The sequence below is a fragment of the Taudactylus pleione genome, unplaced genomic scaffold (genome assembly GCF_031769625.1).
Source record: "Taudactylus pleione unplaced genomic scaffold, aTauple2 ptg000519l, whole genome shotgun sequence".
Classification (NCBI taxonomy): Eukaryota; Metazoa; Chordata; class Amphibia; order Anura; family Myobatrachidae; genus Taudactylus; species Taudactylus pleione.
This window is the reverse complement of record NW_028284921.1, coordinates 4,137,301-4,281,479: the sequence shown is the minus strand read 5'-3', so window position 1 is coordinate 4,281,479 and position 144,179 is coordinate 4,137,301. Positions and strand designations below refer to the sequence as shown.

The following is a 144,179-nucleotide window of genomic DNA, read 5'->3' as shown; positions in this document are numbered from 1 at the left end:
ATGTTGCCATGTAGAGCTCTGGCTGTATTTGCCATCGCTGGGGCTTAAATATGCACGCCTCTGTAACAGCGTTCAAACGCACAGGCACGACTGCGTTCCTTTGACCACCCCATCTCTCCATCCTCAAACAGCACTTGCTATCAATCATTTCTCTGTGCCACTGAGTATCCGCTGCATTCACATTTGCGAACACAACGGCCGGTTTGCACACACGCACTGTGGTGCATACGCATACGCAGAACGCAAACATCGACTGGTTGCATGTGAACGCAGACCTGCGATCCAAGCTGAATGAGGCCCAGTACCCACTGAGATGTTCAGTTTGTCAACAATATCACTAACTAGAATGTGTCTGTCCTTCTGAATCACAACTTCAATGCAGCACAAATCATCTGTGGTGGACGTGCTTGGCCGGCCGGATTGCTGCTCATCCTGAATGTCTGTCCTGCCATTATCAAAGGCAGTGCACCAAACCGAAAGCTGTTTCAGTGACATGACATTATCACAGCACACTTCGACGAATTGGTCATGAATTTCAGCTGCTGATGTGCCCTTTAGATGCAGAAATCTAATCGCATTACGCACCTCAATGTTTGACCATGTTTCAACCAGGCCCGCCATCTTACAACTGATGTTGGGAAAGTATGGCCAATATGAGGCGTAGTCTAATGGCTGTGAGGGGAAGTAGTGACCTACTGTACCTGCTCTGGCCTAGTGGGAAATTAGAATGAAATACAGAACATTACACATGTGAGAGGTCTTGTTACCTTACTTACAGTATTTTACCACCCTTGTAAAAATTTGTTCTGTTTTAGCACATTGCTCTCCTTCTTCATTCCTCACATGCCCTACAGTAAAGTTTAATTGCTCAATATTGTTTCTTGATCCATTAAATCAGTACCATATTGCTGTGGCTTGCTGGCTGTCTCTTTTCTACGCTGTCTTTTTTTCTCCAATGCTTTGCCTCATTTATTAAATTGTTAATAACAGAAATAGTATAACATTAACATTTTGCAGACTAATTAACAATTTGTTCATTTGTTTTTTCCATGAATTTGTGCTATACTTCCTATGCTTCCATGTTCTCTAACTCATTCCAAAAAACAAAATGGCCACTGTAAAATTGGAATAATATAAATATAAGCACAGTCACATCCTTTGCCAGATTCCAACTTCACATGAGAAAGGGTTGATCTGTTTAGGGATTAGAGTGAGCTTGTCTAAGGCATGTTGTGGTACTAATGTCTACCTTATTGTTTCAACACAATCATCATTGTCTTCATCAACTATCATCATCCCCACCATCACAACCTATAAGCTCTATTATAGAGTTTACATTGAAAGCAGCTTTTTAAGTTTTTAAATGAATAAAGTTACATTTCCATCTGGTTGAGTAATTGAGGAATGGATGCAAGCAGTTTGGCAGTGTCAGGCTCACTAATGTCTTATCCAGCGACCGCCGGTCTCATAACCACATTCCATCTAATCCATCACAATAGTTTTAAAGCCACATAAAGCCATCACATCAAATGTTATTCACTGTTAACACAAGAGGTCAAAGCAAAGGTGTTCCAGAGTATTTCTAGTGTGAAGAGGCCTAATGATGATAAATTGGTTGGGTATCCACACTACCACTTCTGGAGCCCTGGGAGTGAACACCCATGTATTGGCTTGTGCAGTAAGTGATAACTAACTGGCATTGTGGAATTAGCATTTTATAATCGTGGGATTGAAGAAGTAGCTGTTTATACAGTTGTAGTATGGCCTACACATTCTTAAAATACACATTATTTTATTTATAAAACACTGCCTTACATCAGAGCAGAATTAGCTTTTTTAAACTGTTGTAGAAGAGGAGAATGTGAAGATGGGACACCCAGCTGTTTGTTTATGAAAGTGTTTGGGCAAACATAATACACCGAACACAAATTTTACATTTAGGGGATTTGGAAAACAAAGCCTAAAGTGGCACACTGGAAATAGTTTTAGGAATTAGAAAATCACTAGCTGCATACTCAAATTATTTGCTGCATACTTAATAGGTTTTTGTTTGTTTTGCTTTTAAAACAATTGCTTCACATGTAGTATAGTTCTCCACTCCCTAATTTATAGAATTTGTTATGCTTGCCTACATTTGTGAGGATAAGATTTTTTGGCTGTTAAATAAAATATTTGAAATGATACTGTAAAATCTAATTTTATGCCTCTGTTAAATAAATCAGTTATTTGCTAATGCTCTTTGATTATCAAATATTTAAGGTTTAAAAATATACTTTTTTTACAACTGAATTGCTTCATGTATAGTATGGTATACACTTGTTGTTTGTATACACTCTACATGATAGTCATTTCACTGATAGTACAGTAAAAACAATCTGAAATGTTTTGAAATCTAAAATGTTCAGTATTTTTGTACTTCCCTAATATTGTTTTCAGTAATTATGTCACAAATGGAGCTGGAGTTCTAAGGAAGTGTACACTCCTTAATTAATTATACTTTCAAATATACAAGAACTTAAAATTGTTGAGAGTCCTTAAGCTGTAGATGTATATCAGGATTCCACATGGGCTGCAAAGCATAAGTAACTCATGATTGCACATGGGTAGCAAAGTGTCAAGTGCATATAGTTTGCAGACATTCAGGATCTTGGGATTGAATATGGGTAACAGAGTGTCATAAGCTAATAATTTCACATGAGTAGCATATTGGCAGGAAGTCAACATTGCACTCAGGTAGCAGGATGGTAGGAGCACACAGAGAGCAGAGTGTCAGAAACTTGGGATTGCACATGTGTAACATAGTGTCAGAAATGCACAAATATACACTGGTAGTAAAGTGTGAGGAACTTGGACTGGCACATAAGTAACAGGATGCCAGGAACTCAGATCGCATACTTGTAACAGAGTGCCAGGAACTCAGACTTGCACAGTGGCAGCAGCTGCATTACTGGAACAAAAGCAACTCTGATTATCCCATATTTTCCCACTCACTCCTGAAAGTAAAGTGGCAGCCATAGCAGGGAGTAGAGTGTGTAAGAAGACAGAGTCCGAAACTTTTGAGCACATATGAAAATTACATTTTGCTTCACTTTTATGTATGTATAACTTAAATATGTAAGCTTAACCAGTATCTGAACAACTCACCAAATTCATTATATTTATTTTTAGTTTTAGCAGTTTATAGGGTCTTCTACCTATATACAAAGTGATTACATTATATTTATTACAGTCACTTTACTAAATTACATGTATTTCTCAAATTATTTATTTGAGCCTGTGTAAGAATCATATCCTTTTGATACGGGCCATTTGTTAGAATTTGTGCACCCCTGAATATGTCTATGGCTCTCAAACCATAGATGGATGATTTATCTACAGATGAATCAGAGCAAAATGGACATATTGTCACTCTAAGAATCTATAAACCTATGTTCCCAGCCCCTTGAAAATGCTCAGATCACTGCTACAGACTACCAGAGGAAATCTCTTCTCATATTTCAAAGTCTGCTGATTTTGATAGCTTCTAATATATTGGTTGCTTTATGTCACTCATTTTGCTGTAATGCATTGTGGTGGACGTATTCATTCAAAAAGTAAACTATATTAAAACATGGTTAAGATAGGTCTCTGTTGTTTGAGCCTGATTGTTTGTGTACTAGATAGATCACACAAATCTGAGTCAAATTTTAATTACTTTAGCATTCTTAATTAAAAAAAATATATTTATATAATATTGAAAATATTCCATTTTAACACAAACAGTAAATGCAAACATCGAAAAGCAAAACGCAAATACATCCAAAACAGTCTCAGACTTCCAGCTCAAATTACACAAATTTCTTATTTCTATTTGGGGCTCATAACCAATTGTATTGCAAATATGTTCAGGGTAGTCAAACCCATACAATTTGATTGCATTTCAAACCAATATGACATTTTCAATTTCAAACCATTATGATATTTTCCAACAGTCATGCTAATACAAGTAGTTATAATTCTTATGTTAATTTACTTAAATTAAGAATTGATATTTCTGTTTATTTTTACTTCAGTTGATTTCAGTTGAAACATTTTTAATGGTTCTCCAATTACCATTTAATAACAAGTAAATCCGTATTTATCATTACATGGATAAAATGTTAAAACCTGTTCATCAAAATCCGTGATCATTTCAAGTTCACATGTTAATATGATACATCTGGCTGAATATGTTATTTTAATTGCAAAACATCATATAATATAAAAGGAAGTTTGCAGTAGTTTAGCTTTCAGATGTTTTAGACCAAGAAAGAATACAGATATAATTTATTCATTTGCATGCAGATGTTCATCAAAAATAAAACATCAAAATAATTTAATTCAGGGCTGAAGGACAGATGTTAAATCAGTATTATAAAAAGTATACTGTATGCCATTTAGATTCTGTATTGAAAATGATATACTTGTTTAGAATGTGTAATAACCATTAGGGACATAGCTTCTAAATCAATCTTGTCTAGTTAAGTTTCTATAAAGCACAGTGTGAAAGATTGTATTCTGGTGTTTACATACTTGACAGAGCTGAAACTCTTACTGCACATTTCTTTTTTATTTTGGAGTGATGTCAAAACTTAAAAAAATAATGTTAAGGGGACCAATGAGAGATGCTGATAGGGTGGAACATGATTTTATGATGAATTAATTCAGTTTCCTACCTACCCCAAATGCTTGACTCCTCACAACCACTTGGATCAACCACCACAAACAATTAATAATAACATTCAAGTTACTAGTACTAAAACAACACATTCCATTTGCACTATTCCTATTATTAGCAAATTCATTGGCATAACCATGTGTACAGTAAATCTAGACATATTGGAGGTGGCCATAAGGACATTTGTGTCATGTAAAATGTTTATTGCCATACTGAGCATCCACAAAAACAAACCTGTGTTTGTATCTTCTTTTCCGATCATAGCTATTGTTGAACTGCATTGACTGCTATGGGCTTGCTGGGAGCTGCATTACTATTACTCAGGATATCAGGAAGAGCCCCAGTGCTGTTGAGCAGTTATGTTTTGTTGGATCAATCCCCCTATGACTGCAACCTCTGCAATAAACAGTCTTGTTCTTGTTCACATAATGAAGCTCACACTGCAGGCTTCCTGTTATTGTGTTTTCATCCTGCCATCTTCTTGCAGGGAGACATTATTGGTAATTAGTCCAGGCAATAGCACTCTTTAAGGAAATATACTGGCCTTTTAATATATATATTAAATTACAATATTAAATATGTGACAGTTATCAGCTATCATCATCAGATTCACATCTACTGTATGTTTGGGACATATGCACATCTAAATAAGGTTCATGATATTTATGTTCTCAGCACAAATCTATTATATTATATTTTGAGGATTATCCTTTTGGTATTTGTAAACAAAAAAATATCACAGGTTATATCTACTGTATTTATAATGTGGGTGTTTTCTAGAATTACACTGCCCTTCTGTTGCATGGAAAGATTTCTGCCCTCTCTGGTGAGATTACCTTAGGACACCTGTATTATGGATTAACAGGTGCACCACCTCACTCAATTGCCTTACTTGCCACTATCCTCAGCGCAGCCCCAGCTATAGCTTTTGCTGATTATTCATTTTTATTTATATTACATTAAAACAGTAGATACATGATAGTCATCTTTGTCAAATAGCATTACCTGCAATCAAAACACCCATGTAAAAATTAATATGTTTATATTTTGTGTGTGTAAATTTGGTCTGCATTTTGACATGCACATGAGGCTTATTGTATTTTTATTGTCATTTGGTATATGTGAGATATTCAACTAAAAGTCATATTGTTTAAACAAATATAATTAAAACTTAACATTTTGTAAAATCCCTCCAATGCAATTTGTATCAATGAAAGCACCACTGTGCATTACAATGACTGCAACACAAATTTACCACTTGCTAAATTTGAAGGAATAGATGGGAAATTAAAAAAAATAACCATACTGTGTGGTAATACAAGTAAAAACAATTAAAGTCATGGTGTATAATATATATTTTTTTATTTAAGTAGTGCTTATGACAATGATTGGCCAAACTGTAAAAGGGGAGGAATCACTTTCATGTCATAGCTCCTAACCAATCGCATAACATAAATCTTGCTCCAAAAGTCAACATTTTCTTTCAAACATCTCTTGGATCAATCACTGTTGTCAATTGTTTTCCCAAGAGGCACTACCTCGCCCCAAGATTTCCATCTGAAAATTATTTATTGAACTGCTTTTGGCATTTTCTGTGAAAGATTACATGAATGTAGTTTGATTTCCTAGCTATGGTCAGATCCATTGAGTTGCTACTTGTAAATTTGTATTAGGAATACATGTCTTATTTCAAATGTTGAAAGCAGAATGCACAAGACTATATACTTTATTCTTCATCAAAAAACTAGAGGTAATTTTTTCCAAGTTATTACTTATACAGGTTGAGTCTCCGATATCCAAAATGCTTGGGACCAGGGGTATTTTGGATAACGGAATATTCCGTATTTTGGAATATTTGCATATCATAATGAAATAGATTTGGAATGAGTCCCAAATGTACACACAGAATGCATTTATGTGTTATATACACCTTATACACACTGCCTGCAGGTAAATTTATACAATATTTTCAATAATTTTGTGGCTCAAACAAAATTTGTGCACATACATAAAATTCAGTTATGTTTCATATACACCCTATATACACAGCCTGAAGGTAATTTTATACAATATCTTTAATAATTTGTCCCTTAGACAAAGTTTGTGTACATTGAACCATCAAAAATCAAAGGTTTCATTATCTCAGTCATGCAAAAAAATTCTGTATTTCGGAATATTCCGTATTTCGGAATATTTGGATATGGGAGACTCAACCTGTACATCTATTTTTCTCTATAGTACCATTTTAAGTGTTTGAAAAAAAATCAATCACAGATTACACGGAAACAATCAGTAAGGAGAAAAAGTATGAAAAAAAAGAATAAATATTTGAAGTTCAGGGAAATAATCAGTGATCAAAGCACAATTACAGTTAAAGTTTGATGAGAATGAATAAAAATATCATAAAATACTTTGTATAAATTGTTGGTTGGAAACTTCCAAGTCATGTAAATTTCTAAATTGTTATATAAGAAATAATGAAATGCTGGAGGAAACACTTGGAACATATACATTAAGTTTATAGTGCATTATAGAGGCACTAGAGCTGGGAATTATACGCATGAATGTCCAGATTGTAATTTTGGCACAAATAAAAAGCTGATGAAATTAGCAAAAATCCCATGTTATTTTTTTATACAAGCTGATTCAGTACTGACATATTTTGGGATAACATAGTTGCACAATAAAAGATCAAGAAATCAAATGCTTGCATAAAATTATATTTAATTGATTTTATAACACAGTTGTTTGCAATTCCAGTCCTCAAGTACCCCCAACAGGTTATGTTTTCTGGAAATTGTTAATGATACACAGATGAGCTCATTTATTTTGCTGAGCCAGATTCCTCAGACAGAAATCCTTAAAACATGACCTGTTGGGAATAGCTAAGAGTTGAAAATCACTGCTATAGCACATTGCTTAAAATACCTGTAATTTTTAATGATGGAAAAACTGCAACAGAATTAGGGGTAGATTTTCTTAGTGGCAAGTTTAAAGTTATGGCAGTTTTGCAGTGGTTTAACAGCAGGACTGCATCCTACAGATTTACTTAGCTCCAACTCGCCGCAGTTCCCACACTCTGACCAATCAAAATGGCCGCATTCATTCCTATGCAGAGTACCCATAAGGGACCTCTCATTCATGACACAGCTCCTGGTGGAGCATTAATGTTAGGTTTATTTTTGCCAAGACCAAGGAATGCTACATGGAGCAAATAGGAGATGAATTCTTGGGTTTGAGAGTAAAAAAGTAGAGAAAAAGGGGTGTGGGTCTTTATTTAATAAATTAGTTACAATATTTAGAGTGTGTCTTGTCTTTTGTTTATCTGTTTTTCTACAGAAAGACTACAGGTGCCAGCAGGTTCTTGATGTCTGGGCATGTGGTTCTCCAAGTGTCATCATGCTCTGGCAGGCATTATGGCAGTAGTCCACCTGTAAAGAAACACTATTAGTATCATTCATTACTTACCCCCATACCCACCGGCTTTCAGCCTAGGACTGGCTGTTCATAGGGTGGAAAGACCCTGTTTTTTGAAGGATTCAAGCACTGGGCTGTGCTCTTTAGAGATGGTTGACATTGTGGCAGGTGGGATCCCTCTGCATGTCTCCCTTCTATAGTGTCATCAACCCTGGATATTTCAGCCTAGTACTAGTTAGTGAAAAATAGGGGAAACCCCATGCAAATTTTTCACCCTATTTTCACTACCAGCCTAGGCTAAATAACCCAAGGCTGTTTATAAAATAGGGTGGGATCAACAAAAAAAAATATTTGCCATTTCTTTCAAATTTTTAACACTAATAAGCTTGTATAGACTTTAGGAATCTGTGTAGGCTTGCAAACCATGTTGGGATTGTGATGGGTTTGCGGTGGGATAAGAGTTCATAAACTGCAAATTATTATTTAGAACATGAAAATTACCTTTAGTAAATATTGTCTTTTTTGGATAGAACCCACTGCTAATCTATGGCTGCTTCAGGTGTTTTGTTTAAGTTACTGCAAACCCACTGCTTGGTATGTACTCCTTATGTAGACATTCAGAATGTCAACATAGACTTAATGTCAACAGGATTTTGGCTTGGACATAATGTCAACAATGTTGCCAGAATGTTGACACCTGTTTTTTGGGTTAGGGTTAGAGTTCATTTAGAGTTAGGGTTAGACTGCAATTAGGGTTAGGGATAGACTGCAATTAGGGTTAGATTAGGATTAGGCTGCAATTAGGGTTAGGGTATGGATTAGTGTTTGGGTTAGGTTTAGTTTTACAGTAGGTTTACCTTAAAATACCATTGTTGACTTCTGACTATTGACATTCACAATGTTGGCATCCTGGTAATTATTTCAGTGTCGACATTATGTCAGTGTTGACATTTATTGTGAATATCGACATACTGAACAGGTTGACATCCTGAATATTGAGATCCAAACCATGTCAATGTTATGGTGTCAAAATTCTGTATATCAACATAATATACCACACCTTGCTGCTTTGTAAATTTAGCTCTTGGTGGGAAAGTCAATTCAGTGTGGCGAATAGCTGGACATCATGTGATGTCTGGATGAGTACATTAACTTCTATTACTGCACACAACCTTAGCTCTTTTTCTCTCACATCTTTATGGTTTATTATTTGCTTCTAGTCATCTAGTCATGAACTGCCTTCACTCAACTGTTCTTGAGTCACTTTGCAGCCATTGCATTGAATTGAATTTCTCCGTTATGATATATAGCAGAAAGTTTGCCTGCCTATTTTTCTAGACTACAGGCAAATTAACCTCTTCCCTCTTGAGCAGTTGTTTTATATTTTTGGACTTGTCGCATTCCACATCTCTTTTAAAGTTGCCGAAAGTAACATTAGTTTGCTTATTTCTCCTCACGTGATAAAAACAATTTACCTACACTGGTCAAAACAGTGCATTTTATTGAATTAAAGGCAAATACATGTTTTTTTTCTAACAACCACCCAAACCAAGAAATATTAGTTTTTTGCTTTAACAACTCTCCTTTAACCTTTTAACCACTTGCCTGGCATGGTCGCAATTTTCTGACCACTCCAGGCAGATCTTTTTCTGCTCTGGTCGCAAAATTTCAACTAGTCAGATAAACAGGAGTGGGCTGCAGAAAGAGATTCTTCCCGCAGCTCCTGCTCTCAGAGGGACTTTTCGGTCCCTCTGCTTGCCTGTACCCTCTCCCCCTGTGTCTGCTGTGATCGGTCTGCAATGTAGGACCCCCCACCCAGTGGCTGTAAAGATTAGCAGCTGCTGGGAAAAGTAAATGAACCTCCCCCCTCACCCCCTTAGTGTACCTGGTGCCTGAAACCAGTGTCAAACTGAAAGTCGCAATGTTTCCGAGGTTTGAAAAAAATAAAAAAATTTTTACAAATCTTAAAAAAAAATCTTTTTTTTTTATTAAATCATTTTGAATAAATTGAAAAAGATGTTCCCCACCTAATTCACTCATAAAAAAAAACTATTTTGGGGGTATTTTAGAAAAAAAACGTCAATTAAGTGGTTAAAAGAGCAAAACCCAGATTCTACATATAGGTTTTCATAATAAATTCAGTACTTGAAAAAGACAATACATGTTTGCTTATTTTTACATAATTGAATGTAAAGCTTAAAATGTGTAAAAATAATATGGTAGCCCAACAAAAATAGACAATGTACCACAAAAAATTAGAAGAAACAAGTGTTTATTGACTTTGGCTTTGAATTTGGTTTTGGCTCTGAAACCATTTTTGTTTCTTGGATTTGCCCAAAATTCTTTGTGTGTTTTGGTTTGGGATTTCATTAGAAATGGTCAAAAACAAGTAAAATCTTTTATTTTGTATCATTGTGTGCAGACCCCCGTGTTTTGGGTTTGGTTCTAAATCACTGTCGTGTTTTGGTATTGGCAAAACTACCCTTTAGTGTTTTCATTCAATTTTGTCTTCGGTTTTGAATCTGGATTTCTTTCAATATTAATAATAACAGCTAAAATAATGTCATTTGGACCTGTTTTTGTTCATACAGTCTTATTAAGATGAATAACATTAATTTCCAGTCATCTCCAGTAAATTGTGACCACCTCATAGCTTACAATATTGTTTTTACCAATATTGGCCAAAGGCTACAGTGAGCTAGTTGGCTAAGCAACAGAGCAGTGAAACAAACACATGGCAGTTTAAAAAAATATAGCACATCTATGAAACAGTTTCATAGGAGCAGCAAACAGTTTACAAGTTTAATAAATTATATGACCATATAGAATGCTTTCATTAATCAAGAACTAATAGCCTAAAAGTAAAAGCCTAGTAGAAAATGTAATATATTACCAACCCATTTCTCCAAACAGTAATCCCAGGCATTAGGCCAATACAGGTGATTCAACCCAGAGTAACAGACTACTAGAAAAGATAACAAATTAATAAGTTAAAAATAAACTTCTCCATGTTATGATGCTACAGTGTGATGCAAGATAAACCCACAGAGTCACTAAGTGAGAACTTCCACCTATAACACCAACCTGTTGTTCCCTTAGTGACTGGATATGCACAACGGTACTTAGGGTGGTGCCAGGACTTACTCTCAGCACAGTGTGGGCTTATTTTACTGACACCTGAAGGTTGGAGATGGTAGGCAGTTGGGATGTACCTGAGCTGGCAATCTCGATCTGAGGTTGAATCAAAATACCTAGTGATGGACTTGGCAAGGACTGATATGCCAGCAGGTGGACAACAGGTAAGGCAGTTCTCTGTTGCCAGCGGAGCTGGTAGTTCTGCAGATATTATCGCACACCAGAGTGTGAGTGGACCGCAGGTAGCACTGAAGATATGCTGCAGGAGGGCTGCACTTGATGGTAAGAGTCGCAGGCATGAATGGAAACCACTGATTTGTACACAACTGGGCAGCAGGAAGGAACAGCGGCTGACTACAAATGGTGCAGATGTACTGTAGACTGATGTGGATTATAGATAATGCAGCTAGGCCGCAGGCTGTTAACAAGGCTGGACCACAGGTTGATAACATGACTAGGCCACAGGCTGGTAACACGGCTGAACCGCAGACTGCTAACACGGCTAGGCCACAGGCTTGAAACACGATCACAGCAGACTGGGAGATACTCAACCATGAACACAGATGAATTAGCACAGGTATTTGGCTCTGATGAGACAGGAGACCGGGAGTAGGATGGAACCACAACAGACTGGACACTGGGAACAGGCTATCACCATCAGGGAATGCTGGGACTGAATGCAATTTAACAGGAGGAATAACCAATACAAACCAACTTCCTTGATTAGAGAATAATTTACAGCTGAGCTGCACACACAGTGAGAGCTTGATTACAGGCTGGCTGTAGCTGAAAACTTTCGTATACTGACAGTTCCCATGTTGCCTAGCAACAGCCAGGACTGAAAACTGCAAAACAGTCAGAAATCCTGGAAGCAGATTGCTCTAACCAGCAAATCACAAGCCTCAGGCCAATTCAGGTGATTCAAGTCAGAGTAATAGACTACTAGAAAAGATAATAAATTAATAAGTTAATAACAAATTTCTCCAACCAACAAATTACAGGCCTCGGGTCAATACAGATGATTCAAGCCAGGTTAACAGTTCATTTTTGTTTTGCAAAGTGTCACAATGCTACTTGGAATGAAGAGGATGCGATCTCTGTGTTTTGTAAGTAAACAATTGGTGAAACAGGGATGTCTGGGCATGCTGGCACTTGTTGTCTACAAGTGCCATCATGCCAGGGCAGGCTTGCTGGGACCTGTTGTCCACCAGTAAAAACCAATGTTAACTATTTAACTACTCTTTCCCATGTACCCAAAGCTCAGGGGGTGCATGGAATAGCCCTCGGGAGGGTGGACCATATTTTGGGGGGTTCGTACTAGGTATTCCCGCCCTGGGCTAACCAGTGTGGCACTGGCTGCTGTTATGGCAGTGGAACCCCATGCTGTGTGACTCTCTGCTATAGCGTCAGCCCCCAACGTGTGCAGCCTGGTGCAGATTATTGGAAAATCGGGGGCATGCCAAATTTTCCTACTAATTTGCAATACCAGCCCAGTCTCAGAGGTTTGGGCTGGTTATGGATTTTTGGGGGCACAATAATTAACCATTCTATTTTTAACATATAGGAAAGCCTGAACTGATCATACAGATCTGTGCATTGCTTTCAGCCCACCCACAAAGGTGGAACTGCTTCAGGGAGGAATAGAAAGTAGGAAGTAGAAATGGAATATGACAAGGATGGGTTTATATGCAATACAAAACACGGGAGAGCAGATATTTCCTGGATTATGATGTTTTGCCTAATTTTGAGATCCGAATTTGGCTAGGGGAACTAAATTATACCTTGGTTTGACTCTATTGGATTTCTCCATATATGAACCACTCATCTCTAGTTTTCACTGCTTATTTTGCATCTTTTCTGTCCTCCATCTGCCCAATGTGGCAAAACTTCAAGGGGCATAAATGGGTGAGGACAGAGAGCAGGCAGAAGTATTACCCATAAGGACCCAAGAAATAAAGAGAAAACAAAGTGCATACTGTATGAGAAATCAGTCAAAGTTCAATGAAGAAATGTTGGTACACTCACACTCTCCATTGTGGGGAATATATCTTGTAAATATAGAACTGTCTTTAAAGCAAAAAACATCATGATAACTAGGAGTACTAATATCTCACAATCATATCTCCAATGTAGTACAAGTTATGGAAGGTTTATATAAAGTCCCAATATTAATATACTTGAAAGTAACTCACCCTTATGATTTGTAACAATTGCTTGGTGAGCACTCTTGCATTGCGTGTAATAATGTAGCTGAGCCAGCTAATAGAGTTACCATACTGCAGTACTGGATGTGCGATGTGATCCCAGGATACACATAAGGACAGCTGACTCATGTCTTGTGATTCCACTATGTGCTAGAACAGCCTGCCAGCTCCTGATACCAATAAAAGCTGCAGACGGTCAAGAAATGAATTGCAGTCCCGATGTTCTGACTTCTTGATGGTCTGCGTCTTTTACTTATACTTCTGCCACTTAAGTGCTGTTTTGTGTTTTTAGTCCTTTATTTAAACAATATGATTAAAATGTAAAGTGAAATCTTTGGTAGGCGTTGGAGGCCACAAGTAAAGCCCCCAAAATGTAGATTATTCTACTGATCTTAAGCCGCGTATCCACTTGCAGATATAATTGAGCGACTGAACGATAATGACATCGTTATCGCTCAATCACTCATTAATCGTGCATAAATCGGGCAGTTTAATGTCGGAAACCACCAGCAATGCGTGTTACTGGTTGTTGGTTGTTTCCAACATCAATCATCGCCTGAACATGACAGTCAATCTGCGGATAAAGACAGATTGGCCATGTTCATTGATGAGGGAGGGTGCCAGCACTGAACGACATATCGTTCAGTGTAGGCACTACAGGGGACGAGGAATGACTGTACAATTACAATGTTGTTATCATACTGTCGTTATACTATCTGCAAGTGGATATGCGGCATTACACATTGAATATGGATCAAATAGAAAGAAAAGAAAAAAAGCATCATTTAGTTTTCGTTTTTCATCTGCCTTTTGGTGATAATGAAATATGTTCTCTTCTTGCTGAGTAAAACAAAATTATTTCTTCCCAGTTTAGGAAATATCAGGCAATTGAAAATATATTGCAAACATATGCACTGATGAGAAGTTATTCTATATTTAGAACAGAGGTAAAGTGTAGTCAGGCACTGCAAATGATAAGAAACAAATAAGCGATGAACCATGGATTTATTTTAGTGTAGAAGGAATGTAAGCAAGCTAATAGTTAGTTTGTTATATATGTAAATACTGATTTAGTTATATTCATAAACCAATTACAGAAACATTATAAACACGGGCTGCATACTTTCTGTCACTCATCATTTATATACTGTAGCTAACACAGGGCCTGATACAGTGATGTACGCAATCCCGATGGTTTGCATACATCTCTGATGTTGTGGGGTCTGAGCATGTGCAGAACAGGTCCTGCGATCTCGCACACAGATCCCCCAAGCCGCAGTATGATTGACATGCAGCTGCATTTTGGGGGACGGAGCGGTGGCGTGACTGGCAGGCTTTCCCGGAAATGGGGGAGATTCACCCACATTTTGCAGGAGTGCCAGGGTCTGTGTCAGTGGACATAGATATCCTGGCCTTGCAGACTGCAAGGAACCCGTCAGGCCGGGTACTGTGATACTACTTTCACATAGCAAATGGCGGGTCGCTTGTGACCCCTTTCAGACCGGCATCCCGACCTGGTAATAATGCCAGGTCGATGATGTCAACGCCATCACTGCTGAGCCGGCTTATGAGATCATCTCCAAGCGCTGGCTCGCCCTATGCAGTGAACGGCACCGACCCGGGTTACCCGTTCACAATGCACCGAGAGCCGGGTTGAACTCGTGTTAAACCCTGCTCGTTACCCGAGTTGAAATGCCAGGTCGCTCGACACAGGTTATTTCAACTGGGCACTTTTACACTGCACAGTAACCTGGACTGCTGAGCATTCATGTGCAGTAACCCGAGTTATTTGATTGCATTGTGAAAGGGGTATAAGTCTCAGCTTACGCAGCCTGGCCAAAGCAGCAACCATCGTGACCAGATGCGATGGTAATCCAAGGCAGCATATACAAACGCTGCACTCAGATCACAGATGTATGCAGGAGGTGTCTATTTCCTACAGACACCTCCTGCTGCGTTTGCATTTCAGTTGGACGTTATTGCACAGTGGCTTTCTTGCATCTGTGCAATACTGTCCATCTCTAAATCAGGCTCACAGTGCATTGCAACTAAAAGTAAGGTGTAAGTATGACTTATTGCATTAAATGCAGGTTTGCCGACATTTAGCTCCCTCTTTCCGGGAGGGAGCTGTCGGGCTTACAGGGCTGGGGGCGTGACGCGGCCCCCAGCTCCTGATGCAGCATTGGGGGCAGAGCATGGGGCGTGACAGCGTGATTAATTGCATTGTGCAGCCGAGGATGGAGCCAGGATGACGGGATTCAGAGTGAATCGCATCACCAGCCCCCTGCTGCCGGGGTTTTTACTTAAAAGCGCGGGGGGGTGCGGGCACATCGCCGGGGACGGGAGGATTGCCTGCCTTCCCGGGAGGTTGGGAGCGGAACCCGATTTTTGGGAGGCTCCCGACCAAATCGGGAGGGTAGGCAAGTATGATTAAATGTTTTAAAACAATACAGCCCAAAAAGATTTACCTATAAATAGGAACAAACATTGCTGAGTACCCACTAATAGTAATAACCAATTTTAAATGTAACCACAAAACTATTCAGAACTAATAATATTAGAACTAATTCTAATTAGGGTTGTGCACCGGCCACTTTTCGTGTTTTGTGTTTTGGTTTTGGATCTGGATCTTTCTTCGTGTTTTGGATCTGGATTGGTTTTGCCAAAACCACCCTTCCGTGTTTTGGGTTCTGGGTTTTGTGTTTTGGATCTGTATTTTTTTTTAAAAAGCATAATAACAGCTAAAATCACAGAATTTGTGTGTTTTTCTGCTCCTATGCTATTATTAATCTCAATAACCTTAATTTCCACTCATTTCCAGTCTATTCTGAACACCTCACACCTCAGAATAGTGTTTTTATATCCAAAAGGTTGCACCGAGGTAGCTGGATGACTATGCTAAGAGATACGAGTGGGCGGCACAAACACGTGGTCCATCTAGGAGTGACACTGCAGTGGCAGACAGGATGGCAGTTTGAAAAACTAGGCCCCAAACAGTACATAATTCAAAGAAAAAAAAGCGGTGCAAGATGGAATTGTCCTTGGGCCCTCCCACCCACCCTTATGTTGTATAAACAGGACATGCACACTTTAACAAACCAAACATTTCAGCGCCAGGGTCTGCCACATGACTGTGGCTGAAATGATTGGTTCGTTTGGGCCCCCACAAAACAAGCTGGCAATTAATCTGTCCCTGCACAAACTGGCTCTACGGAGGCAAGATGTCGTCCTCATCCTCCTCATCCACCGATTCCTCACCCTCTTCAGTGTTGTGTACATCCTCATCCTCACAGAGTATTAAATCGTCCCTGCTGGAATCCACAACCACAGGTCCCTCTGTACGTTCTGGAGGCTGGTCTCCCTGGAAGAGTTGATAATTCATTTTATGAACATCATCAACCTCCTACGCCTTTCGCTGACAAGGTTCCCGGCTGCACTAAACACTCTTTCGGAGTACACACTGGAGGGGGGGGCAACTCAGGTAAAATAGAGCCAATTTGTACAGGGACCTCCAAATTGCTTCTTTTTCCTGCCAGTACAGGTACAGACTGTCTGACATGCCTACTTGGATGCTGTCACCGATGTAATCCTTTAACAGACAGACGCACGCTTGTCGCTGCTGCTTTAAGGATGCAGGTGCGACTACAGCCCACACATTTCACAAAGACAGAAAAAAAAAGAAGAATTTTTTTATTGTTTGTGGAGCACACTTTGAGGGTGTCACCACCCTTTAACAGACAGATGCACGCTTGTCGCTGCTGCTTTAAGGATGCAGGTGCGGCTACAGCCCACACATTTCACAAAGACAGAAAAAAAAAGAAGAATATTTTTATTGTTTGTGGAGCGCACTTTGAGGGTTACACCACCCTTTAACAGACAGACGCACGCTTGTCGCTGCTGCTTTAAGGATGCAGGTGCGGCTACAGCCCACACATTTCACAAAGACAGAAAAAAAGAAGATTTTTTTTATTGTTTGTGGAGCACACTTTGAGGGTGTCACCACCCTTTAACAGACAGATGCACGCTTGTCGCTGCTGCTTTAAGGATGCAGGTGCGGCTACAGCCCACACATTTCACAAAGACAGAAAAAAAAAGAAGAATATTTTTATTGTTTGTGGAGCGCACTTTGAGGGTTACACCACCCTTTAACAGACAGACGCACACTTGTCGCTGCTGCTTTAAGGATGCAGGTGCGGCTACAGCCCACACATTTCACAAAGACAGAAAAAAAAAGAAGAATATTTTTATTGTTTGTGGAGCGCACTTTGAGGGTTACACCACCCTTTAACAGGCAGACACACGCTTGTCGCTGCTGCTTTGAGGACAGTATCATATGCAGTGACAGTAGACTTGTCAGAAATTGTTGGCACGTCCTTCAGTCCGGACCAGATGTCCAAACCGGCCCTTGACTTATGATACAGGCGCACGCTTGGCGCTGCTACTGTGTTGATGCACGTGCAGCCACAGTGCACACAATTCACAAACACAGAAAATATCTTTTTATTTGGTTTGGAGTGTACTTTGGGGGTTACAGCACCCTTTAACGGTCAAGCCAGCCGGCCCTTTACTTATGACACAGGCGCACGCTTGGCACTACTTTGCTGATGCACTTGCGGCTACTGCGCACACAATTCACAAACACAGAAAAAATATATTTTTTTTAGCACTTTGGGGGAGCACCCCTGATGGACAGAGCACCCCCTGGACAACACTACAGCACCCCTTTAGGACTGGGACACTGCACAGGACTTTGGAGTGGACACAGCCCCTATGGACAACTGACTGCACAACACAGTCCAGCCAGCCCCTATGGACTTTGAAGTAGTGGACACAGCCCCTATGGACAACAGCAGCACAGCGCAGCACAGCACAGCACAACACTACTCTGCACTACACTACACTACACAGCCCAGCCAGTCCTAACTCCCACCCTCCCTCTTCACTGTCCACAGCCGAGTGAGAAAATGGCGCCGACGCGGGTACCTTATATAGGATCCAAAACCCCTGAGACCCGGAAGGCAGGATGATGATGTTTTGCCTCGATTTCAGATCCGAGTCAGGCGGGAAAAGTCGAGCCTGACGCGCATTGGCCTCGGATCGGCCTCGGATCGGGGGGGCTCGGGGGGGGTTCGGATTTCAGTGTTTCGGTGTTACACAGCGCATGTGCGTATGGCTGATTGCGATCTTTTTCTAAGTCGTTCGTCAAATAGCGAACAGGAAGCGACATGTCAAATGTGATTGACAGAACAGGCCGTTTTTGGGCGGTGACAGGGGGTGGAGATGGGAAAACGCAGGTGTGTCAATGCATTTTGTGGGCGTCCCTAAATTATCTCATGCAAACGGCAAATGTGATCGTAACGAGTCATGCGTCACTGTCTGATCCACTTTCCGTTCAAACTGCTCGCACAGCTTGGGGTCTGGTATACTCTACCACAATGTCGATGGGCTCGTCCCCCTCGATGTTTCATCGATGTTTCATTTTTACCCAGAAAAGCAATCAACTTTGATTACCAAACTTGCTTGTAATGTGTTTAGCAAATAGTTTTTTTTGGAAGCACAAAACCGTACGCAGGTGAAATACTCAGCTGCTAATTTCTGAATTAGACAATCAATTAGCTTACCATTTTTTGGGACAAAATTTATTTTTGTTTTTTGATTTTGGGTTTATGTTATTGCAACAATATTGTCATCCTGTTTGTGTATTTTCTCCATTTTTAATGTTCCCAGAAATTTCACAGTCATTTTTAAATGGAAAAGTGTTCCTTTAAACTCCGAAATGATTTTTAACCCTTTAGATTTTTTTTTTTTCGTTTTTTTTTTTTTCTTGGGGCCGGGATTACCTAAAAACTATTTTGGGAATAATGGCACAATACAATGGTGAAGATTTAGAATGTTTTTATTTTTTTATACACATTTTTTGTTTTTTCAGGCCATTTGCCATTTTGCAGGTCTGGATAACGTCACAAAAAATGACATAATGAAATAAAAAACAAGAGTGGCATTTGGCCAAAATAAAATAACACACATTAGAAACAATTCACAAGAAAGGAGAGGGAAGTTTTGGCCCTTAAGGAATATGGGTCAAGCACAGAAGGATTGTGGGAAAATTAGCCAGTGCTGTCATCGCTTTTTGCCCCGTTTGGCTGGGGTAGGGTGGGAGCCTGACCGGGTCCGGGATGTCCTTTGGCTGCTCTCCAGAGGCAGATGTTGTGGCCTCTGGACTAGGCAGAGGGCTAGGCACATTTGGAGGGATGGCTGTTGTTGTGCCAGAGGTGGAGGATCCTGATGTTCCGGCAGGAAGGGAGGCCGACTCCACCATGTGCTGGCGAACGAGCTGCTCCAGGGCATTGGCAATTCGGATGTTGGCCCTGGTATTTTCTGCCAGGGCCTGACCAATGGTCACGTTGGCCGCAACATTTTGCTCCATGGCCTCCGCCACCCGTAGCAGACTGGCGTCCATCCTCAGCAGAATCTCCGTGTGGTGATCCGATTTAAAATTGAGATCCGTGAGGAGGGCCACTGCCTGCGAGGGGGATTGCCCTGGACTGGCTTCTGCAGGGTCCCCAGCCGGATCTACTGCTTCCTCCCCTGCAGAGCCAGCAGAAATGCTGCGGCCAAGGCTCCCCTCTGGCAGACTCATCCGCCTGTGTCTCTGTGCGAAAAATGAGAAAAGAGGAACATTACAATCTACATATTGTCACAAACACATTTCAGAGTTGGTAACATAACAACATTTACCTGGGACAAAATGAGGAGCCGCAAAGTCTGGCATGTCCGTATCCATGTTGGACACGCCAAACACCTCCTCATACAGCACACACCCCTGTGCCAGCTCTTCCAAGTCATTCAGCTCCAATGACACAGGGGTGGGACCCCCACCTGTCCCCCTTGCATGCCTAGCCCTCTCTGCCAGTTTTTGTTTCAGCCGATATTTATAATCGGTCCATCTGTGGGTCAAAAAAAAAGCATTATTCCTGCAGTATTTGGGCCTGTAACCACTTATATTAAAAATGTAGTTTTTACGTACCGGCGTTTGACATCCCGGGCTAGACGTTCAAACTCACCCACCCTATTGACAGCACTGGCTATCTCCTCCCACATTTTCCACTTCTGGCTTGAACCCATATTCCGATCTGCCTGTGGAAGGGTGTCAACACACATTTGAACCAAAACCTCCATCTCCTTTCTTGTGAATTGTGGCTGCCTTTTTTTTTGGTTTCTTTGGTTGGCATACTCGGCCCAGCAGCCTCTTCCATGGCATCCTCCACACCTTTTATACAAAAATTTATTATCATTTACATGTCCAACTGTCTCTAAATTCGGGGTCTAATTAATCCTTTAATCAGAAAGAGAGAAGTACTTACCGGGCGCCTCTTGGCCATTGTTTTGCTGGTCTGTAGCCATTTTGATCAAAACAACTTGAACTACACCAGACCGTTTTGGCTTTTCCGTGACGTATTTATACATGCGTCCTTATTTTGGGTACGCATCATTGATTGTGCGCCCCTATGATCCGTCCTTAATTTGAGCGGGAAAAAAAAGACTATTTATGGATATGGGCGAATCGAGTCGAGGTGGCGGGTGTTGATTGTTGGAGGTATCGTGTGTAGTAGTGGATTGTTGGCTGGATTAGTGGTTGTGATTTTTTTTTGGCTATTTTGCGTTCATTTTTTTTTCTAGCGGATATTTTGTTTGTTGGTTTTTTTTGGAGTAAGTATTTTTTTCATGTCCTTTAAAAAATAAGGGATCTACAAACCGAATTTCTTCATTTTTATATTTTTTTAATTTTTTTACAGTTATTTTGGCTTTCCCCCAGAGAAGTTTTTGGACTGTGACTTATTGTTCGACTTTTGGTAAGTTTGTATTTAACATTATTTGAAGAATTTGATGTGTGGGTCTTCGCATATATTTGGAACATTAAAGTCTTATTTATATTTTTTGCTATCATGTATTAACACTAAATATAGCGTCAGTTATTGGCAAATATTTTTCCTTGGTTTTTCAATGTCAAAATGCGAACTATTTAGCGCACTAATGTTTCCTTATTCTCCTTTGCAAAATGCAAACTATTTAGCGCACTAATGTTTCCTTATTCTCCTTCGCAAAATGCGAACTATTTAGCGCAATAATGTTTCCTTATTCTCCTTTGCAAAATGCGAACTATTTAGCGCAATAATGTTTCCTTATTCTCCTTCACAAAATGCAAACTATTGAGCAATATAATGTTTCCTTATTCTCCTTCGCAAAATGCGAACTATTTAGCGCAATAATGTTTCCTTATTCTCCTTCGCAAAATGCAAACTATTTAGCGCAATAAAGTTTCCTTATTCTCCTTCACAAAATGCAAACTATTTAGCAATATAATGTTTCCTTATTCTCCTTCGCAAAATGCAAACTATTTAGCGCAATAATGTTTCCTTATTCTCCTTCGCAAAATGCGAACTATTTAGCGCAATAATGTTTCTTTATTCTCCTTCGCAAAATGCAAACTATTTAGCGCAATAATGTTTGTTTGGGTATAAATTTGCCCATTCTTTTTTGGCCTCTCAATGTAGGGTTCATTTTCTAAATAATGTGTGCTCCCCCCTATCTTTTAACGCATTTTTATTTTTGGTAAAGAATCAAATATGGCCCACAAAAAATCTAACCGGAATTTCAATTTTGGAAATGTAGGTTGTAGCACTCATGACAATACCCCGGCATGTAAGCATCTTTGGATTTTTAACCTAAGATAAGTATATTTTTGGCTTTACATTTTTAAAATAAAATAACTACATGGCTTCCCATTTCAGGTTGATGTTGGTCGTATTGTTTTGGCCATGCTTCCAGAACCCGACCAACCTCAATCTCGTCCCAGGCGTAGGCATCGTAGGTGTGCAAGGCCCAAGATATTTAGAACACGTGTCACCCTTTTTGGAATCCCCGATGATGAGGTTTTACGACGATACCATCTTCCTCCAAAAATCATCATAGACACTCTCTCATTAATAGAGAGTGATCTTGAGCGGCAAATTGACAGTCCTACAGCAATACCACCACTTATGCAATTAATAGCAGTGTTAAATTTCTGTGCCTCAGGATCCTTTCAAACCACGGTGGGAATAGTGGCCGGAATCTCACAATCCTCATTTTCAAGGATCCTGAGGGCAGTGATGGAGGCCCTTTTCAAGCACCTCCATCATTTTATTAACATGCCATTGGATATGGGTTCCCTTAGTGTGGTGAAGGCCAATTGTTACCAAATAGCTGGCTTCCCACACATCATAGGGGTTGTGGATGGTACTCACATACCACTTCAGCCTCCAGCATGGCTGGAGGCAATTTTTAGGAACCAAAAGCACTATCACTCCCTTAATGTAATGATGGTATGTGATGCCTGCCTCCAGATCCTGTCCCTGAATGCAAAATTACCCGGGAGTGCACATGACTCATTCGTCATCCGGCAATCAGGGATGTGGCATAAATTAAACAACCTACAAGCTGGTGATGCATGGCTTCTGGGTAAGTGGAGACCTTTAGTTGTAACCAATGCAAAGCTTGATACACAGTGATCCTGATTGTTTGTTTTGTTTTTTCACAGGAGACAGTGGCTACCCTTGCACGCCCTGGCTGCTCACTCCTTATTTGGCTCCCACACCAGGGCCACAAAGTGAGTATAATTCCACACTTACAGCCACCAGGCAGGTGGTGGAGCGCTGTATCGGCCTTTTAAAAGGCCGATTCAGATGCCTCCACCGCTCTGGTGGCGAACTCATGTATTTGCCGGCTATGGTTTCTAAAATTGTGGTCCTGTGTGGGATCTTTCACAACATTGCCATAAGGAGTGGTGTCCCAATGCAGCCAGAGGATGCCTTACCTGAGGATGGCCCCCCCGAGGTTGGTCGGAGGTCAGTATGTGGGGGGGGCCATACGCGATGATGTGGTGGCCCGATTTTTCAGGTAATTATTGACAAACATTTACTTAATTCTCCCATTGTCTACATGTACGATTGTAATGTGCCTTTTTAATCTTGTTTTTCATTTTTTATTCTTGTCTTCCTTTTCAAACCATGTAAAAACGATTCCTACTACCTGATCCACTAAATTGGCTACATGTGGCCACATTGGAACTAACTTGTTGAAAAATTATTTTATCACCTCATTTGTGGATTCATGTTGGCCTGCTACTTATTTCAACAGTTCTTGAGTGTTGTTTGTTTTTTTAGCGTTTGGTGTAGGTTGTTTTTTGTAGTGTGTGAATTGCTTGTCACAATTCACTTTCTGTTTGTGTTTGCTGTGTATTAAAGTTTTCTTTTCCATTAAAAAGAGTGTTTATTTACACATTACAAGCACGTGTAACCTGTCTCGAAAAATGCCACCTTTCATAATGCCAAATCCTGTAATGTGTGAAATTGTTAAGTCTTTGAACATGCTTTGTGGCTTAGAAAAAACAACAAAGGTATTAGGGTGAATCAGTAGTTTGTTAAAAAATAGGACTAAGCAGGTTTCAGTTTTTATTTACATTACCCACCACAAGAAAAACAACAAACTGTTGGTTTAGCCACAAACCTATTGGTATGGTGAGGTGTTTAATGTGGCAGCTTACATACTTTCTAGCGCTTTGTACAATCTAATTTACCTTACTTTAAAGAACATGACCAAATAGTGGACTTATGGAAGGTTAAACAATGTAATATTTTCAGTCGAGAAATGAGACTCGTTAACATACAACGCTATTTTATTTTGACAAAAAAACATAACTAAATTACAAACAAACAAAAAATCAGCTCCGTAGGAGTGCTGCCATGTGGTCGAGGACCACGAGCATGGAAATGACGTGGCCACGCAAGGCGGCCAAGCCCTCCTGCATACCATGCATCCGCCTCTGGTCCGCTGTTGGTATAAAGAAAAAAGGGATCCTTAATGAAATGACACCTTACATTATAAGTTGAATAAACAAACTAAACAAATAAATCTAGTTGCAAACAAGATCCAGTCTGGTGTTAAAAAAACAAGTCCTGGCAAATGCTAAGATGGTATCAATACTAAATTATAAATGAACACACAAAAAGGCGACCCAAAAAGGACACAGTAGCCTTGTTAGGGTAAAGCACAAAACCCCAAGAATGAGTGTTTTCACATGTGTGATATGTATCAGTGGAAAATATCCAAGACATTGTATATCCAATTCAAAATGAATTTTTACAACAAAAGAAAGGTAAACATACTGGTCATTGGGCTGGATGGTCTGGGAGGACCTCCATCCTCCTCGGAGGTGGGCCAGTGCTGGTGGGTTGAGGGAGGGGAGAGGGCAGAAATTGTGGACAGGCCGGAAAATTGAGGGGGTGGTGGAGGGGAGGGTGAAGAAAAGAGAGGGGGGGTTGGAGGGGAGGGTGAATTTTGGGGGTGGGGCAAACTGGGAGAGGGAGGGGTCTCAGCTATTGGCCGGGCAGGGGTGGAGGGGGAATTGGGGGAAGGTTGGGGAGATGGGCTCGGACTGGTCGTCGGCGGCAGGGGCCGAGCCCGGCGCCGAACTCTGCGGCGAGTCCGGATTCTGCGTTCAGCCCCTAAATGATTAAGGAAATGTTTTTTTATTTTTTTAGGGAAGGGGGGGTGTGGAAGCCAAATTTACAACACCAAAAAAATAACAAACATTCTAAAAAACGGAAAACATGCACACACAGACATGTGTAAAAAAAAAAACAGGGCTAGACTGAAAACAAACATGCACACACAGATATGTCAAAAAACAAAAAACAGGGCTAGACTGAAAACAAACATGCACACGCAGATAGGGCTGCAACAAACAAACAGGGCGATACTGAAAACAAACATGCACACGCAGATAGGGCCGCAAAAAACAAACAGGGCTATACTGGAAACAAGCACACGCAGATAGGGCAGAAAACAAATCCGACAAACAAAAAAAAAAACTTACTTGCAGCGATCCGCTGCCGAAAACATGCCAGCAAGCGGGGGGTGCGGCACCGCACATCAGACCACCTGCGCTCTAATTGGCCTATATTACGGCGTGAGCCGAAGGAGCGCAGGTGGTGGCGAACCTCCACATAGGCCGATCGCTTGGCCCGGTTGGTGATGGGGGGAGGCTGGCTGGTGATCCTCCGGTCCATGACCTCTGTGAGGACCAACAGCTCCCGTGTTGTAAATGCGGAGGCTCTCATGATGGCAATGATTTTTTTTACAACAAACAGTTTTAATAAAGGCCAGAGAAAACTTTTGATTGGCTAATGTACTTTGTAAATTAACAGGAACCATTGTATTGGTTATTGTATGAGTCATGTGTCCTACAGGCTCCAAAATCTAATGTGAGTTATGATAGGCTTCATGCAGTGACATTCGTAAGCTAATTTAAATAAAGAAATTTAAATCTGAAAATAGGAATATCCTAAACACAGGAAAACAATAGGATAATTGGTTACAACATGTTTTTTTGATAAAGTAAACCATTGGTGAAACCGTACATATTCTGCGGGTAAAATGACACACACGGACAACAATAAAGTTTATTGAAAAACAAAAAAAACGGATGGCAAACATGTGAAGAGCAATTAAGCTAATTAATATATTGATTGGCATGATACGATTAAAGTATGTATGCTGAATGAACGAGCAGGTAATCGAAATCTGACAGGCCCACTTCCGGTTTGGACTTGTGCGAGCGTTCCCTGCAACCAAATTGGGAGATGGCCGGTCGCAATTTTGCTCAATCGTTAGCTAGAGGAGGGGTTGGGAGACTTTGGGGCAGAAGATTAGATACGAGCGAACTTTCGAGCGAGCGCAGGAATTAACATTTTCTCGCTCGTTCGGTGAACGAGCGTACTGCCGCTAACGAGCGGCTCTGAATGAGGGCCCATGTGCGGAACTTGGATCTAGCCAAATCTCACATGTTTTGGATTGCATTTAAGTCCCTCCCTCGTAATTATTAGAGATGAGCGGGTCCGGTTCTCCGAGAACCAGACCCACCCGAACATTGCAATTCCGAGTCGGTGTTACGAAGCCTGATGCCTACTCTATGTGAGACCACTAGAACCCAGCTAGCGAGATCTTCACCAATAACAGCTGCCCATTGTTCCCTTAGAACTGGGAAATGTTCACCGGTACTTAGGCGGCCACCTGGATTTATGCTCGTGGTAGTAGTGGCTCACATGGAGGTACAAGGGAATTGAATAGATAAAATGTTCACTTAGAATTGATACCGATGATGATGATAAGAATATCGATGGTGCGGCTATTGGGCCTGATTCAGACCCGGTCGCAAGCGCCGAGCACTCGCAACCGGGTCGATGGTGGACCAGAGCGCATGCGCTCTACGGAGCTGGCTCCGTCGTGCGCATGCGCGAGACCCGGATAGCAACAGGCAATCCATTGCTACGGGTCTCGAACCAAAGGGGGCATGCTGTCGATGTTGAGTGACAGCATGCCCCCTTTGATGGGCGGGCCGGGGGGGGTGGCTGCCCAAACGGGGCTGCCCAAATGGAGGCGGCCCCACTGACATCACGAGTGATGTCAGTGGGAGAGATTTCGGCTCTGTTAGAGCCGAAATCTCACTGGGGCTTGCGGCAACTAGACCCTACCACAAGGGTCTCGTCGCAAGCCGATGGTCGCGATGGTCTTGACCATCGCGACCATCTTCCTGGCTGATCGCTATAGCTGTGGGTGGTCACCCACAGCTATGTGAGTGGCCAGGAGGCCGTTCTAAAAAAAAATAGCCCGGCCCTGATTCAGAGCGAGCGCTCTGTCAGAGCATCCGGCTCTGAATCAGGGCCATAGTGCTGATGGTTTGGCAATAGCTGTTAGTAAACCGTATAGGTTTAAACAATGGCTTGGGAGCCTATGGTACAGCAATTGTGTCGATGGTGCAGCAGTTGAGCCGATGATGCAGCAATTGTTAGAATACGGTTTGGTTTTGATAATGGTTTAGTAGCCAATGGTGCGGCAATTATGCAGATTGTGCGGCAATTGTGCCGATGGTGCGGCAATTGTGCCGATGGTGCAGCAATAGCCGTTAGACTACTGTCTGGTTTTGACAACGATTCGGGAGCTGATGGTGCGGCAATTATGCCGATGGTGCGGCAATGGTGCCAACAGTGTGGCAATAGCCATTAGAATACTGTGGGGTTTTAACAGTGGTTTGGGAGCCAAAAGTGCAGCAATTATGTGGATGGTGCAGCAATAGTGCCGATGTTGTGGCAATTGCAGTTAGGAAGCTGATAAACCGATGGCAGCATGGGAGCTACTTGGTGCGGCTGAGAAGCCGTATGGAGGTTTGATGAACAGATGGCAGCACGGGGGCTGCTTGGTGTGGCTGGGAAGGCGTATGGAGGTTTGATGAACAGATGGCAGCATGGGGGCTGCTTGGTGCGGCTAGGAAGCCGTATGGAAGAAGTATCACGAAGAAAAAACAGTAACAACCTGACAATGCAGCCAAGCCGAGATAACTCACAGATACTCTATAGTCGGCACAGCTGCACTAGTCCAGTGAGTACAAATAGGCTGAAGCCCCAATCAGGTTTGCACTGTGGATGACACCTCACTTCCTGAGGCATGCTGATCGCCTAGCAACAGGAAGAACTGCAGTAACCCCATCCTGTATAGGCACCCTGTCAGAAGGATTCAAGTCGTGACCGCGACTTGAAACAGTTGGATCCAAGTCTGGCTCGAGTTTTCCTGCTGGACTTGGATCTGAAAATGAGGCAAAACATCATCCTTCCGCTGTTGGATTCTCATGGGTTTTGGATTCTATAAAGGTCCCGGTGATCTGCGCCATTTTCACTCCGGCTGTGGAAAGTGTACAGAACAGACGTGCTGTGTTCTTCTCTGTTGTTCACGGGTGCAGTGTTGTAAATGGTCAAGGGTGCAGTGTTGTCGGGCTGGGGCTGCAGTACATAAAGTGGGGGGTGCTGTTGAGTCACTATTGTCCTGTCAATCAAGGGGCTCTGTTCTTCTCTGTTGGTCAAAGGTACAGTGTTGTAGTTGTTCAAGGGTTCAGTGTTGTCAGGCTGGGGCTACAGTACATAAAGTGGGTGGTGCTACTGTGTCACTGTTGTCCTGTCAATCAAGGGGCTCGGGCTGCAGTTCATAAAGAGGTGCTGTGTCATCCAGGGGTGCTCTGTCAATCCAGGGGTGCTCTTCCCCAGTGTAAAAAAAATAATTGCTTAATGACACTGCCGGCCAGACCATAGTTTATCATCCACATATTTGTGACTCTGCAAGTGGTCCGACCGCACTCCGCAGGGGTGCTTTGTTGTCCATTAAGGGGTGCTGTGTTGTTCATCAAGGGGAAGCTGCCTCATTCAAAGGTGCTCTTCCCCAGTGTAAAAGAAAATATTGTTCGGTGACACTGCCGGCCAGACTTCAGTTTATCATCCATGTATTTGTGACTCTGCAGGTGGTCCATCCACACTTAGCAGGGGTGCTTTGTTGTCCATAAAGGGGTACAGTGTTGTTCATCAAGGAGCTGCTCCCTCGTCCAGGGGTGCTCTTCCCCTGTGTAAAAAAATAAAGTTAAATAAAATTAGCATTCCACAAAAAATATCTTTTTTTAATTTTTTTTGTGTGTGCTAGATACGCTATTATTGTTCGGTGACACTGCCAGCCAGACCGCAGTTTATCATCCATGTATTGTGACACTATAAGTTGTAGCGCAGTGTTTTATTCTTATTCATAAACAATATTTTGACACTATAGGTTATTGATACTGCAGTGTAATATTTAAAATTGGTACAAATTGAAGTGTGTGCTGTACCCGACTTCATTTGTGTTTGTTGATATGGAGAATGATCAGTTGAGAGGAGAGCAGGAACCACATACTAGAGCTGGAGCTGCTGCCAGTGCCACCAGTCATGACGATACTAGTCCGTCTATATCATCTTCTAAAGCCGTTGCCCAAGGGCATACAGGGCTTAAGTCAGGGCATCTAAATCAAAGAACCAATCTTTTACAGTGGAAAAGAAAAAACATCAAAGGGAAAGTTAGCTGCAGAAAGACATAGAATTGGTAATATGCCTTTCACCACACAAAGTGGCAAGGAAAGGCTAAGGCCCTGGCCTTTATTTATGACTGGTGGTTCTGCCTCTTATGATGATGTAAGCCCTTCTCCCTGTAGACGTTTCAAAACAGGAACCAACTGTGTGCTCAGAAATTTAAAAAATTCCTGAGGAGAGTCCAAAAGTGTCGGCGAGTGCCATGTGTGAGCCTGACCTTTCCAATACTGTAATCAAAGAGGAGCCTCCTTCCACATGCTTTTGCATCCTCTGCAAATGTGGGGAAGAGCAGCATGGACCTAATCCCGACAGCCAGCTTCCCGACTGTCATATCCCAGCAGGGGTCTATAGACAGATGTCGATATGCCGATGCCTGTCATTAGACATACACTGGGAGCCCGATCGAAGGGACGCCGGGCGCCGAGCACGGATAGCCGCGCGGGGGGGTTAGGTTTAGGGTTCCGGGGGGACTTAGGGTTAGGCACCCCCTGGGAGGGTAGGTTTAGGGTAGGGGAAAAGGGGGTTAGCGTTAGGCACTGCTGGGGGGGACTTAGGGTTAGGCACCCCCGGGGGACTTAGGATTAGGCGTTGGGGAAGGGGGGTTAGGTTTACGCACTTAGAAGGGGAATTAGGGTTAGGCACTGGGGGGAAGGTTGGGGTTAGGCACCCCTAAGGGATGGTTAGGGTTAGGGGGTAGAAATAGGTTAGTCAATACTTTCGTTAGGACAATCTGGATTTCCTCCTCTGCCGGGATGCCACTGTTGGGATTCCAACTGCCAGGCATGGGTCCGGCGGTAAATCATACCGATTCCAGCAGCACAAGTCAACATGCTGACATAGAAATTGAGGATGCATCTGTGGGACTGCACCAGGATGAGGAGGATATTTTTGTAGCTGATGCTAATAAGGATGTTGATGATGAGTCTGTTGTTGATGAGGATGTTTTTTTGTGTAAATCAGGCCCCAGTGGAAACAGTTGTTGCCCAATATAAAGAAAAGTCCATTGTCATGCCTGGGTGGACATAAAACAAAAAAAATCTACTTCTTATGTGTGGAATCATTTCTACCCAAATCCGGACAACAATTGTCAAGCCATCTGTACCCGTTGTCATGCCAGAGTAGAGGTAAGGACCCTAACCATCTAGGGACCTCCTCCCTGTTACACCTTCATCACCAATATCCTAAATCATGATCAGAAGTAGTCCTGCATCCAATTTCATAAGGCTAACTCAGTCCTCCCCTATCCTCGATTCCTCAGAAGAATCATCAAGCGCTACACCTGTTGCTGCTGCTGGGAGTGAATCTTTATCGCAGATGGGGACCAGGAAGACAACTAGCAGTAGTTCTAAAAACAATTGACTTTAAACAATCCCTTGCAAGGGGAAGCAAGTATGATAGCAGTCACCCAGTTGCAGAGTGTATCACTGATGTCATAACATCTATGCTGGTATTAGATGTGTTTCCAATATCCACCATTAGTGCAGTGGGTTTTAGACAGTTGTTTGAGGTCATCTGTCCCCGCTATCAAATCCCATCTAGGTTCCACTACACGTCCTGTACAGGGACGTTAAAAAAACATAATTAGTGTCCTCCAAAATGCCATTGTACCCACTTTCCACTTAACCACAGATACATGTATGTGGACAAGTGGAACAGGGCAAAGGCAAGATTACATGACTGTACCAGCCCACTGGATGGGTGTATTGCCTTCAGCAGCACCAACAGCAGCAGCAGCATCTAAGGAAAAGCAGCTTAATCAGAGGTAGGCTACTTTGTGTATAACTTGTTTCACTAATAGGCATACTGCTGACAACCTCTTAGAAAAACTCAGGGAAGTAATTTCAAAATGGCTTACCCTGCTTGGACTCTCCTCGGGATTTGTGATTTCTGACAATGCCACCAATATTGTGAGAGCATTACAGCTGGGTGAATTCCAACACAGCCCAAGTTTTGCTCACACTATTAACTTGGTGGTGCACAATTGAACAAAAAATGACAGGGCCATGCAGGAAATGCTCTCCATGGCCCGGAAATATTACTGGCCAATTTTCGCCATTCAGCAGGTGCATGTAGAAGATTGCCGCACCTGCAAGAAATATTGAATTTGCCCTGTCACCAGTTAAAGCAAGAGGAAGTTACTTTATATTCTTGAGCAGATGGAGGAACAGCAAAAAAGCCAAAAAAAGCTACACAGTGAAGTATGACATAGGAAGAGGAGGGGGACTGTACCTTACTCAAGCTCAGTGGAAAATACTTTCTGTGTTGTGCAGGGTGCTGAAACACTTCAAAGTAGTCACCTGTGAAGGGAGTTCAGACACTGCCAGCTTGAGTCAGGTAATTCCCCTCATTAGACTGTTGGAAAAGCAGCTTGAGAAACTGACTGAGGAGCTGAAACAAAGTGATTCCACTAAGTATGTTGGACTTTTAAATCAAGTCCTTTATTCACTTTGCCAGGATCCAATGGTTGTCAGGATCTTCCAATCAGAGCAATACATTTTGGTGACTGTGCTTAATCCTTGGTTTAAGTCATATGTTGTGTCTTTCTTCCCAATGGACATGGGGGTAGATTCAGACACACTCATTAACAGGCAATCGTTCGGTGTGTGAAGTAGCATGTGTATGCAAATATGCAATCGCACAGGCAATTGCTGATCAAACATGCAGATGCCCATCCACCAGTAGTCCACCCACTTCCCTCTATGTGTGAACGGTGAGACGCTGCTACATAAGGGGAACATCGTTACCATCGTGCACCATCGGACCCATTCGCACTGCTTTGGTAGACCTGAGGCTACAGCTAGCAATGCGAGAGCTGCTGATTTTAATCCAGCCCTGTCACGTGAATGCTGATGATGCAAGTTAATTATGGACGCCCATGAAACAGCGTTCAGATGCTCTGACATGCTTGCGTTCATTCAACCACTCCTCTGTCAACAGCCCTTAACAGCATTTAATGTCACTCAAGCTTGCAGGCCTTTGGTGTGCTATGAGCGATCGCTTCTTGATCGCTGTGATAGGGTTTGTGCATGCGCACTGAGTACTTTACGCATGCGCAGTACTTAAACATTGCCAGCTGGAAAATGAGTGTGAATCAGGCCCACAGATCTGAAGAGATGCAAAGAGCTGTTGGTAAGCAAATTGTCAGCTCAAGGGCAGTTGCTCCTCCTTCAGTTTCTCCAGCAAGTGCAGCTGCCAGGAAAAAACTAAACTTTCCCAAAGAAAGATCCACTGGTGATGCATATGAGTCAATACAACCAAGTTTTGACACCTGGTTGGGTCAGAAAGAATTGCCTACAATTAATGAGACCTCTACCGTGACTCCATCTGATATGTTCACCATTCAAAGAATGGTTGAGGACTATTTTAATGATAGCATCTAATTAGGCATGTCAAACAGTCCGTTTTACTACTGGCTGGAAAAAAAAAGCAATTCAGAGGCCCTTACACAAACTGGCTTTACTTACTTGAGCTGCCCACCCTCCCATTTGTCCTCAAAAAGAGTTTTCAGCACAGCCTTTTCAGCGATTGGCGTAGGAGGCTACTTCCTCAAAATGTGGAAAAGAAGATGTTCATCAAAATAAACTACAAATTTCACGAGGAAGACCTTTACCGCCAATTACATCCAAAAATTACTGAGGTACCTGAGGCTGTAATGTTGCATTTCAGCGAGGACAAATTAATATTGTGTGAAGATGTTGTACACACTGATGAGGGCGAGGAATCGGATGATGATGGCAACAACATCATGCCTCTGTAAAGCCAGTTTGTGCATGGAGAGATCAATGCAAGCAATGTCAGCTGCCCGTCGGTAGCTTGTTTCGTGGGGCCCAAACAAACCAATCGCTTCAGCCACAATTGGCAGTCCCTGTCGCTGAAATGATTGGTTTGTTAAACTGTGCATGTCCTATATACAACATAACAGTGGGTGCAAGGGACCAAGGACAATTCCATCTTGCACCTCTTATCTTTGCATTATGTGCTGTTTGAGGCATTGCTGCCTTACATTTTCAATTTGATAGTTTATGAAGCTGCCATCCTGTCTGCCACTGCTGCATTGCAAAAGTTTAATAGATTTCCTATATTTTTTAAACTGCCGTGCTTTTATGCCGCTGCTCTGAAACTTACTTTTTTTTTAATAGTTTCATACTGTATTTATTTCAACTAAAATCACAAATAGGTATACTTGCAAAATACTCTTATGCCATTTTTCAACCTTGATTTGTAGATATCAGCCTGGTGGGCTTGGTTTTCCTTGATCATAACAGCCATGGTTGGTTACATGCAAATCAAACATCAAATGGAAAGGCTATTTTGTTATGGTATCTGGAGATGTTCTCTCCCCTCCCCTCTCAGTCTTCCCATCCATAATCCCAGAAGCACAATAATAACAGATGTTTAGTACCAGACTTTAAAAATCTCTCTGCCCCCTTCCTGTTCAGAGCTTCCGTTTTGTGTGCTGCCACAGACAGCATCTCCTGCATGCCCCTTTAATTAAAAAAAAAATGCTGGATGACCAGAAGAGCTCAGCTGGGGCAAGGACTTATGTAAATGAGTCAAATATTCTTTGAAAATGACTCCCCACCTCCCTCCCTCATGAATTTACTTTGGAATCCAAAACTTGAATTACATTAATACCCCTTTTACACCGGAGCTAAAACCCGGGTTATTGCATTGTTAACCCAGGCAGCTCCTTGGAGTAAAAGGGGTGAGGGTTGGATCGCCGGGTCGAGTGACCCGGCAATCCAACCCAGGGAAATAGCAGGGTTTAACACGGGCATAGCCCGTGAAACCCTGCTGTGTGTATGGTGCACTCCGGGTCTTGATGACCTGCAGTGGTCTGGATTCAGTGGCGCTTGGAGATGACGCCACTTTCACGCCGGAAAAGCTGGGTCTATGCAGACCCGACTGCGGTGTGAGCGGCGCTGACTCGGGAATGTCCCGAGTCGGCACCGGCTAAATTCCGGGCCTGATCCGGATAGGAACCCTGTTCCAACTCTGGGTCCGACCAGGAATTTTGGTGGAAAAGGAGTATTACTATGAATCAACCCTTCCTTTCCCTATAATAATAATATTTTTTTTGTTAGGTGCCACAGGTTGTACATAGCACTGTAAAAAATAATTAAACTACACAGCAGTGCTCAAAGTGGGAATTTAGAGGTGGGGGTATGGAGATATGGAGATTGAATCCCCCCCCCCCCTCTGGCCCCTGCTTCCATATCACCCCACTGTACTTCTCCCTGCCTGCTCCCCTCTCTCACACCCTGCCCTTCTCACTAAATGATTCCCTCTCTCTTTCACCCCCTACAATACTAACTACCTGCTTCCCTCTGTCTGCCCCCTATTCCCTCTTTCAACCCTCCTCTCTCTCTAATTGCTACTGACCTGCGTTGCTGGAAAGGAGCCACCAGGAGCATCGGGTCTTCTTGGTTGCTGCAGTTTAATCTAGCGACGCTTCTTAGCCAATGAGAAGCTGCCACTTGGCTGCTTCTCATTGGCTGGCCACCAGCGAGCCCCCCCGATAGGCTGGCCACCAGTGAGCCCCCCGATTGGCTGACCGCCAGCGAGCCCCGCCGATTGGCTGGCCGCCAGCGAGCCCTGCAATTGGCTGGCGTCTCTGAGCCCTGCTATTGGCTAGCCGCCAGCGAGCCGGCCGGTGCGTGCTGCGCCTGTTACCTTACAATGCAGCCGGTCTGTCCCGGCTGCTACATGCAGCGCCTCCGTTGATCGAGATGTGTCCCCTACGGTACACATCTCTACACATTGCCGCCGCTGTTCCAGTGCTGGGATCCCATTCTGGATCCTAGCGCTGGTACATTCCCTTCTGTGGCTAAAATGAAGTGGGGCCGGGAAGTGGCGGTATGTCATACCGCCGTATACCGCCCCACTTCGACCACTGCTACACAGCATAACTACCATTCACAAAAGTGAACAGCACAAAGCAAGAAAAACTCAGACATAGCCAAGCTATTGTGACAGTACAAGTATGTTAAACACACATCAGATATTGATTTACTTCTGATTAGTACACAATTAGGATAGGGGTCTGAGAGTTTGCCATTACTTAAATAGGTAGAGTCTTCTTTACATAACATAAAAGTGTATGTCCCCCCCAATATTGCCTCAAACAACTGCAGTTGTGGAAAAGGTCCCACCAATCACAGCCTGGAATTTGGATGTAACCCCTGCTGAGGTCACCAATTCAAAAGATTGAAAACAGCCTCTACAATGTTCTTCTACAGCGGTCTCCATTCAAACTGCAAGTTGTGAGCCCTGGATCATCATAATATGACTGCAGAGCTGTTTCGCTTTTACATTTACGTTCCCGAGCAAAGAAACCTTGTGGTTCTGCTATTTGGGAAAAGAAAGATTTACAAATGCATGGGCTCATCTTTAAAGCACATGGGTGCTACTAAACCAGATAACAAGTCAGAAAGGAATAGAATTCATGCTGAACAATTTAATTAAAAAGCAAAAGATCTACAAATAAATGTTAGAAAAAAGTTTTGTTATGGGAATTGCTAAGAGACACTTAGCTAAAGTAAGCTATTGGATATACTCCAGAAACAGTTGCTCTGTGTTTGCAAGCTGCATTATCACTGCAGAATATTAATCATTAATGTATTTTGTTAAACTGTTCTGCTATCTAAGTCACTTTTTCAGAAACTGTATACAGTAAGTTTTGGAGACTATTACCACATCCAAGTTTATAAAGGGCTATCAATGTGAAGGCACTAGATATCAAGCAAACATGGGATAAAATCAATAAAAAAAAGCACCTAAAGATCAGTCAATATTACTGTTATATCAGTAACAATATTATTGTAAAATCTCTATCATTTAATACATATCAGGCTGCTAATTGTCACTCATTTGTAGGGACAGTATATTTTATGTATACAGCATATCATCACTGTAACATCAAAAATAGAGTTTTATTGGAGAATATCACATACCTAATTTGTGATGTTATAGTGTTGGTGTGAATCATTCTCTTCGAACTCTTGTGGATGAGTTCTATATACACTTTGCAAGGCTACACTTTGCTGACTATTACTGTACACCAGCTGGTTCACCGATTCTAGGAATCTACATAAAAAACATTACCTGGCCAGGAGTGTGAAGCAGTTAAATACCACTAGGTCTGGAATATCCTTTGAGTATATGGATTACTGAGTATGATTCATACTTGCCTACCCTCCCGATTCGGCCGGTAGTCTCCCGAAAATCGGGTGCCGCTCCCGGCCCCCCAGAAAAGCAGGCAGGTCTACCAGTGGCCATCTGAATCGCGTTATTGTGGCCCCGCCCCCTGCTTCACAATGCAGTTAATTGTGAAGTGGGGGGGTGCCACAATGACGTGATCATGCTACACCATGCTCTGCCCCCAGTGGAGCATCATCGACACATCACGCCCCCTATCAGATGCGACAGGCCCCCCCGCCATGGAAGCCTGACAGCTCCCTACTGAAAGGAGGGAGCTGAAAGTAGGCAAGTATGGTATGATTGCCTTATATCAGTTTGCCTTTTTAAGTTTGACATAAGGATCAGATTGTTCAACTAACTCCTAGGGCTGGATAACAAGATTGCGTAAGCCAAATTTACTAATATACCAATATATATACCAATATATAAAATCACCTGCTGCTCTGACAGCGACATACAGCTCTGATCTATGACTATAAAATACTACAGCTTGGCAGTTCAGTAGACCACTAAATAGAGTCGAATACTTGAATAAGTTTGAGGAAAGATAAGCACCCTGTTTAGATTGGAATATTGCTAGTCCACCAGGGGTTAAGGAAAAGAGGGGGCGTAGCCAGGATTGTGTCCATCACAGCAATAGCAATATAGACGTTGTAGTCCAAACGGAACCTTCAGTCCATACGCATTCACCCGGAAGTTGTTATGAGTAAATAGGAAGCGGAGGTTAGATTAGGGCTCTTTATAGTCTTTCCCTGGGAAGGGATTTTTGTATCTCGCATTTGAGGTTTGTACCTAAGACAGTGAGGGGCAAGTTTAGATTTATCCAGCATCTTTCCTGCCCGGGACAGTGATCTGTCAACGACGCGTTAGATTCAGCAGTTTACCAATCCTTCGACCAGGCATTGGAGAGGGTGCGAAGTTTTGGAGAGTGAGCTCATTTGGATAAAGTGGATATCTTTCTGTGTATGGGAATTTAAGTAGCTGGAACTTGTTCCGTAGATTAGTCCTTTCCAACTGGTTGTTCTGCTTACTTTTCCTTTGTCGGCTGTTGAAATGGTGCGTGCAAGCACTTACAGATCACGGGGGGGGGGCAGCCCAATTCTTTGGTTGCTTGATTGGTAACAGGGAGCCACTCTGTGGTTTAGTTTGCAAGGATTTAATTTTCTTTACAGGCGTCTTTTATTCAATTCTAGGTGTACCATTTCCCGTGAAGAAACTGAGGTCTAGGGTTAAACGTTTGTCCTCTCTGGGGACAGATATGCACACTTTGCTATCTTTGCAGATTGCTTTGGTTAAAGCAGAGCTGTAACTAGACTTTTTGGTGCCCTGTGCCAGAAAGAGCATTTGGGCCCCCTCATTTTTCAAAGGGACATAATACACCCAAAAAAGGGCCATGGCTCATGGGGAAGGGCCAGGGAAGAGATAGGAGAGGCCAGGAGATGCTGGGGATGAAATAAGAGGAAGCTACAAGCAAGAATGATAATAAACAGCTATTTGATAGGCCCAAACAGTGCACCCTGCCCTGCGGTGCCCTGTGCGATGGCATCGGCCGCACTACCCTAGCTATGGCCCTGTGTTAAAGTTAGTGAATTGGGGAATTATTGGGAAGTGTCACTAAAGCAATTGCAATCGCTACTAGGCCATGAATTTGACTTAGGAGTAATACCCACGAGCAGGAAATTGTCGTCGCTTGGATCGCTCCATAGCCATGATTCAAAACTCAACATTTTCGTTTTGTCCTAGGACTTGTGGGAAGATCTGCATGTTTGGTTGGTAATGTTTCGGGATTTCAACTGAGTTAGAATTGGCTACCTGCTCAGGTGGACAATTATGGGCTGCAGTTGTTTAAGGATGCGTCTAGTTCTGTAGTTTTTCGGGAAGTTATCAGAGGGTGACTGTGCGCAGGGCCAGATTATAGGCAGGGCGACAGGGGCGGTCGTCCTGGGGCCCCCACACATAGGGGGCCCCCACACACTGTCCCCTGCCTGCGGCCACTACATCTACTGAAAACCAGAGTACAGCATATTGCTGTCTCCCCTGCAGTACTCCTCGGCAGCTCAGCTGTTTTCTCTCAGCAGCCGCCGAGGAGCTTCATTACAGTCACAGTCTCCTGAGATTAGGAGACTGTGGCTGATCAGACCAGAGCCCAAGCAGCAACCCGGCAGCCAGGCAGCCTGCAGTGTGTGACAGCGTGAGGCAGAGCAGACTCCGACACCTGGCCGTGGAGCAGAAGAGGAGAGAGCCTGTGTGCAAGTAAGTAATTGTGTGTGTGTGTGTGTGTATGTAGGTAATTGTGTGTGTGTATAGGTAATTGTGTGTGTGTGTGTGTTTGTGTGTATAGGTAGTTGTGTGTGTATAGGTAATTTTGTGTGTGTAGGTAATTGTGTGTGTATATAGGTAATTGTGTGTGTGTGACTGTGTATGTATGTAGGTAATTGTGTGTGTATATAGGTAATTGTGTGTGTGTATGTATGTAGGTAATTGTGTGTGCATAGGTAATTGTGTGTGTGTGTGTAGGTAATGGTGTGTGTATATAGGTAATTGTATGTGTGTGTGACTGTGTATGTATGTAGGTAACTGTGTGTGTATAGGTAATTGTGTGTGTGTATAGGTAGTTGTGTGTGTGTAGGTAATTGTGTATGTATAGGTAATTGTGTGTGTGACTGTGTATGTATGTAGGAAATTGTGTGTATAGGTAATTGTATGTGTGTAGGTAATTGTGTATGTATAGGTAATTGTGTGTGTGACTGTGTATGTATGTAGGTAATTGTGTTTTTATATAGGTAATTTGTGTGTGTGCGTGTGTATAGGTAGTTGTGTGTGTGTGTATGTATGTAGGTAATTGTGTGTGTATAGGTAATTGTGTGTGTGTGTGTGTGTGTATGTAGGTAATTGTGTGTGTATATAGGTAATTGTGTGTGTGTGTATATGTAGGTAATTGTGTGTGTGTGTGTATGTATATATATATATATATATATAGTAATTGTGTGTGTGTGTGTGTGTGTATATATATATGCATGCAGGCAAGTGTGTGTGTGTGTGTATTATATCTATATATCTATATATCTATATATATATATATACATATACATATATAATATTTGCACTTAAAATCACAGTTTATTACATTTAAAAGCAAATGTAATAAACTGTAATTTTAAGTGCAAATATTAAAAACATTTTTTTGTAAAAATTATATATATATAGGCGGCACTCAGATATATATATATATATATATATATAAAACTTATAGCAAAGTACTGCTGTGATGTTCATTTTGATGCAGAGAGCGCTGGGTCCTGCTATTAGTGTGTGTGTATATATATATATATATATATATATATAGTATATATACTGTTTACTGTGTGTTTAGATCTAGATATATATATATATATATATATAAATATATATATATATATATATATATATATATATATATGTATATATACATATACAGGTTGAGTCTCCCATATCCAAAATGCTTGGGACCAGGGGTATTTTGGATATCGGAATATTCCGTATTTTGGAATAATTGCATATTATAATGAAATGTCTTGGAAATGGGACCCAAATATACACACAGAATGCATTTATGTGTTATATACACCTTATACACACAGCCTGCAGGTCATTTTAGACAATATTTTTTATAATTTTGTGCATCAAAAAAAGTTTGCGTACATACATGAAATTCATTTATGTTTCATATACACCTTATACACACAGCCTGAAGGTTATTTTATACAATATTTTTAATAATTTGTGCCTTAGACAAAGTTTATGTACATTAAACCATCAAAAGTCAAAGGTTTCATTATCTCAGTCATGCTGAAAATATTCCGTATTTCGGAATATTCTGTATTTCGGAATATTTGGATATGGGAGACTCAACCTGTATACACACTCAGTATGTTCTATTTTTTTTAAAACATCAGCAGTATATCTCTTGTATAATTTTATTGATAGTGGCCCCAACAAGTTTGTTGCCCAGGGGCCCCCACAGTCCTTAATCCGGCCCTGACTGTGCGCGAGAGTTTGGTCGGAATCATGAATGCGGTGAGATCTAACTGTCAGTATGCTGTTTTTGGAGTTTTTTACAATCCTGGTTGTAGCAGAAAGCTGAGATACCAGACTCAGCACCAGCAGGATTATGTTATGCAGGGATATTTTAAGGGTATTTCAAGCTATCTATGTTTACGGCTTTGTGTATGTTTAGGCGTTATTTCACCTCTTTGTGTGTTTGTGCAGGAGCATGGACTTTAGGGCGTGTCACGTTACGGGAACGGAGTATGGTATTGCAGATGTCCTTGTCTCGGTTTGTCCAGGGTTTGGGATTAGGGGCTGGCCGCCTCCACTTTTTTTGCTGAGATACATGGCTTACCCTAGTCCTATTGATATCGGCTGGCTGTCGCGTCAGAATTTAGGTAGTTTGTTTCGAGGTCATTGGCTCCAGGTACGCTGAGGATTTAGTTGACGGTTTGTAAGGTTTAGCAAAGTTTATGCTGAGTATTTAGTTGATTGTTTTGGTTAGTTGACGGTTTTGTTTATGTTTAGCAAAGTTTTCTTGGTTACGAGTGCAGGGGGAGGTTTGCCATTCCATACAACCTGTTAGAATCGTTGTGAATGGCATGAGCAAAGTCGTTCCAGTGGTTCCACGTCAGCAGCTCAGGCTAGCATTTTCTTTTTTTACAAAGTTTCCTGTTATTTCAGTCAGGGGTGGAGTGCCCCATTCTAAGTGATTTTGCGAAGACCTATGGAGCTATCAATTGTGAAAGAGCTGATGGGTTACAGGGTTGGGTATCGCATCGGTTAATTAAGAGGCGCAACTTTAACCTGCCAATTTGGTTAGCTTACTAGGGATCTTTTTAACTGGCGGTTTGTTATCAAATAAGATGATTTAGATATCAACGGGTGGTTGATTGAGGATGAAGTGTTCAGTATAACCTGTAAGTATGTGTTGTATTCATAGATTACTTAAATGACCAGCTTGCTAAAGGGTGATGGACCTCTATCCCAGTTCCAGCACACATTTTTACCAACCCTAGTTGGATTGGCCATACATTTAATAGTTAAGGCCCCCACGCAGCATACGCTGGCTCCTTCACGCCACACAGACAACATTATCTAGGTTTACTTTACAAGGGTCTTTCCCAACTGTTTGGTTGCTTTAGATTTGCCGCTAGATCAGTTTGGCACACATTTTCAGGATTGGAACGGCAGTCTGCATGGCAGCCGAAGGTGCTTCCATTGATGTTTTAAAACATTTAGGTCAATGGTAGTCGTCAGCCTGCAAGAATTAGTTGCATTGCGATATGTTGCATAGTTAGCAGTGCTTCTTGTGAGTTTGTTGGGAAACCCAGGGGCCCTATGCCTACTGCCGCTAGGGATTTTGAAGGGCTTTTCAGCTTGTGCCCTCAAAGAGGTTTTGCTGTTTTCACCTTCAGATGGGTCACCCAACTATTGTTTTCCTTGCCTTGGCTAGGTGGTTTTCTATAAATTGTATTAGACATCCAGACGTGTTTAACCCCTTTTTGCAGGTTATTAGAAATGCTAACTGTCGGGTGTGGTTCGTGGGACATTCATGTATCTATAGAGCTAATGAGCATCTTTTAGTAATCCAGGCCCTGCATTATTAGGTAATAATAAGATTCAGAGTTGCATTGCATTTATACTTGCTATTAGGACCTGCAAATAGTCTACTAGAGATGGCCAGCAGTAGGGTAGGCTGGTGGTAATACCTAGTCCGGTCACTAATGAGCGGGCATGTTATATGGGCACCTTCGATTGCATTACAAGAGAGTTTTTATAGGCCCGATGAGGTACACCACACGGGCGCAGGTCTAGAGTGTTTTATTCGAAACATTGCAGTTTTCCTTGGGTACGATTATTTCCTTACGGGTGGCGGGGCTCGGCTCTTTGAGCCGAGCTTTTGACGGGAAGTATTGGTTCTAGTCAGCCTATTATAGCGTAAGAGTGCCTGGGTAGCATTTGCCTTTTGATAGCGGTCAGTTGGTCATTCCCTTTAAAGGGGGACTGGGCCATCATCTTAGGGAGGGGTCAATGCTGTGCCAATTAAGGGAAAATGGTTCTGCCTCAGACCAATTTACACCGGGCGGGGATCCGCCTCTTATTATTCAGTCAAATATATTTGCTGGGCTGTGGCTTGGAGCACTGCTTTTTTACTGCCACCATCTTTCTAATTACAAATTGATCAATAATTTTGGCTGTGTCCTCTTTTAATTCCACATACGTGTCCGTGTGGTTATTTCTAGTTAGTAGTTAAGTGAGTTAAGTAGCATAATGTAAGATTAAAACAATGGGTGACTTATGAATATGTGGTGAAGATAATAATGGTGATTAACACAACTGTTATTAACGACCAGCCGATGTTATTAAGACTATTATACTGTATGGATATATTATTTATCTATAGGTTTTATGATTAATATTAAATGTGAACTCTTTTTCTTAGCGCTGCCTTTTTTTTCTTCTTCCTGTGTTGCATTGTTGGGGCTGAGTATACCCATATTGGCTGCTGCTGGGAAAAGATTGATTTATAATATTTTTTAGTATTGTGACTATTAGTACCTGATTGTTGTCTACTATAACCTTTTATGCAGTTAGCATTACACATTGTTGATATGTTTAGATTGTGTGTGCTGCTTCCCTTCAATGCAGCTTCCCTCCAATTCTTAAATACCTTTGTCACCTCCAGCACTTAACCTGTCTCTCTAAAGCTGGGCATCCTCTATACAATTATCTGTCAGATACAGTCAGGTGCATAAATATTGGGACATTGACAGAATTTTCATATTTTGGCCTCTATTCACTACCACAATGGCTTTGAAATGAAACAAACAAGATGTGCTTTAACTGCAGACTTTCATATTTAATTTGAGGGTAATTACATCCAAATCAGGTGAACGGTGTAGGAATTACAACGGTTCCTATATGTGCCTCCCACTTTTTAAGGGGCCAAAAGTAATGGGACAAACTAAACAATCCTAAATCTAACTTTCACTATTTAATACTTTGTTGCAAATCCTTTGCAGGCAATTACAGCCTGAAGTCTGGAACGCAAAGACATCACCAGACGCTGTGTTTCATCCCTGGTGATGCTCTGCCAGGCCTCTACTGCAAATGTCTTCAGTTCCTGCTTGTTCTTGGGGCATTTTCCCTTCAGTTTTGTCTTCATCAAGTGAAATGCATGCTCAATCGGATTAAGGTCAGGGGATTGACTTGGCCATTGCATAACATTCCACTTTTTAGCCTTAAAAAACTTTGGTTGCTTTTGCAGTATGCTTCAGGTCGTTGTCCATCTGCACTGTGAAGCGCCGTCCCATGAGTTCTGAAGCATTTGACTGAATATGAGCATATAATATTGCCCGAAACACTTCAGAATTAATTCTGCTGCTTTTGTCAGCAGTCACATCATCACTAAATACAGGGGAACCAGTTCCATTGGCAGCCATACATGCCCACGCCTTGACACTACCCCCACCATGCTTCACTGATGAGGTGGTATGTTTTGGATCATGAGCAGTTCCTTTCTTTCTCCATACTCTTCTCTTCCCCTCACTCTGGTACAAGTTGATCTTTGTCTCATCTGTCCATAGGATGTTGTTCTAGAACTGTAATGGCTTTTTTAGATGTTATTTGGCAAACTCTAATCTGGTCTTCCTGTTTTTGTGGCTCACCAATGGTTTACATCTTGTGGTGAACCCTCTATATTCACTCTTGTGAAGTCTTCTCTTGATTGTTGACTTTGACACATATACATCTACCTCCTGGAGAGTGTTCTTGATTTGGCCAACTGTTGTGAAGGGGTTTTTCTTCACCAGGGAAATAATTCTTCTGTCATCCACCACGTGGTCTTCCTGGTCTTTTGGTGTTGCTGAGCTCTCCGGTGCGTTCTTTCTTTTTAAGAATGTTCCAAGCAGTTGATTTGGCCACACCTAATGTTTTTGCTATCTCTCTGATGGGTTTGTTTTAATTTTCCAGCCTAATGATGGCTTGCTTCACTGATAGTGACAGCTCTTTGGATCTCATATTGAGAGTTGACAGCAACTGATTCCAAATGCAAATGTCACACCTAGAATCAACTCCAGACCTTTTACCTGCTTAATTGATAATGAAATAATGAGGGAATAGCACACACCTGTCCATGAAATAGCTTTTGAGTTGATAGTCCCATTACTTTTGGCCCCTTAAAAAGGAGGTACATATAGAAACCATTGTGATTCCTACACCGTTCACCTGATTTGGATGAAATTACCCTCAAATTAAATCTGAAAGTCTGCACTTCAAGCACATCTTGTTTGTTACATTTCAAAGTAATTGTGGTGGTGAATAGAGGCCAAAATATGAAAATTCTGTCCATGTCCCAATATTTATGCACCTGACTGTATCTGTCCAATCTGGCTGTTGGAATGATAACCTGGTAATGTATAGGAGGAAATGACAATTGTCCATTTGCTCACAAACACTGGAAAACAGACCAAAATGGTCTTTCAGACAACTTGGTTAAAACACACAAATGTAACCAATTTGAACAATTTTTTTATCCTTTTTACAGTATTTAAAACGATATGATCAATTGTCATTTGCTCCCATACATTACCAGGTTTTCATTCCAACCAGCCAGATTGGACAGATATCTGACAGAGAATACTGTATAGTGGATGCCCAGCTTAACTGTGGGCCTGATTCAAAGTTGTACACAAACCCAATGGTTTATTATCTGCACATGTGCAGAATTTATAGTTAAGCTGCAGCATGATTGATATGATGTGCCCATTTAGGGTAAGGGAAGGAATGGCGAAGGCCAGTGTCCCAGAAATTGTGGGCATTGGCCCATTTACTGAGTATACCAAAACCATATACCAGTATACCAAAACCAGTGTCTAAATCTTCCGACGCAGCTTAACTGGCCCCAGCAGCATGAAATACATGGCCATACTAAGTATCATGAGGCTTACTCACATGCCCAAGGTACACGCAAGTGATCCAATGGCTGCATCCTCACAGAAGCCAGCAGGAGGCATCTATTTATACAAGATGCCTTCTGGGGCATTAACATATTATCATACAGCAGCTGTGTACAAAGACGAATGCTGTGTGATATTGTAAAGTCTCAATCAGGCCCTATATCCTCTATACTTTACCATATATTTATAATCTATGTCTTCTCCTGCCCCTGTTCCCATTGCCAATGTCCATCTGTACTTCATTCTTCTCTCCCACTGACTCCTCCTCTGCTATCTGCTATGTTCTATCTTGCACCACCACTCATCCCTGCTACAGTCATCACACCTAACCTCTTTCAGTCCCTTCCCCCCTCACATATATTCTTTGTCTTGGAAAAATGTGTGTACAGGTGTAGTGCTATGACACAGTTATGTATACACCAGTGGAATGCCTTATCACTACAGACAGCCTAGTTGCTTAACTAGTGAAATGGTTTATTATAAAATATGTAATGTACAGCCATACTCACTGTGATAAACTGGTTGTAATGGAGCGGAACTTGAGATGAGCAGAGTGTGATACAGCTCACCAGACTAACAATTTTTAAACAGCACACACATTTTTTTGCTGTTTGGAAAAGACTGTTATGTTGGGAAACTCCTGGTAGTGTCATCCCCAGATGCTTAGGGGAGTCAGGATCTGCTTCCCACCTGCACTACGAGATACCATGGAAGACATAGTCATGGCACTGCTACAGGGCTACAGTGGCTCAGCAGGAAGCTACTAGGGTACAACAATTAGCCATTGAGGAGGTCTAGAGGCAACAACAATTGGATGCTGAAGAAACCCAGAGACAGCAAAGCCAAGACTTCAGAGCCTTGAAAGTGGTGCAATGCCTGGCAGCACTGTCTGTAAATGATTCCATGGATGTTGCAACTAGCTACAGTTCCATACAGGGTACTCAATTTTTTGTAAAACATTATAAAGAGTGATAATGTTGAAGCCTATCTAACAACTTTGGAAATAACACTGGAGAGATAAAGTTGACCTAATAGTCAATGGGCACCCTTCCTGTCAGAGGAACCACAAAAGGCATATTTTGACTTAGGCCTTATTGATGTCAAAGACTATAATAAACTAAGAACTGAGGTTATGACTCGTTTGGGTGTCACAATGTCTGTTCAAGCACATCAAGTTCATCACTGGGGATACCAAATGGATAAGCCTGCCCACTCTCATATGCATGACCTCATCCATCTCACCAAGAAGTGGCTACAACCAGAGACTTTAATAGGGCCGCAGATCATGAAAGTGGATGAGCCACAGATAATGAAAGCGGAAAAGCAAGTGGATGAACCATGGGACCCTAAAACAGAAGTCCAGCTTGTGGAAATGGTGGAGAGATATGTGGCGGCCAATGAACTGTTGAGTATACCCCAATGGCCACTAGTCCTGCAACCGAGATCTCCAGTGAATTATGGGCCTGATTCTGAGATTTCCACAATGCTGATATTGATCGAGCTATTGTTAGCCATTGCGCATGTGCAAATGCTGCACTGTACATGTGCAGCAATTGTATTGTGATTATGCTTGATTGGTCAAGTCCCATTGTACTCATTTAGAAACCTGGCAGGAGCTTACGCTTCTGCAATGATTTCCATAAATTGAATTGTTTGTCCAAGTTTCATGTATACCCAATGCCTACTTATTGGAAGGCTGGAAACAGCACTGTACTTACCCACTCTAGACTTAATAAAAGGGTAATGGTAAGTTCCATTGCCAGGCAAGGCAAAAGAAAAGACAGATTTTTCTTCACTGGAGAGGCTGTTCCAATATAAGATTTTGCCATTTGAGTTATATGGGGCAACTGACACCTTTCAGAGGATGATGGATAAAATTCTAAAGCCTCCTAGACAGTATGTTGCTACTTATCTCGAAGATTGTAGTCATCTATAGTCCTGATTGGCAGTCTCACTTACCTAGGGTACAAGCAGTATTGGAATGCATCCATGAGGCAGAATTGACAGCCAATCTAAAAAAGTGTTGCTTAGGGATGGAAGAGGTGAAATATCTTGGATATACCATAGGCAGAGGTTTGATAAAGCCCCAACTTAATAAAGTTGAGGTAATACAAAATTGGCCGTGACCCCTAAATGAGAAGCTGGTGAGAGCTGTCTTAGGGATCACAGGGTATTATAGAATATTTATTAAAACTTTTGCCACCATTGCTGTCTCTTTGATTGACCTTAACAAGGGTAAACAGTCAGTTATGGTTAAATGGCATCTTAAGACAGAAAAGGTTTTTCAGGCATTGAAGGTAGTCTTGTGTACCTAACCAGTTTTGAAGACACCTGATTTTAAAAATTAATTTGTCATGTAGACAGATGCATCAGATTTAGGAAGAGGTGCTGTGTTGTCTAAAAGCAAACATAGTAAAGGTCCTCCTCTTATTTATCTAAGTAGGAAATTGAATATACATGAGAAAAATTATGCCACTGTTGCAAAAGAAGCATTGGCAATGAAGTGGGTATTAGAAAGACTAAGGAACTACCTTTTGCGGTGAAAGTTTTGATTGATTACAGATCATTCTCCATTGAAGAGGATGGTTGTGTATAAAGAGACCAATGGAAGAATACCTAGATGGTCCTTGGTATTGCAAAATTTTAAGATTTCAGAGCATAGGCCAGGAAGCCAACTGGCCAACGCAGATGCTTTGTCGAATTTTTGTGCTTAGGTACTGAAGGTGTTCTGCCCCACAGATAGAAATTTGAGTGGGGTTATATGACAAAAACACTGTAAAGGATGTCAAGGGAAAATATATATACCCCACGTTTTAGCTTCTGACAGAAACTGATTAACAGCCTTGATTGATATACCACCTGTGAGAGGCTGATAAAGGGTCTGTCAGTCTCTGTAATCAGACTCTCACTGCTTTGTGAACAGGTCAGGGGCCTGTTGAGAGACACTTGGATTACTGAATGTAAGTGCTGTGCTAAAGACTTGTTTTGTGAGAGGTATGTTAGGTCCCTACACTCTGAGAGAGGAAATCATTTTGTTTAATTAGAACCAGACAAGCCAGGATTTACCTTTCCTGTTTTTGTTTTTTTTATTCTGCACTTACTTGTACCAAGGCACTGGACTTGTGTACTACTACAACCATTTACCCCAGGAGATGGCAAGATGGCAGCCTTGCTCTCTCTCTCTCTCTCTCTCTCTCTCTCTCTCTCTATATATATATATATATATATATATATAATATATATATATATGTATAAATAGCCACAGAAAGAGGAGGCGCTACAGGATTTGTAAGAAACACAGAAAACTGCAAAGACTTGCCAGCTAGTGTTGTGCAAAAGTTTTAGGCAGATGTGGAAAAAATGCTGCACATTTAGAATGCTTGCTAAAATCGAAGTGTTAATAGTTTATTTTTATCAATTAACAAAATGCAAAGTGAATGAACAGAAGAGAAATCTAAATCTAAGTACACTTGCACACAGTTTTTGAAAGAACTTGGCAGGGAGGTTGTTCCAAACATCTTTGAGAACTAACCACAAATCTTCTGTGAATGTACAGTAGGCTTGCTCAAATCCTTCTGTTTTTTTATGTACTCCCAAACAGACTTGATGATGTTGAGATCAAGGCTCTGTGTGGGTCATATCATCACTTCCAGGACTCCTTGTTCTTCTTTACCTTGATGATAGTTCTTAATGTCATTGGTTATATGTCCTGCTGCAGAATAAATTTGGAGCCAATCAGATGCCTCCCTAATGGTATTGCATGATGGATAAGTTCCTGCGTGTATTTCTCAGCACTGAGGACACCATTAATCCTGACCAAATCCCAAACTCCATTTGCGAAATGCAGCCCCAAACTTGCAAGGAACCTCCAGCATGCTTCACTGTTGCCTGCAGTTATTCATTATTGTACTGCTCTCCAGCCTTTCGGCTAACAAACTGCCTTCTATTACTGCCAAATATTATTTTGACTCATCAGCCCAGAGCACTTGCTGCCATTTTTCTCCCAATTCCTATGTTTTTGTGCATAGTTGAGTCACTTAACCTTATTCCCACATGGAAGATATGGCTTTTTGCCACAGTTCTTCCATAAAGACCACTTTTGCCCAGACGTCTCCGAACAGTAGATGGGTGTACCTGTGTTCCACTGGTTTCTGCAGTTCTGAGATGATGGCACTGCTGGACATCTGCCGATTTAGAAGGGAAGTAAGTATGATGTGTCTTTCATCTGATGCACTGTTTCTTTGGCCAACAATTGCGTCTACGCTCCTCAACATTGCCCGTGTCTTTGTGCTTCTTCAAAAGAGTTTGTACAGCACATCTTGAAACCCAAGTCTGCTTTGAAATCTTTGCCTGGGAGAGACCTTGCTGATGCAGTATAACTACCTTGTGTCTTGTTTCTGTGCTCAGTCTTGCCATGGTGTATGACCTGTGACATGAAACTTTCTTCCCCAACCTCACCTTTGTAGCAGAATATGGATGTTCCTCACCCAGTTTTAAGCCTCCTACAAAGCTGTTTCTATTTCAGTTAATGACTGTGTTTCAACCTACATATGAAAATGATGATCATTATCACCTGTTTGGTATGATTGGTTAATCATACACCTGACTATAAAGTTACAAAATCCCTGACTTTGTGCAAGTGTACCTAGAAGAATTGATGTGGTTTTGAAGCCAAAGGGTAGTCACAGCAAATATATAAAGTAAAAATACAAATCTATAAAGTAAAAATACCTTTATCCTGCGCCAAGATTAGTGGTATGAACAAAGCTGCTCCACTTAAAAGGCCCCGTTAGTAGGAATTAAATTGATGTGGTTTAAGAGGTTTAAAGGGAGCTATATTCCTTATATTCTAAGTTATATTATGTTATGACACTAATTTATATTATGACACTGCCTACTCCATAGAGGAAGAGCTTTGTTCCACAGAGACTGTTGCTATGGTGAATTTGCCTGAATTAAATTTTGCCTGAGTTTTAATGTGCCATCCAAAGCCTTTATTTTAACACATCTGTGTACACAATAAGGCTTGTGAAAGGTGTGCTTTATGCAAGGGCATATCTATAATGTGTGCAGGGTGTGCCCCCCAGGTCCAGGGGGGCCGGCACCACACACCCTGCACCCATTTTATGTAAAACTTACCTCTCCAAGGTCCTGCGTCGGGTCTCCCAGCGCTGCTAAAATGCTGGAAAATGGCCGCCGTGGCCATTTTTCCATCGTTTTATGCATGCGCTGTGAGGAAATCTCCAGAAAATGGCGGCGCGCCATTTCCCCGGCGATCTGTGAAAGTGAAATGTTGTATGACAAATTGCCAAATTGTATATGATTTTATGCTTTTGAAAAGTACTATTTTAATAAATTGTGGTCATAAAAAGTTTTTAATTGTTTAAGGGTGTCAATAATATTTTCATTAATTGTATGGGCTTTTGATACAGAAAAATGTAATGAAGAAATATACCAAATAACTGGATAAGATCCATTACTATCTTTCAATTTAATATAACATATAATACCAAGAATATATTGCCCCCTTTAAACCTCTTAAACCACATTCTATCTATCTATCTATCTATCTATCTATCTATCTATCTATCTATCTATCTATCTATCAGGTTTAACAGTTTAACACCCAGATATAGCTATAGTGCTTTTACTTTTACTAATTATGTAAGAGTCTAAACGCTGCAGCTTGCCAACAGACAATGCAAATTCAGCAAATGATTACAAACTGATGAGACCCAAAGGTGCCAAGTGCAGGTTTGCTGAGCACGCACCTCTGTTTTAATGTTACACTTCACTTACAAAAAAACATTTTTCAGCTCAAGGTGAAACAGACAAATAAAAGCAAGAACAGAGCACCCAACTGTATGATAACAGAAGTATACACTTATGGTATATACACATAGTTGCTGCTGTTATGTTCACTGTTCTTATGCATAGAGTTGTACTACAATGTGTCTAAATTGGTTAAAATCATTTTCAGTATTGTAAAGTAGTTTGTGAAAATGTGTTTACCCATGCGTGCAAATGCATCTATCCATTAGTGCAAGTGCATCGTCCCATTAGTGCAAGTGCATCTTCTCATTCGTGCAAGTGCATCTACCCATGAGTGCAAGTGCATCTACCCATGAGTGCAAGTGCATCTACCAATTCATGCAAGTGCATCTACCCATGCGTGCAAGTGCTTCTTCCCATGCGTGCAAGTGCATCTACCCATGAGTTCAAGTGCATCTTCCCATGAGTGCAAGTGCATCTACCAATGAGTGCAAGTGCATCTACCCATGAGTGCAAGTGCATCTACCCACGTGTGCAAGTGCATCTACCCATGAGTACAAGTGCATGTTCCCATTTGTGCAAGTGCATCTACCAATTCATGCAAGTGCATCTACCCATGCGTGCAAGTGCTTCTTCCCATGCGTGCAAGTGCATCTACCCATGAGTTCAAGTGCATCTTCCCATGAGTGCAAGTGCATCTACCCACGTGTGCAAGTGCATCTACCCATGAGTACAAGTGCATGTTCCCATTTGTGCAAGTGCATCTACCCACGTGTGCAAGTGCATCTACCCATGAGTAAAAGTGCATCTACCCATTTGTGCAAGTGCATCTACCCACGTGTGCAAGTGCATCTACCCATGAGTGCAAGTGCATCTACCCACGTGTGCAAGTGCATCTACCCATGCGTGCAAGTGATTCTACACACAGTTACTTACTCTTATTATATAATCTCATCTTTCTATTTTAGGTAGGAGAGAGTGGCACAGCATTACCCCTTATAGATAGCTCTTATAGAGACCCATGGGGATACTCTGTCACATATTGTTTACAGGGGAGCACTGTATTGTGTCCTAGAAGGAGCACTGCATGGCATTTTATGTACTGGGGGTCACTGTATGGCATTTTGTATATTGAGCTGGCACTGGTCAGCATATTGTATACTGCGGGGCATAATGTGGCTTATTTTACTGAGAGCACATACATTTAAAACATATTAGGTTTTGAATTAGTGTAGATTTGGTACTGGTGAATGAGGCACAAAAGTAGGTGCTAGTGATTTCAAGTCAGTCTGGTCAGGAGAATAGAGCCCTCATTGCGTTGTTTTCCAGGAGGGGACTAAAACTTCTCTTTCAATGCAGGACCCCCAATGTTACTGGATCCCGACAAAGCAGCAATTAAATTTAAGACACCAGCAGCAGGTAATCAAATCAGCAAGATATATTCTTATCCAATCCCAGGAGAAGTCAAAGCAGCAAGAACAGGTAAGAGAGAGCGGCACATGATTGGTGGGCTTTCTGGCATTTATAGAGACCAACAGAGTAGTTTAGGCCATAACTCATCTGGAGTTGTGATGAGGGGGACTCCAGTGTTCACACTTGCCCAGGGTGCTAAAATGTCTAGTTACTGTATGGCACTGTATCTGTCTACCTGATATCTATTGATCTATCAATCTATTTATCTTTCTAAGTAAGTCTCAAAGTTTCTACAGTAAATGGCCAATATAAAAGGTGAATGAATTTTCAATACTCCCCTGCAGGATATGCACCTTATTCCACATTTTGGATCTGAATTGTTCATATATCTATGGCGGAATTTGGCTTTAATTGTTGCTGGTGTAATTCCCATTGTCATTTTTGTTTTGTCCAAATATCACCTACGATATCTGTTCTGTGCAAACTTCACTCTTATTATACTGCAACCACACTACAGCATTTGACACCATAGTCATCCCAGTTGTATTATTGGAATCTAAGGGGGAAATGTACCAAACCTGCTAAAGAGTAGAGAAGAGGACAAGCAGAGTAGTTGTCAATAGCAGCCAATCAGTTTCTAGCTAGCGTTTATCAAGTACATTCTATAAAATGATAGGTAGAAGCTGATTGGTTGCTATGGACAACTGCTCCACTATATGACTTCTCCACTGTTTGGAAGGTTTGATACATGATCCCCTAAATTTTGTGAACTTCAGAATGTACTTATTGAAATTTCTTGACATGTTGAAGCAAAAATCCTAGATCAAAGATAGTACTGTATGGCCGGGATATTGCAGCTGTATGAAATGCTATGAAGCTCTAATCTGTACTAAACTCTAGCTAGGGGTGTATTAATGCCAGAGAGGGCCTGTGTACAGTGGGCTCCCTTCTCTGAGCTGAGAGCCCCCCCCAGCCCCACAAATTACCTTGTGCCTGCAATCGTGTCCCTCCTCCTCCGTGGCACCATCTTATATGAGTGATATTGGGGAAGATGGCACACGCATAGAAGAGAGCAGAGGCGGAGTCTTTGCTTTCACTACACAGCGCCATCTTCCCATCTTCCTGATGGTGTCACTGGGAAGATGGCAACAAGGTGGAAGAGGGATCCGCTTGATAGCACAAGGTAAATATAATCTGGGTGCAAGGTGTGCAGTTCGGGGCCTCCCTGGACCCAGGGACCCAGGGGCCCATGTGCACAGAACACCCAGCACCCATTGTAAATACCCCTATGCCTCTGACCAGTATAATTTTGTTAGATATGTGCACCTTTATCTTCAAGCAATTGCAAAACCTATTGAAACTTTACTTTTATTGGTAAACAACATTCTTAAATTCCTACTTTTATCAACTGAAAATAATGAGATAATCCAGCACAAAAATCAATTTAAAGTTAACAAACCAAAATAGAACAAGAGACAAAATGGCAAGTAGAATGCACTGTATTATTTTCCATAATATAAGAATTGATCTTTTCAAGTCTGTTCTTACCCCATAGGAAAATAGTCCCAAAATAATAGGCAAACTAGTTCAAATCAGCCTTAAAGCAATTTAGAGTCTTGCATTATTTTCAATCTTTGTTATACCGAATAGATCTGAAATTTTTTCTTTTATTTTGTAATAGAACAGAAGCTTATCAGTATTCATTCCAGTATCTTAACCCCAGGCTCTAAATAATAGTCTTCTTAACCACTTAACTGGCTAATATTTCTTGAAAAAATGTCCCCATAATTGTAAAAAAAATGTATTAGCAAATTATGTAAATAAGACCTATTTAAACCTTATTCAATATAATGTTTTTAACAAAAATCTATTCATTACACAATGTGCTAATTAAAAAAATCACCATTTTGGGAAAATTTTTGAAAAAAAATAGTTTTTAGAAAAAAAACCTGATATATTATATATACACTGCAAAGGTACTATTCAAGCCAAGACTCTATTTTGTGCATATATTCTAGAAAGGGCACCAATGTGTACACTCAAGGACACAAATGTGACCCTAGGTGCCACCATTCAAGCAACTTAGGTGCCTACTTATCAAGTAAAATTTGCAGGATATTACTGAAAGTAACAGTTTGTGGGGGAAGATCTGCAAATATTAAGTATCCTCTGAATGTACCATGGAGGAACCACAGCAGATATAGGAGATATTATTGATATTATTATCATTATTATTATTATTATTATTATTATCCTTTATTTATATGGTACCACAAGTGTTCCGCAGCGCCTTACAAAGTACATAGACAAATAAGTGAACAAGCAACAAAGGACTTACAGTACAATACAATGCAGGATAAGGACAAGGTTTATATACATTGCTGCATTAGTGATCATAACACTCAAATAAGCAATAGGGTGTAAGCAACCAGGTGTTAGGTGCCCGAGAGAGGAGTAGATGACAGTATAAGGAGTAGCACAAGAGGGTAGAGGGCCCTGCTCATGAAAGCTTACATTTTAAAGGGGTGAGGTAGACAAACAGGTGTGACCCTGATGGGGTAGACAGGGAGGAAGAAGGAGCAAGTATCAGCAGGTTAGGATGAGAGCTGGAAGGCTTTGATGAAGTAGTGAGAGCCCATTTTGAAGATTTGTAGAGAGGTGGAGAGTCTGATAGGAAGAGGGAGAGAGTTCCAGAGGTACAATAGGGATCAGCACGGGCAAAATCTTGGAGGCAGAAGTGGGAGGAAGTAATCAGTTGGCAGGAGAGGCAATTTTATGAATATCCATTTGTAAATTTAATCAAGGATCACTCAAATTGGATGCTTCAATCTATCTAGTAATAACTATCCACTCCAACAGTCACAAACTGCAGTGATGACTAAGGCTGGGTACACACTGAAGTTATGTCGGTCCGATTTGGCCGATTTAGCCAAATCGAAATAACAAATTGGGCATATCACTTAGTGTGTATGTCCGACTTTTGCGCTTCCGCGGTCACATGCCATATCGTCCAGTCAGCCATGCATATAAATGAAGGATGGAACGAGTAATCATTCTGTCCTTCCTACATTACATCGCTGTAGTGTGTACCGGCAATCATGCGCTGTCCAAGGTGTCGCTCAACTGTGTACCTGGCATCAGATATATTGAGTCCTCTTTCTTATAAAGCTACACTGTATATGTTTGTATTTTGTTATACTTACTGTATGTTATTTGTTGTAACAGATGTTAATTAATGTAACTTGTTTAACAGTTGATAAATGCCATTTTACCATTTTAGTATGTATGGTTTTTAGTTTATACTAGCTGCATGACTATTGGTGGTTAATATAATCAGCTAACTTTATTTATTAAATAATATAAACTTGCCAGACTGCCCACTCTATGATTGTCACTAGCAACATGACAGGAGAAGACACCCATGAAAAGGAATCATTATCCTCAATTTATTCTTGTTAGGTTTTTCTATTTTTCTGTGTGTTTTGTCCTTTTCCTCTTTCCTTTATTTTTTGGGGAGAAGGGAGAGAACTGAGTAAAAATACAGTGAAAATCTCTAACCTTTTTCTGTTCTCAAGTTCATCCTAAACTCAAACGATCGGTCCCCAATGCTTCTTGGCTGCCATTACTGGTGCAGGCTGAATAGTATTAGATGTGTGATAGGGGATATAGTCACAATCCCGGCACATGGGATGTCGGTGTTTAGAATACCAGCACTGGAATACTGACACCTGTCAGAATACAGGCACCGGCATCTCTACCGGGAGGGTTAGGGGTTAGGGTTAGGCACTAGGGGGCGGGTTAGGGTTAGACACTAGGGGGGAGGGTTAGGTTAGGCACTAGGCAGGGATGGTTAGGGTTAGGCACTAGGGTGGAGGTTAGGTTCGGGGTGCGGGGAGGGAGGGTTAGGGGTAGGGGAAGTGTTAGGATATCTACCGACAGGTGTCAGCATCCTAACCATGTTCAGATGCCGGCGACGAGAATTTGACCCCCGGGATCCCAAGTGCCGGCATCCCGTACCCAAACCTGTGATAGTACATAGCAGTCTAGCTGTTTGTTTTTTACCACTTTTTTTCAGGTTAGGAAAAATGCTCAGTTTTTTAACCATAAAAGTTTACAAGCTGTTTTGTTACAGTAAAATTAAATACACACAACAAACTATAACTATTCAGAGCTCGATAAAAAAAGAGATGGTTGTGCAAGCTACAGAACACCAAAGCCTCAGTAAAATACTGTAATATATGCCAAACAAGTACTTTTGTGCAAAGCCCATAATGAAAAGTGGTGCACGATGGAATTGTCTTTGAGCCTTCCCACCAGTGGTGTAAGGGTGGGGAAAGCAGGACACGTGCCCTGTGCACCAACACAAAAAGGGCACCAGAGAGGGGTCTTAGATTCAGGTGCGGTCAGACTTGGCTGCATAATTCCCAGTGGGTAGAGCTGCCAGGTAGCCCTACACTATTTCTCTTGCACAGGGGCAGACCCACCAATGCCTCAGCAGCACCCCTTCCTCCCACCAATCATCAATTGTAGTCCTAAGGCATGCCGCACACCACATATCAGCGGTGTGTCTTCACAGCAGCTGGCTTCACTGACTGCAGCCACACATACTGGCATACTGAATACGGAGACCTGGTCAGCAGCCTCTCTCTCTGCTCCATACACTTAAACCCCGGCACCACCTACCACAATCCCAATGGGAACCACCTGTCAGTCTCTCACCAAGTGAGACCACTGCACAACCTACAGAGCCTCACCAGCAGGAACGCCACTAAACACTACTGTCGGTCTTTCACCCAGGTAGACCACTCCACCACCCATTGAGCTATGAGGAAAGTCCAGACAATAGGCTATGAGAATTCAACCAGAATTTTAAATTACAACCAGAATTTTAAATTACAATTTAAGGGGACCCATATTTTTAAATTTGACATTGGCAGCACTTACCTAGTTACACCTCTTCCTCCCACCCACTTTTATGTTGTATATTAGAAAGGACATGCATAGTTTAACATACCAAGCAGTTGAGCAACAGGGACAGCCGCTTTTGTGACTGAGGTGCTTGGTTTGTTTGGGCCTCCAAAAAACAAGCTGCTATTTGACTCAAGGTGGCTAGCATTGTTAATCATCTCTACACTGGGAAGATGTCATTATCATTCTCATCCTCCTCAGTCTCATCAGTGTTAACATTATCATTACACAATATTAGCTCATCCCCACTGGAATCCACTGTTACAGAAGTCTCTGTATTTTGTTGCATTTGGCAGCAAAGGTCTTCCTCATAGAATTTGTAGTTTATTTTAATGAACATTCATTTTTCCAAATTTTGAGGAAGTAGACTCTTATGCCGATTGCTCACAATGTGTGTGTCTGTGCTAAACACTTTTTTCTGAGTACACGGAGGGTTGGCAGCTTTAATACACCAAAGCTAGTTTGTCCAAGGGACTCCAAATTGCTTTTTTTTTATCCCAGTAATCAAAATGTCTGTGTGATATGCTATTTTGTACATTGTCATTAAAATAATTCTCTACTATTCTATTGATGCTTAGTGTACCAGATTAAATCCCAGTAGAGGTGGAAATATTGGAAATGTTATGTTTTACAGCGGTAAATTTACCCTTTATTATTAGAAGTTATGTTTTCATTAACATTATGAAATATTGTTTAGATTTGAGGTGAAATTCCTTAAATTTTATTTCACCTGTACCACCTTTAGTAGATGTTGAATTACTATCATGACTGCTGGTAGCACCTGCAGCACTAGTACTGAGTTGCTCTTAATGCTCTTCTATCGACTGATCCATAGCACTCCCAGTGCCCCTAGTATAAGCCTGGTGGCACCCTAATGATGTTATATTTTTTATATTTTTTAACACAAGTTTTATTGTACAATTTTATAACTGTGCCTGAACACCCAACAACTGCATCACAACACCCCTAGTATAAGCCAGGTGGCATCATAATAATGACATTATATTTTTTAACACACAAGTTTTATATAAAAAAATTTAATTAGTGCATGAACACACAACAAACTGCCTCACAGAGTCCCTAGTATAAGCTGGGTGTCACTCAAATAATTACATTATATTTTTGAACCCACAAGTTTTATATTACATTTTTTTAACAGTGCCTGAACACACAACAAACTACCTCACAGCACTCCTAGTATAAGGGTGGCATCTACATAGGGAATACATATGGGAGACTGGCAGTCAGAATGCACAGTGTCCCTGCCTTAAAAGTGCTCCTAATCATTTTTTTTAAGTGATCCTAAACCCACACCCTCTCTCTCCGGTCTTCAGTGTGAAATGGCACCTAATCATGAGAAAAGGACATAGTGCTATCCAAAACACGCAAGATCCAACGCCAGGAAAATTATATTTTGCCTCTTTTTGAGATTCAAACATGGCAGGAAGACTCGAGCCCTGGCTCGGTTCAACTAATAACCCCCAAGTTCGGGTGTGGAAACTGAACCACACATCTTTAGTCTAAAGTGATTTGAAACATGTGGGCGCGGTCCGTGACAGCCTTCGGATTGGCCAAACCACTTCTGAACTGCTGAGGAATTCATGAAATGGTGGGCTTTACATGGGAGGTTCTCTATTGGCTGATTCAAAGTGTTACCATATAGGTAATTGTTTAGAAAACACTATTTACTGGGTAATATTAAAGGGAAATTCTTTTAATTAAAATATTTTTAATGATTAAATCATTTTAACCACAGTTTATATATATATATATATATATATATATATATATATATATATATAGTAAAGATTAAATGAAATAGTTTTCATTGTATAAGTTAAATGACCAGATAATTAATTAAGTTAGTTTTTTTATATGTGTGCATATGGCTGTATAAACGTGTTTTAAGACTGAGTCATTGTGTATCCTGAAACAGGTTGAATTTGCATATACTAGTAGGTATTGAGATTAGGAACTCAAATCAGAATAGGCTTTACTTTAATCTACATTGGTGGCAAGACAGTACTGTAGATAATGTTTTTGTCAACGAGAGGTTTACCTAGTTTTATGGAAGTTCAAAGAAGTGGAAGCTATTATCAGAGTCTTGAACTAATTGGAATTTTATGTAACAATGGATTGAAGGATAATTTGGTTATTAGTCTTTGTCACTGGCCAGGGTCTCAATAAAATGAAAAAGGATATTCCTTTGGTGGAAGTGACATATCCATACTGTAATGTACAGAACATAGGGAATACCCCCTGGTAGTCATTTTGAAGCATATCATGATTCTGGTTTTATCTTGATTTCACCATACCACAAGAAAATCCCAGATAGATGGATAAAATGAGTGGTATAAATATGAAGGGTCAGCCTGCAGTTAAGCTGAGTAGATATGCCTCCTGGTGCTCTGCTTAGCAGGTGGAGTTTCTGTAAGACTTAGCTGCATTGTGACATCATGATGTCACATTGTGCAGCTACATACTGGTTAAAACACTGACACGAGGAGCCGAGGACACCATCCAGTTGTTGATCTTACAGCTCTCCTGGTGTAGGCGGCATCAGGCTTGAGCATTGGCAGACATGGTCATGTGGAGACCAGTGGCAGCCATAGTAGGTGGGGCAGCCAGCAACACCTGGGGCAGCAGCAGCCTGCCTTCTCCTCCACGAAGAGCAAGCAGTACCAGTTGAGAAACGTGGCCCATATGTGGGTGCTGAATAAAGCATTCTCCCAGCTAAAGACCAGCCTGCCCTCCCAAGCTGGACACCCTCTGCCTTGCCTCTAGCCGCTGACAGCCCAGCACCAAATCCACACCTGCTGCTAGGACACAGGGGGAGGTGAGGTGTGGGGTAAGCATATTGTGTATGGGGCAGGGGCATTACTGTGTGACATAATGTTATAAGGGACATTAATGTGTGGCATAATGTTGTAAAGGGCACTATTGTGAGGCATAATGTACTATAAGGGGCACTACTACTGCATGGCATCATTTGTAAAGGGTATTCCTATGTGGCATTATGTGTAAGGGGCATTAGTGTGTGGCATAATGTTTTAAGGGGCACTATTGTGTGGCAAAAGTGTTATAAGGGTTATAAGGGGCACTACTACTGCATGGCATAATTTGTAAATGGCATTACTGTGTGGTATAATGTGTAAAGGGCATTACTGTGTGGCATAATGTATTATAAGGGGCATTACACTGTGTGACATGTGTAAGGGTATTTACTGTGTGACATAATGTATAATGGGCATTACTGTGTGGCATTTGAATAAGGGGCACTATTACATTGTGGCATAATGTGTATAAGGAGTACTACCATGTGGCATAACATGAATGGGCTCTGTGAGGCATAATATGAATGGGCTCTAGTGTGTGGCACAATGTGAATAAGAGGCACTACTGTGTGACATAACTTGAATAAGGGCCACTACTGTGTGATGTAATGTGAATAAGGGGCACTGCTGTGTGACCTAACATGAATAAGGGACACTACTGTTAGGTGTAAGGTGATGAAGGAGCACTAATGTGTGGTTTAATGTGACTAAGGGACACTACTGTGTGGCATAATTTTAATTGGTGGTATTATTGTTTTTTACAGCGTGCACTCTTCCTGCTTCAACTATGGATGTAGCACCAATGCTCGTTATGTACACAGGGATCCAAAAGTTAGGCTGTAGGAGGGGAGGGTTAGGGTTAGGCTGCAGGGAAAAGTGGGTTAGGGGTAGAGTTTGGGGAAAGGTTAGATTACTTACCTGCAGGCGCCATGATGCTGACCACCAACATTGTGTGCACCAGGATCATGTACCTATACAAAGCAAATTATATCAATGTATGATATAATATCAATATCAGATTTCACAACTGAAGCACAGGCCATTTAACAACACAAACTGTATAGACTGTGCACTTCTTATTTAACCTTGAAAGTTGTGAGAGCTAAGGTAGAGGGGCCAAGAGACTTGATAAGTTGCAGACACTTATTTCTATGAGTTTGCTACAAGGTCTGTGATTAGTCAAGTCTATTTTTTTTGTCCTGGTTATATTACTGGAGAATGAGAAGAAAGGATGTAATCTATGTTGGGAGATATGATGATGTGATGTCTATTCCAGTACATGAAAATGTGCCTGAAGAAGTTGTTGAAGTCCAGCATCCCCCGCTGCAACCTAGACCCAGAGATCCCCGAGTGGCACACTCCATTACACAAATCAAAGAGAAACAAAAAAACTATGGATAGCCAAACTAACCTAATTAACCATATTGTGCACCAGTTAAAGCATTTGCAATGCTTAGGAAACCAATTAACTAGTGCTTTACACTGCAGTGCAATAGGTCTGGAGCAATTATATTATAAACATTACAAATTCTGCTGCCATACAGCCACTAAACAACTCAGAAAGGAAGTGCAACTCCAGCATAGCTAGTATTGGCACACAAATGCATAATCTACTTGTAAGCAGGTTACCTGTGTCTTCAAAATCTCATTACCCACAACTTCTAGGTATGGCGCTCACTCAAGGGGTTGGTTGAACCTGAGGCCACTTTTTCAGAGCTGTCTTATGGGTTTTCTGCAAAACCAAAAGAGATACAGTAGATATACTTATTTGGTTGAAATCTTTATAGTGTTGAAATAAAAAGCATGCCTTTTACTATTTCAATTTCAGTATATTTCATTTTTATATTACACATATTTGGGCCTGATTCTAAGATGCACATAAGTCTGAATGTGGAAACTTCTAGCAATGTGACTGCACCTAGCATGTGACCAGGGCTGCTGTCAGAAATTGTGGGGTCCAGTACAGATGGAACATCCTCATCCCTGGCCTCTGACCCATTGGACGTAAAGAGGTCCAACAAGCCCTGGCGCCCAAAACAAGCACATGCCCCTTCCCACATGACACACACACACATATATATAGGTGTGATATGACTTACCTACATTCTGAAGATTGACATTCAGTATGTCTACACCAGAATATCGACAGGTACTCAATGTATTCCTTTAGCAGCAGACTTGCACTTACCCTGTTATCCAATGTCCTATTAGTGCAGCCCTTGATCTCCTTACTATACTGAATTTTACCTAAATGCATGTCAACATATTGGTTGTTGATCAAATGACAGTCAACATTCTGACTGATGGCCTTCTTAATGTCGACCGGTTACCATATATATATACATTATATGCGGACATTATACATTTCTATACAGGATTAAATTTACTCTATTTTCTTCATCACAACAGTGAGTGCTGGTCCTTAATTTCATTCTGTATTTCACGGAATGGGTGAGTGTATCATGTGTGTTTGTGTTTGAATTATACCACACTGTAGTGCCCCCGTTCACATCTTGCCACACTGTAGTGTCCCTTGTCATATTATGCCACACTACAGTGCCCCTTGCCACATCATGCCGCAAAGTGCTGCCACTCAAACCACCCCACTTCTACCTGTGGTCTCTGTTAGAAGTCCACTCTCCATCTCCTCTGGCTCTTCTGTTCCTGGCGCGCTCCTCTCCATCAATCCCTGATGGTAGTGGATAGATCCCCTTCAGTATTTGTACCCTGACCCGCATATTAAGAGAGGAGGGGGCCCGTGTTCACTCCCCGTCCGGGCACCCCTACTCTCTACCTGACTGCCATCACCAAACTGACAGCAGCGGTAGACTCCGGGAAATAGAGTGTGCCCAGAGTCTAATGCGCATGCGCAGATCACTAGGACAATGGTGTGGAAGCCATTTTACAAATGATTTCCTACTGCGCATGCACAAAATGTGTGGCGGATATTTTCGAAGTGTTTTCTGTAGCGCTACTCCATGGGACATTGGAGACGTAAGAATCAAAAAACAGTGTGGGTGCAGGGTGCGCTGTGTGGCCCCCCCCTGTGGATTCAGGGGGGCCTGTATGCACCACACACCCTGCACCCATTATAAATATTCCCCTGACCCTGACATTATCAGTTACTGTCCAACATCATTCCTTACCATCCACGTGGACATAGAGAGGGAATATAAACCTGTGGCAAGCAAAGTGAGCCACCGTTTTCGAAGCATTGTGAGTGATGTGAACCCGCGAGAGGAAACGTTTCTTCTTTTGGTGGACTTTATGGGCATGAAACCACACTTCCGCCTCCACATCACTTCCAGGTACAAATACTGAAGGGGATCTATACACTATCATCCCTGACAGCTCAGCTTTCTCTTTCCATCAGTCTCATCCTTCTGGGCACTCTTAGTTACTTTCAGCATCCTGGCAGTAGGTGCTGCCGGGAGATTTAGTTTTTAGTACTGCTGTAGTGGCAGCACCAGGAGTCCATAGCTGAGCAGCGCTGATCCTTCACCCCAGGAAGGGCCTGCTCCAGGATGCTGCAGCTCCTTTTTACCTTTAAGTAGTGGACGAAACTAGAGTAATGGGCCTGCTGCCTACCCCACCTCCCAGACAACTGAGCATTGCAGACTGATAGGGAGGCCTAAAGCATGCCTATCACTCTGACAGTGGTGAGATCACCAGCACACTGCGGGCCTCCTCTGAGCCAGGGACTAGTACATTACTACTGGCTTTAGCCCCCTGATGGCAGTCCTGCATGTGACTGCACATAACATATGCATCTTAGAGCAGCTACGAAAGATTCTGAGTAGTACCTCTGTTGCTTCTCAAAGATGTTGTAATGGACATTACAGGGTGGCACATAAGAGAAGTGTCCTGTGTGGGTGTTGCCAGAGTTACATACATCCTATTCCGAGTTGCGTCTATGCACAGCGAACGTAGTGCATTACTACTGAATTCAGCTGTCCCGTGGATGGAGGGCTGGGGGTGCTGCAATTGCATAGATGCGTTCAACTCAGAATAGGGCAAATAGGACTTACAATCACAGTAGGCTCCTGGAATCGCCCTTGTGTATATATATTTTCTAACTATGGTTAGGTACTCTATATATTTAATCTATTGTGTTTGGGTTAAAAAAAATTCAAAGTCAATGTAATATTTTGTACATTTAACAACATGGGGTGTGATTCAGAGCTGTACGCAAAGGCGATTATCCACACAGATCTAACGACTGTTTGCCATTGCGCATGTGCATAAGCCACACTGCGTGTGTGCATCGATTTCATTGCGACTACAGAAACACAGAGGAATCCATCCCAGAGTGAGTGACAGGTTGTTAGTGTGTGGGGGTGGTGACGGGGTGGTCTGAAAAAAGCAGACGTGTCATCCTGTCTGAATGCCGTTTCATGGGTGTGTGCATAAATTAGTCACTATGATTGTATACAGAGCTCTGCGTGTCAGAAGAGCTCCCAAGGCTGCGGCAGGTCAGACTTCAATGTGTGTCAATGTTACCGATAGTTATGCAGGTAAGCAACGTAATACGCATATGAGAAGGCAGCAGTGGCCGTCTTTATGCTCGGGTAAGCTTTGCATGTGCCCAAGCATGTTACTGTTATTGGAGCTACACACCTACCAACTTGTAGGCATCTTCCAATAGGTTTTAGTTAAGAAAACCGATCCATGCTTAAGTAAATGCAGTGCTTATGAAATCTAGGCATGGACTGCGTCGATTTCAAACCACCAGATAAACTAACACTTACAGTGGTAAATTTAGCCCATAGCGTATATTACAAGCTCTGTTAGAATATAACGATGCCAGTTTCATTGCCTAACAATTAAAGAAACATGCTTTCCCATAATAGAGCTTAAAGACTTGTTTAAATATTAATGGTTTAATTTGCAGTCAGGACAACAACAAATTGCACTGTGTTAATCTCTTCTGGCGATATATAAGCAGCACAATTAGAAAAAAAATCCTCTTCCTATTCTGTTTTGCAGACGAATTGAATATAATGGGCTATTTGAATGATAAAAAATGACATCCGTTGTGTAATGTTTCTACTTAATAGACTTCACAGTGATTTGCGGAATCTGATAATTTGAAGTAAGAAAACCGTTAATGAAAAGTGTCTTTAACAATCATTTCAGGTGCCTGAGGGAGATGGCTCCACATGGGGTAAATACAGCTGCTGATTGACGAAGATCTTATAACATGAGAGGATTGAATTGTGCACAGGGTTTATTTGCATATGGTGCTGCTGAAAAAATGTGAAGCAATCTATTTCTGCTATAAGTATTTCATAGTGAAAGCAGGATTAGTACTCGTTGTCCCACTTTGGCAGAAAATGCTTGGAAATAATTTACTTGCAAAATCATTTTCTTTCTTATGCTTTTTTTGTTAGAAAAGTTAAGAAATCTGGGATTATTTCCTATTGTATAATCATTTAAAAGAATGAAAAGAAAAAATACATCCCATCTCTAAACTGACAAGATGTAATTTTCACTTGGAGCATGCTATAAATGTTTCTATAATTTCCAAACAATACAAAAACTAAATTAACAAGCCCAGGGCCATAACTAGGGTGGTGCAGCCAGTGGGCACAGTCAGGGACATTTCTAAAGAGGAGAGGGCCCGTGTGCAGTCTCCAACAAACACGGGCCCCCTCCTCTCTGTCTGGCGGCCGGCAGCACACTGAGCTGTGCGCGGCCAGCACCGGAGTTATAGACTCTGGGCAATAGAGTGCGCCCAGAGTCTATAGAGTATGCACAGGTCAGCGGGAAAATGGCCATGGCGGCCATTTTCCCTGTACTGTGCATACACAAACGACGGGAAAATGGCCGCAGCAGCTATTTTTAAGTCTTTTTTAGAGAGGAGGACCCCCACTCCTATGTGGGACTCCAGAGAGGTAAGTATGCTATGGGCGCAGGGTGTGCGGTGCGGGCCCCCTGGACCCAGGAGCCCGTGTGCCCCGCACACCCTGCACCCATTATAGACACGCCCTTGGGCACAGGGCACCGCAGGGCAGGGGGCGCTGTTTGGGTCTATTAATTTTCCTATTTATTATTATCACTTGTAACTTCCTCTTCTTTTATCCACAGCATCCTGGCCTCCCCTGTCTCTTCCCTGGTCCTTCCCCATTTTCAGGTGGACTACCTTATGTCCCTATTTAAAAAATGGGGAGTGGGTGGCGCCAATGCTCTCTCTGACACAAGGCAATAAAAAATCTAGTTACGGCTCTGAACAAGCTAATGTATACATGCCCCTAATACAGAAAAAGAATCAAAGCTTGGGAAATGACCAAATATAAGGAATCCCTTGAATGCAGAATGTAGAACGTAGAATTTAATGTTTTCTTCTACAAGCACGTACTCAGCAAGCACTAAGGGGCGGATTCAGAGCCTGATTCAGAGATGGATGCTAATGTAATTTTCACGCAGATCGAGCGATTGCTTGTCATTGTGCATGCGTATGCATCGCAGTGTGCAGTGTGCGAAGGCAGCACTGTGATCACACAGGCCATGGAGACCCATCACAGAGTGATTGACAGGAAGTGAGTGTTTGGGGCTGTTGACGGGGGTGGTCAGCAAAACGCAGACGTGTCTCGCGGTTTGAACGCCATTACATGGGCATGCATAAATTAGCTATTGCATACGTAGCTCTGCGCATCAGAAGAGCGCCCAAGGCTGCAGCAGGTCAGACCTGCTGCAGGGGTAAGATGGCCGCCAATGTGCTTTGATGTTACCGATACTTTCACAGGTATGCGTCTTCACACGCAGGTAAAAAGGTAGCAGTGGGCGTCTTTATGCTCCGGTGTTCTTTGCTAACATTAGCATATTTTCGCTGCTGCATTCCATATGAAATCGCAGCTGTGAACGCATTAGCGTCTATCTCTGAATCAGGCCCTCAGTTCAGAGATGGACGTAATGTCGATGTTTACGCAATTGAGCAATTATCGGTAATCTGCTCATGTGTATGAGTCACACCGTGCATACGTCAAGTTTAATTTTGTCGCTCATAGTGAGGTTTAATTCGCAAAGTGATTGACAGACAGGAACAGTTTGTGGGCAGCAACGGGGAAGTGGTGTGTCGCGACCATTTTGGGTGTATCTCAGCCTGCTTCTGTGGTTATTTCTCTGGCGTCGTAGTCAACATGACCATTCTGCACGACCAAAGAGTTACTCAGAGGGTCGATTATCACTGATCTGCGAATGATGATGCATCTTTCTACACGCTTGGATTACAAAGCCGCCAGTGGGCGTCTCAATACAAATCCAGACCACCGCGACATTTGCATAATTTTGCTCAGACACTGTCTACAAATTTGCATCTACAACAGTATTAGTGTACATCTCTGAACAGGGTCATGGATCCACTATTCATATATAAAATAATTCATGATAAAAATAAGTACAATAATTATAGCTTAAACCTGTAAAGTTTAAGAGTACAGGAAAAAGATATACATGATATATACATATTCTAACCACTAATTAAGAAGAACCTGCAGTCAGCGCCGTAACAGGGCTCAAATGTACCCTGTGCCGGCCCATCCCCTGAATGTCCGATGTCATCACGTCGCACGCATGATGTCATTACACTGCCACTGAGAGGGTGGGACTGGCAGAATGGGGAAGTGCAGCGCTGACCAAAGCGTTCTAAGGACACTCCAATCGGCTGTACAGGCTACAGGGTGCCTGTCTGAAGTGTCTAATGGAAGCCCTGGGGGTGCTGCAGCAGCGAACCTGACTGCAGGCTGCAAAGCAGTTCAAAGCAACTAGCTGGTCAGAAGCAAAGGCCATGGGGTAGCGATGGTGCAACCCACAGAACCCTGCATACTGCATACTTACGGCCCTGCCTGCAATAGCACTGACTGTGTAGTACCATTCTCATGCCATTTGGATGAATGTTGGGTTCTTAATAATAATTCTAAGTCTAATATCTGCAGAAATATCTGCATTACACTGTGCTATCCCCTAGTGACACCCCCTCCCGCAAGGGCGTGTGCCTTCCCCATCCGGAGCCCCCTCCTCTCTTCCCGGCGGCCGGCAGCCGACTATCGCGGCTGGCCAGCCACCGGAGCATTAGTAGACTGGGCACTAGAGTGTGCCCGGAGTCTACTGAGCATGCACAAAATGCCGGAAAAATGCACGCAGCGGCTATATTTCCGTCTTTTTGTACAGCTCTGACACCTGGCGTGGGACCTCGGAGAGGTAAGTCTTAAGTAGTATGGGTGTACCCGGGAGCCCTGTGCACCCGCACACCCTGCACCAATTATAGATACGCCCCTGCCCACCCCCTAAATCCACACTGCTAAATCGACAAAGCATTGGCTGGCCTAGGAGATGGATATGAATAGGAATACAATGGCAGAAATATCAGGGTAAAAATTGTTGTAGTCACTGCTAGCATTTTAATAACAATACTGATATATTTTTATATATGTTGAAATAAAACTATGCATTGTTAATGCTTTCTGGTAGTTAATAAAAAATTCTATGAAAGAAAATAAGTGGCCCTTGCATGGGGCTTTCATGTGAGTTTCCCAAAACCTACCAAGCTGGTCACCATTGATGTAGTTGAATATTATAAACACAGAAAGTTACACTTTCAAACAGTGGATTTAAGTTGATAAATTGTTGTTACAAAGCACCAAGCAGTATACAGTAAAGTCAAAACAATTGTCCGAAATTATAGAGGAGTCAACACATACAGTAGTTGAAGATACATTACAATCAATAATGCTTATTTAGAAAACAGAGCACATGCATCTGGCTACTTTAATTGTGCAAGTGCACCAACTAGTCCCCCAAGGTCAATTTATTAAGCTACTGTTGTGTCAGTCGGTGCCTATCTTATAATAAAACACATTAACATGCTTAATACTCCACAGCCCTTGGGTTTGTTGCAGAGCAGATGTGCCTAGTTTTGAAAGTTTGGATGTTCAACAGAAAATACACATGGTGGAAAAAGTGAAAAGTTACTTCAAAGTCTAAAGTACTACCACTTTAGATGCACCACAATCCCTCCATGGGTCAGTGTAAACTTTTGTACTCTAATGGTGCATACACACTAGACGATATGCTCCCTGAGCGATATCGTCTAGTGTGTCCCCGGCAGGCTGTGCTCAATGTCGTTCATGACATTGAGCACAGCCGCTGAACGATATCATTAGCGATATCGTTCAGCGCCGGGCTCTCTCACCCATTCCCTGACATGCAGCAACCTGACGAGGTCGTCAGGTTGGCCTGCATGTCAGCCCGATGAACGAGGATGACGAACGACCCGCGGGAACGCGCGTCGTCGTCATCGTTCATCTTTTTTGTGTTAAAAATGGACAATAAAGTGGATGACTGAACGATAACGATATCGTTATCGTTCAGTCGTCCACTTTAATCGCCCAGTGTGTACGCACCATTAGAGATTCTGATTTTTTGGGCCTCAAATTCATGCACTTAATAAAAGGTGTGTGTATGCATGATTTTAAATCAAATCATTTACACTGTAAATTTGAACTGTTGCAGTTATAAATAAGTGTTGGTTTTCCCGGGGGTTTGAAACCGTTATACATCACCAGATATTTTTGCCATCAAACTGCTGGTTTGCTATATAACAGTTTGGATGGTCATTTCTGAACAGCCAGCAGTTTACAAATGGCCAAACCGCTGGTAGTATGATCAAATCCCCTGGTAAAAAATGCCACACAATCACTATAAACTGCAGCATCTGACTAATAAGAATGTGAGTAATGGCAATATACATAATGAGTACAATCATTAGGTATTGAAAAAGTAGCATATAGCATTTAGAATTTCTGAGCAATATTATTCAATTGTTATATTAGAATGCAAAATTAATGTTTATTTTTAATTGTATTAACTTGATTGTTCAAATTATAAATGTATTGTGTTCCTCTCCTTCTGATTAGCCAGAAAGTTCTAACAGCATGTTTTCTGAGCTATCTCGCCTGTCCAAAGTACCTAATCTTTTTCAGCGGTTTTGCGGCAGGTTTCCAGCATTTTGTAGAAACACTGAGCTCATTGAGAGAAGCTTGCATTCTAAAGTGAGGCTTGAATTCTTAAGTGAATTGTGAGTTTGAAACAGAAGCAGGTGAGTATTCTGAGTATTATCTGCCTATCTATACAAGAATTGTAACTTAAGGGAGAAATCTGTGTGTGAATTTTGGTTGTGTCTGTATCTGTTCACACTCAGTAGAGCTTGCTCATTGAAAGAAGCTTGCATTCTAAAGTGACTTGTGAGTTTGAAACAGAAGCAGGTGAGTTATTATACACAAACAGTAACATATATTTTCAACACAACTTACATCTGAGACAATGTTTGGCCTAGTGCAGTACAGGGGATGTAATGCATTTGTTTTACAGGAAGAATGCTGGAGACTCAGCTGCTCTCCAATCTGTAAGCAAGTTTCTCTGCTGCAGGAGAAGATAGCAAAACTTCATGCTGAGATATGTAGGATGTCTGTGTCCTTGAGGCCACCACTGCCTCAGAGAGCCCCCCGAAGACATACCGCTTGGACTACTGTGGGCTCTGAAAGGCAGAGATTTCCAGAGGGACACAGACACCTCCCACAAGCTTTGACACTGCAAAACTCATATGCTACTTTTGCAGGACTGGAAGGTACAGCTAATACAGGCAATACATAACAGGAAGACATGGAGTCTTCCACTGACTATAGAAAAAGGAATAGGAACAGGAAAATGACATCTTCAAAAAGGACTACACTTCTCCCATTATTAGAGGAGTACACCTGGGAAACACTGCTGAAGTAGAGAGAAAAGTAAGGTGTTTACCTGGCGCCACAGCTCCAAGGGATAAAGAGTGCATGTTGAGAATTGTGAAGGCAGCAAGAAAAGATGGAGAGGTCGATGTCATTGTCCACCTAGGGACAAATGACCTGGCTAATGCTGAAGACATGGCAGAAAAAGATGAATTCAGGAAGTTAGAGACTGCTCTAAAGCAGGTGGCAACCACTGTAACTTTTTCAAAAGTATTGCCAGCATACAGAGCGGGAAATAGAAATCATTGCATCAGAAACTTCAATGTTTGGCTACAGAAATGGTGTTAAGAGGATGGATTTGGATTGACAGTCCATAGCAATGCCATCTGACAAGATAGAAGCTTATACAAATATGATAGCCTGCACCCATCTTCAAAAGGAACTAGAATACTGAGTGAACAGTTTGAAAGCTTCACCAAGAACTATTTAAACTAGAAGAGGAGGACAGTGAACCAAACATGAAAAAAAAAATCTGCTCCCCCAATAAAAAGGTATTTCTGCTGGCAAATGGAACAAGAAACATATCCACAGCAACAGAAGATAATTCAGAACAAAACCAAATAAACCTAGGCAGAGAGATGAACATACCTAGGAACAGGAGAAATAAGCAAACAAATAAAACTATAAGAGCAATGTGTGCAAATGCTAGGAGCTTAGGAAATAAAATCCCTGAACTAATTGCAATACTGACATGGGATGATCTGGATATTGTGGCTATTACGGAGTCATGGTGCAATGAAAATCATGACTGGGACATAGCTATACTGGGATATAGAGCCGTAACTAGACGTTTTGGTGCCCTGTGCCAGAAAGAGCATTGGCGCCCCCCTCATTTTTCAAAGGGACATAATGCACCCAAAAAATTGCCATGGCTCCATGGGGAAGGGCCAGGGAAGAGATAGGAGAGGCCAGGAGATGCTGGGGATGAAATAAGAGGAAGCTACAAGCAAGAATGATATAAAACAGAAATTTGACAGGCCCAAACAGCGCCCCCTGCCCTGTGGTGCCCTGTGCGATGGCACCAGCCGCACTACCCTAGCTACGGCCCTGCTGGGATATACCTTATTTAGGAAGGACAGAATGGGAAGAATAGGAGGAGGATGTATGTCAAGGAAAGCATAAATACTACATTAATACATAGTATTGAAGAAAAAAACTAGTCCCTTTGGGTGACTATAGAAACAGGGGAGAAAGTGATTCTTCATATTGGGGTGATCTACAGACCACCAGGTCAGGAAGAGGAACTGGACAATAAACTACTGTAGGACATCACTAAACTGGCATTAAAAGGAGAGGTTATAATCATAGGAGATTTTAATCTACCCGATATAAACTGGGAGGTGTCTGTGGCAAGTTCCACTAGAAGTAGGGACATCCTGAATTCATTGCAGGGAGCCTCCCTCTGAGGGAGCCCACTCGGAAAGACTCAATATTAGACTTAATACTTACAAATGGAGACAGAATATCTGATGTAAAAGTGAGTGAAAACCTGGGATCCAGTGATCATCAAGCAGTATGGTTCAGAATAAAGACAGATACTGACTCACCCCATACAAAAACAAAGGTGTTAGATTTTAGGAAGGCTGATTTTGTAGGAATGGGAAGATGTGTAAGCGAATCTTTGGCAGAGTGGAGGAACTAGAAAGGAGTGCAGGTGAGGTGGGAAAATTTAAAAAGTGCAATATTAAAGGCAACAGACCTTTGTATCAAAAGGGTTAGGAAAACCACAAGGAAAAGGAAGCCAGTGTGGTTTGGGAAAGAGGTAGCAAGTATTGTGAAACCAAAAAAGATGGCCTTTAGGAAATACAAGCAGATGCAAAATAATGAAGACAAAGAGGAGTATCTTGTAAAACAAAAGGAGGATAAAAAGTAATCAGATGTGCAAAGGCAAAAGCTGAGGAGAAAATGGCACAGTAAGTGGGTAAAGGGGGCAAAACTTTATAAGTATATAAGCGATAGGAGAAAAACAAAAGGTGGAATAAAAAGATTAAAGACAGAAAGAGGGAGTCTTGTTGAGGGAGACAATTTAATAGCTGATCGTCTTAATAATTATTTTTTTTCAGTATTCACTACTGAGAGGGAAAGGGACCACAGTTGAGTTGCATTTGTAATCAGAAAAATGAGGTAGAAACAAGGACATTTACAGAGGAGAAGATCCTAACAGAACTCTCAAAACTGAAAGTGGATAAATCAATGGGGCCAGATGGGATACATCCAAGGATACTAAAAGAGCTTAAAGGGGTGCTGGTAACACCATTAACAAAATTATTCAACCAGTCACTAGCTACTGAAGTAATACCAGGGGACTGGAAAAGAGCAAAAGTTGTCCCACTGCACAAAAGTGGAAGCAAGGAAGAGGCAAGCAACTACCGACCAGTGAGCCTTACATCAGTAGTAGGGAAATTGATGGAAACACTCTTAAAAGAAAGAGTTGTAGATTATCTCAAATCAAGCAATTTGCAGGACCCCAAACAGCATGGATTTACTGGGGGAAGATCATGTCAAACAAATCTTATTGACTTTTTTGACTGGGTGATTAAGGAAACAGATAAAGGGGGGGCCATAGATATAGCTTATCTAGACTTTAGTAAGGCTTTTGACACTGTTCCACATCGCAGACTGTTACATAAACTGGAAAGCATGGGATTGGATACAAAGATATTTGAATGGATAAGATCCTGGCTGCAGGATAGGAAACAGAGAGTTGTAGTAAACTCAGGGATCTGTACTTGGACCAGTGCTTTTTAATATCTTTATTTGTGACATTCAACAGGATAGACACACCAGGAGGGGTAAAACAAATGATTGATGATCTAGGTAGACTAGAGGAATGGTCAAGAATATGGCAACTACAGTTTAATGCCAAAAAATGCAAGATCATGCACTTGGGTCTCAAAAATCCAAAGGCTAAATATAGTATTAATGGCACTATACTGGAAACTACTGAAGAGGAAAGGGATCTAGGAGTCACTATTTCAGGTGACTTAAAGGCAAGCAAACATTGTAACAAAGCAATGAGGAAGGCAAGTCAGATGCTTGGTTGCATAGGGAGAGGAATCACTAGCAGAAAGAAAGAAGTGATAATACCACTGTATGGGTCATGGGTATGTCCTCATCTCGAATACTGTGTTCAGTTCTGGAAGCCATATCTCCAGAAGGATATTAATACATTAGAGACTGTACAAAGAAGGGCAACTAAAATGGCGCAAGGTCTACACCACAAAACGTACCAGGAAAGACTAAAAGATCTTAATATGTATAGTTTATGTAATATGTATAGTTTGGAGCAGAGAAGGGATAGGGGGGACATGATAGAAACGTTCAAATATATAAAGGGTTTTAACAAGGTAAAGGAAGGAGACATTCTTCAAAGAAAGAGAAGTATTAGAACAAGAGGACATGTTCTGAAACTGGAAGGTGGTAGGTTCAGGGGAAATTTGAGGAAAAATTACTTCACAGAAAGGGTAGTGGACAAGTGGAATAGCCTCCCATCAGAGGTGGTAGAGGCTAAGACAGTAGAGCAATTTAAACATGCATGGGATAGACATAAGGATATCCTTCAGAAGAAGTAAGGATCAATAAGGGTTGAGGTAATAATATGTTTAAAAATGGGGCAGACTAGATAGGCCAAGTGGTTCTTATCTGCTGTCAAATTCTGTTTCTTTAAATTGAGAGGTTTCTATCTCTTACATTTGCACCACCCTATTTAATAAAATTTGCTCCTTATGTGTGTTTTGAAAGTTTGGTGGGAATTCACTTTCATCCCTGGGGCCATATCTTGTCAGGACTGTGACTATTTCAGTACGTAAAGATAAACTACATTTGCCAAAGTTCCATTGTGGTCATTGGAGGAGCTATCCTGGTTGCTGGCATTTCCACATACAGGAGGTAGAGAGTTAAAATGATCATCTGTCTCAAAGGTGTTATCATGTTCTGGGATTTCTGATTGCTTATTATTTCAAACCTGATTCCATTTGGGTCACATGTTCTGAACTTCACAGACCCATAGTATAAAGCCTGTTACTAACTGTGTCTGAGTGTCTGTGCAACGTTACTTTCAAGTCTTTCTTGGACTCCTGCCAGATCCCTGCTGTGCCTGTGGTTTGCTGTGGACTTTGCTATATCTCTGCCCGTGTTCTGGTTAGACTTCTGATACTGGGTTCCAGCCGTACTACAGAGCTCAGTATTGCCATTGCGTAAGTATTGTTCTTCTGCTCCATTGCTGTGGTTGCATCCCCTGCTGGATTATTTACTCTGCCTGTTGTCTTATACTTCCGTGGACATTGAACTCACCCTTACTACAGTTGTCAACTGCACCGTTACAGTTATCATTGCCGGACCCTTTGTGCATCGCGGGGCTCAACCCCGCCCGCATTTCCGTCACGCCGCAGGGCTCAACCCTGCTCTGGACCCTCACTACATTGCGGGGCTCAACCCTGCTCTGGATCCTCGTCACGCTGCAGGGCTCAACCCTGTTCTGGACCTTCACTGCATCACAGGGCTCAACCCTGCTCCAGATCTTTACTACATCACAGGGCTTAACCCTGCTCCGGATCTTCACTGCATTGCAGGGCTCAACCCTGTCACGGATCTTCACTGCATCACAGGGCTCAACCCTGCTTCACATCACAGGGCTCAACCCTGCCTCGGATTTTCACCATGTCTCAGGGCTCAACCCTGCAGAGAAGCCCTGATCCCTCCCTCCCATCACAGCTACCACTGGCTGCCTACTAGACACAGCCGCAGCCTTACTTCTCTCACAGCCAGTGCTGTAGTGATGCACGATTGTTATGAATCCCAAGGCCTGCTCCGTGTGAACCCCTTAAAACCCAGGCTAGTGACGTCTTCCGCCAATAACAACTGCCCGTTGTTCCCTTAGAACTATGAGACATTCACAGCTACTTAGGCAGCTTCCTGATCTTATAACTCAGGGTAATAGAGGTTCACACAGAAATACAAAGGGATTCAATGGAGAGAGGAACAACAGGAACAGAAACCGGTGTCAAGAAGACTACAGAGTCGAGGATACAATTTGGTGTGGAACCGGTGTGGTATAGGAACTGATTGTGCAACGTGAACCGATGGCTTAGCTAGAGGGACAGGTGATGTGGCTTTGAGAGCCGATGAGGTGGCTGATGAACTGATGGTGCGGCTTGGAGCCAGTTGTAAAACACAGTACTCAATTGATGTGGCTTTGGGAGCCAATGATGTGGCCTGACGTTGGTTGTAGAAGAAAGAAAGTAATTGATGAGGCTTTGAGAGCCTATGGTGCGGCTTGGAGCTGGTAGCAGAAGGAAGTACACAATTGATGCGGCTTTGAGAGCCAATGGTGCGGCCTGAAGCCGGTTGTAGAAGAAAGAAAATAATTGATGAGGCTTTGAGAGCCGGTACGCAATTTAGTGTACAAGTTCACATACAATTTAGTGTACAGTTCTGTGTACTATGGTTTTGAGAGCCGGTACGCACTTTAGTGTACAAGTTTGTGTACAATTTCATATACTTTGGCTTTGAGTGCCAGTACGCAATATGGTGTACTAATTAGTGTACAAGTTAGAGTTCTGTGATTTTGAGCTGGTGGCAGCACGGTAGCTCCTGGTGTGGCCAGAGAGCCGTAGGAGAGACAGGTGAGCCGGTGGCAGCATGGATGCTGCTGGTGCAGCCAGAGAGCCATAGGAGAGACAGGTGAGCCGGTGGAAGCACGGAAGCTGCTGCTGCGGCCAGAGAGCCATAGGAGAGACAGATGAGCCAGTGGCAGCACGGAAGCTGCTGGTGCAGCCAGAGAGCAGTAGGAGAGACAGATGAGCCAGTGGCAGCACAGAAGCTGCTGTTGCGGCCAGAGAGCCGTAGGAGAGACAGGTGAGCCAGTGACAGCATGGAAGCTGCTGTTGCAGCCAGAGAGCTGTAGGAGAGACAGATGAGCCTGCGGCAGCACAGACACTGTTGGTGCGGCTGAGCCACATGGACCTACAGGAACATTATAGTTGGTGAAGTGGCAAAAGTCCAGTGTATACAAATAGGAAGACCACTCAATCCCACAGTGCCGTTGATAGCATGTGACGTCCTGAGGCGTGCCGATCACCTAACCACTGAGGAAACCGGAACAACAGCGTCATTCAACTGTGAACTTCTGGAGGGAGACAAGTCGTGACCATGACTCGTAACAATGGGACTGTTCATTAAGTCCTGTCAGCAGTTAAACCAGTGCTGAAATGACAATGAGAAGGGGGCGATAAGGATGATAGAGGCACAGAGGGGGAGGCTGGAGATACATAGGATGGCTTGAGGTTGTATAGTAAGTACATTGAAGGATGGGTCTAGGGAGACATAGGAGGGATGAGGCTATATGGAGGCCCTAACAGCTAGTGACCTGGCAAATGATGAGTTAAAAGTTATGCAGAAAAGGATACCTACAAACCTTTAGCCATCCCTGGGTAAAGATTACGTTAGGCTATAGATGGAAAACCCATCATAGATGCATGCAGGCTCAGGGTAAGAGGTGTGCAACAACACCACTCCCCCCCGAGACATAAGCTGCTCCCTCTAACCACCCCCCAGGACATAAGATACCCACCAACCCACACATACACACTATTCCCCCCTCACACAACTCTCCTGGGCTGTAGTCACTTCTTTTATCTTCTCCCCACATCTCAGCTGGCTCACAGGAAAGAATCCAAAATGGCTTAAAAAAACTGCTCTATTCATACACAGCAGTTTCACATCAGCCAAAGTAGATCAAAAAAGAGGCTGCATCTTTTCTGTGAGCTGGCTGAGATCCTGATTGGACAAGCTTTAAGTTGGGATTGAGGCTGCCTAGGCACACATCCTGTACACATATGAAGTCCATACAATCTATTAGTATGCTGCTCGATACAAGGGAACAGATAAAGAAGTGACAGGACTACTTAGTTTCACAATAGCGGTTACTGAGCATTGTGGAAGAGCACATGTGTCAGGACTGGGGTCTCTGGATTTCCCAGGAGAGACCTAGATACCTGCTCACAGTTAGCTCGGGAGGTTTGGAGTAGGGAAGGTTGTGTAAAACTCTTCCTTATAGGTGTAAGATGTAATAGATGCTATGTAGCAGGACAGTACTGAGAGAAAAGTGCTCTGGGAATAGACACTGGGGGGTAAATTTACTAAAGTGAGAGTTTTCACAAGTGGAGATGTTGCCCATAGCAACCAATCAGATTCTAGCTATTATCTTCTAGAAGGTGCTAGTTAAATGTTAAGTAGAATCTGAATGGTTGCTATGGGAAAAATCTCTACTTCTAAAAACTCTCACTTTAGTAAATATACCCCTGGAACTTGCATTGGATTGTAGCACAAGCTGGAATCGGATTGGAACTGGAATGTAGCACAGACTGGCGCCAGATTGGGCCCAAACTGTAGCATAAACTGAACCGGACTGAGACCGGATTGTAGCACACACTTGAGCTGGATTAAGACTAGACTGTAGCACACACTGGATCCAAATTGGGACCGGATTTTAGTGCACACTGGAGCTGGACTGGGATCGGACTGTAGCACACACTGGAGCCAGATTAAGACTGGACTGGAGCACACACTGGGTGCGGATTGTAACCATACTGTAGATGACACTGGAGCCAGAGTGGGACCGGACTAGAGCATAAGTGGAGCCAGAGTGGGACCAGACTATAGCACAAGTGGAGCTAGAAAGGGACCGGACTAGAGCGCACACTAGAGCCCGGGTAGGACCGGACTATAGCACAAGTGGAGCCAGAGTGGGACCAGACTATAGCACAAGCTGGTGCCAGAGTGGGACCAGACTATAACACATACTGGAACCAGATTGGGATGAGACTATAGCACAAGCTGAAGCTTGAGTGGAATCACCACTGGAATAGACAAGTGAACCGTAGACAGTTTACTAGGGAACTGGAGTCTTGGACGTCTAACAGCAATGAAGCCTAGACACAGATTGGTGTCAGAGGAAGATCTTTATACCCTGGGTCTCACGGAGATTGGCTGATGTGGTCAGGTGGTCTGGATGCAGTGCTCTGAGTGGTGGAGGAGTCCAACATTGCTGTGCCCATACTAAGTTTTGGAGGTAACTTTTTTCATGCAGCCTGTGTACTAGCATGCTGTGGAAGTGTAGAGAGAACTGCAGGCAAAGATAGCAAAAACATATTTAATCTCTGCAGTACAAAACCAACACTACTATTTGGACCGCAAGCACTGTTCTAATCAGGAATCTGCAGACTTCACAGATAGAAGAAAACTCGGTGAATAATCAGCCAGGAAGGAATAGCATAGTCTAATGCTCACACTGCAGGTGTTGCAGCCTGCATGCTGAGCAGACTTCCCAGGCAAATCAGAATATACTGATCCACAGGACAGTTGGCAGAGGTAAGTCACAAGATATCTTAATAATAATTGAGAGAAATAGTCAGGATCCTGATAATATGGCAAGATGAATAAATAGATGAGGCAACTGTGACAAAAATGTAGAGGCACCCTACAATTATTTAGGGGTACAGTGTTAAAGTATCCAGAATGAAAGTTAGTTAGTGAGACAGGTAATGAACATATCAGACACAAAATAAAAATGGCCTGCTAAAATGATATTGAATACATTATAGCCGTTCAAGTGACGTCCATATAAACAAGTATGAAATGTTATTTGTTTTTGCGTAAAGGTTTTACTTATTATGTGTTTTTAATGTTTGTTTAATACAAACAGAAAACAGTTCTATGTTTCTATTTCAAATTTTAATCCATGGAAAAGTATTCAAATCATTATACAATATAGTCATTCATGCTTCCAAAAGCTCAAACTTAGGACCTGATTCAGACCTGCTCGCTAGCAAGTGATCGCTCATTGATGGCTATGTTTGCAAATGTGCGCATGCGTATAGTTCACAGTGCGCATGCGCAAATTAGTACGAGCAATCTGGATGCGCTTGCTCACCCTGCAAAGACAGGCCAGTGGAATGAGTGACAGGAGAGTCCATTTGTAGGTGATAACAGTAGTAATGGGGGAGTGGAGTTGCGGACGCAGGCGTGCCTGAGCATTTAGATGCCATTTCAGAGGCGTGCATAAGTAACAGGCAGCGTCATAGTAGACGTCACCAGGTTGAATTATACACTGAAGGGATCGCAGTGCTTGCAGGCAGGTATAGTCAACCTTCTGGGCTGCGAGCACATCCGATGGTGCTCGATGTACCAATGTTTTCATGCACATGCACTTCATGCACCAGCAACAAGCAATCGCTTGCTAGCGAGCAGGTCCTCTGTGTTTATAATTAATGTATACAGTACCGTGGTAGTTTTGTTAATGTGAAATTCCACTCATTTTGTAGGATCATGGTAAAGTAATTATACTGCAAATACAATATTTCTACCTCATTAATTTGGGTATTAATGAATATTGTTAGCAGAATTGGGAGGCAGTAAAGTAGCTGCATTGCATTCATGTCATTTTCTCTGCAGCGATAATTAAGCAGTTCAGTTACCTTGATCTAGGAAGTTAGTTAATTTATATATATGTAGTGTATTAAATTATTGTGTCAGTTAGTAAAGGTAATTTTCACTCTTCAAAAGGACTTGCACTACTGGTTTATGTGTGCACGTGAAACTATAGTACTTACCGTATATACTCGAGTATAAGTCGACCCGAATATAAGCCGAGGTACCTAATTTTACCACAAAAAACTGGGAAAACTTATTGACTCGAGTATAAGCCTAGGGTGGGAAATGCAGCAGCTACTGGTAGTAATCCCCCCTCTGGTACTGTCCCCAGTAGTAATCCCCCCCTGGTAGTGCCCCCAGTAGTAATCCCCCCCTGGTGGTGCCCCCAGTAGTAATATCCCCCCCTGGTAGTGCCCCCAGTAGTAATATCCCCCCCTGGTAGTGGCCCCAGTAGTAATACCCCCCCTGGTAGTGCCCCCAGTAGCAACATCCCCCCCTGGTAGTGCCCCCAGTATTAATCCCCCCCTGGTAGTGCCCCCAGTAGCAACATCCCCCCTGGTAGTGCCCCCAATATTAATCCCCCCCCTGGTAGTGCCCCCAGTAGCAATGTCCCCCCCTGGTAGTGCCCCCAGTATTAACCCCCCCTGGTAGTGCCCCCAGTAGCAACATCCCCCCTGGTAGTGCCCCCAGTATTCCCCCCTTCCCTGGTAGTGCCCCCAGTAGCAACATCCCCCCCTGGTAGTTCCCCCATTATTAATCCCCCCCCGCTGGTAGTGCCCCCAGTAGCGATATCCCGCCCTGGTAGTACCCCCCGGTAGTAGCCCCCCCAGTAGAAAGAAATGTAAAAAAAAAAAACACTTACCTGTAACCCCGCTCCTGGTCCCGACGCTGCTACAGGCTCCTCCGCCGCTTTGCATAATGGGAGAGACATCGTCATGACGACGTCTCTCCCTTTACCCACTGCGGGAGCCGGAAGATGGCTCCAGCAGTGGGAGCAGCAGTAGCCGCTGAGAGTCTGACAGACTCTCAGCGGCTGCTGATTACACCAAACACATAGCTGCCGGCTCCGGCGGCTGTGTGTTTAGCAGTGTGTAGTGCTGACCGAACTCCGTCCGGTCAGCGCTACACACGCGGTGCAGGCTGTGTCACAGTGACACAGTCTGCACCGCGGCCCGCATGGTACGCTACCCAGCAGCATACCATGCGGGCATGACTCGAGTATAAGCCGAGGGGGTGCTTTTTCAGCACAAAAAATGTGCTGAAAAACTCGGCTTATACTCGAGTATATACGGGTAGCTGTGTCTAGTGCACATCAAGGCGCGCCCATGTCATAGTCCTTACATTTACCCATGCAAAATCAATCTGTGACATTGCAGGTGTATAAGGTGAATAGTAGAAACGGTGGCTACATTGAAATGTCATTTCAGATTATCCACACATGTTTCTCCTGAATCACTACTAGTGTAACTGTATTTATGTCTAACATTAATCAGAAGAGAGGAGATAACAGGACTGAGCCTCATTTATCAACAAGTTTTATAATTCACAATGAGTGATAAATCTCATTGTGTATGATAATGGTGCTCCAGCCAATCAGCTCCCTACTGTCATCTGTTTGAAAAATGACAGTTAAGCTGCATACACATGGGACGATTTTCCAGAACGATATGAACGATAATGATATCGTTCAACTATAAATCATTCATATCATTCATTTTTATGCAGTGAACGATCGACCAACGACCAACTATGCGCACTCCCCCATGAACGATAATGATATCTATGGTCTTTCATGCTTGCAGGCCAACTTGGACGATTTTGTAAAGATTTGCCTGTAAAAAGATAGCTTCACTGAAATATCTATCAATCAGTGTGTACAACCAAAATCGTTTGCGCTGCACTACAGAAAGTTGGAGGGAAATCTATCAACTATATCTATGGATGTTCAAGTTGTACCGTGTGTATACAGCATTAGGCATGATTGGCTGGAGCACCATTTATCATACACAACAAGTTTTATCACTCATTGTGAATGATAATAAAACTCATTGATAAATGAGCCCCTGGCTTAGATTTTGTGTTTAAAAGGGTTTTTATTACAGTAGACAAAGGCTGCCTACAAATACGCTTTTCCTCAAATGTGGATCAGAGAGGTGCAAAATTTGTCAGATTAAAAGTCCAGTACTATCTCAGAGATACTTGAAAAATCTATAGTTTTTGCAGAAACAAAAATGCTTGTAATTTGCAGCTATCAAAATGACTTATATTTGTGATTTACCATTATTTATATCACCACAAGTGACCTTCATGGCAAAAAAAATTGTATCTACAGTATTGAAAGCTGGCGTTCAGTTCTACTGAGTATGTGCGGAACCTGAAACTTCAAAAAAAGAAAAAGAAAAAAAAAATTCCTTTTTGGAGGCTTGGAAAAAAGAAGGAGAAGGATGAGGAGGAGGAGGAAGATTATTATTCATTGATGACCCTGAGACTGATGCTTAGGATGATCATGATCTTATTTTACTTTCCCATTTTTTTTATATCTTATTTGAAGGCCCAGTGTCTCCCAATAAAGCACAGAGATGTCTGCCCATTGAATCCTGAAACTGTAATTGTCTCCATTCATGCCAATAAAGGGGCAGATGGGAGGGTGGGTCAATTCTGGAGCCATGGGCCTTTCATAGAGACATAAGCACACTGCACACACCCAACATGGCGTGGCCACACACGCCTTGCACAGTTACAGTATTCCAAACTGGTGTGGACATGCAAACTGGCATCCTTATGCATTTGCTCCTATCTATAACTCTGATTGAAGCCCTTTATGTTTTAGTAGTTGGTTATATGTGTAGGCTTATCTGAGTGTACATTGGAATTTATATTACAGCCAGCCCCACTAGGGTAATAGTGAAAGTACAGAAACTCTCTGTCTTCAGCCTGCAGCTAGTTTTCTTGCTACTGTTGAAATTGATATTTTCTTCTAACTAAATTCCCTATCCTCATCAATCTTGTTACCACAAAGGGAATTTAAAGTACTTTAAAACAAAGAAATAAAGTTTTCCTTTATTTAGTAAGTTTGATCTCAATGTCAGCTTATTGATTCATTTATAACCTTTGTGAAACAGTCTAAAATGCTGTCGAGAAGAAATAATATGAATTTTCCAAACTTGCAGTTTATTAAGTCTATTCAATAAATGCTATAAATGTATGTGTTATCTGTTACTATACTTTAATTTGTTTTAAATCCAGAAACTAATACATTTATGTATAAACTCTTCTTAAAGTATTAGAATGGTTTAGAGAAGTAAAAAAAAAAACATGCACGAAGACATAATATAAGAGAAATATTAAATAATGCGACAACAGAATGCAATTTAGTACTAAAGGTCACAGTTTTGTTATAAAAGTTTGCTAATTCTACAAGACTAAAAAAAGTAATATATAAGTACTGTAGGTAACAAATGGATAAGCAGATCCAATAGAGTTGACTGTCAAAATAATTGAGTGACAAATAAGGATCATATAAATGGATAAGCAATCAAAATCTAAATGCAAATACCAATAAAGGGTATATTAAGTAAAGTGCGGGTTTTAAAAAGTGGAGATGTTGCCCATAGCAACCAATCAGACTCTGCTTAATATGTATCTAGCACCTTCTAGAAGATAATAGCTAGAATCTGATTGGTTGCTGGAGGCAACATCTCCACTTCTAAAAACCCACACTTTAGTAAACATACGCATAAGTGTCTATAAACATAAAGAAATAATATTTAAATAATGAGCAAAGAACAATGAAGCTATACTAAATCAAATAGATCAGAATCTGAATATAAATGCTACTGCATAACAATGTATTGTCAAATATAACTGTCATTCAAAACAGTAAAAAATTTGTTTCACATTAAATAAACACCAGCAATTATATCTAAATACAATAACTATTTTCACAATAAATTACCACTTATCAGAATGTCTGTCAATGTATATAAAATTAAATAGTATTACATTGTTAATTTAATCTACAGTACAGTATGTAACTTATTAACATAAGTTAACATAAGCCCTTTTAATCATAGTGTCACATAGTGTACACAGTTTCTGCTTTAATTGCTATATCACATCCCCCTGTACTGACTCTCTTCATTTTAATATCCAGCATTATGAAACAAACGCTACTGAATGCTCCCTCCGAGAGCTGCATATAGCGCCAGAGAGGATGGAGTGCTACAAGAAAAGCACTGATTAAGCTAAATATTAATACAATGTGTACTGTAACACTAAACAATGATCTGAAGGCTGAACATTTCTTCAGTTCAAAGTATCTATTTCAGTCTTCCAATACCCAAGTGAAAGATGCAGATGACGAGATTTTTAACAATTTTTTTATTTTTCACTTTAATGAATTAGGTGTATCCTGGTTTCCCAGAGCCCTTAATGTATCCTATTAATGTGCACATATGTGTATCTTACTAGGGTATTTGATTTCTCTGTATTTTCATATTTTTTCCATGTTTAGGTTCTATTTAGATTAGAAAAAATATGTTCTAAAGCTCATTCACTTATATTATACTCCCCATTATGACCCCAAAACTGTGGGTAAAGGGACACTTGGTGCTAAGGGTCAATATACTAAGCTGTGCTTTTCTAAGACGCATCATATTTAACTGTTTTATTCCTTTAAATCCAGCGTCTGAAACTGCCGAAGACAAAACGACTTTGAAATGCTCCGTTTAGTGAGTTTAGAGTTGTTTTACCTTTCCCCAGCACAGTAGGTACCTTGTACATGAAATTATTTTTAACAATGACATACTGTATAGTGCCTTCTCCCTATACAGTATTGGCTATCTCTTAGGAAAGAATTAATACTAAGCTAGACACTATTAAAGCGATTATAATAATATTAAATGTCATTAAAAAAATCTACTGCTGCTACCCTAAAAATTGGGGAGCTGAACCCAAAATAAGTATAAACAGGAATATAGTGGAAGAGATAGGGAGTGCAAATGAATAAATTATAATTTAATAAATAATATATTGAAATAAACACAATAAATAAAACCGATATACAGTCAGGTCCATAAATATTGGGACATTGTCAGAATTTTCATATTTTGGCCTCTATTCACCACCACAATGGCTTTGAAATTAAACAAACAAGATGTGCTTTAACTGCAGACTTTCAGATTTAATTTGAGGGTAATTACATACTGTATAGTGCCTTCTCCCTATACAGTATTGGCTATCTCTTAGGAAAGAATTAATACTAAGCTAGACACTATTAAAGCGATTATAATAATATTAAATGTCATTAAAAAAATCTACTGCTGCTACCCTAAAAATTGGGGAGCTGAACCCAAAATAAGTATAAACAGGAATATAGTGGAAGAGATAGGGAGTGCAAATGAATAAATTATAATTTAATAAATAATATATTGAAATAAACACAATAAATAAAACCGATATACAGTCAGGTCCATAAATATTGGGACATTGTCAGAATTTTCATATTTTGGCCTCTATTCACCACCACAATGGCTTTGAAATTAAACAAACAAGATGTGCTTTAACTGCAGACTTTCAGATTTAATTTGAGGGTAATTACATCCAAATCAGGTGAACGGTGTAGAAATTACAATGGTTTCTATATGTACCTCCCACTTTTTAAGGGGCCAAAAGTAATGGGACAAACTAAACAATCCTAAATCTAACTTTCACTTTTTAATACTTTGTTGCAAATCCTTTGCAGGCAATTACAGCCTGAAGTCTGGAACACATAAACATCACCAGACCGCTGGGTTTCATCCCTGGTGATGCTCTGCCAGGCCTCTACTGCAAATGTCTTCAGTTCCTGCTTGTTCTTGGGGCATTTTCCCTTCAGTTTTGTCTTCATCAAGTGAAATGCATGCTCAATCGGATTAAGGTCAGGGGATTGACTTGGCCATTGCATAACATTCCACTTTTTAGCCTAAAAAAACTCTTTGGTTGCTTTTACAGTATGCTTCGGGTCATTGTCTATCTGCACTGTGAAGCGCCGTCCAATGAGTTCTGAAGCTTTTGACTGAATATGAACATATAATATTGCCCGAAACACTTCAGAATTCATTCTGCTGCTTTTGTCAGCAGTCACATCATCAATAAATACAAGGGAACCAGTTCCATTGGCAGCCATACATGCCCACGCCATGACACTACCACCACCATGCTTCACTGATGAGGTGGTATGTTTTGGATCATGAGCAGTTCCTTTCCTTCTCCATACTCTTCTCTTCCCATCACTCTGGTACAAGTTGATCTTTGTCTCATCTGTCCATAGGATGTTGTTCCAGAACTGTAATGGCTTTTTTAGATGTTGTTTGGCAAACTCTAATCTGGTCTTCCTGTTTTTGAGGCTCACCAATGGTTTACATCTTGTGGTGAACCCTCTATATTCACTCTTGTGAAGTCTTCTCTTGATTGTTGACTGTGACACATATACACTTACCTCCTGGAGAGTGTTCTTGAATGGGCCAGCTGTTGTGAAGGGGTTTTTCTTCACCAGGGAAATAATTCTTTTGTCATCCACTGCAGTTGTTTTCCGTGGTCTTCCGGGTCTTTTGGTGTTGCTGAGCTCTCCGGTGCATTCTTTCTTTTTAAGAATGTTCCAAACAGTTGATTTGACCACACCTAATGGTTTTGCTATCTCTCTGATGGGTTTGTTTTGATTTATCAGCCTAATGATGGCTTGCTTCACTGATAGTGACAGCTCTTTGGATCTCATATTGAGAGTCGACAGCAACTGATTCCAAATGCAAATGTCACACCTAGAATCAACTCCAGACCTTTTACCTTCTTAATTGATAATGAAATAACGAGGGAATAGCCCACCCCTGTCCATGAAATAGCTTTTGAGTTGATAGTCCAATTACTTTTGGCCCCTTAAAAAGTGGGAGGCACATATAGAAACCGTTGTAATTCCTACACCGTTCACCTGATTTGGATGTAATTACCCTCAAATTAAATCTGAAAGTCTGCAGTTAAAGCACATCTTGTTTGTTTCAAGTCAAAGCCATTTTGGTGGTGAATAGAGGCCAAAATATGAAAATTCTGACAATGTCCCAATATTTATGGACCTGACTGTATGTCTAAAAACAGGATGTAGTTATTATCCCGGCTGTTGGGATGCCGGCTCTCAGAATCCCAGCACTGGCATCCACACAGTAAGTATTGGGGTTAGGGGGGGTTAGAGTTATGGTATAGCACTAGGGGGAAGGTTGGGGTTATGCACTAGGGGGGGATGATTAGGTTTAGGCTGTGGGGAGGGAGGGTTAGTGTTAGGAGCCAGAGAGTATACTTACCTCCTGTCTGGATTGTGACTCTGTTGGGATTCTGACCGCCAGGATCCCGAGCGCTGGCATCCCGTACCCAACCACTAAAAACACAATTAAATGTAATTGTATGTGCCTATGTAATAGAAAAAACTATACATAAAAACATTGTCACAACACAAGAAGGGAAAGAAATGTCCTTTTTTGTTGGCGCACTAAGAATGAATATAAAATGTAACTTTTATTCATTAAAGGTGTTCTATATTAAGAATAATAAAGATGTATTAAATAAATGATGGTGTCTTGTGTCCCAATTAATATTATTAATCAAGGCAAATGATAACTCATTTTTATTTATTATTCTTAACATAGAACACCTTCTTTATATTTCACATTAGGAGTTTATTTATATTTTAGTTTAATGAATGATAGTTACATTTTAAATTCATTCTTAGTGCACCAACAAAGGAGGACATTTCTTTCCCTTCTTGTGTTGTGACAGTAATTCAATATTGTCCTCGGCAGCACCCCCATTAATCTTACAAATAATGACATTTGAAAATTGTTAAGTTGGGGTATTTTCGATATCTGACCATTACATACTACTAGTGGAAAACTTTTCCCAAATTCCCTTCCCCTTTTATACATAAAAGACAATAAAACCCATAATACATTTAAGTAGTCACAGGTAAAAAGAAGTCCAAAATAACAATTGGTGCTCTCACAGTCAGAGAAAGTAAGCTAGTAGCAACTTCGGTGGAATAACAATGGGGGTCATTCAGACCCGCTCGTGAGCGGCAGTACGCTCGCAAGCGGGTCGATGTTCCCCCACTGCGCATGCGCACGACGGAGGGAGCTCCGTCGTGCGCATGCGTGAGACCCAGCGAGCGACGGGCTCTCCATCGCTCTGGGTCTCGCACCAAAGGGGGCATGCTGTCGATGTTGATTGACAGCACGCCCCCTTTGGTGGGCGTGCCTGCCAGATGGAGGCGTTCCCATGGGAACGCCTACCGTCTCAAGCCAGCCCCACTGACATCACTAGTGATGTCAGTGGGAGTGATTTTGGCTCTGATAGAGCCAAAATCACTCCAGGGCTTGCGGCAGCGAGACCCTACCGCAGGGTCTCCTTCGCAAGCCCGATGGTCGTGATGGTCATGGACGCTCGCTATAGCTGTGTGTGGTAACCCACAGCTATGCGAGCGTACATGAGGATGCTCCATAAAAAGGTAGGAGGGCCCTGATTCAGAGCGGGCGCTCTGGTCAGAGCGTTCAGCTCTGAATCAGGCCCTATGTGTGTAAATATCATTGAAAAAGTAGCTACACTTATAACAATACTTCTAAAAAACAACTTCAAGAAGGAGCTGGATCAATCTTATATAATTGTGACTGCAAGAGAACTTCTAATGCCGACTTAGATAGGGTAGCTTGGATTAGTGAACACTTCTAATAAATGTGATGAATAGTTAAAAAAAAGTACTTCATAGTCAGCCAGTGTTTTGTTCATTAGATACAGTGCTTCCAATAAATCTCATAGTATATCATGTGACAATTTTTTTTTTTAAATAGTCCAAGCAGGTTTATATGATATTGCAGTAATGATTGCCACATTCCAGTGGTGCAAGTATTTAGTGCACTGGTTTATGAAATTAAGGTGTTAGTTTATAACTCATTGGTGTGTAGAAGCGTATTTCACTTATACCCCTTTTACACCAAAATCCCGGGTCTGACCCTGGAATTTGAACACTGGTCAATCCCGGGTCGAACTCTGCTTCAGACCGCGTTTACACTGCAACTCGACCCGGGTTATTCCCGAGTTTGCCCCATTTACGCTGAACCCGGGTAATCCCTGCTTTTCCCTGCTTTTTCCTATAGATGTCATTAAAATTTTTCTTTTTTTAAGGGCTGACAAAGATGAGGTCACAAAAGGCAACAAAAGAGAGGGGTGGGGACTGCTTACAGCATTGCAGCAATGATGGCAGACGGAGCACATCTGTGGCTGTGGTGCAGGCTGCAGTTCTGATGTGGCAGCCTGTGTATCAGCCTGCGTTTTGTGGCATTTGGTCAGGCTGTGGTGCAGGCTGTGTGCAGGAGGTTAGGCAGGAAAGTGATGGCTGCGTGTGCGTCTCTCTGCAGGGCCCTGACAAATGACATCATCTTTCTGCGCCCCAGAAGCTCCAATCAACAAATCTTTCTGAGGGTATCACCTGGAAGATGGCGTAGTGGCAGATTAAATAGAGAGGACCTGCATACACTGTGGGATCTATTCTGGATTCAAGGTGTGCAGAGTCCCTCTTGTCCCTGAGATCCTGCATTCATTATAGATATGTCACTGTGGTGATGTCAAAAAGAGAATTCATTACGACAAAGGTAGAATATTGATAGAGCTGCATTTTAGCTCCTGGTTAACTTATTCTCTTAAGGATGTAAATACATAAAGCACAATAATAAACTATTCTACAAATATAAGACTGCACATTGTACAAATATATTTAAATTAGGGGTGTGCACCGGCCACTTTTCGTGTTTTGTGTTTTGGTTTTGGATCTGAATCTTTCTTCGTGTTTTGGATCTGGCTTGGTTTTGCCAAAACCACCCATCCGTGTTTTGGGTTCTGGGTTTTGTGTTTTGGATCTGTATTTTTTTTTTAAAAAGCATAAAAACAGCTAAAATCACAGAATTTGTGTGTTTTTCTGCTCCTATGCTATTACTAACCTCAATAACCTTAATTTCCACTCATTTCCAGTCTATTCTGAACACCTCACACCTCACAATAATGTTTTTATGTCCAAAAGGTTGCACCGAGGTAGCTGGATGACTATGCTAAGAGATACGAGTGGGCGGCACAAACACGTGGTCCATCTAGGAGTGACACTGCAGTAGCAGACAGGATGGCAGTTTGAAAAACTAGGCCCCACACAGTACATAATGCAAAGGAAAAAAAGAGGTGCAAGATGGAATTGTCCTTGGGCCCTCCCACCCTTATGTTGTATAAACAGGACATGCACACTTTAACAAACCAATCATTTCAGCGCCAGGGTCTGCCACATGACTGTGGCTGAAATGATTGGTTCGTTTGGGCCCCCACAAAACAAGCTGGCAATTAATCTGTCCCTGCACAAACTGGCTCTACGGAGGCAAGATGTCGTCCTCATCCTCCTCATCCACTGATTCCTCACCCTCTTCAGTGTTGTGTACATCCTCATCCTCACAGAGTATTAATTCGTCCCTGCTGGAATCCACAACCACAGGTCCCTCTGTACGTCCTGGAGGCTGGTCTCCCAGGAAGAGTTGATAATTCATTTTATGAACATCATCTTCTCCACATTTTGTGGAAGCAACCTCCTACGCCTTTCGCTGACAAGGTTCCCGGCTGCACTAAACACTCTTTCAGAGTACACACTGGAGGGGGGGCAACTCAGGTGAAATAGAGCCAGTTTGTACTCTTGCCTCTTTTTCCTGCCAGTACAGGTACGGACTGTCTGACATGCCTACTTGGATGCTGTCACCGATGTAATCCTTTAACAGACAGACGCATGCTTGTCGCTGCTGCTTTGAGGATGCAGGTGCGGCTACAGCCCACACAATTCACAAAGACAGAAAAATAAGATTTTTTTATTTTTTGTGGAGCGCACTTTGAGGGTTACACCACAGTTTAACAGACAGAAGCACGCTTGTCGCTGCTGCTTTGAGGATGCAGGTGCGGCTACTGCGCATACATTTCACACACAAACACAGAAAAAAAGATTATTTTATTTTGTTGGAGCGCACTTTGGGGGTAACACCACCCTTTAACAGACAGACGCACGCTTGTTGCTGCTGCTTTGAGGAAAGTATCATATGCAGTGACAGTAGACTTGTCAGAAATTGTTGGCACGTCCTTCAGTCCGGACCAGACGTCCAAACCGGCCCTTGACTTATGACACAGGCGCACGCTTGGTGCTGCTACTGTGTTGATGCACGTGCGGCTACATCACACACAAGTCACAAACACAGAAAAAAAAAATTATTTTATTTTTTGGAGCATTTTGAGGGTTACACCACCCTTTAAAAGACTTATGGGATACAGGCGCATGCTTGGCGCTGCTCCTTTGTTGATGCACGTGCAGCTACAGTGCACACAATTCACAAAGATAGAAAAAAAATAAATTTTTATTGTTTGTGGAGCGCACTTTGAGGGTTTCACCACCCTTTAACAGACAGACGCACGCTTGTCGCTGCTGCTTTGAGGATGCAGGTGCGGCTACAGCCCACACATTTCACAAAGACAGAAAAAAAAGAATTTTTTTATTGTTTGTGGAGCGCACTTTGAGGGTTACACCACCCTTTAACAGACAGACGCACGCTTGTCGCTGCTGCTTTAAGGATGTAGGTGTGGCTACAGCCCACACATTTCACAAAGACAGAAAAAAAAGAATAATTTTTTTATTGTTTGTGGAGCGCACTTTGATGGTTACACCACCCTTTAACAGACAGATGCACGCTTGTCACTGCTGCTTTAAGGATGCAGGTGCAGCTACAGCCGACACATTTCACAAAGACAGAAAAAAAAGAAGAATTTTTTTATTGTTTGTGGAGCGCACTTTGAGGGTTACACCACCCTTTAACAGACAGACGCACGCTTGTCGCTGCTGCTTTGAGGATGCAGATGAAATCTAGACGGGATTTGGAACCAGGGACACACTACCTCCATCAATTGTCTAAATCACACTGCACTAATGGCGGATACCGGATGCACGTCTAACACCAACATAGCAGTCAAGGCCTCAGTTATACATTTTGCTTCAGGATGACTGCTGTCGTACTTCATCCTCCTCGCTAGGGACTGTTGGAGGGTGAATTGTTTAGTAAAAGTAGTGGTGTTCCTACTTCCTCTCTGGGATGATGAACAACTCCCAGCAGCAGCAACAGCACTAGGAGGAAGTGGTTCTTGATCTTTCCCTATTTTATTTTTATCGGAGAAAGTTTGGTCCTCCATTTATGTTATATTGATATGTACGTGCGGCTAAGGCACACACAACCACAGAAAATATTTTTTTATTTTTGCTGGAGAGTAGTGTACTTTGTGGGTTACACCACCCTTTAAGAAATGAGCCAGCCGGCCCTTTACTTATGGGACACAGGCGCACGCTTGGCACTGCTCCTTTATTGATGCACGTGCAGCCACAGTGCACACAATTCACAAACACAGCAAAAAAAATTTTATTTTGTTTGGAGTGCCCTTTGGGGGTTACAGCACCCTTTAGCGGTCAATCCAGCCGGCCCTTTATTTATGGGACACAGGCGCACGCTTGGCACTACATTGTTGATGCACGTGCGGCTACTGCGCACACAATTCACAAACACAGAAAATATTTTTTTATTTTGTTTGGAGTGTACTTTGGGGGTTACAGCACCCTTTAACGGACAAGCCAGCCGGCCCTTTACTTATGACACAGGCGCACGCTTGGCACTACTTTGTTGATACACGTGCGGCTACTGCGCACACAATTCACAAACACAGAAAATATTTTTTTATTTTGTTTGGAGTGTACTTTGGGGGTTACAGCACCCTTTAATGGTCAAGCCATCCGGCCCTTTACTTATGACACAGGCGCACGCTTGGCACTATTTTGTTGATGCACGTGCGGCTACTGCGCACACAATTCACAAACACAGAAAATATTTTTTTATTTTGTTTGGAGTGTACTTTGGGGGTTACAGCACCCTTTTATCAGTCAAGCCAGCCGGCCCTTTTCTTATGACACAGGCGCACGCTTGGCACTACTTTGTTGATGCACGTGCGGCTACTGCGCACACAATTCACAAACACAGAAAATATTTTATTTTTTTTTGCACTTGGGGGGAGCACCCCTGATGGACAGAGCACCCCCTGGACAACACTACAGCACCCCTTTAGGACTGGGACTCTGCACAGGACTTTGGAGTGGACACAGCCCCTATGGACAACTGACTGCACAACACAGTCCAGCCAGCCCCTATGGACTTTGGAGGAGTGGACACAGCCCCTATGGACAACAGCAGCACAGCACAACACAGCCAGCCCCTATGGACTTTGGAGGAGTGGACACAGCCCCTATGGACAACAGCAGCACAGCACAACACAGCCAGCCCCTATGGACTTTGGAGGAGTGGACACAGCCCTTATGGACAACAGCAGCACAGCGCAGCACAGCACAGCACAACACTACACTGCACTACACTATACTACACTACACAACCCAGCCAGCCCTAACTCCCACCCTCCCTCTTCACTGTCCATAGCCGAGTGAGAAAATGGCGCCGACGCGGGTGCCTTATATAGGATCCAAAACCCGCGAGACCCGGAAGGCGGGATGAAGACGTTTTGCCTCAATTTCAGATCCGAGTCAGGCGGGAAAAGTCGAGCCTAACTCGGATCTGCCTCGGATCGGGGGGGCTCGGGGGTGTTCGGATTTCAGATATCCGAACCCGCTCACCCCTAATTTAAATGTGTTTTTCTGTAACATACCTAAGCCAAGGCTACTGATTCATGGGATACTGATTAAACTTCATGTTTAATATTTACATTTGAAGACAATCCACTGTCTCCTGTACTAGTGCTTGATTTATTCATGATTAAGATTATGAAGAAGAATAAAATAATCCTAAAAGGCAAAATATTCTAATCAAACACTACTTGCCAGGACTGTACTTAAACATTTTGTCCCCCAGAGGCTGCTTTGGCTGTTCTCCTCCCATTGTCACAGAGCTCCATGGCCCCAACCTCCACCATTTCTATCTGTACAAAATAAATAATAGATCTAAAACTAATTGACTATGAATTGTTTTATATACTGGCTGGAATATATGTTCCAGCATACAAGCTCCTCTAACCACAGCAAAAAAAAAGCACAGACTGAGAAAATATTGTATATTTTATGATGTGGGAACCATTTTTAGTGACATAATAAATGAATTGTTTTCCCTGTCATAAATACATTTTTATTGGCCTTATGAACAATCAATTAATTTTGGCAATGCAATATATTTAATTAATAATATTGGTTTATTAATCTAATTACACATTAATGTGGCCCAGTTATATATTAATTACATAATATTGCATCCATAAGATAATTATAAAGGTTTTTTCCATCTTATTCATATATAATGATTGACCACATAATAATTTAATTGTGCCACCTCATGCGATTTTGTGGTGATTTTTAGTGAAACCACAGACAGTTTGACCATTTATTAAAGGCAGTTTGATAATCACCCTCTAAACCGCTGAATAGTAAAACTCAGTGTTTCAGAGGTCAAAACTGTTGCAATGTGCGTCGGTTTCAAGCTACAACAACAAACCACCCCTTTAAATTTCCCCATCATCTCTGAACGTAGAATCATGCAGCACTCTCATTGGAGATTCATTTTCATATACATTATCTTTTTTGAGTGAACACTTGATAAACGTAAGCAGGGCTGTATCTATAATAGATGCAGGGTGTGTGGTGTACAACGGCCCCTGCACCCATTGACTCTTCTTACCTTTCGACCGTTATAGGCACCTTGTTAGGATCTGTGTTTGTTGTGGACCCGGAGTGGAAACAGGAGCTGAAGGTGGGTTGTTTAATGTAAATACTAATAGACATGCATAAGAATAATACTGATTAACATCTGTGACCGAAGGAACAATAGTGAAGCAACAAATGAATGTCCAGATCAGTGACAGAACTAAAATAAAGTCTTGATTACTAAGGTAACTGTGGAGCTGAAGGAAAAGTCCACAAAGTCAGTGGTAATAGCAGGGTAGGGAATCCAGGAATACTGTGATAATAGCTGAAAGGGAAATCAGATAATGCTGAGACAATATCTGAACAAGGCTATCCAGAAATGCTGTAATAGTTGCTGAAAGAGAAAGCAGGTAATGCTGAGATGATGGTTTAATAGGCTAATCCAGAAATGCTGTAATAATGGCTGAATGGAAATACAAAAATGCTGAGAGTTGACTGCCCAGGGTAATCCAGAAATGCTGTAATAGTTGCTGAAAACTCAGGTGCAGGCTGGAGTAGGTAATTGGGAACAGCAGGTTCAGGAAGGAATGGGTAGGTTTGAGAACTTCAGGTTCAGGGAGGAGAGGGTAGGTAGACGGAGCAGGACTTGATCCACAGCAGGAAGCAAGGCAGGGTAGCATGGTGCAGGTTTGCAGGGAGCCAGGGACCAACCAGGAGTTAGGACAGGCACCGCAGCACAAGACTAAGGTCAGAAGCGCAGGAACTCTCTGAAACACACGTTTGCACTGGCAACTACAGGGAGCTCCAAACCCCATTAAGTACCCACCAGCAGAGCATGAGTGGCTGGAGAGATCACCTGATGCATCAGGATAGGCCCACTATGTCACATTACTTGAGGCAAGATGGCCGCTCCCATGTACCTGTGATGCTGAGACACTGCTAGACCCACCCTTGCCAGGATGACCCAACGCTGGCAGACCACCGCACACACACAATGCCAGTCTCCACGCTCCAGCTCCCTCACTGGAAGGACCACGCCACAGCGCCCCCACTGGCAAGGACCGCAACCTCCACACCACAAAATCCTGGTCGTTACACTCCTCCTTTAATAAAGTGTTTATGGTGATCTTCATCAATTGCCAAATGCCTCAATTTTCTGAATAGGTTTCCGGTCACTGACATCATTTTAAAAAGCTGCACCATATAATGACAGGGGCATAATGTTCTATTTCTCTTCTCTGCCCAGCTCAAGAATTATGAACTTAGTTAAGCATAAACACCACTTGTTTAGTTTATGCTTAACTAAGTTTTATTTCTGATGTTCTACCAATGTATTGGGCAGTGGGCAGGCATGTTCTGTCAAAGTCGAATAATTGCATGCGACAGCAATTCAACTGTTATTGGACAATTTGGTCATCCGCTGTCCGATTTATGTTGGTACAATCCACGATGCACCATTGCATGCGCACGCACCCAGTGTGCACACGTATCTACACATTTGCACAACACTAAATAGCAAATAATATACAACACTCTCACACTGACAAACACAATATTCATGCAGGAGTTTGGTTAGTCATGAGAAACAGGTTCTGTATACATGTCTGAGAAAAGTTATTAAAAAAAATACACCAGGATACTGTCAGAGTTTTCATATAAATTGAGAAGCCCCGCATACAGACAAGAATGGCTGTTGCAATTGAAATATAACCCAGACACTGATATGCACAATTGAATTTGTCTGAATGAAGAGTTAGAAACAATGGTCAGAGGTTTGCTTAAAAAGTACTGACAAGTGTATTCTAAATAGGCAGAGGAAAACCTTTGAATTAGCTATCAGATGAGGTGTCAACGGCAGACAGCTGGGGGCTCCACCCTGCTTGAAAGTGAACCTTGCTGCTTGTAACACCTTGCATTGTAGTTTTAAAATATGTTAGAAAGGGATAATATATATATATATATTAATCCATCATAAATACACTGAATTGCATAACACACACACATAGACTTACATGCATAAACACCGCACATTACGCACAGTTGCGCTGTTTATCATAAGCACTCTTCACATAAATGCACCACGCATATTAGCAACTTTATGCAATATTCTCTTACACTTACACATTCACAAATTTCCTAAAAGGTTCCTTAGTAAAAAGGCTAATATTAGAAGGTTTATTCATTATTGTATAATGTTATAAAACACATGTATTTGATATCTAAGGTTTAGTATGTAGTAGCCACATCATGTTTGGTGCTATTCTAAACCACATTTTATTTGCAGATCTCTGGTTCCATCGGCAAGGAGATCGCAACATGCATCTGCAAGTTATGGATTATAGAGAATTATGTGTTAGAATGTACTTTGTATGTAGTGTCTATTGATTAGTTAAAACAAACACAAAGAGCCATTGGAGGGCTGAACTACCATTGTACCAACTGACCTATGACAGAAGAACTAAGAAGAAGAACCAATAGGATTATGCCAACTCATTTCTATTGTATTGCCTACTCTCTGTAAGGGTATTTATTCAGGAGCTCTATATTCAGTAGGGAGTCATCATATTCTTTCTGTTAATGGAGGCTTCACCTTTGATGCCAGAAATCTGGATCCAGAGCGCCTGCGTAATGTATTGACTGTACCTTGTTTATGTATAATCTTTTGCGCTAATTGTATTTTAGATCAAGGCGTGTGACTATATGTTTTTATGTGAATAATATCTTTTTGTGCTTTGGACCCACAATCAAAGTCTGGAAAGCAATTATTTAATATACGTACGCATCACTAAATAGCAACATTTGGGTATAAAGATTATTTTTAGTTTAAGCGATCAACTTTTCTCTTTAGCAATATTAACGTATTCATAGTTCTTACAGGAGCTATGTGCATCTTCAGTTACATGCCCTTGTGTTTAAAACACACATTTCTCAGAATTCCATACCTAGGACTCAAACTCTCAACCTCACGTACTATGGTCAGACACATAACACATGGAGTTATAAAACACCCTATGGGTTAAGGTATGTTTACAGTAATGAAGCCTGCACAGATCATAGTGATCTGTGCAGTGCTACTCCCAAACTCACCTGCCACAGACAGGTCTATTGTATGGGAGGGTTTGCTGTCATTTTGCCGTTGGTTTTTGGTTGTTTTACAAACTGACCATTAGCAAATCTCCAGTTTGTATTATCATTTATATGAAATTATGGATTTTTTTCCAATGTTTTAAACTGTTCTAAAGTTGGATTTTTGGTTAGTTTTGCATCGGTTTTGACTTTAATAAATCTCCAAATTGCAAACTAGATAGCAAATTGCACAAAATTACAAAATCAATAAAAATGTACCACTATTATTGATAGCTCAAAAGATAAGTGTAGGAATATGGTATAGGAGGTTTCATGTTCGAATCCTTCGACTGGATTGTTAAGTAGTTAGTTTACATCAAATGAGTAGTTTAGAAACATCGGTTAACACCGGCAATCATCCGTATTTCTGCACCAATGTTTATGACTAAACAATGGTTTTTGACCCATGTTAAAAATATTTGAACTGACGATGTTTCCTTTCAATGTAATGTCCCTAGTGTAGGCTTGTTTTATTTGCTAAGTACTTAAAAATAACAATGTTTAGATACCTAATCAACAGCTCTCCTTATTATTAAATGAGATGTGTGGTGAAAATAAATTATTGTTTTTAAAATAATGATGCCACTTGGGGCACTGTTCCATTGGATCACAAGGGTAACATTCAACCTCCACATCACATTTATAAATGTAAAAATGGAGTTTAATTTTGCAAAAAGATTTTCCTTCTCATGATTTAAGTGATAATCTATAGAAAAAATAATAATTTAAATTAACTTCTAATGCTTAATCCATTATTCAAATTTAGCATGGGGGCTCCATGGCAGAGGCATAACCCAAAGTCCCCTTATGAGAGCAATCATTTAAAAAAAATAAAGTGTACTGTAATGTTTCATTGTAAACACTGTTATTTCATACAGTATATTCAGAAGGGATTAATTGCACAAGTCCCTGACAGCAATCCACTTCTTTGATCTTAGTGGTTAAAAAGTGTAAGCGATGATATAAAAGTTAAATAACTTTTCCAGTTTTTTTTATCACTATTTGTCGCATGAAGAAAATGTCAGACTTGCTGAAGATGTAATTTGAGTTGAATATTTACTTAATAATTGCACAAACTGATTATATGTCACTTAGCATTGTAACAATAGCACCACCTTGAGGGAAATAACATTAATGACGTCTCCTTCTGTTTAGCTACATTGAATAATATATAATACACTATAGGCAAAAATGCAACTGATGCTAAATGATCTGCCTTGTTATGACTTAGCGGCTAACCCCCACACAAAATTAAAATTCAGTTTTGGATGGTGTTCAATAAGTTCACAAAATTAAAATTCAGTTTTGGATGGTGTTCAATAAGTTGATTTATTCGGCATGTCCCAAAGTGCCTGTTGAAGTCCAGAGGATTTCCTGCTTGGACCACTGGAAGCTCAGGTATTTATTATTTTTTTTAATACCTCACTTACAGTAATTACACCAAACACTAAAAACATATTTTTTTAAAAGCTGTGCAACATGAATGTGTACTGACTGAATGGCAGCTATGCAGTATCTGTACAGTATTTCATATATGTTTGGATTTATATGGCTGACGTTTTCATTCTATTAACAGTTTCCTGCCTTGACACATGATAGAATTTATACATAGACTGAGGCAGCTTTGACATCCTCCCATTTGTACTAAAGCCAGGGAAGATGTGGGGACAGGGTTCTTGTTACCCGGGCCCAGGCACTGCAAATGTCCCCATTTGCAGTGCTCTTGAGGGGGATAAATGTCCCCCTTTGCTGGGGAAGCAGTTTTTTTTCCTGGAGGGGGCGTGGTCACACGTCCCAATATTGCCCACACTCATTGTACCCGTGCCTCATTTAGCTATTGGCGGCCCTTATTAGAAGAAACAAAGATTTAGCTGAATAATGTTCCTGTCTTAAAGATTCCATGTCAGGTCCTGTGCTAATACAGACCTTGCTGTGTGAGTCTCCTATGCCCTTAAAAGCCTCACTGTCAGCACATAAGCAGGGTGCAGAGAAGGGTGGGGGGTACTCTTTAACCAGGTCCAGGCCTGTTAGAAAGATCCAGCAGGGGCACGGATACGGCAGTCCCCCCTCCCACCCTCACTTTGAGCAGGGAGAAAGAGGAGACTACTGCAGCAGCCTTTCTCCCAGCCCAGCACATGCTGCTGTGTGCTGGGATAGGGAGAGAGGCTCCTGCATCAGCAGTCAGTCTTCTCCCTGGGGCAGATGTACTAAGTGATAAACAACCAATCAAGTAGCTCATAACTGTCATTTTTCAAACACAGCCTGTAAGATGACAGTTAGGAGCTGAGTGGCTGGTAGTTCATCACTTTGAAATGTATCATTTTCCAGAGCTTAGAACATCTCCCGAGTGATGTGGGTGGGGGGGGGAGCAATCGCACTCGCCCTTCTCCACCGAATCTGCCACCGGCACACAGCTGTGCATGTATTTATTTATTTTTTTGTAAGGAGGGGTCTGGCCACACCACCCTGAGTTGGCGATGCCCCCTTCCAGTACCGGAGCCTGGCAGAGCTGTTGGCAGCCATGCATATAGAAAACACATTTTTATCAAATCGCGTCTCTATTCTAACATGCATACCTGCACAACTGCTGCAGAATATATAGTAAGAGCGCTATTATGGTCAGTGACACTTCACATGTAAATTTATAGTTGCTGATAAATAATCAAATTGAATAAAAAAGAAAAATCAATGAAAAATAACATCAAATATGAAAAATTCAATGAAATTAAAATTTAATTGAAATAAAAAATAATAAAAAAAGAAAAAATTAAAATATAAATTGAAATAAAATTAAATTGAGGAAATAAAGATAGAACAGAAGAGAGTAGATGGAAGAAAATACATAAAAATTGATACTGTAATGGTTTATAGTAGGGGTGAGCGGGTTCGGATTTCTGAAATCCGAACCCCCCCGAGCCCCCCCGATCCGAGTCCGATCCGAGTCAGGCTCGACTTTTCCCGCCTGACTCGGATCTGAAATCGAGGCAAAACGTCATCATCCCGCCTTCCGAGTCTCGCGGGTTTTGGATCCTATATAAGGTACCCGCGTCGGCGCCATTTTCTCACTCGGCTGTGGACAGTGAAGAGGGAGGGTGGGAGTTAGGGCTGTGTAGTGTAGTGTAGTGTAGTGCTGCTGTTGTCCACTACTTCAAAGTCCATAGGGGCTGGCTGTGTTGTGCTGTGCTGCTGTTGTTAATAGGGGCTGTGTCCACTACTTCAAAGTCCATAGGGGCTGGCTGGACTGTGTTGTGCAGTCAGTTCTCCATAGGGGCTGTGTCCACTCCAAAGTCCTGTGCAGTGTCCCAGTCCTAAAGGAGTGCTGTAGTGTTGTCCAGGGGGTGCTCTGTCCATCAGGGGTGCTCCCCCCAAGTGCTAAAAAAATAATATATTTTCTGTGTTTGTGAATTGTGTGCGCAGTAGCCGCACGTGCATCAACAAAGTAGTGCCAAGCGTGCGCCTGTGTCATAAGTAAAGGGCCGGCTGGCTTGACCGTTAAAGGGTGCTGTAACCCCCGAAAGTACACTCCAGTCCAAACCAAAAAAAAATTATTTTCTGTGTTTGTGAATTGTGTGCGCAGTAGCCGCACGTGCATCAACAAAGTAGTGGCAAGCGTGCGCCTGTGTCATAAGTAAAGGGCCGGCTGGCTTGACCGTTAAGGGTGCTGTAACCCCCGAAAGTACACTCCAGTCCAAACCAAAAAAAAAATTATTTTCTGTGTTTGTGAATTGTGTGCGCAGTAGCCGCACGTACATCAACAAAGTAGTGCCAAGCGTGCGCCTGTGTCATAAGTAAAGGGCCGGCTGGCTTGACCGTTAAGGGTGCTGTAACCCCCGAAAGTACACTCCAGTCCAAACCAAAAAAAAATTATTTTCTGTGTTTGTGAATTGTGTGCGCAGTAGCCGCACGTGCATCAACAAAGTAGTGCCAAGCGTGCGCCTGTGTCATAAGTAAAGGGCCGGCTGGCTTGACCGTTAAGGGTGCTGTAACCCCCGAAAGTACACTCCAGTCCAAACCAAAAAAAAATTATTTTCTGTGTTTGTGAATTGTGTGCGCAGTAGCCGCACGTGCATCAACAAAGTAGTGCCAAGCGTGCGCCTGTGTCATAAGTAAAGGGCCGGCTGGCTTGACCGTTAAAGGGTGCTGTAACCCCCGAAAGTACACTCCAGTCCAAACCAAAAAAAAATTATTTTCTGTGTTTGTGAATTGTGTGCGCAGTAGCCACCGGCCACCGTGCTTGATCCTAGGTTTAAAGCCTATGTGGTGTCTCTCTTTCCGGCCGACACAAGCCTGCAGAGGTGCAAAGACCTGCTGGTGAACACACTGTCAGCTGAAGCGGAACGTGACACGTCAACGGCTCCTTCTTCATTTTCTCCCGCAACTGGGGCTGCCAGGAAAAAACTTAGGTATCCTAAGCAACCCACTGGCGGTGATGCAGGGCAGGCAGGACCAAGTTTGGACATCTGGTCCGGACTGAAGGACCTGGCAACAATTTCTGACATGTCTACTGTCACTGCATATGATACTGTCACCATTGACAGAATGGTGGAGGATTACATCGGTGACAGCATCCAAGTAGGCATGTCAGACAGTCCATACCTGTACTGGCAGGAAAAAGAGGCAATTTGGAGGCCCCTGTACAAGCTGGCTCTATTTTACCTGAGTTGCACCCCCTCCAGTGTGTACTCCGAAAGAGTGTTTAGTGCAGCCGGGAACCTTGTCAGCGAAAGGCGTAGGAGGTTGCTTCCACAGAATGTGGAGAAGATGATGTTCATCAAAATGAATTATCAGCTCTTCCAGGGAGACCAGCCTCCAGAAGGTACAGAGGGACCTGTGGTGGTGGATTCAAGTGGGGACGAGTTAATACTTTGTGAGGATGAGGATGTACACACTGAAGAGGGTGAGGAATCGGTGGATGAGGAGGATGAGGATGACATCTTGCCTCCGTAGAGCCAGTTTGTGCAGGGACACATTAATTGCCAGCTTGTTTTGTGGGGGCCCAAACGAACCAATCATTTCAGCCACAGTTGTGTGGCAGACCCTGGCGCTGAAATGATTGATTTGTTAAAGTGTGCATGTCCTGTTTATACAACATAAGGGTGGGTGGGAGGGCCCAAGGACAATTCCATCTTGCACTTCTTTTTTTTCTTTGCATTATGTACAGTTTGGGGCCTAGTTTTTCTAACTGCCATCCTGTCTGCCACTGCAGTGTCACTCCTAGATGGGTCACGTGTTTGTGCCGCCCACTCGTGTCGCTTAGCATAGTCATCCAGCTACCTCGGTGCAACCTTTTGGACATGAAAACACTATTGTGAGGTGTGAGGTGTTCAGAATAGACTGGAAATTAGTGGAAATTAAGGTTATTGAGGTTAATAATAGCATAGGAGCAGAGAAACCAACAAATTCTGTGATTTTAGCTGTTTTTATGCTTTTTAAAAAAAAAATACAGATCCAAAACACAAAACCCAGAACCCAAAACACGGAAGGGTGGTTTTGGCAAAACCAATCCAGATCCAAAACACGAAGAAAGATCCAGATCCAAAACCAAAACACAAAACACGAAAAGTGGCCGGTGCACACCCCTAGTTTATAGCTCTTTTGAGATGAATTGGTGGAGACCTTGTGTTCAAATCTGGTGTATATGAATAAAAACACCTTTGGTCATCAGATACTATCTTTCCCTACCTCTGTCTTTCGAGTGAAGGTAGCAACTCAGTCCCATTTGCTGGGTCCCAGCAATATTGGGACGTGTTCTCCACGCTGATTTTTCAGCATTATTCTTCAGCGTGACTGGCCTGGCTGGCCGATGGTGATGACGTCACTACTCGCGGGCCGTGGGCAGGTGGTTTGGCGTGCGGGCAGTGCTGCTTGATGTAAGTTTGTTCTGAATGTTCTCCACTGTCAGCCTCCAAAGCGTTTCATGCGGTAATCACACTTTGTCAAGGATCATTGACAAAGTGCGAAAAACATCGGTGTAGGTGTGCAGGGGTGCTGTGCTCCTGTCTGTCGAGGGGCTGCTGCCCAAAATAATAAATAATTTTTATTGTGTGCATGTCAGCCAGACCTGGCTGTCACTGTCATCGGCGTAGGTGCACAGGGGTGCTGTGCTGCTGTCTGTCAAGGGGCTGCATGAATATTGCAATGAAAACTTTTTTTTAAATTATTGGGTTACAAAAAGTTTTTTTTAATCTTAAACATAGCAGAAATGTTATCCTACCAGCTTATAAAGTTATATGCTCTAAAAAACTAAAGCCTATATTTATTTACAAACCTATATAGAGTAGACATCCTAAATTCTAAAACTGTTATATTCAAAAACATAAACAAAAGTCAGGAGAGGCCTCAGAGAACATGAAAAAAGATGCTCTAGGTACTGAACTTCAAGGGATTTCTCCATCATGCAGTGTGGAAAGGTTTCATTCACATGTGTTCTATAAAGCAGTTCAAAGTTACAGCCTTCAAAGAGTCTGGCTATAACACCCACCTTTGCCAGGAATTGCTAAAGATTATTACAAGCAAAGGATACATCTGTCCAAAATCTGTCTGGGAATTCATGGATCGTATTTGGCCTGAATGCACTAAAACATCTAGTGATTCTGTCACCGACTTTGGCCCTCATTCAGAGCCGGATGCTCTGAGCAGAGGGCTCGCTCTGAATGAGGGCCGTCCTCCATAAAAATGGAGCGTCCTCCTGGACGCTCGTATAGCTGTGGGTCACCACCCACAGCACATACGAGCGTGCAGGATGATGGTCGCGATGGTCTTGACCATCGCGACCATCGCCAGTGCGACCAGAAGCCTGTGGTCGGTGTTTTCGACCACAAGCCCTGGAGTGATTTTGGCTCTATAAGAGCCAAAATCACTCCCACTGACATCACTAGTGATGTCAGTGGGGCCGGCTTCTGATGGTAGGCGTTCCCATGGGAACGCCTCCATCTGGCAGGTACGCCCCCGGCACACCCACCAAAGGGGGCGTGCTGTCAATCAACATCGACAGCACGCCCCCTTTGATCAGACACAACGAGCGAAGGAAAGTCCTTCGCTCGTCGCGTCTGGCGCATGCGCACGACGGAGCTCCCTCCATCGTGCGCATGCGCAGTGCACACCATCGACCCACTTGCGAGCGGACAGCCGCTTGCGAGTGGGTCTGAATGAGGCCCTTTATTCCTACCTGAATCGCAAACTGAAATACGGAATAGTAAGCAGACAACATGTAGGCCTTTGTTATTCTGCTGCCTGCATGCCAACCAATACCTCCCAGACTACACCCACAGGTCTTGATAATGACCATCCCCATCTGTTGCTAGGCCTTCTTCTTCCAAACCATCCATCCTGGACTTCCAGTCCAAAAAGGGTGACTAGGTTACAGAAAGAGAAGCTAGATGTCCGCGATGACATTTTTTTTCTTCTATAATAGATGATGTGGAGAGATAAGAGCTTCATATGTTGGAACAGGGGCTCCCACCTATTTGGTTTCCCTCCAGAGAACAGAGCTCTGTTCCTCAGGAAGTGTCTATGCTTGAGCTGATAGGTAGGTAGTCTCTGTCTGTTGGTAAATAAACACCCTTCAGGAGATGGCAACCCAAAATAACAACAACTATAATTAATAATATGTCCACTGATGATATCCAGCCTTATCCCTTAACAGCAACATACTCCATATGGCCAACTCATAACATGACACCCAGTTTGCTGCCTCCTCTTTCTTATGACACTAATCCAGTCACCATGGTTGATCAATCAGCCATGTGTGGTCCACCCAATTTTTGGCCTACATTCTAACATTCACATATCTAAGAAGTGGACAGTGGGAGCAATGGCAATTTGAAGGCCACTAACTAACTCTGTTTTCTTTAACGTCCCTGTACAGGTTGGGAAATTCCATTACAGAACAGAAGGTTTGCAAAGGATTATTTAAGTCGATTGTTTATTTATTTTTGGAAAGTACGCCTCCTGGTCCCCTTCTGGGATGAAAAAAATCAACTCTCAGCAAGCAGGCATGGCGCTCAAGAAAGAATTCCCAAGAAAGACACAACGTAATACTTAAACCTTAAGTCTGAAATGTTGCATTTGCTGCTCTGTTCCGCTTGTTCACAATATCTCATATGGTTAAGTGGACAGTGGGAACAACGACAGTTTGAAGGCCACTAACTTATACTTCTTTTCCACCAAAAACCCAGGTCCGACCTGGGTTTTTGGACATGGTTCCAACCCTGGTCAGACCCAGGTCAGACCCATTTACACTGCACCTTTCATCTGGGTTACTCCCAGGTCAGCCCTGTTCACACTGAACTCAGGTCTGCCCTGCTAAACCTGTGAGGTCATTAAAAGTGGGAGGTGACTGCTCCACAGCCACCAATCAGCTCATTTTAGGCATGATCCAGGTCAGTAAACCCGGGTTGCACCGTTTACACTGCACCATTACCCGGGTCCATCCTGGGTCCAACCCTGGTAGCTACCTGGGTTGGATTGCAGGGTCACTTGACCCAGGTTATTTTTCAGGGAGCCATTTACACTGAGCTGCGACCTGGTAGACACAGCAAAAACCCAGGTTTTTGCTCTGGTGTAAAAGGGGTATAACCCTGTACAGGTTGAGAAATGCCTATATAGAAGATTTGCAAAGTATTATTTAAATAAATTGTTTATTTATTTTTGGAAAGCACGCTTCCTGGTCCCTTTTTGGGATGAAAAAAATCAACTCCCAGCAGCAGCAGCCATGCTCAAGTATTCTTCTGTGGCAAGGACTGATGTAAATGTACTGTATCACATTTTTTTGTAAATGCCTCCTCCTCTCCCCTCCCCTCCCCTTCTCCCTCATAAATTTTCTTTGGAATCAAAAAACTAAATTACATTTACTATTAATCAACCCTTCCTCTCCCTACCCTACCTCCAACTACATACATACTCCAACTCCCTCAGGCCTATCTTGAATAATAAAAGTGTTTCCTGATGTGCCATGTTTGAATTTGAACTGCCATGTGTTTGTGCCGCCAACTGCTGCAGCTTAGCTTAGTCAGCCAGCTATCTTGGTGCAAATTTTGGGCCTAAACTAGATGAACAAATCAATATTTTGAGCTGTGCAAAATTGACTGGAAACAAGTGGAAATAAATGTTATTGAGGTTATTAATACTGTAGGAACAAAAAAATTTGATTTTAGCTGCTTTTAGCTGGTTTTTTATTTTTTAAGAGAAAATCCAGATCCAAAACCAAAACACGAAAACAAAACATGGAGGTTAGGTTTTGGCAAAACCAATCCAGATCCAAAACCAGGGGAGATCCAGATCCAAAACCAAAACACGGGGGTCGGCGCACAGCTCTAGTATATAGTTATGGGGGGGAAGGGGGGCAAATTACTGCCTTGCCCATGTGACAAGAATCCTACTACTACCACTTTGCATTCAAAATCACTTCAATATTGTGTTCTGCCTGTATTCCTTCTGATATACACACATGCTATCTATTGATATATGTGTTAACTCCATTGTCTGTGCATATGGTTCTTTTGATGACTGAGAAATTTACATGAAGACAGTTGGTGTACCTAACAACTTGTATAGCTGCAGAATGATGCGTTTCATTGGGCAATAAAAAAAAATTGGGGTGCACATATATTCTGAAATGACATAAGTCCTAGGTTGCATGCAGGGCCGGTTCTAGACATTGTGGAGCTCAGGCCGAACGTTCCCAGTTGCGCCCCCCACCCCCCAAAAAAAAAGAAAATAAAAAAAAGTGACAGGCAGCCTATACTGAGCAGTGTGTGAAGAAAGGCACAATGGGGTTGTGGGTTGGGAATAGCGGCAATATGGAAAATCAGCCGCGAAAATTTCTGGTAGCAGCCCTAATGGGGGCAGATCTTTTGAGGGGACAGAGTCTGTGGAGGGGGGGCGGTATACAATAGTATATTATATATCCTTAGATTCCCTACCCTCCAACATGACCCGTTCCACCCGATATACATTGCTCTGCTCCTGGACTTTCCACCTAGTTTACAATTGTACCCGGTCATGTTGGAGGGTCAGTATATCATTTATATATAAAAAAAATATATATATAGGGGAGTGTTTGGAGCTGTGAGGTGAAAACAGGAAAGGGGACCTGTGTGGGGTAAGGGGTGCTGAGGATGGGGGTGGGGTGTTTGGAACTGTGAGGAGAGAGCTAGAAAGGGGACCTGTTCTGTTTGGGGGGGTTGAGAGTGCTGTGGATGGGGGAAGTGTTTGGAGCTGTAAGGAGAGAGCAGGAAAGAGTGTATGTGTGTGTGCGTGTGTGTGATGGGGGGTGTGGGAAGTGTTTGGAGCTGTAAGGATAGAGCAGGAAAGAGTGTGTGTGTGTGTGCGTGTGTGTGATGGGGGGTGTGGGAAGTGTTTGGAGCTGTAAGGATAGAGCAGGATTGAGTGTGTGTGTGTGTGTGCGTGTGTGTGAGGGGGGGTGTGGGAAGTGTTTGGAGCTGTAAGGATAGAGCAGGAAAGAGTGTGAGTGTGTGAGGGGGGTGTGGGAAGTGTTTGGAGCTGTGAGGGGTAGGGGTAGAGAACAGGAAAGGTGTTCACCCCATAAGTGGTGGAGGAAATGGTTTGTATTGATAAAGGTGTTATGATTCAGACACAGACAATCTACCACACTGGCGTTATTTGCATATATCCATCCCAGTATAATATAGTTTTCTACCTTCAGTCCTCCTGTCTAGATGCAGAGTTCAGTGCATTGCAGTGCAGAGCAGACAGAGATGGTTGGAGGTCCTGGAGGCAGGGGAGGACGGTCTGGAGGTGGAGCCATCAGTGGTGACTGACGGGCTCCGCAGCTCCCCCTTTGGCCATTTTTTTCCATATCCTCACTGTCACTGAGCGCCTGGCTGCTCATGTGCAGAGGCTATAACGCTGCCCGATCGGAGCTGAGTCGTGGCAGCCAGCAGAATGGAGGGGTGTGTAAAGGGCAGCTGCTGGCCATTAAAAGGAATAAAGGGACCGGCCCAGCATCCCAATCCACCGCCAATACTTTAATAAAGATGTATTTTAGAGACAGTCTTTTTGTATTGGGACTCGACGGCGCCCTCTAGGGAGCGGTGCTCCGGGCGACGGCCCTGTTAGCCCACCCCTAGAACCGTCCCTGGTTGCATGCTAAGTAAAGCACATAGAACATTGATCTTTATAGTAGAGATGTGACTTCCATAGTCAGGGGAAATATGGTGCACCTGAAATGCAGCCAACTGTTTGCTCGCGTTACTATGGCGATAAGGATTACGTTGCCATATTCAATTGCAAACTAACAGTGAATAACCTGCTCCAATAAACCTCTAGATTGGCTCTGTGTAATGAGTGCAGTCTTTTTCTGTATTTGATTAACTCAGAGCCCAATTCTGCTGAACCTAAATTGATAAAATAGATTCAGGGGTTTGAAAATTATCTAGTTGCTCTGGCTGTTAAATAAATAGTCATAGAAAGAAAGTCTTACTGCTAACACGTAGCTAGAGGAAACATTTATGACACACTGGCTGAAATCACTGACACACACAGAGATGTTAAAGAGAAACTGACTCAATATTTTATCCCTCAGCAGAATATGCAATATGAAATCTACATATTCAGACAAGCAGCACAACAGTCTGATGAGACACTGAGCACATATCTCCGCAGGTTAGGCATGCTGGCTAGGAACTGGGATTTATCAACTATTGATGAGGAGATAAAAGAACAAACAATGAACACATGCCCCTTCACTGTCAGGCACTGGATGAGATGGCTGCATTACCCTGCTGCTGATTAGCCATTGTATTTCTATGGGCCACCCAGGAGATGTAGATTTCTGCAGTGTTCGTGTTACCATAGATGCTGAGCTTTAGCCCAGTTACTGCAGTTCTAAAATATCACAGCAAAACTGATTCGGAGTCACAGGCTGTCTGCACGAAAGGCCGATGTTCACGTAGATGAGAGATTTTTTGCAACTGCGCATGTGCTAAAATTAATAAATACTCCCACGGCGCATGCGTTACCCTGGGTGTACACACATAGGTGCTGTTGCTATCCAAACAGACAGTAACAGAAAGAAATGTTCTTGAAAAGTGATGGGCGTTCCTGGGTGGTGACTGAGAGGTGGGGCTAGTAGTGCACGCGGAAATGGTCCGTTCAGTCGGCATGTTATGGGAGCGTTGTGGTCGTGTCAGTGCAAGAGGCTGCGTTCAGAGACTCACAGCCGAATGCATAGGAGTCCGTGGTCATAGAGAAAAACTAACCTCCCCCCACCTCAGCCTAACCCTAACCTCCCCCCTAACTTTAAGGTCAACATTCTAAATGACACATATTGTAAATTCTATTTAGCATGCAGGGTAAATACTTGCTGCTTTTGCATGTAGCACACAAATACTGTACAGCTTTATTTGTACACTGTAATTAAGATTTGAGCTTGGACCCTCAGCACCTGATCAACAATCAGGCTAATTATTATTCCTCAGTCTAGGGCACCGGACCTTGGTGGAGCACCAGTTCCCTCCACCTTTTTTTGTCATAGACATTTTCTAATGACATTAAGATGCTGTCACAATGAGCAGAGAGCTTGAAGGAGGAAAGCAACTAAGACTACATAGCAAGGGCAATTTAAGAGAGGTGAGGGCCCGTGTGCAGATTCCGTGTGGCCCCCCTCTTCTCTGACAGTGCAGTAGACTCTGGCTTGGTGGAGTGGCTTGCGGGCATGACACACCCCTTTCCACAAGGCCACACCCACTTTCAGTATTTTTTCCAGGGCCAGTTTACATTCCCAATCTGACCCTGGCCGGAGGCAACTGTGGAGGATGCGGTGCCTGCAAATTTAATCACGGAAATCTCGGGACTGGTGCGTCCCGGGATTAAAATCTCGGGCTTTTGAAGGCTAAATCCCGGGCTCCCGCAGATCAGGATCTCAGGATTGGCTTCACTACTCCAGACAGGTGACCTGCAGTCTGAAGTGCCAATCGGGGTGTCCTCAATACACTTTGACAGCAGCAGATGGCAAGAGCAGCAGGGGGAGATGATTTGGGTGGAGTGGAGAGACACTACAATGTGGGTTGTCTGACACAAAGCCTGGGAAGATACTCTAATTTGGAATTTGATGGTGGCACAATCGGGCTGATTCTGAGTCACACACTGCTGCCACTGCTTTACCTGTAGTTGAATCCATGACTATATACTAATATCAGCCCTTCCCTGGTGTACAAGCGTGCGTCTGACTGTGCAAAGACTTTCAGCATCTTCAGATGCTGTTGTACCACTTGGTAAATCTTTACACACCACCATCAGCCGCAACATCAAAACTTGCACCAGCCCAATGGTAGGTGAAGATATTCCGACTGAGTATAGCCTCCAATATGAGCGATTAAGGGTCTGTGTATGTTACCAGTTCAGTGACACGCCTGCACAACTAGTATAACACGCCCATAAGACGGACCATCTCCATGCATCTCAATAACCTCCCACTCACTGCCCAGTAATGCCCAGCACAATTCCAATACCTTGCATCTCAATTGCAACCATGCCTCTGTGCAATCTACATTGCATGCGATTCAGAATCAGGCCCTTGTGTGTATTAGCCTAGGGCAGCTGAATACCTTACACAGGCCCTGCATGGCTCTCTCAAATCTAAATCTCTCTGCACATTGTAAATCTACCCTAGCAGTAGCCATCAAAGGGGTCATCATTGCATAGATGTCATGAAGCCATCAATGGAAAATCATTGATGGTTTTACTCATTGATGGGCATTTGTACTGTGGGCAGAGGGTCAATCAAAGTCAAGAAAAAAAACATTGCTTTCTTCTCTTCCATCAATAGCAAGAATCATTGAATCTACGCCATTGTTGGCAAACCATTGATACTTGTTAAGTATGGATGGTCAATAGCCATCCCTACTCTGACCCAACTGCAGTGAAGCATGGTTTGCTTTGCTCAGAATAATGCTGGGTACACACTAAACATTGTGTGCCCAACAAGCTCTTGCCAACGAAGGGACCCGGTGGGGTTCCCGGCATTGGCAAGTGCATACACACTTGCCGATTCCGGGAGTGATGGAGCAATGGCGGGGGTAATGCTGCATTCGGCAGCATGACCCTGCTGACAACATTGGGCCATATTCAATCAGCGGCGATATCTTTCGCACCCGCGATAATATCGCTGATTTTTTGGTGATATACTTTTCTCCATTTTAAAAAAGGGGAAAAATTAGCAAAATCCCTATTTTTGGCTAAAAATCGTCTGCAAATCAGCCCCAAATCAGCTGATCACGGTCGATATATTGGCCGATATATCGGCCAATTGGACGCCTATTCGCAAATGACGGCGAAAACTGACGATTTTGTCTCTAATTGAATATGGCCCATGGCCGGTACACACTGGCTGATATGAACAATATGTTGTCTGAACATATCATCTAGTGTGTACCTGGCTTAAGTATTGATATACTGTACAAGATTAGTTACTGGGAAGCAACTTTCTGAGCCCTTTACATAGTCATGAGATGACACTCCTCAAAACATGATTCCACTTCACTGCAGATGAAAAGATGTTATAATATCTCCAAGCATGAACCTCCCTATAAGATGAAGGTGTTATTATGACGTAGGGATCATAGTTGCAATGCTATTTTAATGTTGGTAGTCTATTTACTAATATATTTTGGTACTATGGGCCTGATTCAGCAAGGAACGCAAAGGAGAGAACGCACACACTTGGCCGATGTTTTTGATCTGCGCATGCGTATGCATCGCACTGCGTGTGCGCGGGTTTATGTTCCATAATGCAGTGTGTACGCAGACTCTTCCAAAATTGATTGACAGGAAGTGCCGTTTGTGGGTGGTGACGGGAGGTGGTCAGGCGAACGCAGGCGTTATAACACCGTTATAGGGGTGTGCATAATTAAGGCAGTGCGGCGGCATACGCAGCCATACAATAAGCTGTACACAGTAAACGGCCAAATCCCTGCGGCAGGTCTGGTCAACCACTATTATGCTAATGTAGACGATGGTTCTCGATGTTACCGATGTTTACGCTATGTTGCGTGCTGATCAGGCTGTGAGTAAAGGGAGATGGGTGGCTTAATATGCGGCTGGGGGTCTGCATCTTGTGCTGCGGTCTCCATGCGGATGCATTGATTTGCATATTCTCACAGCGGACGGGTGTGTGCGTCTGCTACCGTGCGTTCCTTGCTGAATCAGACCCTATGTCTAATTCTTAAGTCAGTTTTTAGTCTAATAATTTATCTGTAACTGTAAATATCTTAGATTCTTCAAAACATAACATGTCACCCTCATCCACTTGCCTCTTCAATTATAAATATGACCTACTGCGACTATAGAACCCCATATTTTTACATAGTTTTCTTGTGTGTCTCACTTGGATGATGCTGAAGAACAGTTGATGCAAAGAAACATTCTGATAAAAATTATTTAGTTAATGATGTTCCTTCCAAATATATTTTTAATAATAGGCTCCCACTATAACAATTTACCTGCTCATTCCCGAAAAACTAATATATATATGACTCTCTCAAGCATAATATTTGTTTATTCAATAAAAGCCTCTTCTCCTAAACTGGCACTATGGAACTATTCCTGGCAACACTTTACAATATAAAGAGGAATTATGTTTTCTTTACTGCTTTATTACTGTTCTGCATATAAAAATGAGAAAATGTGTAGAAAACACGTAAGTACTGTATGCTATATGTAACATGCATTTTAAATGACTCTTTTAGAGTTCATATATTTATTAGGCAATAGAAGTTTGCAGTTATATAAATAATAGTAACTAGACTTAAAGGACCTTGATTCAGAGGCGGACGCAGTTGTGATTTGTTTATAGTCAGCACATGTGTATGTATTACACTGTGCATGCATCCTGATTGTTACTGCTTCCGCAGATCAAATTGCACGCAGAGAGATGTCATTTCACTGGGCGTTTCTGGGTGGTAACAAGGGGTGGCTAGCCAGACTTGGGCATTTTACAGTCAGTGTGTTGCACTGGCACCCAGCACAGTCATGTTCAGAAGGAGAATATGCACCTTCATAGGACTGGTGCAATATTCGATGGTGGTGGAAAGCAGACAACTGAAAGGAGCCCCAAGCAAACACTATGATACACATACAAACTCTACACAGTGATGTCACGAGTGATGTCAGTGGGAGAGATTTCAGCACTGTTAGAGCCGAAATCTGTCTGGGGCTTGCGGCAACGAGACCCTACCAGAAGAGTCTCGTCGCAAGCCCGATGGTCGCGATGGTCTTGACCATCGCGACCATCTTCCTGGCCGCTCGCTATAGCTGTGGGTGGTCACCCACAGCTATGCCACTGGCCACTGTCAGGCCACTGTTCCACAGAAAGAAAATCTTGTTTCAGATGGAGGATACTTGTAGCTGCTGATAAAACCAACCAGGATTGTCAAACATTTTTGAGAAATGAAGGCATTACAGCATGCCCGGGAAGGGGCAGCCAGGTTGCAATAGTGGGGTGGCGTGGCAGGGACAGCATGTAAGCAGGGGGCATGACTGCTAGATTGCATTATCATGGCCACACTCCCCGACAGAAAGTGCCGATATTACCGGCATTGTGAGGCAGGTGGTGGGGCCAATATGATGCGCTTCAGCGTGAGTCGGTGATGGTGCAGGGGGGGTCCGAGGAAGGCGGCCGGCCAGGGGACTTGTCCACCTTTCAGGGTGGCACCTGATTTTCGGGAGCCTCCTGCCCATTTCCGGAGGGTAGGTAAGTTTGCATTACAGTAATGTAGCAAAAAAAAAAAACGGGTGATCCTGCACCAAACCAAAGTATGAAATGAGTAATAATATTACAACATTATGTACCAAAAATATTGAGAAACATTCGTTAGGTTAACATCCAAGAAATGTTTTGTGTTGGTGGTTTTTCCCAGGGCTTGTGTTTCTGAAATTGGTGTAGTATGTACAAATCCTGCCAGCAGAAGCTCGGCAGAGGTGAAGATCCCGAAGCTACAGAGGTAAGTACTAACTAACCTATTTCTACCCCTAACAATGACCCTCCCTTAGGGGTGCCTAACCCTAACCTCCCACCAAGTGCCTGATCCTAATCCCCCCTCTAAGTGCCTATATTTAACCCCCCCTTCCCTGCAGCCTAACCCTAAGTCTCCCGGGGGGGTGCCTAACCCTAACCTCCCCCCGGGGGTGCCTAACACCCCTTCCCCTAGCCTAGCACTAACCCTCCCTGGGGGGTGCCTAACCCTAAGTCCCCCCAGGAACCCTAAAATCTAACCCTCCCCCCCACCTGTCCGCGCCCGGCTTACCTTCGTTCGGTATGCCGGGCATTGGGCTCCCGGCGTAGGTCTAATGACAGGTGTCGGGATTTTCACGCCTGTCATTAGTACGTACTTTGCCGGGAGTAGAGTTGGTATTTAGACCGTCGACTTCCTGACTACATCCCTCTGAAATAATGTAGTTTGGTTTTGACAAGGAGCAAAACAAAAGGAAAAAAACTCTTTTTGGGGACACTCATATATTATTAATTTAAAACATAGTTATTTATTAGATATGCATTAAAAATTATATATTATCATCTCTCAGAAGACAGATAGATGCACTGAGAGGCCTTATCAGTATTATCCTAATTATTAAAAAATATATATACGATCTGAAATGTATTCAAGTGCTATCGTACACTAGTGCTATCATAGAAATATTCTCGCCCAGATACAGAATAATATTGGAGAATTGAGCTCTATATACACTTTGTTAGACTGATCGTATATATATTTTTTTATATTTAGGATAATACTGATAGGGCCTCTCAGTGCATCGATCCTTCTTCTGAGAAATAATATATCATTTTTAATGCATATCTAATAAATAACCAAGTTTTAAATTAATTATATATAAGATTTTTTTTCCTTTTGTTTTGCTCCTTGTCAAAACCAATCTACATATTATAGTAATGTAATAAAGGATCGTTTCTTTCCCAGAGATGTGATGTCTATGCCAGGACTTGTCCAGTTAACAATGATATAGGCAACTTTGGCTTTTTCCAAGGAAAAGTGGTTTGGCCAAAGATCAAATTAAATTGAAAATGAGCATTGGTTCAAAATACCCCTGCAACTTATTGTATTTGCAGGTGTAGGAATTCTGATTGGTGAAGATAAACTTGTAATGAAGATTAAAATAATCGCTCAAATAAAATGGTGATGCGCTAAATGGGACATGATCCTTGGACCTTGTGCATTCCTGCCACATAAGCTACAGCAGTGGATATTTGTTCAAACTTCTGGCTTTGTCAATTAAACTTTCTTAACTGTCTCTGGCCCTGATTCAGAGCCGTTCGTTAACAGCAGTACGCACGTTGCGTTCCGATGTTGAGTAACCTCGCATGCGTCGGTGTAACACTGCGCATGTGCGTACGGCAGATTGCGAGCTTTTTTTTGTCAAATAGCATACAGGAAGCGACATGTCAAATGTGAGTGACAGAACAGGGCGTTTTTGGGCGTAGACGGGGGTGGAGATGGAAAAACGCAGGCGTGGCGAGGCGTTTTTGGGGCGTACATACATTATCAGATGCGAACGTCAAATGTGTTCGTACCAACTCATACGTCACTGGATGTTCCTCTTTCCCTTCAAAATGCTCGCACAGCTTAGGGTCTGGATTACTCGACCACATTGGCGATGGCCTTCTCCTCCGTCCCGGCACTCCACCATGTTGCATCGATTAATCACAGCTTGTCAGAAAATCAATTAGTGTTGTATTGAAATCCGGCTTGGTATGTGTTTTGAAATCAGTTTTTGGGGTTAGCACAAAACCGTACGCAGGTGGAAATCATAGCTGCTAATGTCAGGATTACACAAGCAATTTGCGTACATTTGTGGAGGTTTATTTTTGGGTTGATATTTGGTTTTTGGCCTCTTGTAACAATAATGATATCATGTTTGTGTGTTTTTGGCCATTTTGCTTTTGCCAGGTGAATTTGCATCCTTATGTAAATTTTAAAACGTTCCTTAAAGAGCCCTTTTTTTTTCTCATGTAAAATGTTGGTGGTGCTCTATTTTGCCTTGTGGGCCAGGATTAAATGTAAACCATTTTTACATTAATGTCAGAATACAAAGTCGTACATTTTTGGCAAATTTATTGCTATAAAAAATCAATTTCATGCACATTTTTTACACAAACATTTTTTGCAGTGTTAATTCAAAAAAATTAAAAAATTGTGCAAACATAAAAGTTATGGAAACGTAAAGCTAAAAATTAAAAACAATTCACAAGAAAGGAGAGGGAAGTTTTGGCCAGAAAGGAATATGGGGCAAGCACAGAAGGAGTGTGGGGAAAGTAGCCAGTGCTGTCAACGTTTTTTCCCCCGTTTGGCAGGGGGAGGGTGGGTGCCAGACCGGGTCCGGGATGTCATCGGGCTGGCCTGTCCAGAGGCAGATGTTGTGGCCTCTGGACTAGGCACAGGGCTAGGCACATTTGGAGGATTGGCTGATGTTGTGCCAGAGGTGGAGGATCCTGATGTTCCGGCAGGAAGGGAGGTCGGCTCCACCATGTGCTGGCGAACGAGCTGCTCCAGGGCATTGGCGATGCGGATGTTGGCCCTAGTACTTTCTGCCAGGTCCTGACCAATGGTCACGTTGGCCGCAGCATTTTGCTCCAGGGCCTCAGCCACCCGTACCAGACTGGCGTCCATCCTCTGCAGAATCTCCGTATGGAAATCCGATTTAAAATTGAGTTCTGTGAGGAGGGACACTGCCTGCGAGGGGGATTGCCCAGGACTGGCTTCTGCAGGGTCCTCAGCCGGATGTACTGGTTCCTCCCCTGCAGAGCCTGCAGAAATTCTGCGGCCAAGGCTCCCCTCTGGAGCAGACTCATTCGCCTGTGTCTCTGTTGGTAAAATGAGAAAAGAGTCACATTAGAATCTACATATTGGCACATTAACATTTCAGAGTTGGTGACATCACAATATTTACCTTGGACAACATGAGGAGCCGCAAAGTCTGGCATGTCCGTATCCATGTTGGACACGCCAAATACCTCCACAGCCTGCACACACCCCTGTGCCAGCTCTTCTAAATCATTCCGCTCCAATGACACAGGGGTGGGACCCCCACCTGTCCCCCTTGCATGCCTAGCCCTGTCAGCCATTTTTTGTTTCAGGCGATATTTGAAGTCTTGCCATCTGTTGGTGAAAAAGTAGCCATTATTCATGCATTCTTTCCCCCAGTTTTTTGGGTGGTCAAGTTTTTACTTACCGCCGTTTGACATCCCGGGCTAGACGGACAAAATCACCCACCCTATTGACCGCAACGGCTACCTCCTCCCACATTCTCCACTTCTGGCTTGCACTCATATTCCTGTCTGCCTGTGGCAGGATGTCCACACACTTCTGAACCAAAACCTCCATCTCCTTTCTTGTGAATTGTGGCTGCCTTTTCTTTTTGCCAGCTTTGGCCGGAATACTGGGCCCAGCAGCCTCTTCCATGTTATCCTCCTCACCTATTTGTTTAAATGTTGAGAATTGGAAATTTCACAACTTGCACTATATTATGTTTCAAATTAATCATTGTTTCCAAATGCCTGAAATACTTACCGCCAGACTGTTGCCCATTGTTTCCTTGGTCTGTAGCCATGTCTTAGCTCAAAACAAGAAATACCCCAGAATTTTGGTTGGCTCGTGACGTATTTATACATGCGTCCTTATTTTTCGGCCGCATCATTGATTGTGCGTTCCTCTGATCCCTCCTTAATTTGTGCGGGAAACTAAACACTATTTATGGCTTGGGCCGTCTCGAGTCGAGGTGGCGTTTGTTGATTGTTGGAGGTTACGTTGGTCGGAGTTGATTGTTGGCGGGTTTTGGAGTTGGCGTTGGTGGGAGTTGTTTTTGTTTGCTAAATTTGTTTAATTTTTTTCCGTTCGCATTTATTCTGGTGGTTTTGATTTTGGCGTTTCTTTATTTGGTAAGTTTTTGGCAGTCTAACTTTTGTTCAATTTGTGTCTCCTTCTTTTCCTGATTTTTTTAACGTTAATTTTTCGTAATTTCATCTTTGTTAGGTTTTTTTTTTGGCTCTGCCCCAACGACCTTTTGATCCGGAAACTTATATATTATCTATTGGTAAGTTTATTAAATGTTCATGTTTGTATTTACGCAACTTTGTTTGACCTTACACTTGTAACCTTTGTTTTTATTAGTCAGAAATGTTTCAAATATTTCGTGTTTTTCTATCTGCATATTTTTGTACTTGTATTTGCGAACTAATTAGCGCATTTTTAACTGTTTCTATTGTGACTGGTATTTGCAAACTAATTAGCGCATTTTTAACTGTTTCTATTGTGACTGGTATTTGCGAACTAATTAGCGCATTTTTAACTGTTTCTATTGTGACTGGTATTTGCGAACTAATTAGCGCATTTTTAACTGTTTCTATTGCGACTGGTATTTGCGAACTAATTAGCGCATTTTTAACTGCTTATTTAGACCCATTAAATTGGTTGTGTTTTCCCTTTAGCATTTGTGGATTACATTTGGCCCCAATTTGAGGTAGTCTGCGCAATGTCGTTTTGCTCTTTGGGCAAATGTGTGTTTCTCCCCTTTTATGTTTTGTCTTGCACCCATTTTTGAAACAGAAATGCCCAGCATAAATTGTTGTATTTTTATATTGTGATTATTTACAGTTTGCCCGTATCATGACAATACCCCGGCATGTAAGCATCAATGGATGGTATCATCAAGCTAAGTAAAAATCTTTTTATTTGGGGGGTTAAAAAGCCTTACATTCAAATCTTGCCATTTCAGGTTGATCTGGGTCGGATTGTTCTGGCCAAGCTCCCGGAAGCCGACCAACCTCAATCTCGTCCCAGGCGTAGGCATCGTAGGCGTGCAAGGTCCCAGATATTTCGAACATGTGTCACCCTTTTTGGAATGCCCGATGATGAGGTTTTAAGACGCTACCGTCTTCCTCCCAAAATCATCATAGACACTCTCTCATTAATAGAGAGTGATCTTGAGCGGCAAATTGACAGTCCTACAGCAATACCACCACTTACGCAATTTATGGCGGTGTTACATTTCTGTGCCTCAGGATCATTTCAAACAACGGTGGGAATAGTGGCGGGCATCTCACAATTCTCCTTTTCCCGGATCCTGAGGGCAGTGATGGAGGCACTTTTCAAGCACCTCCATCATTTTATTCAAATGCCTTTGGATATGGGTGCCCTTAGTGTGGCCAAGGCCAATTTTTACCAAATAGCTGGCTTCCCACACATCATAGGGGTTGTGGATGGTACTCACATGCCACTTCAGCCTCCAGCGCGGCTGGAGGCCATATTTCGCAACCGGAAACACTATCACTCCCTGAATGTAATGGTGGTATGTGATGCCTCCCTCCAGATCCTGTCCCTGAATGCAAAATTACCAGGAAGTGCACATGACTCATTCGTCATCCGGCAATCAGGGATATGGCACAAATTAACCAACCTACAAGCTGGTGATGCGTGGCTTCTGGGTAAGTGGAGACCTTTAGTACATAACAATGTTAAGCTTGATACACAGTGATCCTGATGTTGTCACTTCTTTTTCACAGGAGACAGTGGCTACCCTTGCACGCCCTGGCTGCTCACTCCTTATTTGACTCCCACACCAGGGCCACAAAGTAATTTTAATGCCGCACTTACAGCCACCAGGCAAGTGGTGGAGCGCTGTATCGGCCTTTTAAACGGCCGATTCAGATGCCTCCACCGCTCTGGTGGCGAGCTCATGTATTTGCCGGATATGGTTTCTAAAATTGTGGTCCTGTGTGAGATATTTCACAACATCGCCATAAGGAGTGGTGTCCCAATGCAGCCAGAGAATGCCTTACCTGAGGATGGCCCCCCCAAGGTTGGTCGGAGGTCAGTATGTGGGGGGGCCATACGCGATGATGTGGTGGCCAGATATTTTAGGTAATTATTGGCAACACAACAGTGTTTAGACTCAATGTGGTATGGATTGTTTGTGAACATCTAATTATGTTTTTTTTTTTCCTCATCTTCTGTTTGTTTTCATAATCTTTGGGACTCCAACGATGACTACTTCCTGCTACCCTCAAAAAACCTTCATGTGGAAACTTTGGGAATATATTATGGAACCCATATTGCAACGCCACATTTGTGGAATCATGTTGGCATGGTCCTTCGTCAACCAGTTCTTGATTTTTTGTTTGATTTTTCAAAGTTTTTTGTATGTGTTGTATTTATGATTATCACTGTGTGTTTTGTTTGTGAGTGAACACTTTGTTATTTTAGTTATGTTGTGATTAAATGTCTTGAAAGTGTAATTTTGTACCTTTTTAGGGCCATTACAAACAAGTGTAACCAGGTTCACACACGTTACATTTGCCTAAGGGGTAAGCCTGTAATGACGCAAGTTGAGCTAAAATGTAAGATGTTTTCTGGGTCCAAACCAACACCCAAAGGAATCCTGTACAATCAGTTGGCTTCGTACTATCGGCCTAAGCAGCTTGCCCCCCAAATAGGAACATGTAAAATGTAGTAATATATAATTTATACAACACCAAAAAAGGCCAATCAGATTGTTACTGTTAGGTGTTTCTTGTTCCTGTTTTCCTTAAAAATACAACACACAATCTTAGTGACAAAAATTGCAAATCCTTGCTGGAAGAGTCTACTTATGTCAGTGGAAACAAGGAATGAGACAGAACGTTAAGTTTAAAATATTAATTTATTTAACTTTTGACAAAAAAAAAACTAAAACTGGTTCCTAAGGAGGACCGACATATGATCAAGGACCACCAGCAGCCCGATGACGTGTTCCCGCATACGCCCCACACATCTGGCTAATTCAGCCATACGCCTCTGTTCCTCTGTGGGTTAGAAAAGTGTGGGGATTAATACATCAATAATGAAACCACATTAAAAAACAAGGCAAACCAAGCTACCCAAAAATGTAAATATTGTGGCCCAAAGCAGAATTACACCGAAAAAACCAAGCCCCCCAAAATGGTCTACCCCAAAATTACAAGTCCAAAAATCTTTTTCAGACAGGTGTGATATGTGTATGGTGAAATCAGCAGTAACAGGTAAAGCCAACCCGAAAACTCCCAAAAATTCTGCATAAAAACACGAAAAAAGGGAACGACACATGATTACATACAAACAGTTTTTGCCAATACAAAAACCAAAAAAAAACCATACCGTTCAAATTATGGCCGCTCCTGAAGCCACTCCCTCGTCCTCCTCGGAGGTGCCTCCATTCCCCAAAGAGCTTGGCGGGGTGATTTGGGATTCAGGGGAGGGGGTAGTTAGAAGAGGGGTGGTTGGAGGAGAGGGGGAATTGGGATGGAGGGGAAGGAGCCCCGAAATATCCTCCACAGGGTCTGGGCAGGCTGGGGAGGAGGGGGAAATAGGGGAATTTGGGGGTGTGGAGGGTTGGCTTGGGGTTGGGGAGAGTGGGCGAGAGCGCCATCTTGGATGGCGATGACGCCGTAGTCTTCGCTGTGCCCCTAAAAGATGTGAAACAAATTGTGGTTAGTTTCAACCAAAACCGAGTAAAACACTAATTTATGACAACACAAATCTGAAAACATGGCCATGCAGATATGAGTACAATGAATAAATAGGACATACATGAAAACATGGCCATGCAGATATGAGTACAATGAATAAATAGGACATACATGAAAACATGGCCATGCAGATATGAGTACAATGAATAAATAGGATATACATGAAAACATGGCCATGCAGATATGAGTAAAATGAATAAATAGGACATACATGAAAACATGGCCATGCAGATATGAGTACAAAGAATAAATAGGACACACATGAAAACATGGCCATGCAGATATGAGTACAATGAATAAATAGGACATACATGAAAACATGGCCATGCAGATATGAGTACAAAGAATAAATAGGACATACATGAAAACATGGCCATGCAGATATGAGTACAATGAATAAATAGGACATACATGAAAACATGGCCATGCAGATATGAGTACAATGAATAAATAGGACATACATGAAAACATGGCCATGCAGATATGAGTACAAAGAATAAATAGGGCATACATGAAAACATGGCCATGCAGATATGAGTACAATGAATAAATAGGACATACATGAAAACATGCACACGCAGTTAGGGCCACAAAGATAAACATGAAAACCACAGTCCCAAAAACTTACTTTCCGCGATCTGCATGCGAAAGCATGCCAGCAAGCGGGGCGTCCGCCGTTGCAGGTCCGACCACCTGCGCTCCAGCTGGCCGATCTGGCGGCATGAGCCTAAGGAACGCAGGCGGCCACGTACCTCCGCATATGCGGAACGCTTCTCGCGATTTGTGATGGGTGGAGGCTGGCTGGTGATCCGCCTATCCATCACCTCGGTTAACACCAGCAGCTCGCGCCTGGTGAATGCCGAGGCTCTCATGATGGCAATGGTGTATTTGTTAAAAATAATTTTTAATAAAGAGCCGAAAATAAATTTGATTGGCTAATGTATTTGGGTAATTAACAGGACCAATTCTATTGGTTAGTGTATGAGTCATGTGTTCGACAGGGCCAGAAATCTCTTGAGAGTTATGATAGGCTTGATGCAGTGACATGCGTAAGCAAATTTAAATAAAGAAATGAACCCAGGAAAATATGCGTGGTTAAAAACAAAAAAAACAATTGTTTAATTGGCTCTAACATGTATTTTGACAAAGAAAAGCGAATGTTTAAGCCGTACGTATTCTGCGGGTAAACACAAACACGGACAAGATTAAAGTTTATTGCATTGTCCAAAAAAAAAAAAAAAAACAATTAAGCTAATTGATATATTGATTGGCATGATACGATTGAGGGAGGTAGGCAGAAAAAAGGAGCAGGTAATCGGAATCTGACAGTCCCACTTCCGGTTTGTACTTGTGCCTGCGTTCCCTTCAAGCCACTTTGGGGATGTACGCTCGCTATTTGGCACGCTTGTTAGTTAGAGGAGGGGTCGGTAGAGTTTGGGGAGGATGTTTAGCTGCATTCGAAAATACGAGCGAGTGCTTGAATTTACATATTTTTTTACGTACACCGAACGTACGAACGGCCACTTGCGTCCGGGTCTGAATGAGGGCCTCTGTTCTGTGCCCACTTCCTGGCCACAGCCAATCTCCTGCAGGCTGTGCATGTATAATGCATCAAGTCAATCATACCTGTGCCTGATTAATGTGGTCATCAAGCTGCTTGTGTTTCTCTGCTTTTGGATTTCCTGGATATTGACCATGGTTCCCATTGACTAACACTCCGGTGCTGTACTTCTGGCTTTGTTTCCTGACTTTGACTTTGGAATATTCCTTCAATTACCTGCTTTGGAGCTCTGGGCCTGATTCAGACCCGCTCGCAAGCGCTGAGCGCTCGCAAGCGAGTCGATGTTGGCCTAGTGCGCATGCGCAAGAGGGAGCCGGCTCCGTCGTGCGCATGCGCGAGACCCGGATAGCGACGGCCAAGCCTTCGCTCCGGGTCTCGCTACAAAGGGGGCGTGCTGTCGATGGAGAGTGACAGCACGCCCCCTTTGGTGGGCGTGCCGGGGGCGTGGCTGTCCAGACGGAGGCATTCCCATGGGAAAGCCTACCGTCTGGGGCCGGCCCCACTGACATCACAAGTGATATCAGTGGGAGTGCTCTCGGCTCTGATAGAGCCGAAAGCACTCCAGGGCTTGCGGCAACGAGACCCTACCACAAGGGTCTCTCCGCAAGCCTGATGGTCGTGATGGTCTTGACCATCGCAACCATCTTTTTGGCCGTTCGCTATCGCTGTGGGTGGTCACCCACAGCTATGCGAGTGGCCAGGAGGCCACTCTAAAAAAAGAGGACTGCCCTGATTCAGAGCGAGCTCTCTGTCAGAGCGTCCGGCTCTGAATCAGGGCCTCTGTTTGATCAAATTTATAGCTTTGGACTATGTGACAAAAAAATCAGGCCTCTAAAACAGATATTTGAGACACAGACTAGTAAGGAGAAGACTGACACCTACTACTAGGGGGGACAGGCAGGATGAGGACAGTGTGACCAACAGTGGACAATCCCTTTAATTTATAGAGTATATAGAATAACAGATTCTCAAAACTCCATCCAGCAACCAAAATACAAAAAGTAACTCTGAGCAGTCAATTGGTGAATTTGCAATTTGGGGGCAAGTAATTTAAGGATCTGACTTGCCATAGGATCCAAAACTATAGGAGCGCCTTAATATTGCTCTGGTGTTGGAGACAGCTGCAACGAAAAGCAGCTGTCCCCGCAAGTCTTATCACTGCACTTTTCATCACTAATTAGCACTAGTATTGTAAACAAAGCACAAATGAATATGAATAATGACATTGAGCACTAGTAACATGATGCATCAAGCCCATAATGCTCCTGGTGCTCAAAGTGATGCCATTAGGCTCAAAAGGATACGAGATATGCACAAACCTAAGAAAGATGGCACCATGTCGGATTATGGGGTCTATGTACTATGCCTTGGAGAGAAATAAAGTGGACAGAGATAAAGTACCAAAAAATCAGCTCCTAACTGTCACATTTCAAAAACAGCCTGTAAAGTGATAGTTAGGAGCCGACTGGTTGGTACTTTATCTCCGTCAACTTTATCTTTCTCCAAGGCTTAGAACATCACCCAGGCTAAAAATAATATCCACTAAATGCTACATAAAGTTGCAGTACAGATAGGTGATATGGAGCCCTTCTTTTCAAAACTTTTATTATAGAGTATACTGTGCAGATTAGATTACAGCCGGTTTCATATAGACCATATTTGTGTGTCTGTAACTGTGCGCTATACATACTGCAGATTGAAAGTATTTACTTTATTTGTAATGCACTTTTTTACAATGCGGAGATTATCCGGACTCCTTCTCTGGAAGTGGACATGACAATTATTCTTGAACGTTTTCTTAGAGACAGAAAAGGAAAAGCCAAGAATGTGAATAGCTGTCGGCAGGGGCTGGCTGGCAACTTTCAGCCTAGGGGGCAAACAAGAGCAAGTGGCCCAGTTTTTCTACCAGCGAATAGAATTTTAAAAATGGGCGTGACAATAATGTTGGAGGTGTGGTTTGCGTAATGTGGGTATGGTTTAAATAGCAAATGAAATATGAAAAATTGTTATGACAAAGAGCTAAAACAAATATATCATGTACCAGCCCCATATGACTAATGCTGGGTGCACAGTGATAGATATATTTGTAGAGCATGATCGGTGTGTAAAAATGATATGTCTATTAACTAGGGGTGAGCGGGTTCGGATTTCTGAAATCCGAACCCCCCCGAGCCCCCCCAATCCGAGTCCGATCCGAGTCAGGCTCGACTTTTCCCGCCTGACTCGGATCTGAAATCGAGGCAAAACGTCATCATCCCGCCTTCCGAGTCTCGCGGGTTTTGGATCCTATATAAGGTACCCGCGTCGGCGCCATTTTCTCACTCGGCTGTGGACAGTGAAGAGGGAGGGTGGGAGTTAGGGCTGTGTAGTGTAGTGTAGTGTAGTGCTGCTGTTGTCCACTACTTCAAAGTCCATAGGGGCTGGCTGTGTTGTGCTGTGCTGCTGTTGTTAATAGGGGCTGTGTCCACTACTTCAAAGTCCATAGGGGCTGGCTGGACTGTGTTGTGCAGTCAGTTCTCCATAGGGGCTGTGTCCACTCCAAAGTCCTGTGCAGTGTCCCAGTTCTAAAGGAGTGCTGTAGTGTTGTCCAGGGGGTGCTCTGTCCATCAGGGGTGCTCCCCCCAAGTGCTAAAAAAATAATATATTTTCTGTGTTTGTGAATTGTGTGCGCAGTAGCCGCACGTGCATCAACAAAGTAGTGCCAAGCGTGCGCCTGTGTCATAAGTAAAGGGCCGGCTGGCTTGACCGTTAAAGGGTGCTGTAACCCCCGAAAGTACACTCCAGTCCAAACCAAAAAAAAATTATTTTCTGTGTTTGTGAATTGTGTGCGCAGTAGCCGCACGTGCATCAACAAAGTAGTGCCAAGCGTGCGCCTGTGTCATAAGTAAAGGGCCGGCTGGCTTGACCATTAAGGGTGCTGTAACCCCCGAAAGTACACTCCAGTCCAAACCAAAAAAAAAATTATTTTCTGTGTTTGTGAATTGTGTGCGCAGTAGCCGCACGTGCATCAACAAAGTAGTGCCAAGCGTGCGCCTGTGTCATAAGTAAAGGGCCGGCTGGCTTGACCGTTAAGGGTGCTGTAACCCCCGAAAGTACACTCCAGTCCAAACCAAAAAAAAAATTATTTTCTGTGTTTGTGAATTGTGTGCGCAGTAGCCGCACGTGCATCAACAAAGTAGTGCCAAGCGTGCACCTGTGTCATAAGTAAAGGGCCGGCTGGCTTGACCGTTAAGGGTGCTGTAACCCCCGAAAGTACACTCCAGTCCAAACCAAAAAAAAAATTATTTTCTGTGTTTGTGAATTGTGTGCGCAGTAGCCGCACGTGCATCAACAAAGTAGTGCCAAGCGTGCGCCTGTGTCATAAGTAAAGGGCCGGCTGGCTTGACCGTTAAAGGGTGCTGTAACCCCCAAAGTACACTCCAGTCCAAACCAAAAAAAAATTATTTTCTGTGTTTGTGAATTGTGTGCGCAGTAGCCGCACGTGCATCAACAAAGTAGTGCCAAGCGTGCGCCTGTGTCATAAGTAAAGGGCCGGCTGGCTTGACCGTTAAAGGGTGCTGTAACCCCCGAAAGTACACTCCAGTCCAAACCAAAAAAAAATAATTTTCTGTGTTTGTGAATTGTGTGCGCAGTAGCCGCACGTGCATCAACAAAGTAGTGCCAAGCGTGCGCCTGTGTCATAAGTAAAGGGCCGGCTGGCTTGACCGTTAAAGGGTGCTGTAACCCCCAAAGTACACTCAAGTCCAAACCAAAAAAAAAAATTATTTTCTGTGTTTGTGAATTGTGTGCGCAGTAGCCGCACGTGCATCAACAAAGTAGTGCCAAGCGTGCGCCTGTGTCATAAGTAAAGGGCCGGCTGGCTTGACCGTTAAAGGGTGCTGTAACCCCCAAAGTACACTCCAGTCCAAACCAAAAAAAAAATTATTTTCTGTGTTTGTGAATTGTGTGCGCAGTAGCCGCACGTGCATCAACAAAGTAGTGCCAAGCGTGCGCCTGTGTCATAAGTAAAGGGCCGGCTGGCTTGACCGTTAAAGGGTGCTGTAACCCCCAAAGTACACTCCAGTCCAAACCAAAAAAAATATTATTTTCTGTGTTTGTGAATTGTGTGCGCAGTAGCCGCACGTGCATCAACAAAGTAGTGCCAAGCGTGCGCCTGTGTCATAAGTAAAGGGCCGGCTGGCTTGACCGTTAAAGGGTGCTGTAACCCCCAAAGTACACTCCAGTCCAAACCAAAAAAAAAATTATTTTCTGTGTTTGTGAATTGTGTGCGCAGTAGCCGCACGTGCATCAACAAAGTAGTGCCAAGCGTGCGCCTGTGTCATAAGTAAAGGGCCGGCTGGCTTGACCGTTAAGGGTGCTGTAACCCCCGAAAGTACACTCCAGTCCAAACCAAAAAAAAAATAATTTTCTGTGTTTGTGAATTGTGTGCGCAGTAGCCGCACGTGCATCAACAAAGTAGTGCCAAGCGTGCGCCTGTGTCATAAGTAAAGGGCCGGCTGGCTTGACCGTTAAAGGGTGCTGTAACCCCCAAAGTACACTCCAGTCCAAACCAAAAAAAAAATTATTTTCTGTGTTTGTGAATTGTGTGCGCAGTAGCCGCACGTGCATCAACAAAGTAGTGCCAAGCGTGCGCCTGTGTCATAAGTAAAGGGCCGGCTGGCTTGACCGTTAAGGGTGCTGTAACCCCCGAAAGTACACTCCAGTCCAAACCAAAAAAAAAATTATTTTCTGTGTTTGTGAATTGTGTGCGCAGTAGCCGCACGTGCATCAACAAAGTAGTGCCAAGCGTGCGCCTGTGTCATAAGTAAAGGGCTGGCTGGCTTGACCGTTAAGGGTGCTGTAACCCCCGAAAGTACACTCCAGTCCAAACCAAAAAAAAAATTATTTTCTGTGTTTGTGAATTGTGTGCGCAGTAGCCGCACGTGCATCAACAAAGTAGTGCCAAGCGTGCGCCTGTGTCATAAGTAAAGGGCCGGCTGGCTTGACCGTTAAAGGGTGCTGTAACCCCCAAAGTACACTCCAGTCCAAACCAAAAAAAAAATTATTTTCTGTGTTTGTGAATTGTGTGCGCAGTAGCCGCACGTGCATCAACAAAGTAGTGCCAAGCGTGCGCCTGTGTCATAAGTAAAGGGCCGGCTGGCTTGACCGTTAAAGGGTGCTGTAACCCCCAAAGTACACTCAAGTCCAAACCAAAAAAAAAATTATTTTCTGTGTTTGTGAATTGTGTGCGCAGTAGCCGCACGTGCATCAACAAAGTAGTGCCAAGCGTGCGCCTGTGTCATAAGTAAAGGGCCGGCTGGCTTGACCGTTAAAGGGTGCTGTAACCCCCAAAGTACATTCCAGTCCAAACCAAAAAAAAAATTATTTTCTGTGTTTGTGAATTGTGTGCGCAGTAGCCGCACGTGCATCAACAAAGTAGTGCCAAGCGTGCGCCTGTGTCATAAGTAAAGGGCCGGCTGGCTTGACCGTTAAAGGGTGCTGTAACCCCCAAAGTACACTCCAGTCCAAACCAAAAAAAATATTATTTTCTGTGTTTGTGAATTGTGTGCGCAGTAGCCGCACGTGCATCAACAAAGTAGTGCCAAGCGTGCGCCTGTGTCATAAGTAAAGGGCCGGCTGGCTTGACCGTTAAAGGGTGCTGTAACCCCCAAAGTACACTCCAGTCCAAACCAAAAAAAAAATTATTTTCTGTGTTTGTGAATTGTGTGCGCAGTAGCCGCACGTGCATCAACAAAGTAGTGCCAAGCGTGCGCCTGTGTCATAAGTAAAGGGCCGGCTGGCTTGACCGTTAAAGGGTGCTGTAACCCCCGAAAAAGTACACTCCAGTCCAAACCAAAAAAAAATTATTTTCTGTGTTTGTGAATTGTGTGCGCAGTAGCCGCACGTGCATCAACAAAGTAGTGCCAAGCGTGCGCCTGTGTCATAAGTAAAGGGCCGGCTGGCTTGACCGTTAAAGGGTGCTGTAACCCCCAAAGTACACTCAAGTCCAAACCAAAAAAAAATTATTTTCTGTGTTTGTGAATTGTGTGCGCAGTAGCCGCACGTGCATCAACAAAGTAGTGCCAAGCGTGCGCCTGTGTCATAAGTAAAGGGCCGGCTGGCTTGACCGTTAAAGGGTGCTGTAACCCCCAAAGTACACTCCAGTCCAAACCAAAAAAAAAATTATTTTCTGTGTTTGTGAATTGTGTGCGCAGTAGCCGCACGTGCATCAACAAAGTAGTGCCAAGCGTGCGCCTGTGTCATAAGTAAAGGGCCGGCTGGCTTGACCGTTAAAGGGTGCTGTAACCCCCGAAAGTACACTCCAGTCCAAACCAAAAAAAAATTATTTTCTGTGTTTGTGAATTGTGTGCGCAGTAGCCGCACGTGCATCAACAAAGTAGTGCCAAGCGTGCGCCTGTGTCATAAGTAAAGGGCCGGCTGGCTTGACCGTTAAAGGGTGCTGTAACCCCCAAAGTACACTCAAGTCCAAACCAAAAAAAAAATTATTTTCTGTGTTTGTGAATTGTGTGCGCAGTAGCCGCACGTGCATCAACAAAGTAGTGCCAAGCGTGCGCCTGTGTCATAAGTAAAGGGCCGGCTGGCTTGACCGTTAAAGGGTGCTGTAACCCCCAAAGTACACTCCAGTCCAAACCAAAAAAAAAATTATTTTCTGTGTTTGTGAATTGTGTGCGCAGTAGCCGCACGTGCATCAACAAAGTAGTGCCAAGCGTGCGCCTGTGTCATAAGTAAAGGGCCGGCTGGCTTGACCGTTAAAGGGTGCTGTAACCCCCAAAGTACACTCCAGTCCAAACCAAAAAAAATATTATTTTCTGTGTTTGTGAATTGTGTGCGCAGTAGCCGCACGTGCATCAACAAAGTAGTGCCAAGCGTGCGCCTGTGTCATAAGTAAAGGGCCGGCTGGCTTGACCGTTAAAGGGTGCTGTAACCCCCAAAGTACACTCCAGTCCAAACCAAAAAAAAAATTATTTTCTGTGTTTGTGAATTGTGTGCGCAGTAGCCGCACGTGCATCAACAAAGTAGTGCCAAGCGTGCGCCTGTGTCTTAAGTAAAGGGCCGGCTGGCTTGACTGTTAAGGGTGCTGTAACCCCCGAAAGTACACTCCAGTCCAAACCAAAAAAAAAATTATTTTCTGTGTTTGTGAATTGTGTGCGCAGTAGCCGCACGTGCATCAACAAAGTAGTGCCAAGCGTGCGCCTGTGTCATAAGTAAAGGGCCGGCTGGCTTGACCGTTAAAGGGTGCTGTAACCCCCAAAGTACACTCCAGTCCAAACCAAAAAAAAAATTATTTTCTGTGTTTGTGAATTGTGTGCGCAGTAGCCGCACGTGCATCAACAAAGTAGTGCCAAGCGTGCGCCTGTGTCATAAGTAAAGGGCTGGCTGGCTTGACCGTTAAAGGGTGCTGTAACCCCCGAAAGTACACTCCAGTCCAAACCAAAAAAAAAATTATTTTCTGTGTTTGTGAATTGTGTGCGCAGTAGCCGCACGTGCATCAACAAAGTAGTGCCAAGCGTGCGCCTGTGTCATAAGTAAAGGGCCGGCTGGCTTGACCGTTAAGGGTGCTGTAACCCCCGAAAGTACACTCCAGTCCAAACCAAAAAAAAAAAATATTTTCTGTGTTTGTGAATTGTGTGCGCAGTAGCCGCACGTGCATCAACAAAGTAGTGCCAAGCGTGCGCCTGTGTCATAAGTAAAGGGCCGGCTGGCTTGACCGTTAAAGGGTGCTGTAACCCCTGAAAGTACACTCCAGTCCAAACCAAAAAAAAAAATTTTTTCTGTGTTTAGCCGCACGTATATATCAAATCGATATAACATAAATGGAGGACCAAACTTTCTCCGATAAAAATAAAATAGAGAAAGATCAAGAACCACTTCCTCCTAGTGCTGAAGCTGCTGCCACTAGTCATGACATAGACGATAACATGCCATCAACGTCGTCTGCCAAGGCCGATGCCCAATGTCATAGTAGAGGGCACATACAATCCCAAATGGCAAAGTTCAGGAAAATGACCTTGAAAAAGACATTTAAATCAGCTGAAGAGAAACGTAAACTTGCCAATATGCCATTTACGACACGGAGTGGCAAGGAACGGCTAAGGTCGATCCCTAGTATGTTCATGACTAGTGGTTCAGCTTCACATGACGATGGAAGCCCTCCTCCCACTAAAAAAATCAAAAGAGTTAAGCTGGCAAAAGCACAGCGAAGAACTGTGCTTTCTAAGAAGATATCACAAATCCCCAAGGAGAGTCCAAGTGTGGTGGTGGTTGCGATGCCTGACCTTCCCAGCACTGGACGGGAAGAGGTGGCTCTTTCCACCATTTGCACGCCCCCTGCAAGTGCTGAAAGGAGCACCCACAGTCCACTTGCTGATATGCAAATTGAAGATGTCACTGTTGAAGTACAACAGGATGAGGATACTGGTGTAGCTGGCGCTGAGGAGGAAGTTGGCGAGGAGGATTCTGATGGTGATGTGGTTTGTTTAAATCAGGCTCCGGGGGAGACAGTTGTTGTCCGTGGGATGAAAAAGCCCATCACGGTCATGCCTGGGCAGAAGACCAAACATTCCACCTCTTTGGTCTGGCAATATTTCTATCCAAATCCGGACAACAACTGTCTTGCCATATGTACCATATGTAAAGGTGAAATAAGTAGGGGTAGGGACGTCAACCACCTAGGAACATCCTCCCTTATACGGCACCTGCAGCACGTTCATAAAAAGTTACTGTCAAGTTCAGAAACTTTGGCTAAGACCGTAAGCAGTCCAGGGACACCTAAATCCCGTTGTCCTGTTGTATCCAAGCGCCTGCAAACCACACCGTCAACTCCCTCCTCGTCAATTTCCTCCTTAGTCAGGATCGGAAGTAGTCCTGCAGGCCATGTCACTGGCATGACTGACTCTCCTATCCGGGATTCCTCTGGAGGATCCTGCATTGCTACGCCTACTGCTGCCGCTGCTGCTGTTGCTGCTGCTGGGAGTCGTTCATCATCCCAGAGAGGAAGTAGGAACACCACTACTTTTACTAAACAATTGACCCTCCAACAGTCCTTAGCGAGGAGGATGAAGTACGACAGCAGTCATCCTGAAGCAAAACGTATAACTGAGGCCTTGACCGCTATGTTGGTGTTAGACGTGCGTCCGGTATCCGCCATTAGTGCAGTGGGATTTAGACAATTGATGGAGGTAGTGTGTCCCCGGTTCCAAATCCCGTCTAGATTCCACTTCACTAGGCAGGCGATACCGAGACTGTACAGAAACGTCAGAAAAAGTGTCCTCAGGGTCCTGAAAAATGCCGTTGTACACAATGTCCACTTAACCACGGACATGTGGACAAGTGGAACAGGGCAGACTAAGGACTATATGACTGTGACAGCCCACTGGGTAGATGTATCACCTTACGCAGCAACAGCAGCAGCGTCACCAGTAGCAGCATCTCAGAAACGCCAGCTCGTTACAAGGCAGGCTACGCTGTGTATCACCGGTTTCAGTAAGAGGCACACCGCCGACAACCTCTTAGAGAAACTGAGGGAAATCATCGCCCAGTGGCTTACCCCACTTAGACTCTCCTGGGGATTTGTGATATCTGACAACGCCACCAATATTGTGCGGGCATTACATCTGGGCAAATTCCAGCACGTCCCATGTTTTGCTCACACAATAAACTTGGTGGTGCAGAATTTTCTGAAAAGCGACAGGGGCGTGCAGGAGACGCTTTGGGTGGCCCGAAAAATTTCTGTCCACTTTCGCCATTCAGCGACTGCGTGCCGAAGACTGGAGCGCCAGCAAACACTCTTGAACCTGCCCCGCCATCACCTGAAGCAAGAGGTTGTGACGCGGTGGAACTCAACCCTCTATATGCTTCAGAGGATGGAGGAGCAGCAAAAGGCCATACAAGCCTATACATCCACCTATGACATAGGCAAAGGAGGGGGTATGCACCTGACTCAAGCGCAGTGGAGAATGATTTCCGTGTTGTGCAAGGTTCTCCAGCCCTTCGAACTTGCCACACGTGAAGTCAGTTCAGACACAGCCAGCTTGAGTCAGGTCATTCCCCTCATCAGGCTTTTGCAGAAGCAGCTGGAGAAAGTGAAGGAGGAGCTAAGACGGAGCGATTCCGCTCGGCATGTGGGACTTGTGGATGAAGCCCTTCATTCGCTTTGCCAGGATTCCAGGGTGGTCAATCTGTTGAAATCAGACCACTACATTTTGGCCACCGTGCTTGATCCTAGGTTTAAAGCCTATGTGGTGTCTCTCTTTCCGGCCGACACAAGCCTGCAGAGGTGCAAAGACCTGCTGGTGAACACACTGTCAGCTGAAGCGGAACGTGACACGTCAACGGCTCCTTCTTCATTTTCTCCCGCAACTGGGGCTGCCAGGAAAAAACTTAGGTATCCTAAGCAACCCACTGGCGGTGATGCAGGGCAGGCAGGACCAAGTTTGGACATCTGGTCCGGACTGAAGGACCTGGCAACAATTTCTGACATGTCTACTGTCACTGCATATGATACTGTCACCATTGACAGAATGGTGGAGGATTACATCGGTGACAGCATCCAAGTAGGCATGTCAGACAGTCCATACCTGTACTGGCAGGAAAAAGAGGCAATTTGGAGGCCCCTGTACAAGCTGGCTCTATTTTACCTGAGTTGCCCCCCCTCCAGTGTGTACTCCGAAAGAGTGTTTAGTGCAGCCGGGAACCTTGTCAGCGAAAGGCGTAGGAGGTTGCTTCCACAGAATGTGGAGAAGATGATGTTCATCAAAATGAATTATCAGCTCTTCCAGGGAGACCAGCCTCCAGAAGGTACAGAGGGACCTGTGGTGGTGGATTCAAGTGGGGACGAGTTAATACTTTGTGAGGATGAGGATGTACACACTGAAGAGGGTGAGGAATCGGTGGATGAGGAGGATGAGGATGACATCTTGCCTCCGTAGAGCCAGTTTGTGCAGGGACACATTAATTGCCAGCTTGTTTTGTGGGGGCCCAAACGAACCAATCATTTCAGCCACAGTTGTGTGGCAGACCCTGGCGCTGAAATGATTGATTTGTTAAAGTGTGCATGTCCTGTTTATACAACATAAGGGTGGGTGGGAGGGCCCAAGGACAATTCCATCTTGCACTTCTTTTTTTTCTTTGCATTATGTACAGTTTGGGGCCTAGTTTTTCTAACTGCCATCCTGTCTGCCACTGCAGTGTCACTCCTAGATGGGTCACGTGTTTGTGCCGCCCACTCGTGTCGCTTAGCATAGTCATCCAGCTACCTCGGTGCAACCTTTTGGACATGAAAACACTATTGTGAGGTGTGAGGTGTTCAGAATAGACTGGAAATTAGTGGAAATTAAGGTTATTGAGGTTAATAATAGCATAGGAGCAGAGAAACCAACAAATTCTGTGATTTTAGCTGTTTTTATGCTTTTTAAAAAAAAAATACAGATCCAAAACACAAAACCCAGAACCCAAAACACGGAAGGGTGGTTTTGGCAAAACCAATCCAGATCCAAAACACGAAGAAAGATCCAGATCCAAAACCAAAACACAAAACACGAAAAGTGGCCGGTGCACACCCCTACTATTAACTACGTCATTCACAGACATATCGCATCTGCCCTACAGCACAGCTAATGCCGATATATCTCTTTGATGCCGATACTGGCCCAAAGCATTCAGTCTGCTCCATATCCTTCAGGTAAAATCATGTACTGTCCTGACTTGCAGTCACAGGGGGAAGCTGTATGTCTGGGTGTCCCTCTCCAGCTTGTGTGGATTAGGCTGCTGGAGGCATGTAGTGAGAGCCCTGGGTTCCACCTTCTATTGCATGTGCCTCCCAGAGGCTGGGTTGAGAAGCTGCCCCCGGTCCTTTGTTCCACCTCCCCTTTTTGCATTGTGTGTGTCTGCTGTGGAAAAGGCGGAACCATTTATTACAAAACAGGAAGGGTGCATTTCACGATTAACAAAATGGACAGTGGGAAAACACATACATATATATATATATATATATATATATATATATATATAAAACACACCAATGACGGCGGCACTCGGGGATTTGAAAAAATACAGCACACACGTAGATACAGTCTAGTCGACATTTCAATGCACCAGTATTTCATCAGGACACAAAGAATACAAACAAGACTAAAACTTAAGAAAGTGCTCCCCCTCAGCATGATTCCGTGTTCATCCTTTCAGCTTCTGGACGGAATCCCATCAATGCGCGCATCATGATGCCATCACCAACGTGCACCCGTCACCATGGTAACAGTTAGTACACAGCAATGCAGCCACCAGTAAACATACAGCGAATAAAATATTCAATGGTACAACCAGGATATACAAACATGATAACAGATGAATAAAACATCCCAGCAACCAGCACACTGTGTATATAAACCAAGAAAACTGAGTAAGATGAATAATTATTGTAGTAATAACTCACTTTCAGGATTGTGGCAACCTAATACAAAACCATACGATTCTAATGTTGTTATTAATAACTTTAGATGAAAATGCCACATCCATGCAAGCAAGATACCACAGGTGTAAAATAATCTATATTTAAAGCTACGTCAAATACATAGTAAGTTTATAAAAAACAATGCAGCCCCATCGTTTCATTAAGTCACTTTGGGCTTAAGGTATCCAAAATAAAAATCCACTTGGCTTCTTTTTGCAGGAGGATCCTAGATCTATTACCACCCCTCACCAAAGGGGGAATATGATCAATGACCATATGTCTCATTGTCGTGAGAGAATGTCCTGCACTGGCAAAATGTTTCGCCACAGGTTGTTCTCACGTTCCTGAGAGGATGGCGGCACGGTTCGAAGACCTGTGCATCGCCATCCTCTCTTTGAACTATCGGTCTTCCCAATATAGTATTTACCGCAGGACATATAAGTGCATACACCACGAACTTACTAAAACAACACACATGGTGGGAGGTTTTAAAAATTTTAGCAGAGTATGGATGTTTAATCATGCTGCCAGTGAGCATATACCCACAGGTAACACACCCCGTACATTTGAAACATCCTTTTTTAAGTGAACCCAAGACATTTTTTATACCGTTTTACCCAGATGTGTCACGTCTGTATGCACTAAGAAATTGTGTATATTTCTGCCCCAAGAATAGCATGCAAGAATACGTTCATCATGAAGTACAGACAAATGCTTATCACTAGTAATTAGTGGCCAATAATTCTTAATGGCTATGCAGGCTTTAAAGCTAGCTGTATTATAGCTACGTGGCCATGGTATCCTCTTGGTGATACAGTGGACAGTGATATAGTGTGTGTGTGTATATATATATATATATATTAGGGATGTGCAGGCTCGGATAGGTTCGAGTTTACACGTTGAGTTCGGATTTTTCCCTCCAAAAAAACGGAACTCAGAAAGAGGCTAAACGTCATCTTACATGGACGAACATCATCATTCCTGGAAAAAAGTCCAGGAATGATGATGTTCGTCCATGTAAGATGACGTTTAGCCTCTTTCTGAGTTCCGTTTTTTTGGAGGGAAAAATCCGAACTCAACGTGCAAACTCGAACCTATCCGAGCCTGCACATCCCTAATATATATATATATATATATATATATATATATATATATACACACACACAGATAGATAGACAGACATACAGACACATGCATACATACAGACACAGAAAGACAGACACATGCATAGACAGACAGATATACATACAGACAGACACACACACACAAACACATAGACACATTTAGTCAGCACACACATATTTGAAATAACAAAACATCGCCCCCCTGCAAAGTTTATGCCATTGTGACATATATATATATATATATATATATATATGCCCCACTCCACCCTCCACTTACCTGGTATGGTTGGAGAAGAAAGGAAGGAAGCAGGATCTCCTCCACTCTGAGGCACTCCCCATCACACGCTGCCCTCTCTCTCTTTCCTCCATGGGTGCGGTGCCATTTCAGCTCTTCTCACTCCTCCGATAAGCCACGCCCCCTTTTCCCATTCTCTCTAGCCTCTTGGATATCTGGGTAGGGAAACCTTGCTCCCCATTGGTCGACAGTGGCCATCTTTTTGTAGCCTGATATGGGGGCAGCCATTTTCTCTTAGCCCCTACTCCATGAATCGGATCTCTCTCTCAAGCTCGGCAGCGGCCGGGGAGCAGGAGCATCCTCTGCCTGCGCAGCCTGGCGGCCCTGAAGTACTAGAATTGTACCGGCCCGGGGGGCAGTTGGCACCCTGCCCCCCGGCCCAGCCCGCCCCTGGCTGTCAGTGTTGCAAAGTTTTCTGGGCACTTTACATATCTGGCAGGACACGCTGAGAGTTGCAGTTCAACAACAGATGAAGAGCCACAGGCTTATTAGTGACAGTAGAAATAACATCAGTTCAGAAAAGCAAACATCTCCCGAGCATTAACCTAATAAAGAATATATATTTGGAAATTGAACAGTACCGCGCGATAAAACACACATTTCCATCTTTGCAGAGTATGATTTCTTTTTCCATTTGTTTTCAGTTCCCTGAGGTTCCGGAATGGCTTTTTGATGCTAATAATTTCAGTCACCAAAACCAAGAGTAGCAATGGTTTAGAGTGTTACAGGAAAAGGTGAAAGCACAAAAGAAAAAAAGATAAATATGAGTCAGTTTACTGCATTTAGTCATTCACTAATCCCCACATGATTAATTATATCTACAGTATGTGTGTTATACTAAATATCTGAAATATGCTACTGAAAATTGGTCACACGCAGACATACAATTAGCATAAGAGTTTACAGAAATAGTTTTCACCTATCAGCAAGGGCGTATTAACGTCCGCATGCTTCGGGCCCCCTCCTCTGAGCAGCGGGCTCCCCCTTAGCCGCACATCTTACCTTGTGCACCAGAAAGTGGTCCCACCGCCTCCTTGGCGCCATCTTCCCAGTGATATATGGAGAGCAAGAGCGCAAAGGCTCTGGCACAAGGCAATATTTGCTTTTACTGCGCGGCACCATCTTCCTGAAGATGTCATTGGAAAGATGGCACCGCCGAGGAAAAGGAACCCACTTAAAGAATGTAAGCTCTTTCGAGCAGGGCCCTCTACCTTCTTGTGCTTCTCCCTACTGTAATTTAATTTATCTCTTACTCCTCACTAGGGCAACCAACACTCGGCTGCTTATGTTGGCGTAAAGGTCGCTAATATAGCAATGTTTATTATACATGTCCATGTCCTGCTTTGTATTGTATTGTAAGTCACTGGTTACTTATTTGTTCATGTACTTTGTAAGGCGCTGCGGAACACTTGTGGCGCCATATAAATAAATAATAATAATAATAATAACTCGTTGGCACAGGTTAAGCATAATCGGATGCAGGGTGTGCGGTGCAGGTTTCCCTGGAAGGGGCCCGTGTGCACCTCATACTCTAAATCCATTATAAATACACCCAAGCCTATCAGACAGGCCCTCTTTTATTAAAAAGAGGCTATGGAAGGAAGAATCCCTCCTTTCTTTCGTTCGCCAGGGAGGAGAAAAGTTAGGCAGCATGCTCAACATGCTAGTTCCTTACTAGATAACCGTCTTCCTCACCAGGGTTGGTTCAATGCTCCACACGGGCCTAGAGAGCTGACAAAGGCCAGCCATACACAAGTCAATTCTCAGAGTTTGCTAATCATCCAACTTGCTGGAAAATCTGTAATTAATAAAAGAAGAACTGCTTCAGAGGTGATAGGTTCTCTTTAATTCCAATAAAATTAGATAATAAATGTAAAGTTATGTGCCTGCATTAGCAAGAATACTCTCATTAATGTACAATGGATTACCTTAATACATTTCTGAATTAGCAAGTCAAAGTGGCGGCAACTGCCAGGATCAAACATTTGCTTGTGTTCTGAATGCAGCCCACTCACAGTAAAGTACCTCATTGATATTCACCTCTACTCTTCATTTTGGGCACTGTATAATTATATGGATGTGGAACATTGTAATTATTGTTATCTTTATTTATAAAGCACCGATTTATTGTGCCACATTGTTCATTGAGATGATCCTGACACAAAAAAGCACATACAATGACATGAGATAGTAAAGATGGTCCTGCTAAAGTTAACAAAATAAAAGATTTGTTGATTATTGTCACTGGCTACTTTGAGTATATAAAGACCTCCTTGGGCTTTGTTAGAGGTTCCTCTAACAAGATTTGGGGGTATTATTTATTAAAGATGTGCGCCGACTCCCATGTTTTGGTTTTGGATCCGGATTCATCTTCGTGTTTTGGTTTTGCAAAACCACTCTCACCTTTTTGCTTTAGTTTTGGTTTTGGATCTGTATGTTTAAAAAAAAAATATTAAAACACAGCAAAAATTATGTAATTTTGACCTGTTAGCAGCACGTAATCCAAAACCCAAGTTCGGTTTTTAAATCTGAGTTCCCAACCACAAGAATATCCATTCCAAACTGATACGCAATAGGACTCGGTACCCCAAAGTGATTCTGAACTCTGCTCGACTTAGAACCCTTAAAATTCGGTTGTTGTTGGTTCTCTGAGAACCGGACCCACATATCTCGATTATTTACTAAAGTGCGGCTTTTTAGAAGTGGAGTCGTAGGCCATAGCCACCAATCAGATTCTATTTATCTTTTATCTAGCACCTTCTAGAAGATAATACTTAGAATCTTATTGGCGGCTATGGGCAACAACTCCATTTCTAAAACCTGCACTTTAGTAAACATAACCCTTGCACATACACATTTGCATTCAAGCTGACATGGAGACCAGGAGCTATGTGATGTACATGGCACAATACTTTACTAAACAGAAAGTAAAAGCATGAATACCAGCACATATAAAAAATGCAAAACTGCGGCCAAACTTTTTCCAACACAAGAATTGCAATGGAAATAAAATATATTATACAGTAGAGGACCTAATAATTCCCTCAAACCAAGATAATAATTCCCTCAAATCAAGATAGGCAATCACTTATAAGTCGCATTGGTTAATTTCGTACCCATGGGGGATAACGTCTTTCTGCAATAGGTACAGATAAGTCTATTGTCATAGAAACAGTATCTCCAACAGTAAGGTCTGTGTCAAACAATTAGCCACCCATGACAGTCCATCTTCTGGATCATTCATAGCGGTGGAACTGGTACCTACACAGTAACACCTGCAGCAACTTTATACAGACTATGATCAACTGGCAAACTCTGCTCCCGTAACTGATCATTATGTATGTGTCACAACACATCAGGACTTATTTTGACAATGTAATACCACTTTCAGACAGAAAAATCCCTAAAACCCGGGTTTTTCCCATATCTTTCAACCCGGGAATTTGCTCCTAACCCCCTTTCACACAGCACTAGACCCAGGAAATTCCCGGGCTGACCCCTTTTACACAGAACCCAGGTCCGCCCTGCAATATACTGTGTGTCATAATAAAAGGACTGCTTTTACGGCACACAGAGATGAGGTCATGAAAAGTGGGTGGTGACTGCTCACTGCATTGCATTAACCATGGCTGGCGAGTTACTACACAGTAGCTCAGTGCTCCGCATTTATTGCTGTTTTTTGCTGTTTTACACAGCAAATGAAAGCCTGATGCAGGTGCTTACACTGTGCTACCTGCCACAGTCTTATGCCAGGAAGAGAAGGGAGCAATTTCTGGTGGAGTAGGGCTTCTATTCGGCAAATTGCTCATTGTGGACCAGAGACCGCAGGCATGGAGAAGCTTTCTGGGTGACTGGAGGCTTTTGCGCCAAAGCAGTGGATGGCGCACTTTCGTATGTCACGTGGTACCTACAACTACCTGCTGGAACTTCTCACCCCAGCACTCACGAGGGGAAGCACTAACTACCGCAAGACCATTGAGCCATTCAGGAGACTAGGGATTGTGTTGTGGTGGTACGCAGCCCCAGGGGAATACCGTACCATCTCCTGTTTGTTTGGTGTTGTCATTTTAATGGTGTGTGTGCTAGTGCGGGAAGTGACACAGGCATTGTTGGAGACCCTTTACCACCGCTTCATTTCCTTACAGCAAGGTGACCGGCTGGATGACACGATCAAAGGATTCCTGCAATGTGGATATCCCCAGTGCGGTGGGGCCACAGATGGGACCCACATACCCATTATTGCCCCCACAGAAAACCCAGCGGATTACCACAACTGTAAATGCTGGCACTCCATCATCCTGCAGGCTGTAGTGGACCATAAGTATTGGTAAGTAGTATGTTGTGTTGTAAAGTGAGAGATATGCTGGGCCCATAATGTGTATTGTTAACCAACAGCTAATACGTGTACTATTAGTTTCACAGATGTATATATTGGCTGGCCTGGGCATGCTCATGACTCACGTGTACTTGCCAATTCTGACTTGTTCGAGAATGCGGAGGACAGGCAAGATGGATGGCTGTTCCATAGAGAGGTACATTGTTCTCTTTTGTTTCCTTGTGTTTTTTACAGTACAATCAAAATGCATTTTCGGTACAGGGTTGCCCTATATCCCAGCATACCCTGCCACAGATTATACCCTGCCACCATATACAGTAGGCCTGGGCAACTTGTGGCTCTTCAGCTTCTGTGAAACTACACATCCCAGCATGCCCTACCACAGTTTTCAAATTTGGAAAGGCATGCTGATGTGTGTAGTTTTACAACAGCTGGAGAGTCACAGGTTGGCCAGGTGTGATATACAGATTGCCACCTATACTATATTTAAAGTTTTTTGTTTAACTTTACAGAAATCCAAATTTGTAGATGGGGTGGAGATCAAAAATCCACATTATTGGAGATGCTGCGTACCCTTTGAGGTGATGGCTTATCAAGGGCTTCACTCAACATCTCCCACTGTTTCTGGAACAAGTCCAGTTCACCCACACTCTCAGCTTGGCCAGGTTGGTGGTAAAAAATGCCTTTGGTAGGTGTCTACTTAAGTGCAATGACATTGCCCTCAACCTGGTACCGGATGTGGCTGCTGCTTACTGCATTCTGCACAATGTCTGCGATCTCAACAAAGAACACTTTCTACCAGAGTGGAATGTGGTGGACTGTGACCTGTCTGATACTCCGGTAGAAGCAGCAGCCTACGAGGGCGAAACAACTAGTGCCAGTGCTGAGGTCATCCGTAACACTCTCACTGGTAACTTACCTACTATGACACAGTAGAGGACACAAGTGTTCTGTTGCAATCAAAGTTTTGTTTTATTTGTTAGGCTCATGTTATGTACATGTTACCTCACATGTAACACCTTCAATATAACATGTTTATGTTTAAAGTGCTTCTTTTATTATTGGACAAATATGCATTAGCCTTTAACAACATAACCTTTATGCATTTAACAATTGAAATGTGTATACAGAGAATAGAAAAATAGGTTGTGCTGTCAGGCAGTCTAAAATATAATAG

The 144,179-nt window shown here is 42.8% G+C and overlaps 1 pseudogene; it reads left to right on the top strand.

The window, feature by feature from the left end:
* The first annotated feature begins 46,775 nt into the window (after positions 1–46,775).
* On the top strand, positions 46,776–143,938 carry LOC148501403 (uncharacterized; annotated as a pseudogene).
* The last annotated feature ends 241 nt before the right edge of the window (positions 143,939–144,179 follow it).